Genomic DNA, 144179 nt, shown 5'->3' on the forward strand with positions numbered 1-144179 from the left:
AAAATGTGTTGAGTATATTCAATACACTTGCAAGATTGGCTAAGTCTACTGACTCATCAGCTTTCAGAGTCCACAGTATCTGAAGAATCAATGTAAGAGCTTCATTAGCCTTCTAAGTCGAGGATTATATTACCTTAAAAATTTAGGAAGTCAGGAGGTCTTGAAAGTATAATCTCCAAAAATTAACAAATCTTTGATTTATAAATAAGTTTATTTATAATAATATTTACATAATAAAACAAAACACATGAAACTCACAAGTTATACAAAGAAACTGATGTATAATAAAACAGCAATATAGATTGACAGGCAAAAATTTAAAGAAAGACTTAATAAAGAGTTAAATATCAAGTAGACAACTTTACCTCTTCTAAATTTCACTTTGTCACCCATACTGATTTGGAATTGAACAATGGCTCTCTTTAGGAGGTCCCATACTGGAAATTCTGCAAACTGCTAAGTTATATTTTGATAAGAATTTAATGACCTATTTCCATGCAGTACCTAATGCTGCCTTGAAATGAAGTCACATTCAGTCTGCTTTGAAGTGAAATAGCCTGTTAATCTGTTCTGCCAGGCTAGAAAAATGTCACCAATATTTTTGCTGATGTGCGGAGATGTGGCAGGAATAAACTACTATTTAGAGAGTAAAGAGAACTGGAGCAGAAATGACTGGGCAACAGTTTCAAGAGAAGCAAAAGCCAGGAGAGGGAAATCAATGAAAACATGCACAAGAATAGGCAGAGTAACAGCACAGTTAGTGCAGTTGGGAAATGAACAGAAGGAATTAATCCATGGAGCAAGATAAGGGCTTCTTTAGTTATTATTCACTGGAAAACAACTTAGTGCCTAGCCAAACAAATTTGTTTTAACAGAAGTACTTGGGAGGACCCGGGGGTGTTAGTATATGGAATGCCACCTTTAAATTCATGTTGAGTTCTTGTTGACAGTGGTGAACATCTGTCTCAAATAGCAATAAAATGAAAGCTATATAATCTATACAGCTGCATTCTTTAACATAATAAAAACAACTTCAAATGAGACGAGCAAAAACAAGACATAAGCATTGTCAAATAAGGCACATGTAAAAATCTACACATATTATCCAGTGAAAGACAATATATATATATATTTGGAGGTAGAAATAATTACAAAAATACTGACATTTCTAAAGCATTAGCGTATTTGTTACAAACAATCACCAACTAATCCCCATTCAGAAAACTGTTTTGTAAAATGATTATTTAACATCTTCAAGACTACGTATCTGTGGCTTTTTTTCTGAAATTTCACATGTGAGCATCTGGAGAATTCAGTTAGTGGCAAAAAAGTTGTCCATACTATGAGAAATGTAATATGGAAATTATAAAAAGTTATAAATGTTCATAAACCCCATGGTCATCATAATGTAAATGTCCTTGAGTGCACCAAGTTGATATTTCATCATCAGTTAGGAATTAACAATTCTTATTTCACAGGCCCATTGATGTTTTTAGTAATGTGGCTATATCTGCTGGCATACTCCCTTCGTCACCTGCAGGTCAGAAACTGGTGTTAAAATTCTGATAAAAATATTTTATGAAACGTATTTCTTCTCTCCAATTTTCTCTACTTTTGGTGAAATTCTTAATAATCTTTCAAGGCCCAGTTTGATTCAGTGTCACTCCCTGTTAAAAATATTCCCGTATTCCTACATATGTTAGGGCAACTTCCTCTGTGCTTGTGTTCACATTGCCAGCACAGCAGTCTACAGCTTCTGTTTTTGATTTGACAGAGATATGCAGATATTAAGTTTGGATCATATCCTATTCATACAGCACATAGTACTTACTCCTCAGGTTCACTAAATAAAAACATTTACCAAAAAATTCAATGCAAGATGTAAAAGAGAATAAAAGAAAATATACAAAAAAAAATTCTTTTTATGTAACAATCTGAATAGTGAAAATAAAGACAAAACTCCCAAATCCAACCAAACAGAAATCATTTCATCTACACTTATTTTCAGTCCAAAGATACAATCATTGTCTTAAAAAAATTGTTTTTTCAATTAAACAAGACCCCTAGACACTTATCTAGACACTTATCCAGGTGTCTCTCTCTCTCTCTCTCTCTCTCTCTCTGTCACCACAGAGACCCCAGTTACAGTCTAAACTTAAGAGACTACTTTTATCTACTCTTCTCCTTTCAGTAAAAAATATGATTAGGAACAAAAACTACTGCATAAACTCTCAGGGAATTCACTGACATGCTTGCCTCCAAGCTCGTCCATAGATTTGAAAATAGCCCATGAAATCCAAACTTAACATCAAATAAAAAAAGCAAGACGCAGAAACAACTAGTCATACAATTAAAAAAAGACAAACCCTAATGTGTCATCTTTCTGGGGAAGCTGGGTGATAGGGTGAGAAGGAGGCTTTTGTTTGCCCTTTAATATCTTAGGAATTTTGAACTATATATATAAAATTTAAACTTTTAAAACCTTAAAAATTATTCTCCTCATAAAGATGGAGGAAATGGAGAGGATTCTCTTATTTGACAAATGTTTCTAGTACCCAACTGCTCTTTAATCTGAAATTATTCAATTTTTGAATAAATGCATTTTATTGCACTCTAGCGAAATGAGTATTTGGCTCGTCAAAATGAAATTAATATAAATGTGAGAGTTAATAACAATATTATGCCATGTACTTTAAATCTTTGGATTCATAAATATTACTTAGTAAGTAAATCATAAAATTGTAGCTAAAACTATAGACCCAATTTTAATTTATTTCTGGGATATTTTGATGTCAGAGACAGAATTTTTCAAAATCAAAGCGTTTGTATCAGTTCTGGCAAAATGATCTTAGTTATTGTAGTACTTTTGAAGTAAGTACGCTTGTCTTCTCCCACGCTATCCCTAAACTGCACGCCAAGTTAAGGACTCAAACCATCTTTATTATCCCCTTGCTACTGCTAAGTTGATGCCTTTTCATATAAATAAAGTTTATGCTGACAAATAACTTACCTTCATCTACTGTGGTCATATCTTGTTCTAGTTTCAATTTCTGTTGATTAATTTTTAGCATGGATTCTTCGATTGTCCCTTGGCCTATTAATTTTATAACTAGTACTTCTCTAAGGAAAATACAAGATACGTCCATTGGTTACATAATATATAATTACTTAATATATATAAACGACATAACTCACCTTAGAATGCAATAAGAATAATTTGAAAATTGTTTAACAAATACATCCATAAATTTAAATTCTTTTATTCAAACTACTTGAGATTGACATTTTCTGAGCACGTCACTTTTAAACATCCTTTCCTATTGATTCAAGAGATGAGAAAAAGATATCGGTACTTTAAAATTACTGGTAGAACTGTATTACAAGAAACAGCTCTGGGTTGAGGTAGGGTATTCTATTTTTAAAAAGAACATGCTTTGCTTATCAGTTTCCAAGAAATAATTTAGTACAAAAAGTAAGGAAGTGTAGTAAAGTATAAAGATTACATGGGAGGTTTTAGTTCCACCTTTAAGTACTGATAAATATTTGGTTCATAAATGAACTTATCAATGTCTTTTGGAAATACAGTAAAATACTCCACAAAGAAAACACTGATTGTCTGCTGTTTACATGTGAGAACAGAGCTAAATTATAGGTATTTTCACCTCTTTATGTCCTGTGACCAATGTCTAATTTAACCTTCACCTAAAATATCTACAGCTCACATAATCTATTTCCTATGAGGTAACAAGGTAGCAATCGTATGCACATTACCCAGTCTATCTGGCTCTTACATGGTGTAACAAGCAAGTTACTAATTAGTAATTACTAATCTTTTTCGAAGGGGCTGGACCACTGGTAATACTTAGTTTTCATTTGCTGCATAACTACTTGGACTGGGGGTGGGAGGTGGTTTTCTTTTATTTATTTTTTACTGTTTTGGCCACGCCACATGGCTTGTGGGATCCTAGTTGCCTGACCAGGGCTGAACCTGCACCCTCGGCAGTGAAAGCACCTAGTCCTAACCACTGGACTGCCAGGGAACTCCCTGTTTTAATGACTAGAATATGAATAGATTACATGGTGGAGTTCATATTCAACACTGGTTGGTATAAAATACAGCGGAAGCCATGCTTTGCTGAAAATATAAAAACTAAGGCAGGACATCTGACAGATCATATCCTAATGTTCTATACAAATTAAACTGGCATTTGATTACAAATAAATTTCAACTGCAAACACTTACTTAGTCTGGCCTACTCTATGGCATCTATCTTCTGCTTGTTTGTCATTGTAAGGATTACAGTCAATATCGTGAAGTATAACAACATTTGCTGAAGTCAGGTTTATTCCTAGGCCACCAGCTTTTGTTGACAGCAGAAACACAAAGATATCCATATCGGTATTAAACTCGTCAATTAGATGAATCCTATAAGACAAATATATTAGGTTAAATCTCACAAAAGGATATATAATTAAAACTGAAAACAATCACTTCACATGGAAAATAAACTTGAAGATGTAAATACATGCTCTTGGCATTCTAGTTATTTTTCCTGTAGCTATTTTATTGAAAAGACCTATCCAATTCGCCAACTTCTTTTCTATACCATTTATCTCCCTACTAACTCTAACTATTCAGATTTGATTAATTGCTAAAGGACTGTTTTGTCCTTTGTTTAGTGACTTCTGGCTTTTCTAAATTCTGCACACAGCTTTTCAATCTTTAACCTTCTCAGAGTCTGCCAGCTGTGACTCATAGACAATATACCCGATGAACTAAGAATCTCAAAATCAAACTATAATGATGTATTCTCTTTTAGCAAGACTTCTTTTCTTACTCTAATGCAGGAAAAAAAAAATTTACTCTGGCTGATAAAAAAAATAAACCAAAGATATGATGCAGTTTAAACACACTAGAAAAAGCATTTCAACTAAGACAATCTTTTTAAACTTTGGGAATTAAAAAAGAAAACAAACAAAAAACCAAACTCAAACTTACTCAATTACCCTTAAAATATGAAAAGCCCAAGATTTTAAGATAACCTTGGTTTAAAGATAAAGTGTTTTAGACTTAAAATGATTTTTAAAGAGAAAACACAAATATATAATTCTAGTAGTTGTTTCAAAATATATTTGTATACAATTCAGACCAAAAATTAAATTTTCTTCATCTTAAGTTAATGAATGATTTAAAGTAACCAAACGTAAGACTCAAAGCAATACAATTCCATCAAATGCCCTAGACATTTAAAATTCTAACATTTACTCTTATTTGAGGGTAAGGTGGAGAGATTTTCTGAAACTAAAGTATACCAACCTTTCAGAAATCTGAGTCTTTCCATCTAATCTGAGGTACCTATGCTGATGATGTTTTAAGAGAACCTCTAAAATATCCAGCATCATGGTAAATTGGCTAAATAATACAACTCTATCACCCTGTGGAAATACATATATTAATTAGACACATAAAAAATAAAATTATAAGTATCTAATGAAAACCTGCTTCTTTAATAATAATAATCATAGCTAAAGTAAGTTTCTTATTTTAGATTACGTATAAGTAAATTATCTTCTAAACTTTGACCTAAAATTTATTTTTAAGACTAATTAATGGGAATAGCTACTAAGTACTACTTAGATTGTGATCTTACAAATCTATTTCACATATAAATTGTAGTATTAATTTGTTTTACATAGTATCAATATCTTCAAAATACTAATTTTGAAGCAACTATATAGATTGTCACCTATGAAATGACAAAATTATTTTTAAAAAACATCAATATAGATATATTCTACTAACTTCTGTTAGATGGAAGAAGAGTAATCAGGAAAACATATGCCCAAATATATCCAAAAAATGCTCAAACACCAGTTTTTAGAAGAATGTAGAACACAGGCTAAAGCTTCAAGAAAGTCAAATCATGCCAGAACTGTTTCAAAGAAGTTGAACTAACTGGGGAAACATATAAGAAGCAGTATTCTTCTTTAGTACCTTCTGTTTCAATTCAGACAAGATGCAGCCTAAAACTCGAAATTTTCCAGAATCTAAAATCAAGTCCATGTCTAACTGGAAGTTATTAATGTGTCGATACTGTTTACAAAGTACATGTAATTCAAAGTCTGTCATAACTTCCATATCTTCAAAGATCAGGTCAGGGTTAGCCTCACAATGTGTAGGTTCCTCAAAACAAAACAAAACAAAACAATATATACTTCAAAATGAAGATAATAATTTATAATATGATTAGAACAACCTAATAAAATTGTTTACATCTGATAAAATATCTAAATCATAAAACATTTTAGTGCAACAGATTTACCAAAGGAAATTAATATTCATTTTTTTAGGTACAGTAAAGGGGGGAAGTTCTTATTGTTTTAGAGATAACACACTGATAAATTTACAGATGAAATGTCTAGAATTTGGTCCAAAATGATCCTGGAGAGGATTCGAGGTGAAATGAGAGAGTTGTGTCATTCCAGATGATAACTGTAGAAAATGGGTGAAGGTTTCATATGCGTAGAAGATTTCATTATACAATTCTCTCTACTTTTACATGTCTGAAATTTTCCGTAAGTTTAATATAAAAAATTTTAAAAAGGCAAATGGTTGCTTTAAACACAATGATCTGCAAGGAGAAATAGGGGTAGGTTAAGGGAGAATGAGACAAAAATAGAGAGTAACAGCTAAAACTGTAGACAAAATACAATAAAGAAGAAATAAAATGAAAAAAATAAACGGAGAAAAATGACTCATAATCCAGGACATACAATCTGACGAATATTTTTGGTGAAAAATAAATAAAAGAAGTGCATTATGGAAGTCCAGACCAGGAGCTGGCAAACTCTTCCTGTAAATATTTTAGGCTCTGTAGGCAAAATAATGTTTTGCAACTACTCCCCTCTGCCCTCGTACTGAGAAAGCAGTCACAGAAAACAAAGAAACAAAAGGGTGTGGCTGTGTTAGAACAAAACTTTATTTGTAGAAATAGCTATTGTCATATTTGGTCCTAAGGCCATAGTTGGCTGACTCTTGATGTAGACTGTCAGTCGTCCTTGGCTCTTATGTCCCCTAAATTATTTTGAACTCTGTGTTAAAAATGTTTTTCTTAAATACGTAGTTAATTAATATGCTTACTAGGTTCAATGGTCTGATTTTTAGACTAACAATGAACCTCATGTTTATTAGTGTTAATAAAGCTTAGTTTTAGCATAACACAAAATCCTTACCTTTAGCATAAGCTGAGACATTTCCTTGAGTTTTTCAGCTGTGTAATATTGGCGATGTAATAAAGGATGATTGGCCATTTTTCTCAATTGCATCATGACATTGCACATTTCTGTGTTTTTTTCTGTAACACATTAAAAACAACAAGCTGATAGCTGTTTGTTGAAATACATCTCAATGCAAACAAAAGGTTTTAAAACTATTTCTTCAAATTCCAACTAATTTTTAAAAATGAGCAAATCCCACTATCACAGGACTAAACAAAATGCAGCCCTAGTACAGAATTATTTTTCATATAAAATTGTGAAAATCAGGTTATACCCAAGTTATTGATAGATTTTTTCAATCTGTTGAAAAGACCCAAATAGAGTTGCTCCTGCTTCTCTGACATTGCACACAACTCAATTCGATCTTTCTTGGGGGGTAGCTGCTTGAGAACCTGTGAAAGGAAAACAGTTGAAGCAGACCATTCAAATAAAGAAGAAAACAGATTTTAAAAAACCAATCATAATAAAAATATGCAGATAAGAGTTACCTCTTCTTTTACTCTTCTGAGAATAAATGGTTTTATAATTTGTTTTGCATGTGCTATTCTCTCCTTTTCATATACAGTTTGCTCATCTGCTGATTTCTAAGTAAAATAAGAAAATGACCTTTTAAATTATTCATTTAAATGATCACAATAACAGTATTACACAACATGAAAATCTCCCTCACTACAATCTGAGTTATTTCCCAGAGAAACTCAATTCATTCTAGATGGACTTGAATTCTGGGCTGTAATATATTTCTTAAAGCTCCACATGTATTTTGAGGTTTTGTGACATGTAATCGTGTACTCTGCAGAGGTAATGAAATTGAACTGCACTAGGATGGTGTTCAGAAGTAATTATAACTGATAAGTCATCACTGATTACAAAGATAACTCTCTTGAAAAAATATGTGTGTGTTTAAGATAGTTTGGGTGGAGGGGAAGAGAGAGATAAGTAGAACACTTGTATTTATTTGTGGAAAATGGTCCCAAAAGAAAGCTAGTGCGGGTCTACAGAAATCGGACGGTTCCTAGTCAAAACCTGTTAATTTTGGAGAAGAGGAATTTTATTCTAAGAAATCCTCCACATCCTATGATCTGCTAGGCCATCAAGTGGGATGGAATACATTAGTGAAAGTTAGAAAGGCAGTCAGTTTGCAGTAGAAGATTATCACAGAAAATTCTCGCAGAATACATGTGATTTGGGTGTGTCAAGAATCTATATTACCATTGCTGTACTGGAAAATGAGAGTTTTTGAAAACTACACTCTTACTTTTTCTAAGCAATAGGGAAAAAATTAACCAGATTTTCTTTGAAATAGGATTTCTTTACTGTGACTTTTAGAAATTGTTACTTTTTAATTTATGGAGTTTTAATTCAAAACATATTTCCCAGTGGAGGAATTTTCTGGATATTCTACTTTTGCCCAGTTTTATAGTTTACCTATTAAAAAATGCTAATTTACCTAATTTTAATAAAGAAGATGGTAGCTCACATATTATATATCTGAGCTACCCACTAATTTTAAATTGTCATTCTTCAGAAAATTAGGATATTAAAAACCAAAACTTTTAGACAATGATTATAGAAGCCACCAATTTATCTCCTATTGTATTCTGGCTGACTTCCCAACTCATCCGAACATAGGATATCAACTACTTAAACTTATTTCATAGCACATATGCTACATGAAAACAAAAAGAGATAAAACAGAAAAACGGTCCAGGTAAAACGCAAAGTAAGATAGTTGAGAAAAAGATATGAATTTATGCTTACTGTCTTAGAAGAAAACATTCTTCGTATTTCACTGGTGCTACTACTGAACATGTGCGGCATAACAAAATTCAACAGCGACATGAGTTCTAACAGGTTATTCTGCACAGGTGTGCCTGTGAGCAGCAAACGGTTATTTGCCTGTGAACAAAGGTAAATTTTAGATTAGTATTTTTTTTTTTTTTAAAGATCCACATCCTTCTTGTTCTCCCCCTCAGTGAGGGAGAAAAACATTAAAACCATTATTAGTAATATAACATTCTGTCATAAAAGATAAGTAATTTAGAAAAATTATCATATATTGTACTTTAAGGTAGAATGTGTAAAACTAAGTCTCATTTTATTAAGTAGGTAACTTGTGTTCCCACATTACTTTTTGATGAGGCAATGGAAGAAGACAGATTATATCTGATATTCATAAAGTTTGTCCTATAGAACAAAGGTTGGCAAATTGAAGCTCATGAGCTAATGGTTTTTACATTTTAAATGCGGTGTTTAAAAAAAAACGAAAAAGCAAAGAACAAGTGACAGAAGCTGAATGGCCCACAAAGCATGAAATATTTACTTACCTGGTCCTTTACAGAAAAAGACTGCTGGTCCCTGATATAAAATACTATATGTATTAAAATACATAATCTGAAATTTTATCATAATTGGACAAATTCACAGAACACTCTCTTACATTAATTGTCATAAGGTGCTGGTAGCGGATGGAGCCCATATTCTTTAGCATATGGCCCTCATCAAAAATTGCGTAATTCAATTTCAGCCGACGAAACAGACTACGATCATCAGAACTGCTGATTGCACAATTATACCTGTTGCCAAAGAAAAAACAATCTCTAAGATCATACCTCTAAGAGCATGGACTCGTGAGATTTAATGTTTTGACAAATTATTTTTATGTACATATTTCTAATAGCCAGTAGCTAAAAGATAACACTAGACACAGTTGGTACTCAAATAAATATTGACGTACTTATATCCAAAATTATTGATGTACATGTAACCAAGTTACAAAAGCTGCAATATGCAGTTAAAAGACAATTCATATGTTATAATGTAATTAGACAACTTCTACACATCTAGGAAGAGGCCAATTTGGGTACAATTTATATGTAACCTGCAATTATTACACACTTTGCTTTATGAACTGTTCTATTTTAAGAAGCAGTAGAAAAAAGAACATGAAGCTAAGACATTTCTGTTAAGAACATAACACCATTTTATTAAACTAGTAGAGTGAAACCAAGAAATAACAGTTAACAGCAGCTAGCAAGACTATATATGAAAATGGAGTCCATTTTATTAAGAAAAGATGAATTTTCGATGAATTCTTTTAATCATGACCTCCTATAGAATTAACAAAAGACTGCTATCATGGTATTATACACCAAACTGAAAAATGCCCGAATCTTCAACATAACTCATTCTATTGCTTTTGTTGCATAGTTCTTAGCATAAACTCTCCTTTATTTTACTACTAATATTTTTTAAACATTTTAAAAAAATTTAGGTGGATGTACAAAATTATTTTTCCAAAAAAATTTTTTCTCAATACTTACGTGGTCACGATTACATTGTATTCCTCGTATTTACTATGAATGTTATATCTAATCTGTTTACGTTCTTCTTGAGAACCTAGAATTTAAAAATGACACACACACACTGATTGTATTTATTTTACTTTTACTGTTTGCTAAGATTTTAAAGAGGTCTCCAAAGTTAAAAGCATAATGACATATTCTTACCATAGTAACAGAGCACCTTTAAAGTGGGACACCATAAATTAACTTCCCTTAGCCAGTTATCTATGAAACAAAAGAGATATTACTTGCACCTGCTACAACAGGTAGACGTGTGCACTGAAATGAACACTAAAGTCTGAGAAGTTCTACCCAGAAATTATTTTTATAAAATAATAGAAGATAATTTTTAAAAATCACAGACTCTTCACAATTTTACTCTTGATTAAAATGACTTTGAGATTTTGAGGTGGCATCAAAATGAAGAGCAGAGGGCCAACCATTATATTGATAGGTGATTACTGATTTCCCATTTAAAGAGGATTTTTTTTTTTTTGGTACATACATTCTCTTGTCTACATTCAATCAATTGAGAAAGAATGAAAGTAATTTGAGTGGGGATGATCTGCATACATTCTTTCTTAATAAATGTTTAATTATAAATTCAAAAGTGTTTCTCTTACTCATTAAAACAACTTAAAAGTATTATGAAAACAAATGATCTTTTCAAATGGTACATGATCTATAATAATTTATAGATAATCTATATAATAAGCTGAATAACTGACTTATATTGGAGTTATTTTCTTTAAAAAGACTTCCAGTATGATCAAACACACATATGCAAAGGGGTGAAAAGTGTAAGGAAACCAAAGAAATGAATATTCACCTTCACAAACTAAGAAATCTCACACACACACACACACACACACACACACACACGGTCTTTCTTCCCCTTGTATAAAATACTACTGAGTCAAGTAAAGTTGTCCACAGTATTACAAACCTATAGTTGATGCTGGAACAACAATCAAATGAGGACCTTTATTACCCTCCTGATAGAGGTACGCTAGGAATGCAATCGCTTGAATAGTTTTTCCCAGGCCCTAAAACGAAAAGTTTAAAAGACAATATACTAGATTTAAAAACAAACAAAAAACCCAAATAAATATTGGGAAACTGAAAGGAAAAAGAATACTTTGGGTTTTATTTACTTATGATTCCCCATGCAACTCTATGAGAATTTCTACTATATTCTTAGTTTTCAATAACACATAAAACAGATCATAATCTCCAAGTGATACTACAACTTAGCTAAGAGTAGGAATGTATTTTAACTGCTAGTTAATATGTAATACACATTGATATAGAAGACCTCTGCTTGCATATAAAGGATATAATTTTGGTAACTGTTAATATAAAGCAACTACTTAATACATACTGGCTGGCTGGAGAATGATGTTCCCATGACCAACTGGAGCGGAACATATACCTATCCTATTACCCAGCAATTTTACTCCTAAAAATATATTCAAGAGATACGAGAGCATATGTCCACAAAAAGACTTGGGTAAGAATATCGATGCAGATTTACTATAATAGCCACGCACTGGAAATAATCTAAATTGCCATCAACAGGAGAACGGATAAACAAATTGTAGCGTATTTATACTATGAACTACCACAAGCCAATAAAAAAAAACAAAAACCAAACTACTGATACATGTAAGAAGAGGATGAATCTTAGTAACTTTATTATGCACCAAATTAACCAGAAACAAACAGTATATACTGTATAAATCTATTTATATAAAGTTCAAAATCAGAAAAAAATTATTCTATAGTCATAGGTGTCAGAATAGTAGTGGTGGTAATGACTGAAAAGGAGCATAAGGGAACTTTCTGGGGTGATGGAAATGTTTATGTCACATACAGTCAGATGGGTGTACATATATGTAAAAAGTCACTAAGCTGAACATTTGTGCATTTTATTTCAAGTAAATTATACATCAATAAAGTATTGCATTAAAAAAAACAAAAAGGCTCCTGAGGAAATGTAGCTCCTTAGGAGAGCTAAACATTGCCAACTGTTAGGAAGTGAATTGCCTCCAACCCCAAACATGTTGAAGCCCTAACTCCCAATGCTGGGGTTTATTTGGAGATAGAGCCTCTAAAGAGATAAGTAAAGTTAAATAGGGTCACAAGGGTAGGGACCCAACTTCTATCATAAAAGAAGAGATGGATGTTTCTAGAGAAAAAGCCATGTGAGGACACAGCAAGGTGTCCATCTGCAAACCAATCAGAGTAGCCTCAAGAGAAACCAAACCTGCCAACACCTTGATTTTAGACTTCCAGCCTCCAGAACTGTGAGAAATAAATTTCTGTTGTTTAAGCCACACTGTCTTTAGCATTTTGTTAGGGAAGCCCTAGCAGCCACTACCTTATCATAAATATTGTACTTTACAGGTTACAAAAACAGTTTCACATAATATACCTCATTTGATACCAAATATAATCTTATGATACAGGAATTACCTATGTTTTATTAATATTGGCTCTGAGAGATTAGGTCATTTGGTAAGGATTACAGAGCCCACGAAAGGCAAATTTGGTACCCAGAACCCAGATCTGATTTCCAAGTCCAGTTTCCACAACTGTACTACTCTATATTCTATACGTAATTTCTAACTATTTTGAAATTCTGCATATATTATTCACTTTTATATTAGATAAATAGCATCTCTGTTTTAACGACAGTATGAGGTATGTGTGGAAACTGTCTTGAAAAACTAAAGATTGTTTTACTAGAAGCTAGCTAGAGAACAAGGATTATTACCTTTGTTAATTTTTATTTTGGAAATCTAATACACAATGTAATACACATATTCAATAAACATTTTCTCCACTGAACATTACTCATTTTTAATAAACACTTTTTAAAAAGCATAGCTGGAGGAAGGAAGGTAAAGGTTAGATTAAAGGTCAAGTTTCTACATGACAATACTTGGACTATTGGCTGTAATGAACTTCCTAAGCTTACCTTCAAGCAAAATGTGATCTGGAAAAGAACAGAAACTCAGAAACATCTAATAAAAGTAAAATGACTGAAATGATGGTGATGATAAACGTGTAGATTTATTTACTAACAAGGACAGGTATCTATGATAAATTTTAAAGGGAGCTACAGAAAAGCACATGTAGTAAAATCTCTTTTAATATGACATATATATGTACATGTGTATGTAGATATGCATACATACACACCTACAAAAGAAAATATTCTGGGAAAAGATATATACCAAAATAGTACTTACTCTAAGATGGCAGGAGTATGTGTGATTCTGTTTTTTTTCCTGTGTATTTTTATGTAACATCTAATTTTAAAAACACATATATTTATTAATTTGATGAGAAAGACAAAAAACCTATTTTCATTTTTGAGGGGAAAGTAAGGAGGTTAGAACTAAGATAAGCAACAGAAAACTGAGAGGAGTGAGAGGGATTATACCTTGGTAAGAGCAGTAAACTAACAGGGACAAGGGAAATTTTCATCTTTTGAATGGCAGCAAGGATGCCTATTAATGATAAATCCTAGAAATAGAGTACTACTTACCATTTCATCTGCCAAAATGCCATTAAGTCCATGTTTATGTACCAATGCCAGCCAATTCAAACCAACCTTCTGATAGGGCTTGAGTGACAAACTGGTAAAGAGAGAGTTACCAGATATTATAGATTTATACCTCTATTAGTTTTTTCTACTAGTTTTCTGAGAAGAGGTTTAGGTTTACAATGCACCAAAAAACTGAAGTATCTAGTTATAGTCTTACCTTTCAACTTACTGTTAAAAGCTATTTACACTTACTTAAGAAAATGAACCCAAAACATAATACATTTTAAAAAACCTCTCAAATTTTATTCTGTATTTGTTGTTTCTGGCAATAAGAATTACCAAAAAATTTTCATATTCAGCCATAATGTAATGCCACCAAATTAATTCCACAAATGATCAGAATATTAACAATGATAACATATTACTAATATAATATTTATACTCTAGAAAAATGTATTGTACTGATTTGAAAATTAGCACAGTAAGGAACTTAAAGTATTAGAACAAAAACATATGCATAATTTGCTACTTTGCCAGGCTGATTTAATAAAACTTTCTGACTGAATGCCAATCACCTCTAATATCACTGGTATGTATAATTCTGGAGGATGTATGTATGTATGTGTGTATTTATGTTTGAACTACATATAAATGTAAATTTGCCAGGCATCAATAAAGACCAGTGAGTAGAAAGCAGCAGGCATGTGTCAAAAATCTTATTTAATTTGTGAACACATAAACAGACTAATTCCTGGGAGTAACTTGCTTGGATGGCAACATGGAAGGGGTCTAATGGACGAAATGGTTAGTTTTTTCTAAAAGTTCAAGTGGTTAAAAACTAATAGCAGTTATTTACTGAACATCTATTATATACAGATACACAAACTATCATTTTCTAGCATCACCTCATTCAATCTTTTAATATTCTATTAAGGTAGTTATTTTTTAACAGATGAAAAAACCCGAGGCTCAGTAAGTTGCCTGAGGTTGCGTAGCTACAAAGTCTTATGGCTAAGATTTTAACTCATAAAAGTCTACCTCATGCAAAAGCTTATTCTTACACTCACTAGGGAAGCATAAACCCCACATTAACATAAAAACTTAGGACAAGGCCATGCTTCTCACTCTACAGCTTTTATCATATCCCCTTAATTTCCTGTTACACAGATCCTATCTGCACATGGAGAAGGGGTCTGATAAATGGCTCTGATAAATGGTTAAGGGGTCAAATTCTGAAATCAAGACACTTTAATTAGAACAGGGATCAAAGAGGTGAGGTAGAAAGATATCCATCTTAAATCAGAATCTATGTTTCAACTGTGGGGTACGCAATCTATAAAACAATTCTCATTTGAAAAAATTAAAAGTATAGGTAGGAAAAATCAGCAGTACTGCTGAAGACTTTACAGTTCATTTTTTAAAATGTCTTTGCCTTCTTGGCCAATATAATTTCTATGCCACTATGAAAGTAATAATAAACAGAATATTATCATAGACATTTTAATTTTCAGGTCCAGATAAATTCTACTATACTGGTAGAGTAAATGCTAGTATTGGAATTCTAGACGCTATACTTTACATGCATGGGCTTTACATGCATTATTACTTTATTTAATCTTACATTATAAAGCAGATACTATTATTATCATCATCTCCATTTACAGATGAAAAGTTCTCTCTGGGATTCAGAGAAGTTAAGTAACTTGCCCAAGGTCACAGCTATCCAAATCCATGTCTGCAGTGGCAGAGCTGGTACTCAATCCAGTTCTGATCCAGAGCTCAGCCCTTAATCACTAAACAGCAAACATGAAAGTTTTCTCTCTGACCCACCCACTCTACAGTCGACACTTTCTATTTCTAAATAGAATTTTCATTATTGTCCCGAGTCCTTCCTACTGTCTTAGTCATCCCCCACACATTAAGGTTCACATTCCATGAAAATGATGAAACTTGATACGGTAGGCATATTACATCACTTATAAATGCATCCCAAGGGCCAACATGCTACCCCAATGTAAATTTATCACAAATAGCCAAGAAATATTCTTAACAAAAATTACTGAATATATGTTATCACCAACACATGTTGAGGAACGAGTCTAACTATTAAAATATTCTTCACTATACATAAAATTTTAAAAAGTGATGAGGAAATTTTGAGAAGCACTGAATTTTTCATTCAAATAAAATTGTTTCATCCACATTCACAAAGCAGCTATGGTAGCTGTTTTGATCAGGACATTAAATACCTGTTATATTGAAGTATTTGTTTAAAAATATAAGTGTGTATGTGTGTGTACTTGCTCCTCTGCTAGATTTATGTAAATTACAAGTAACTTTCTGTTGCTTAGTGTCACAACAGTGCTGTCCACAACACACCCTTTCTTCAGAAAGCCAGAGGAGCACTGGAAATGTAGTTCTGGCAAACAGCTTTCCAATTCCCTTGTTAAGACAAGTTTTAAAACAGGGCAACTATATTCGTTCTCTAGCAGGCGCTAATATTTAGCTGCTATACAATCATACCTTCCATTACTTTTGACATTCAACAGTTTTCTGAAAATTTTTGTGATTGCATATGAACCCCACCCACTAGTTTACAAAGAAGAATGTAATCTGCTCAGGGTTATCCAAATGGTAAGAACTATAGCCTGGGCCTTTTGAATTAGGTAAGTGATCTCTTTTCAAAAGGGGACTACAGGTATCTTTAAACTGAAGGTCTTCTTACCTCCCAATAAGGAAAAAAGTGATTTTAAGATTTTCTGAGGTCATGAAAGAAAATGAGGTAGCATGTTATTTTAAAGTTACTTGTTTTGTCGGGGGAAAAAAAATCCTTCCAGAGAGTTACTATAATTTCTTTTCAGAGTGAAAATTAAATGGGGTTTAAATTTCCTGTCAGAGAAAACTAGTATCAAAATTATTCTGAAAGGTGAGAAAGGCCTGAAATAGAAAACTGGAGTATATACAATGTGCTAAATTTAAGTTTAAAATGCAGAAATACAGGGCTACAGAAACTTTTTCAAGTAGTTCATATGAAACATATTAGCGATGCTAGCTGACCAAAAATTTATGTCCCTCAAGTATGTCATGAATGCTGAAAATACTACCACAAAATAATAGTTTGTACTAATAGTAGTATCCAAACTACTAAAATATTTCTATCATAGTATTCTGAGTTAGTCAACACATCTGCAATACTGATTTGCATTCACATCATTGTCAAATGGTTTCCCAGTAACTGTTCAGAAACAGGATATGGAATCACCCTGTCAAGCTGAGGACGAACAAGTTCCCAAGAACCTTAGTAGATTTAGCCCAGAAAAAGACAGGACACACATAATTAAATATTATTTTATACTGAACATGTGAGAAACCTTTTCAGTTAAAACAGTTTAAAGCTGATAAATTTTAGATAAACCGCTAAAGCTTGAGAGATGGCTACATCTATGATAGGAATAAACTAGGAGAAATACTGAGGTATTTTTTTTTAACATTTCCTCACTGTATTATATTTTAAGGTAATTTTAGTTTTGACATTTTAAAATAAACATTATGAATATAATGGTTTTGAGATACATATGAGAATTTTTTCCCTTGCAAAGACTTTATTTTTAACAGGGAGTTACAGCATGTGTGTATTCCTTTAACCTCTAAAAGGCTATTTTTCTTCCGTTATAATTCTTAAAAATTTCTAATAGGAAAATAGTTAATATAATTTTGCTTCAAAATAAACTTTACTATAAAGAATTTGTTCTGTTAAGCAAAAGCACAACAGCTTATTCTTCAGGATAGTTTAATATTTTCCTCTGTGCTAATAAATCCTTTCCCAGGGCAAGGAAAGTACTTCAAATGTTTCTATACTAAGCAGCCATTATGCTTGGCCAGTATACCAAGTAAAAATCTGCAAGTTGCTTGTGCAACTTACATTGGCTAAACACAAAAACCAAGACAACAAATTTCACCCCCTAAAAGTGCATTTAAATAAACTCCAAAGAGACTATCTATACAGGTTTTCAGAAGTTGTACTTTGGGACTAAATCCAAGAAGCACCTAAAAAACCCCCCAAACTACTTTTCTCACCTGTTTAATATTTCATTTAAAAAATCCTCAGTCTAATAAAAAGGATAGCTTTATTACCTGATCATACTATTTACAAGTAATAGGACTTTGTGGGTTTAAGAGAGAAATTTTTTAAGTGATGCAATAAAGCACTTGATTTTTTAAACTCCAAATTATGATAAAGTAGACTCAACTGGGTAAGCCTTGTAGAGTGAAGAACTCCCCATATCCAATGCTGTAGAACAAGAAGGAGCAGCTCCAACTACACTTTTAGGAGATGAATTTGCTGACATGGTCATAGTTCTTTCTATGCAACAGAGAAAAGAGCTTCTTTGTGGGAACTGCATCACGTTTCCCTACACCATCCCATAGCACCCTAGAAGGGCACAGAAAAGATTGTAGCTTACTATTAAAGGCCAGTTACCATATCTTGATTTTTTTTTTCATATCTTGACTTTTAATTAACCAATGATCAGCAAATATGCTTTGATCATTAACTTAGAAAAATATCAGAAGTATATAAAATCACCAACTAAGGTAAATAATTTTAATGAGACCCTAGTGCTAATCTTATTAAATACCTATCAGAAATATTTTGAACAGAAATAATTCATTTTAAAAATTACATAACACTGCAGACTATGGATACACCATCAATCATTCTAACTAGTCTCGGACCTTAGCAACTTCGACTATTTCCATGTTATTGCCTCTGTATGTATTATCACAGTAAACAATTTTATACTTTTTTTTAAAAAAAGGAAGCATTCTGAATAGTCCTGAGTTCCCAAACAACTTGAAAATAAACTTTTAAAAGAAGTTCAAAACAACGCCCCGCCCGCCATATCCCAACATCATGCAAAGGAGGGGTGTTCACAATTACAAAACGCCATCTTCATACATTCTGGTTGTTGGACAAATTTTTTAGTGAAAACAATTTAGTGTTTATTTTTTGCAAGAACTCGGACAAGGTATTTTACTGACAGTAGCAGTTTGGGGAATATACTTTTTAAATATATACTTTTTATAAGTTTTCCTTATATAATCTATTTAATAAAAGTGTCCTTTTCAATTTTTATGTGTTTTTACCTCAAAACGATTAAAAATTTTGGGCTTTTGAAAGCATTTAATCGCATATGTAGGATACTTCAATCATTTCACTTATGATCAAAAAGAAACTGAACTAACAAATTTTTACATTGATGCAGTTGAGCAGCTGACTCTGAAGCACTAAATTAAGAGGTAGCTAAAACCACCTTTTCAGTTTCTGTGATTATATATGAAATTATCTGTCATCAGACAAGGAAAACACAGGTTACATAAGACCATAATATCTCCTCCCTCTAATTTACAATGTGATAATGGAGTAAAATATCCTGATTGGGGGGAGGGGGGGTGACGATCAATGAAAAACAATTCATATACCACTTACATGCCATTATAGGAAACCCTGGGTTTCCCTTTTAAACATTAGTTTTCCTACCATTTGCACATTTAAGTTTCCTAGGCACAATACAGGAATAAATTCAACATTTTTATACAACTGAGATAAAATGATGAATAGGTACATACAACAAGTATTACCTTTGGTTTAGAATGGAGGGTTGTTCTATGTTCCATCCACCTCCATTTCCAGTGAGCATGGTAACTTGTTTTGTCAATTTATTTGAAATGTCTTCACATTTGTTCATAAGCCTTATAACTACATCCCTTTCTTGGATCAGTGTTTTACAGTGCCATATCAAATCTTCTGATAAGCCATTCGTTTTGGACATCTTTGTGAACTAGGGCATGAAAAGAAAAACAATTTAACAGTTCAGATCTAGTAAATAGGGAGCCAATTTCTTTCTCTGTGAGGGAAAAAAGTTTGTTAAACTTTTACTAATGACCTTAATCAAATGTGAAGAGAACCTGCATTTGCATTCTCACGTTTCACTTTGATAAATCCCACTGTCACCTCAAACTCATCATGTTGAAATAAAACATACCTTTTTCCTCAGAACGCACCATCCCAAGCTTGCTACCTTGACCCTGGTAGCTGTTCTCTTATGGGAGAAACTCTAAAGTAATTGTTAATGTCTCCTATCACGTTTTGTCTTCAAAACCTTGGATTTATGACTATTACCAAAGGTAATAGTGCCAAATATAAAAACTGCATACTAGATCTCTTGCCTCCATTTTTGTCACTTCCTATGAATATAAGATTAATTTTCTTGAAACATACTTTGCCCTATCATCACAGTACAACCCCTCAAGCTTTCAAAACTCCAATAATTATTTGTCACTTGATATTTTTCTCTAAACTGCGACAACTACTACTTGGAAAGATATTATGTGAATCAAAAGTATACCATGACCAATTCAATAATTTGATAAAAGTTAAGAATAGTATCAATTTCAATACAAGACTTGTATAAATGGGTTTGTATGAAAACTCAGAATTTCTTTCAAAATGTATTTGTATTTATTTTTCTAAAGGAGACACTGAATACTTTACAAGGTAAAAGCTGTAACAGAATTAGAATTTTCCCAAATAGATAGCTGAAAAAATATATCCTGAGGAACTGTACAAAAAAATATTTTTAGTGTAAAGGATTAGAAAAAAGCCCAGTAGCTATGTGAAAGCTGTTTGTTGGGCAAAAAGAAAAATACCATAATCCAGAACAAAGGAAACTAAAACCATCTGTTAGAATAAAGCCACACATGGTTTTGATTCATAGTATCATATTTAGCATATTCTTTCAAGTTATGACAAGAATCTCATTAACAGCTCTAAATAATCCCCATGAACACTGTATTTCTAAGTTCACAGAGAAGCTCAAGCAACAGAAATTCAATACTTAGAGGATATACTAAGAAAATTTCATAAAAAATGCAGTTTATACTAACATGTATTTTTCACATCTAACCTAGAGTAGGTTGGTAGAAATGAAACTTGAACTCATCTATTCCAAAGCCATGTTATTACTGTACTGCAGGAAAAAAAAACAAAACAAACCAAAAACTTAGCATGCCACAAAATGGCATCGTGAAATAAAAAGTTATTTGTACACTACTTTATATTTTCACAAGGACAACATTCATAATCACAATGTAATCTCCCACTCTGTACTTTCCAGGGAAAAAGATTTAAACATAAAGAACAGGATATGTAAGAATCAGTGCCTTGAAGATTTTAATGAGGTTCTACTAGAACTTTTAATTAAAATATTTTTATTTTTAAATGGAACCCCAAAATTATAGGCCAAAAAACCAATCTCATGCCTATTGTGGGGTAGCGTGTTTGCGATATGCTGTGTGTGAAAGAACAAACGAGAATAACCAGGAAAAAAAAAAAGAAGGAACAATATACTGTGTGCTTTGTATGTGCCAGAAACTACTAGGTGTCTTTTATTCACTAACTCATGCAGTCCTCACAACTGCAAGATCAGTCCACCAGTTCTGGATGAATAAACTAAGATTCAATTTCCAAGGTCACAAAGCAGGATAAAAAATTCCAAAGTCTATGCTTTTCTCTTTTCACTAAAACTAGTACTTCCCAAAACAAAACAAAAAAAACCCTTAAAAGTTAAAAAACACAGAGGGAAGGGTAGGATTGATATGTACACACTGCTATATTTAAAATGGATAACCAACAAGGACCTACTGTATAGTACAGGGAACTCTGCTCAATGTTATGTGGAAGCCTGGATGGGAGTGGAATTTGGGGGAGAATGGATGCATGTAAATGTATGGCTCAGTCACTTTGCTGTGCACATGAAACTATCACAACATTGTTAATCGGCTATACTCCTATATAAAATAAAAGGTTAAAAAAAAAAAAACCCTTTTTTCTGCAACCAATTGCCATTTATTGTGTTGGGTTTTTTTCTTTTCTTTTCTTTTGTAGTTAAGTACTACCCTGGCTGGTGAAAGTACCTGGTATACAGACATAGTCCCTTGTCCTCGTGTGGTTTATAGTCATTGGGAAAGACATGCAACATACAATTTTAAGTCTTAACAACTGGTATTATAAGGGAAAAAACAAAATTTCATGGGTACTTTTCAAAAGGAGAGTAATATAATCTAGGATCTAGGATGTCCAGAAATCAGAAAGAACTGTTTTGACTCAAGGAAGATCAATTCAGTATGTCAGAACCTAGAGAAGAGAGAAACATACATTAAAAAAAAAAGAAACAACCAGACATTACCGTTTCCTGATGAAAGAACATACCACCAACCATGTAATAGTACTGATGGGAGCATTTAATTCTAATCCTTATTCCACAGAAAACATAACCAGAAAAGCCCAGACTGGGAAGCTATAGAACAAATGATCCAGCTTCTTCACCAAAGATTTTACAGGAAGGGGGGAGGGGGAGGGAGGGAGGGAGGGGGAGGGGGAAGGAGGGAGGGGGAGGGGAGGGAGGGGGGAGAGAGAGAGAGAGGGAAAGGGAGATGGGGAGGGGGGAACAGAGAGGATAGATGAAACAAGATCAGACATAAGCTGATAACTGAACCTGGTGATGAGTACATGAGGGTTCATTTAGTATTCTAATTTTTATGTTTGATATTTTTGTAGGGGCAATGAAGGGGTGTGCAAAAAGCAACTCTTACTCTTACTTCATGATGCTGCAACAGTTTGATTGAGACTTTTAATGAACTTGACATTTTGGTTATTTCTAAAGTCAAAGTTTCAACTTAACTCCGTGAGGCTTCCAACTCTCTTTACCCCCTTTCCATACAAACCAACCAACATTAGAGATGACCCAAATTACTGCTGCTGGATTAGAATTTAGATCTATCTAGTACTTTAGGGGGCTTCCCTGGTGGCGCAGTGGTTGAGAGTCCGCCTGCCGATGCAGGGAACACGGGTTCGTGCCCCGGTCCGGGAAGATCCCACATGCCGCGGAGCGGCTGGGCCCGTGAGCCACGGCCGAGCCTGTGCATCCGGAGCCTGTGCTCCGCAACGGGAGAGGCCACAGCAGTGAGAGGCCCACGTACCGCAAAAAAAGAATTCTTCTACTTTGTTGCTTCAATATCCTCAACATGTGAGTCCTCATCCCATTGACATCTCAACCAACAGGAAGAAGAGATCCTTTAAGGACGCTTTCCCAAAATCGTGGTATACTTCTGCTTACATCTCACTGGACAGGAATTTGTCAAATTACCAAAGGGAGGCTGAAAAATGTGTCTTAATATATTGTGGGTAATGTGACCAGTCATAAATCTGTTTAAAAGCACAGAGGGGGTTAAAAAAAGAGAGAGAGAGAAAAATGATTTGATCCAAAAAAGTTTGACTCAATATGACTAGAACTGATATTGGGGGAGAGCAGAAAACTATAATCGTTTCTTAACATTTCACTAATAATATATACAAAACTTCCAACACAAAATATTGTGGATATCTGCAGCTAACATTTTTTAAGAGACAGACAACTGAATGGGCACTTAACTTTATTTAATCCTTAGCCTTCTCCAGAGGTCAGTATCATAATTACACCCCACTTAGAGAAGAAGAAATACAGGAACAGAGAAAGAACTTGCTTAAGGTCGTGTAAGTTGCTAGAAAATGTCAGAATTGGGATTCAAAACCAGGCCATCTAGCTCCACTATATTATTTACTCACCCTCACGTATGGTATTTACAAAACCAAGGGAATAAATAAAGAGGCATGAATGGAATTCCGAAACAAGAGAACCAACAGAGAGAAAAACAACATTCCTCAGGATGTTGGGGAAATGAAATTCCAATATCACAGCTGTTCCCCTACGGTAGGTCATAAGACTCCAGAAGAGACTTTTTCAAGAAGATGAAACTGACAAAATATATGAAGTGTCTAAAAACTGAGGGGAAATTTAGACAATTAGGGAAGAATTTAGAGCCGAAGTAGTAAGTATATACAAAACTAAAAAAACAGAAAAACCAAGACAACTAGTAAGTAGGGAAAACAAAATGCTGAGCAAGGAAAAAAAGTAATCATGTAGTATATTACATGGCTCAGCTATAAAAGGCATTTGCATAGTCTAACAATGTAGATACTAAAAAATGATTTTCAAAATTACCGCATTATTAACATATTGATAGGACTGGGGAATGGGAAATGGGCATGTGAAGTGAGACAGACAGTGAGAAGAGAGCTAATCCTACCACAATGCTATAATGTCTATGTCATGTCAAAAGATAAGGCCTGCAACTGAAAAATTTTTAAAAAGCATTATCTTTATATTCCTAGATATGGAAGTGATAAGAATCAGACAGAAGATGTAGAAGCAGTTATCTGTAGTACAGGAAATAGGCTGGAGAAGGGGATGGATATGGATTTTCAGGGAGAACAAGCCTGTAGAATTTTTTAACTTGATCTAAATACACGCATAAATAATAAAAAAATAAAAACATTTAAAAAAGCCCAACATTTAATTCCAAAACACTTTTATTAGGTGTGTGGGGGGCAGGGAAAATGGGTGTCTGCCCCTAAGGAAAGGTGTAAGAACACTCTACTGTTATGTTACTGCTTGCTGAAGACAAAAAGCATTTAACAATCCTGTAAGTTACTTAGCTTCACTAAAACAAGACCTAAGAAATACAAAGTACTCTGTAAATGCAGGATCCACTCACTAGTAAATCTAAAGTTGTTGATGAGCACAGCAAATACGATCCTTATTACATAATATGAAATATACAAACATATTCATAAACAGATGGATGGTCAATAAAGTCTTAAGTGGGAAGTATCTTTGGTAGAATTTTGGCTAAACTTGATTTTCTTCTTTGTTCTCGCATATACTGTTTCAATTTTAGACAAAGAAAACAAATCGTTCTTCAAAAAAATGATAAAGCTATTTTCTCAGAGGGAAAAAAAGAGAAAAAAAGTAATTGCTACTTAACTGGATAATTACATGAAAAAAGAACATCAACATGGCCCTGATAACTAATCTCTTTGATTAAAGTCAAGTTATTACTTTAAGGTCTTTATCTTTTTAAATCACTCACAGACTGAAGTACCTATCTCTTGCCACCATGTGTCACTCTTACAGTACAAATAATTTTGCATTTCTATAGGAAGGGGGAAATCGTTTAAAAGCAGATTTAATTCCCCACCTAAGAAGTAACATTATTGAGGAGAGGAGTCTTAAATACTATAAATACCTGGGAGAAGCCTACAAAGTACTCAAAATGCATTTATAATTTTAAAATAAATATTTATCAAACTTAACAAAAATGAAAACAAAGCCTGAATACAGTAATCACACACTTTACTGAAGCCACCCTATCAGGAAGTAGTATGCATTACAATTCTTCGAGTCACAAATTTAGACAGCCATTTTACAATAAAGCAAAAAAGAAAACCTGTGCTCTAAGTCACTAGTGGATGGGAGCAGCACAATGACGAGTAATGTTTCCACATGAGGTAAACCCGGGTTGCCTGGTTAACAATCAAATAAAACTGCATTTATGCTGATCTAAATGTTAAGGAACTAAATGCATATACGAAAAATTTTTAGATTGAGCTATTTATGAATGAGCTATTCATGAATCTTGATTTGATCAGTATACACTACAATTCTGATTAAAGTACAAAGATGCAACATAATAAGATTATAATAGACGTAATAGCATCGCCACCCTATTTTGCACGAAGTTAGATAAAAATTCATTAAGTGGTTGGTGAACTGATGCCATCAAACGTGTGAAATTTGGTAATAAAACCCCCAATTTTAGCACATTAACAGTACACATTTTTAAACTAATGACATTTTGGCTGGCTTTGTTTCCAAAGTCTACATGATTTAATGATGTGATTTCTTACCATAAGCACATACTTTACTGCTATGAAGCAGAAAAATAAGAGAAATGGAAAAATTGTGAAGAAAATCTGACAAACACTATTTAGATTTTGATTTTTAAAAAGGGTATAAAGCTGCAAACATAAATACACTTAACATAAAGAACTTATTTCGTTAAATAATCAAATTTTCCTCATGTAAATAAAATAAGGGTGACTAGAATATCTGAACATTTAAATTTTCTAAAAGTGTAATTCTTTGACAATAAAGTCATAATCATAATGTACATAATGTACAACTTTTCAACTTCTGTTGAAAATAATTTTCACATTCAAATTAATTTTATAATAAAATAACACAATGAAATACCAATGATTACATTTAACCTATCAATGTTATGGAGACTTCTGTTTTAGCAAAAAATCATAATTAAAATATGTGTTTACTTTGATTTGTTGGCTCAGTATGCACTGTAATGAAATATTAATGAGTTTTAAAGTTCTGCCAAATTCCCCAATCCTGAAGACTAAACTAATAAGATTCAACAATAATGTTAAGAGTTTACTAGACATCTGCACATTGTTTTTAATATATAATGCCTTGTAATTTTCATTAAAGTATGACTGAGGGACAAAATTTCAATTAATTCTCTTAAGAATTTCTAAAAACAGCTATGAAGACAAAAGTAAATGCTTTTTCTTTTATTTTTGAAGTAGTTCACAGGTACATTAGCAAGCCTCTCTGATTAATAGGGAAGGAGTTAATTATATAATTTTTTTTAACAAAATGTACATAATATTGACCTTTCCTTTGATGATTTTAAGACATTAAATTGATCTTTAAATCAGTCATATTCAAAATTCTAAAGTAAATGAAAGTAGAAGCTGAAAGTTCTAAACAAATTAAAACTCAAAACTCATACACTGACTTGCTAAACTGTTCATTTCCAGGAACTTGTGTTTACTAACTTTTTCAGAATAGCTAAGCCCTGTATTCGCTAAACTCAAGTGGCAAGTTTATTTTAACTGTTACATAAAATAATCAACATTTAGATGAATGGCTAGCAAAAATAGTCTCTATTCAACTTTCAGAAAGAGGGCAAGATGCTATAGGAGTTTTAAGTAGATAATGCATAATCTCCAAATTCATGTCAAGACTAATTTAAACTATGCCAATTAATTAGTAGGGGAAATCTGCTTTCTACATGTTAAGTTACTGAATATTTTTAAAAGCATCTGGCACATATAACTCTGGTATAATTCACTTTTTACTATAAGATACGTGGGCAAGTAGTCACACTGACTAAACACACTGGTGCAGATAACTGCATTCCTTATTAAGTAAATTAGAATCCCAACGAGCCCGAGCAACCCAACTCTGTAATGACATAGGAGGCCATTAAAGATTAAAAGAAAGAAGAAAATGAAGACAAGAACAAGAACGCCCTTCAGCAAATACTTTAACAAATAAATCACTTAGGCAAAGCCGAACAAGTTTTGAAAGGGCCTGCTTTGACAGATGTTCTCTGGAAAAGCAAAGGCTTTAGGCAAAACGAATATCTTTATTTATTTATTTTTAAAGCCATGAAATACTAGTAATGTTTCTATATTTTTCAAATTTTTTAGAAAATGCTATTTACAACCATTGTTCAGGGACCTTCCCACCGTGCCACTTCAAGATACTCATCAAGGGAACTTAGGTTCAGTTCACATAGATTTGTCCCAAGTATAAGATTAATCACAAAGCAACTTTACTCCCTAAGTTAGGGAATAAAACTTCCTAAAAATTCATAAAACATCAAGAGTCACGATTGATGTGACTTCACATTCTAAAGCTGTAAAAAATCATCCATACTGCTTTCACAGGAGGGCCTGTTTAGAATCCATGCTATAAAAGCCCCCATTTTCACAATATGAAGCAAACTTTAAAAGACAGAGTTCTTACATTTCTCTGTATGAATAAGATTTGCTGACTGTTGACATTTATGAAACTCAAAATACAGGTATTTTAGATAAAACTTGTTTACAGGAAATGAAATTCCAGAAAATGATCATGCAAAGTGTACTTACCAGTGCTTATGCCTTCCCTTCACCTAACGCTTGAATTCTAGGCTTCCACACACTTTTCTATCTTTCCAATTAAAAACGCTGCAGCCTGCTACATTCCATAAAATGGCCGTATTGTTTAACCAAGAAAAACATGTTAGAGATTGAGCTGTCACTTTTAAAAGAAAAATAAAATAAACAATTGCTTCTTTGTGGTGAAGCATAAAACACTTAGGCTGGCATTTTAAATCATGGAGCTCCCCTGGACGTTGCTATTGCTCTTCAAGAAGCTGTAGTAAAACTTCCGCCACATTCTTGCTTTCTGCATTGTGTCTCAGTAGTAACAGATCAGAACAGGCTAGCAAACAACTCCTTCCTAAATGTAAGCTCTAATTTCTTCTTCTGCAGTGAAAGGAACCAAGTTTCTAAGCAAAAGAATGAGTGACAGTATGCCCAGCCAATCAGCTTGGGGATTTTCAGGAAAATCACCCCTTAATTCATTCAAAATTAGGTCATATGACACTATTTGAAATACTATTGGCTTAGAATGAAAGTAATGTTTGACTCTACACAGGATAAGGCCACCCATCTATGCCTCCCTGGGCTGAAGATACCTTGACTATAAACGGTACTGTGAATTAAATACACACACACAGGGGAAAACAAAAGAATGTAGCCTTACCAGAGCTTCCCAACTATTAAAGGGCCGGAGTTCTGTTATCTTCTGAGCCTTTTTCTGAGAACACTGAGGAATCAAAGTAAGTTCACCAATTGAAGCATCTTGAAGGAAGTGAAGAATTTTACCTTTATAGCCATCCTCCATCACTTCTTCACCACTACTATAGTCCTCGTCTAATGAACTACCGACATCAGAACCTGAATCATATTCAGAGTCTTCAATAACTCTTTTAGGATTAAATACAGTTTTTTTTCGTTTCTTGTTAAAACCATTTTGTGGTTTCATGGAACATTTCTGTTTCAGTTTTGTTTTAGCTGCGTTTTTAGGATAATTTTGACTCCTTGAAGAAACTTCTTTTCCATTTGGAAACTCACTTGGTGAAGCATATTGCATATCTGTGTACAAAGACAAAAATAACTACATTAGAAAGATATAAATTAAATATAAATTAATATAAATTAAATAACTACATTAAAGATAAAATTAAATAAAACTTCAAGAAAATGATTTATACAAGTATTCATGCTTCTTTTAATACAGAATTCAACTATAATTTATTGTTAAATCTTGATATATTTTAAAGAGAAATACTGAAGTAGAATTTGAAGTTATACAATGAATTGAAATAGTTTCAAAAATAGGTGACAACTTTTTTAAACGAATTAAATATAAATCCTCATTTTCTATCAAAGATCCTGAGAATATAAATGGCAGCTGCATAGACATAAGATGTCCCAGATGTTATTTAGCAGCCACACCCCCAGGCCAAAACTGATGGGTGTAGCAAAAATAATGCTCATCCTAAATTAAAACTATCCATAATATGACTAATTTTTCCAACACCCATCCCCACTATTCTAGGTTCATCATTACCAAAAATCATTTAAATATGTTATTAAAAAGCACCACTACTTTATCACTGAGTATGCTATCATATTCCATGGATTTCTAAGATGCCTGTGATCGAAGGTACACTTATTTTATGTACTAGTAAGAAATATGAACAGTTACACTATAACACAGTATTTTGTTATTTAGAATGTTTATGTTTTACTCAGTCCAAGAGCTTTTAGACTTGCATATTATCATACATTCATTCTTGTACACATATTAAAAAATAAGCAAAATAAACTGAATATTCTTCACACTTCTTCACATTCATAATCTTTCCCTTCTGAATCTTTTTTCAGACTCAGAATTGGTAATATTGGTGGTTTTCTTTTCTCCACACACTATCATTCTCTGTGCCATCGAGAGCATTTGTTGTGTAGCATTTCCTAAAATAATTCATTAAAAACAGACAAAAACAACAAAAAACCTAAAGCCATTGTGTTGGCCTTTTAAAAAGCTGGCCTTCTTAAGGATGTTGCTAAATATGTGTGATTCAACTCCTCCCCACTACTTCTCTGCCCTTTGGTGCCTAACGTTAAAAATGTTCCACTATGGGATCAGGGACTTTCTTCCATGCCAGTGATAACCATCTTATAAGTTTCTGATACTGGTGCTTTTGCTATTCATGTAAGTGCAGGCTAGGACATCTACGTTATAGTGATTATAAGACACCAGCAATTGTAAGACCTTTCCTAAGAGCTGTCAAAATGTAAAAAAAAAAAATGTTTCTTTTGTACTTAATAAAACATGGTAGTTTATAAGTGGACTTAACTATCAAAAAAAAGTTAGCCAAATAGAAAAAAATGTTTATTGTTTCATTCTACACTGCAGTAAAGAACAGGCCAAAACATTTGGGAACTGGTTTCTAACATCTCGTGCAATCCCATTCTCTGGTTATTAGCTAATAGGTTTACTATTTTCTTATATACTAAGATATAATATATTGGGAAGTATGAATTTTCTGTAATGACATAGAACAGATAATTACCTTGGTCTTCCGCAAACACTTTTAAGGATTCTAAAGCCTCTGTGTACATCCATTCATGTTCCTTGAGCACTTCCCTTAATTCCTAGAAATAAGTCATTGATCTTTTTATTAAAAATCTAAAGTTAACAACTTATTGAAAACTTTTATGCTCTTTTAAAAATAAGTAAATCACCTGAAAACTTAATAGAATTCATATCTGATTATTTCACACTTGTTTTTATGTTGCTTTACAAATGCTTTCTGTATATTTAATTTCACTTTCGTAAATTGCTTCAAAGGGAAGGAAGCTTGATAGTTTTTGCAATTTCTACTCTTGCTATGAAGTGCTCTAAACACTAGAGTATGAAAAAATGTTTGCTCAGTTAAACTGCAACATGCAGCTAGGCTTTTATAAACTGCCAACTTCAAAACATGTAATTTGAACATATGCAAAGAACCAGTATAGCAACAAGACTTTGCATTCAGCTCATCAGAATTTAGCAGATATACTACCTGTATATATACCTGAATAAATCAATACAAGTGTAAATGTATTCCCAATGTTAAACAAATAATGTGTTTTCAAGTACAATAAGGTGATTAAACACAGGCATTTTTAGCACTGGCATGCTTGGCATGGGTCTTTACTGACCCTGAAAGTATTTTTACTATCTACCAAATACACCAAAGCTTATTAAGACACTGAAATATAGTATTACACTTTAAAATTCTTCATGAAAAATTTAAAGGATGAGAATATGAAGAAAGCTAAAACAAGTGACTTGGGATTATAGATGGCTTTGTAGAGGATCTGCATTTTATATGAGATGACAGTTGTTACTACAGTTATGTTTGTTATGATTACATGATGTTACCATTATAATGCTGATACTATAGTTAGCAAATAAGGTAAATAAATAATGTAAACTAGCAGTACAAAGATATTTTATAATATTGATAAATAAGAATATTTAACCAGAACGGTGCAAAACTCACCCTAAGCTTTTCACATGGCTGATCTCAAAAGACTTATTTTGTAATACAAACATTTAGTACATACTGATTAAATTTCTGCACATGACTACTCACCTCTTTATCAAAATTGGGAAATTCCTTTTGCAATTTCAACACAATACTTTCCTGTTTTTCCCAATTACTGCTAGATTCTGCAGACTCATTTGACTCCTCTCCCTAATGGGGAGGTAAAAAAGAGAACCAATTTAAGATATCATCAATAACAACAGTCTTAAGACAATCACATTTGTATTTTGACTTGATTTGGAAGTTTTCACATTCGATCAAGAAGAACCCAAAAATGTTTCTTTTTGTTCATGTGAAAACTGACAAATTTATATCTTAAGGATAAAAAATATTACTGGTTTAAGATCACTCAAAAGACACTGACTACATATCCAATAACTCACACTTCACTCATACAATGCTCAAAATAAGCTAAATCTGCTAAAACAACTAGAATGATCCTCAAACTAACTCGAAATAATTCAGGTATACTGAAGTCTCTCCAAGCTAATGGCAAAAACCGAACCGAACCGAACCGAACCAAACCAAACCAAAACACCTCATCCGTGCTGACAATTTCATATCCTCTACAAATTTCAAATACTGAGAGAAAAAAAGTTTACTTTTACCTCAGTCTTGAATGGTTTAAATATTAACTGCTCAGTCACAACAAAAGTGACACAATGACAAAGAAACTTATACAAAACTAAATAATATATAAATTAAACATTAATTTGGGAACTGTGGCTACTCATACACACTATCTCTTTCCTCTGTCACTTAACTTCATTTGAAGAAACTGGTTAAAATCCCACATTTAAACAAAAAAAGATTCCTTGGGTTTATATATAAGAAAAATCTTGCATTTTAGTCAATCTAAAAGCATTTATCTACTTTGCTAAGATACTGTACCACAAGCTATACAAACATGAGAGAAAAGCACGGTTTCATACTTTCTCTTTTACCTCCATTCTTATCCAACAACAATACTATTTTTTTCTTTCACTAAGAGAGAAATATCTAAATTGTGAGCGATACCTTTCTTGCACACAGGAATAAGATGAAGTTCCACACAACAGAGACATAAGATGGTATGTAAGTTAGGAGTAGGAAGAAGAAAACTGATGTGTTTTTGTAATAGTAAGTGGCCTGTGTCGGCTGGAGCGCAGAGACCGTGGATATGCTATAAAGCTTAAAAATTAGACCAGCGCTAATATTGCTTAAAGGTCTGGAGTGCCAAACTGAGGTCAGTCTTTATTCAGAAAGCAAGAGGATTTTGAGCAGGGGAATAATAAAACATTAATATTTGGAGAAAGCATTTCAAAGCCATCAAAAATTCATACCGCCAACCTTGCTTTGCAGATGAAGACACTGAAACTCGAAGAACAATCCTTTTAAAGGTCACAGATGGATAATAGCCAGCTGAGGTACAAATAGAAACTTAGGTGTCTAACCCTGGATCAGTGTTTTTCCATTACCTAAGTGTTTCCTAAACTTTAGTCATTCACATAGCACATTCATGAGTTGAAATGAGTCAAACGTCATCAAAGTAGGAATAAACAAATTGTAGTATGCACATAAAACTGAGTATTATTCAGCCCTAAAAAAAGGAATGAAGTACTGACACATGCTACAACATGGATGAACCTCAAAAATATCAAGCTAAGTGAAAGAAGCTAGACACAAAAGGTCATATATTTTATGATGACATGTATATGAAATACTCAGAATAGGTAAATCCAGAGACAGAAAAAACTGACTGGTGGTTGGCAGGGGCTAGGGGGAGAAGAGAATGGGGAGAAACTGCTTAAAAAATACAGCATGCTATTACTGAGTGATAAAAATGTTTTGGGACTAGATAGGAGTGGTAGTTGTACAACACTGTGAATGTACTAAATGCTGCTGAATTTTTAATGGTTAATTTTAAGCTATGTGAATTTCACCTAAAGAAAAAAAGTTAAAATATTTGGAAAACAGTAAATATCTTTTGGGAATTAAATATGTGACAGCACAAATTAAACATTCAGTAGGTCGTGTGCCGATTTGCTCTTTGCTCTCGGATCCCACACTTCTATCAGCTCTGCTAACACCTGGTGACTGAAAATACCTATGCAGTTCAGTGGTTATGCTCGAGCTTTACAGAAGCCAGGTGATACATAACCTTTGAGCTCAAATCGTCTTAGTGGGTCCAGGGGTTATGAATCAATCCTGTGGTTATTTTTCTGGTTTCAGAATGCAAAGTTGCAACTGACAAATTTGTCACTGCCAGAAATCCCACATTAGCTCCTTGACCCATGGATTAAGGGCCATGATTGTAGAAAATACCAAATCTAAGGCACTAGCATTGTCCCTCTGAAGAAGCAGCAGCAGCAACACCATATTTCTGAGGTAACTGCAGAGACTGACTCCATCATCCCAGATCTCAGGGTAATGTGCCTCCGTGGCCTATACAAAAGCTGAATGGGTCACAGAGAATTAGTTTAGATTATCATAAACAAACAGGTGACGACCCCAACTGTAGCTGCTATACCAGCTGCTAATTTTACTAGAGAAAATCAATATAACTATGAGACTATTACTCTAGCAGTAATTAGAGAAGACTAGTAGAAGCAATCTGCTTTTGTCTGGGCAGGGTCAGTGATAGATACACCTTCACTGTTTTCAGAGCTATGGTAAATCTCCATCTCTCTTTCATAAAACAGTACTCAAGGACTTTGATAGTTTTGCACAGTCCACAGTATATCACTTTGATCCTCTATACTGAAGACGTCACACAGATTGGACTTGATAAGCAGGAAGCAGTGGCTATTTTTAGATGACCTTAGTAAGAAACATGCATGCTAGAGTAGAAAATAACCACCCTCAAATCCTGGGCCCACCACTTTCATGAATTATACAGGGGTCCAATTTGGAGCATGCTGCAAATTCCACTCTGGAAAAAAAAAAAAAAAAGACAAATGGCTGGCACTGGTGCCTCTGAGAGAGAGGCACAACACTTCAGTGGGCTTCTTTGGATCCTGGAGGCAATGTATATACTTCAGTACAGTGTGTGCCGCTCTGATCAGTTTATGAAGAGCCCTTAAGTCTGTCAGGAATGGGGCCCAGATTAAGACAAGGCTCTGTAGCAGGTCCAGAGTGCAGTGCAAGGTCCTTTGCTACTTGGGTTTTGTGACCAGTAAGTAAATGCAGTGATTCCCAAAGAATCTGTGGCTCATAAGGATGTTGTATTGAAGTCTCTGGAAATCCCCAACAGGAAAATCATGGCAGAGACCCATATGGCTTCAAAGAAAGGTCCTGTCCTCTTCTGCTGACAACTACAATCTCTTTCGCTATAACATGACACATCCATTTCCAAAAATTATTGCACGTGCAAAATGATGAAAATAAAAGCTACCGTGTTTAAGAAAAATTGTGTTAGAGGTATAACATTCAAAAACTTCATTAGTGACACATTTAAACAAAGGAAGAAACCTTAAAAGAAGGGTAGCATAATTTTACACGTTAAATGGTTAAGAAATATGTAAATACTAAAATAAATATGAACTCAAGTTTGCTTGGGGATGTTAACATTGGAAGAGTTGTAGCTTATGAGTTACTGTGAAATGGTAGATGAACGGTTATTTGAAAATGAACAGTCATGGAAAGGCGGGACTCACTGTCCTTGTGCTATCTCTGCTGTATGGCTGAAAATATAAATATTAACTTAAAAATAAACAAATAAATAAAATCAATAAATGTCTGCTAATTTTGCTAGCCTCCTCCTCTCACACTAAAGCTGCCTGGGGCTTCCCTGGTGGCACAGTGGTTAAGAATCACCTGCCAGTGCAGGGGACACGGGTTCAAGCCCTGGTCCAGGAAGATCCCACATGCTGTGGAGCAACTAAGCCCGTGCGCCACAACTACTGAGCCCACGTGCCACAACTACTGAAGCTCGCACGCCTATAGTCCGTGCTCTGCAACTGCAACAAGAGACCACAATGAGAAGCCTGCGCACTGCAATGAAGGGTAGCCCCGGCTCGCCTCAACTAGAGAAAGCCCATGCGCAGCAATGAAGACCCAACGCAGCCAAAAAACAAATGGATAAGATAAATAAATTTTAAAATATATATATTTAAGAAAAAAATAAAACAAATACAGCTGCCTGTTAGGTTCAAGATTCAACTGGATGCCATGAACAACTCTCCTACTATGTTCAGCATTAAAGCCACTATCTTCAGTAAAGAAAAGGCTGAAGTCAACAGTAAAACTGTTTTCAACAACATTTAAAACGCCTGATAACTTCACTGTTCATCTGTCATGGTGTAAACTTCTGATTTTCATTGTCACTGTCATCATCATCATCTGCATCCACATGGCCTTCAGCAGCAAATTGTTCCAAGTCTACATCTTCATTTTCTATCCCCTCAAATCCAACTTGTTTTCCTAAACCAAAAGCTTGTTGCGAACTTTAAAATATTTCTCTGAAGGTTCAAGTTCTTCAAAATCAAAAATCAAGTCAAGAAAAATTTTCCACAATACATAATGCAAACACTCTTTTGTTACATCACTCCAGGCTTCTAAAATGGTGGCAATGGCCGCTCCAATGTTAAATCTCTTCTAAACTTCTATAACCATATCTGCATTCTCACCTTCAATTACAGTAATTAGTATCTTAAATGTTCACTTTAAATAGTAAGCCATAAATGCTGCTAACACATTTTTACCACGAGACTGTATGAGAGAGGTGGTTTTTGGAGGCAGAAGAAAAAAAGCCTCCTTCAACCAATATCTACTGCACTTTGCAGAATTCTTTATGATCAGATAACGTGGGAGAAAAATCTTGAACTTCTTTTACAGAGTTTACATAACTGTTAGAACCAGCTGAATGTGAACAACTGCTTACAATATAATCCCATTGAAGACGGCAGCACTGTACACAACTTCAGGCAGTACAACTTACTGCCCATTTTGTATAGAAAAGATGGTTAGAGGTACAGATCAATGATATACCATGGACAACAGCCACGGAGAAGAACAAGAGTGGAAGATCGGGGAAGAGGTACACGGTTGGACTTAGAAGTTTTTCTGAGAACAGAATGTAACGGTAAGAGCATCCCATATGAATGTTCGGCAAATGTATCTATTGCATAGGAGTTTTTAATGATCACGTGGACAAGATGATTCATTCTTTGAACACCAAAATAAGACTGGATGCATGCCTGGATGCACTTGGATGCACGCTCAATGTGTCTATATACAAACGGCCATGGCAACATGGACTAAGTTTCTGCACACAGATCAACAAGGTAAGACTTTCTCACACCAACATTTATCTGGCTACTGCTACTGGTGAGTACCTGACCTGCCAAAGCAGAGGCCAACAATGAGTTCCCATGACAGCACCATTCCTTGGGAGATGTAGTCAACTGTCTGGTGGCAAGCTGATTAAATTCGACCCCTTTCATCATGAAAGGGACAGTAACAGAAATCTACTCTGAGTATGGACTAGCCTTTCCTACCCCCCTGGATTTGGCAACACCAGTTATGGATTGAATTGTGTCCCTCTAAAAGTCTTATGTTGAATAATGCCCAGTACCTCAGAATATGACCTCATTTGGAGACAGGGTCTAAGGTAATTATTACTGAGGTAATCAAGTTAAAATGAGGTCATTAGGGTGGGCCCCTAATCCAATGACCGGTGTCCCCATAAAAAGAGGAAATTTGGAGATGGAAAAGCACACAGGGAACATACACTGTGAAGATAAGGCAGAGATCTACAAGTCAAGGAAGACCAAAGACTGCCAGCAAATCATCATCTGCATCCACATGGCCGTCAGCAGCAAATTGTTCCAAGTCTTCTGTGGTTAGATCATCAGGGTGGGACTCTAGCTCTCCAAAAACTTCATTTTCTATCCCCTCAAATCCAACTCTAATCAGCGAGTTAGAGAAGGATGGAACAGCCTTTAGGAGGAACCAACCCTGCTGATGCCTTGATCTTGGACTTCTAGCTTCCAGAACTGTGAGACAATATATTTCTGTTGTTTAAGCCACTCAGTTTGTGGTCCTTTGTTACATTGTCCTTAGGAAACTAATGCATCATATACAGATATACAGAAAGCTTAACTCAGTCACAGTACACTGTGACACAACAGTCAACGTTTCTGCCCAGGGGAGCTAATTTCACTGGAATTCATGGAATTCACTGATCTCACCATGTGCCTCAATACCTAGAAGGAGCTGGCACACAGAACAGTGGTATCACAATGAAAATTCAGAACGTGAACCTGTTGATAACACCTTACAAGGCTAACATGCTGTTCAACAGATGTACAAGCAAAGTAAGTGCTTTGAATCAGCAATCAATATGATGCTATTTCTTCTACAGCCGTTATACGTAGGTCTGTAAACTGAAACGTGGGCCTAGTCTCTTATACTAGTAGCTCCTCACACCTAAAACTCAAAGAATTTTTACTTCCTATCGTTATTAGTTCTCAAGGCAAGAATACTTCTATGGAGGGACACAACAACTATCCCATTAAATTAGGGTACACATTGCTAGCTGCTATTTACGGCTTCATGCATCATTAAATCACAGGCAAAGGAGGAGGTTACTGTGCTAGTTGGGGGTGACTGATTTTGATTTTGATTACCAAAAAGAAATTGTGCTGTTATGAAAACAGACAGGGAGGACTATGTCTAGATTCACTGGGAGGCCTCTTAGTAGATCTACTCCATAAAGTAAAAGTTAATGGAACACTAGAATAACCCAGTAAAAGCATAACCACTATTATTTTTAGATAAGCAGTTAAATATCAAAGGAGTCATCTATAAGAATTATAAGTAGTTGTCACTGAGGAGTATGAAATGGTGCTGGTACTGGTAACAACTGTTTTACGTAAGTGTTGTTCAACCATATGTATCTATTAAATTTTATGAAATAAAATTTAAAGTATATTTTCCCCAAAAGGTATTTTACCACACCACTAGAATATTTTTTAAGTTAATTTTATAACTCAGAAATAAGCAACTAACACTGGATAAATTAAAAAGAAAGCAAAACCAGTCACAAATGAGCTGCAACCATAAATTTTCTTAGTTTTAAGAGAGAAGATTGATTCACTGAGGTGCATTTTTAGTATGTCCACAGACTCAACAAATTCTGTGCTTAAGCAACTAATTTTGATGCTGCAATTCAAATTAACTCACTTGATCCAATCTCTTCTTTTTCATAGACTGATCATCATTAAATTCATCTTCCTCAAATGGCTCTGAAGAAGAAGATAATTTTCTTTTCCTAGGTCCACCACCTTCTAAAACAGAGAAGGACATTCAAAGTTTGCACAGATATTATAAGAATCATTAATGCAAAACAAAGGCAAAAATGTTACTATAATGAATATACTTGTAGACAGTTCTCTTGACATCAGGCCCAATGTAATTTCTTCTACATATGACATACATTCAATAAATGTTAACTGAATTGAAGGAAAAATAAACAGAGCCTCTTTTCAGTCTTTCAGAAGTAGAAATCACTGTAAAAATGTACTTATTTGTAAACCATCACATTATTTAATGCTAAAAATACACATCTTTAAATTGAAAGTAATTCTATAGTAGGAAGAGGTTCTCCCCAATGCCTGAATGTTCAGTAGTGAAAAAAAAAAAATTGAGCCCATCAGCTTATCTGAATAGCATCAGATAATTGTCAACAATGGTCTATTGTACCAGGCTTTGCAGGGGACTTTTATAAACTGCTGTTCATTTACTTTCCACAAGAAACCTACAAAGTAAGTATAAACTCATTTTACAAATTAGGAGGAACTGAGATACAGAGAGCTCAAGCGATTAATGCTCTTAACCTAAAAACAAGAAAGTATAACACAAGAGAGGGCTGTATGACAGTAACAGGAAAACTGCACATTCTGTTATGACTGAGAGAACTCAATCTACATGATCTGGAGAGGCTATGTTGCGTAATTTTTACTTTGTATACATTCATATACTTCTTCAGTACCTTCGCTTTCAGAGAGCAAATTCCAGAGACATACTGCAGTGCTAGTATGAAAGCAGTTGCTGAAAGCTTACAAAGGTTTAAGATTTCAGTATTAATTATATCAGTACCCTAACTATGCAGTTAGAAATAAAACTTGTAGAAATATAATATTGAAAATAAATACAGACATGACAGCTTTTAAGCTGTTAGCATGAAAATTTCATAATATGGCTATAACAAAACTGAATGCCATCAACATTTCAGTGTATAGTAATTACATGCTTTAAGTATGCATGCTTAAATTTTTTCCCCTTTGTTTCATAAAGTAAATGTGCATTCTGCATATGCCAACTAATTGCCAGCATCCATTTCAAAAAGGAGAAAATATAACCACCACTCTATCATCTATATATGCTGGGGTTAAGTGAATACCATTAGTAATATCCTAATATTCAAAGTCTGAAAAAAAGCTTCAAACTAGATGATTTATGCCATGTCACCTAGACATGTTTAATCCTTTCTTAAAAAGAACAAAAGCTTTTTCTTGGTCAATAAAGAATTCTTCAGCCCTAAGTATCTGTTTATATATCTTTCTGTGGTTAATAATATGGCATCAAATTTTTACATGTATATAAAATGGCTACAGACATAAATCTGCAAATATATGTGGGAGAAGACACATAACTAAAAATTTAGTACAAAAGGTTACATAAGAGCACACAATGCTTAGTTACCTACATATATATTTATAATTATTAACCAAAAATTGTGCATATATCTAAAGAAAACAAGTTAATATTCCATGTTAAATACCACTTCCCAATTACGTGTCTCATACATTCCCACCTTTTTTGGGGTGCACCCATCATCAATTTCAGGAAGAAAAAAAGTAGGTTAGACATGTACCTCACACCCCAAATAAAAACATTTTTTTCCTTAAATTCAATATTTAAAAATAAAAAGTAAAACATGAAACTGCAAAAAGAAAATATGAACAAAGAACACAAACAGGCAGTTCAATAGGAAAAAAAAAAGAGAAAAGATGGTCAACCTCATTAATAACTAAAGACAGGTAAAATAAAGTACCCTTTTTTTATTCATCCTAAGATTAAAAGGACAGTTGTAGCAGACTGTGGGCAAAGAGCCACTTCTAAACATTATAAATTGTTACAGTCTTTCTGGAAGGTAGTCTAAATAATACATCTCTGAATTTTAGATGTGTGTTTCTTTCAGTCCAACAATTCTTTTTCTCGGAATTTATTTACAAAACTGATGGAGAATGTTTGCTTAGGCGTACATAAAAATTTTTTAATTAAGTATCTAAGTGCCCATTAGTAAGCTATTAGACAAGTCAGGATACACTTTTACAAAGAACTGAGTAGACTTTTAGAAATAAAGAAGGTTACAAAACAGCAAAAATAACAGGATGATAGTCACATAAAAATGTTTTGCCTACTCATACATATATAGAGAAATGGAAGAAATAGCTAGACTCCTGACAACATCAGTAAATTCATATTTTTACCTTTTAAAGCAGGGTAAAGCTTCAGGTACACATTTTTGTTTTTATAACTTAGTATTCATAAATGAAAACTTTCAGAAGATGATGCAAAAAAGATACCCTTATTGTTTAACATGCAGGATGACACTGTCTATAAAAGATTGTAATTTGTGGTAAAACCAATGTTCAACATCAAGATTTGTGGAACTGTCCAAGATGTCTTACAGGCTTTTTGTTGGTGAGACAAAGCTGTCATTCTATACATTACCTCTAAGTGTACTATTCTAAAGATAAGGATGACTGACATATGACTATCCTGTCCATTCTAAGAGGAAGCATGGAAGTTTACTTAAAAAAAACAAGAAAAAGCTGGTTTTTTCTTTCCTTGTAATTTGCCACTTAACACTAAAAAAAAAAAAGAAATTATATCAAAGTCTAGTATAAGAATGAGAATTAAAAAAACTCAGCTTAAGTTCAAACTTAATAAGGACTGTAAACTCCATGAGGGCAGAGGTTTTGTCCATTTTGTTTCGGCATGTACCCTCAGTGCCTAAAATAGCATCTGGCATCCAGTAGTAGGTGCACAATAAATATCTGTTAAATTAATGAATAAAGTGGAATGACATAAATTGCTCAAGAGAAAAAAGATTAGACACTGTTGTGGAATAAAGTTATCCAACAAATTTTTCAGTGGAAAGATTCTGGAATATTGAGATATTATGAAGACAAGAAAGAACATGTAAAATGCCCCAAAGCATTTAGCAACTCAACAAATGTTAACTGAGCCTACCATTTTTCAGGAACTTCTACAGTAGAGATACTGTCATGAAGACACACTCAACCTTCTACTGTACCATTTCCTATTATCAGATGGCCCTTAAGAACAAAGAAATGCTAACATGTACTATGTACTTACTATGTGCCACTCACTATAAGAAATTTACAATAACTTTATCACTTCTTCATAACAATCTAAGAGTTTGATACTATTATAATACTATTTTCCTGCAGTGGAGACAGACAGAAAGGTTAGGCAACACTGCCCAAGGTTATACAGCTAGTAAGTAAAGGAAAAGGAAGAACTGTATGATTTGGTTATGAATGAGAGACCATGTGGATAAAATATCATCATCTTTGGATCCACTCCAATACAATCTATTTAGGGGGGTAAATATGAGATAGGTAATTGTTCAAGAAAGATGATGGACCCATGAGAACACATTATGGTGTTTTCTATTTTTGTATAGCTACCCACTTAGGAAAACGGGCGTCCATTCACACTGTCGATGGACACATAAATTGGCAGAACTTTTAAAATTAACATTGAAGTGCATGTTCAATTTTAAAATGTGCATACCCTTTGATTCAACATCCTAGTTTGAAGTTTAGCCTATAGAAATAATAACATAAAGATTTACTTACAAGGCTATTTACTTTTGTACTACAGTTAATGAAATAATGTAACCATAAATGCGAATTAACAGAGAAACAGTTAATAAACTAACTGTTTATTAGTAGTCACAGAGGAATGTTATGGAGGCATTTTTTCATTAGATAAATCTGATTGCACTGACAAGTTATCCATGGTAAATCATCAAATGATTTTTCTTAAAATGTAAACCAATACTATAACCATACTTTGTAATCTAATGTGTGTGTGTGTGTTGTATAATAGTGTGTAGGTTTGCTTTCATTCCTTAAATACTTTATTGGTAGTGAGATTACAGGTTATTTTTACTTGTTTGGTATGTACAAAAAAAAAATCTAGATAGCGTTTACTAAAAAAAAACTGGAGGTGTTTTTTATAATGTAAGCTCCTTTAAATGTATTTATTTTTGTATTCTAAGCCTGGATTACAGAGTAAATATTTACTAAATGTAGGAATGCTGATTACCAGCTAGGACGTTCCTTAAGACATTATGTTCCTGACTCAGATTTATGTAAATAAAACTATAATGGGGCTTCCCTGGTGGCGCAGTAGTTGAGAGTCCGCCTGCCGATGCAGGGGACGCGGGTTCGTGCCCCGCTCCGGGAAGATCCCACATGCCGCGGAGTGGCTGGGCCCGTGAGCCATGGCCTCTGAGCCTGCGCGTCCGGAGCCTGTGCTCCGCAACGGGAGAGGCCACAGCACTGAGAGGCCCGCGTACCGCAAAAATAAAATAAAATAAAATAAAACTATAATGCAATTAGCAAGGACACTTAAGAAAGAACACATACCTCCCAAAACTTCACTGATATGAGATTTGATCTACAGAAAACAAGCAAAATTACCAATGAAAAAACTGCCCCCTTCCCTTTTTTGGGGAAAACATATCAACCTAGAAAATCCAGTTCCCAAGTAGCTGTATGACCTCAGGTAATTCCCTTAACCTTTTTTTTTTTAAACCTTCTTAATCTTCACAATTTTCATCTAAAAACCCTGAAGCTGTTAATACCTCCTAAGGTTCCTATAAGAATTCATGAAGGAGCTTGGTAAATTAAAGAGTAATATTAAAATGAGAAGATATTTATTATATAGCTAGTTAAGTCAGCATGGCTTGAAACTAAGTCAGGCATACCTGCATCACCAAACATCAGCAAGGCAGCAGCAATTGCTCCATCCATAGTGCTGGTTGATTCAATTAACTAACAAAATGAGAAAAGAGTAATGTTTTAAAAATAATACTTTAAGAATTATTTCACTAAGTTACCAAACATTGAAGAACAAATATATTAAATATACAGAGTGGAGAAATATACATACATATTAGCTTAAGTTCATTAAATCCTATGATAAATTTTCAGAAAATCTGGTTTATCTAAAAGGTCTGAACTTACCTAAGCATATCTTAAAATATATTAGATTTATTTATAACCACTTTAAAGAAAAAAATAAAACATAGTCTATGTACAGTGTATTCAAGGTTTTGTTATTTTAATTGCAAGGCTGTGCACTAAAGTCTCAAAAACTTCCTACCTATGAGTGAGTCCAGGCACTGTGTGTGTGTGTGTGTGTGTGTGAGAGAGAGAGAGAGAGAGAGAGAGAGAGAGAGAGAGAGAGAGAGAGGGAGGGAGGGGGGGAGGGCGGGAGAGAAAGGGAAGGAGAAGGAAAGAGAGGGAGAGAAAGGAACGGAAGGAGAGGGAAAGAGAGAGGGAGGAGAGAGGGAGGGAAGGAGGGAGAGAGAGAGAGACACTGACAGACATTTAAAAGAAACCACAATTCTGGCATAATTTTTTTTTAATCTAATACTTCTTGAGTGGGATAAAGGACTCTTGAAATTTGCTCTATTTCTAAATTGCTCTAAATTAAATTGCTTGAATTTGTTCAAGAACATATTAATATATGGCTTACATAATTAAGTTTCAAAATACTATTTTTTATACTGTTCTGTAACATTCTGTATTTCAGAAAAAACTAAATACCCCATATTTTTCTCTTGCTATAGTTTCCTGTATTTCCAATGAGCTACTTGTTTTAAAAAGATCTCACTTTTTAAAATAAGCTATTTTTGTATTAAATTAAATAGCCTCAAAACACATTGATAATGCTCTTTTCTATACTAGTTTTCCTTGTCTCGGATCCTCAGATATCCTGCAAGCCCCTCCTCATTTTCAAAATAGTCAAAGCACATTCTTATCAAGCCTAGGACTAAATTTATATTTTATAACTTCCTAGATTACTTTACGTGGGTCTAAAAGCCTCTGTAGAGTAACCTATGTCACCTTTAAATCTTTTGAAATGATGGGAGATCACTTGAAATCCAGATTACTTCAAGAGAGTGCTGTTTTGAGCAAGTGATAGGCTAAATTCCCAAGATTTCAGATACTACTGAAATACACATACAAAGTTCATTTATTGATATCAATCCTATTTTTCCACTAATTATAAAATTAGAGATCAATGTTTATATAGGAAATAAATCCCCTTGAACTATCTGAAAAATTGGCAATCAAGCTAAAGTATTTTTAAACTGAGATTTGTTTCTTTATGTTGAATATTTTACTACTCCATCATGTTTATTCTGCTGAAAGTTCTTTCCAACACTTTTAAGTGTTGCTACTACTGGCTACATCCGTTCCTTCTTTTTCTAGGAAAAAACCCCCTGGGAGGCAAATTATGCTACTAGAAGGGGAAAATGTAGACCCAAGATACCGTTAAAGTTTCATTTAGCTAACAGTAAGAAGGTATCAAAATGATCTGGGAAAAAAAGATTCATATTAAATATACCAGAGAACAAAGGAATAATATAATCTACACTTAAAGAGTTCAAACTAGCAGGCCTAGGACCATTTTTGGTTCAGACATGTTTTGCTTGACCTGAACGGTATCTTTGGTTTTGTCTTTCTTTAGTTACCATAAAAAGGAATGAGTACCGATACAACATGAAAGAACCTCAAAACCTTATACTAAGTGCAAGAAGTCAGTCATAAAAGATCACACATTCTATGTTCCCACTTATATGAAATGTCCAGAATAGGCAAATATATAAAGACAGAAATTAGTGGTTGTCTAGGACTGGGGGAGGGAAATGGAGAGTGACTGCTAATAGGTACAAGGTTTCTTTCTGGAATGATTAAGATGTTCTAAAATTAGATTATGGTGATGGTTGCACAACTTTGTAAATATGCTAAAACCCAATAAATTATACACTTTAAACAGGTGATCTTTACGGCATGTAAACTGTATCTCAATAAAGCTGTTAAATTGATGATCAACACCAAATAAAAATCCAGTCTTTTCACTTTATTTGAAAATCTGAATTATTCGATAAGAACAGGCCGCCATTGATTTCACATGGTCATATCTTACCGAAGCTAAGGAGCAGCTACCCCTCTTAGAAAGGGTATGTGCCAATGTCTACCACTTCAGAGTTACCTGCCAAGCCCACACAGATACGGTACCTCCTATGCCTCAGCTTGGGGAAGGGGAATTGTCGGGCGGGTGGGTGGTGGTGATGATAAATACAAAGGCGAAAAAACTATGCACCCATAATTAAATGATTCTCCGAAGATCATTCAATTACTAAGTGGCAGAGCTAGGGATAAACTATTTATTAACCTTCAGAGATTTATTCTCTATCTAAAACTTAATGGAATGGTGAGTATTTAATTGCTCTTATAATAAGACATAGATACCTATAACAGTCCAACTACAGCCACTTATTTTGTTTCTATAGTTCAATCAATATTTCTTGGCAAGGGTGCTATTGGCAGGCAATTCTTCTGTTATGCAGGACTATCCTCAGTATTGTAGGGTGTTTAGCATCCCTGGTCACATGCACTAAATGTGAACAGCAACTCCTTGTTATTTCGGGGGGAAAAAAAGAAAAAAAGCCTCCTGACATTTCTGAGTTTCTAGTGAGAGGTGGGGGGAGGAAGGTTGTCCCCATTTTAGAACTACTCAAACACAAAAAACTTCACAACCTATGTGAGATACAGAGAAGCCCAGATTGTACTATTTATAGGTGAATAAACCTCACCTACTATGAGACTCAACAAGTAAATCTCTGGCATTTGCCTTTATTAAATATTAAAGTTAATAATTATCTTCAAACATAAGGTATCTTTAGAAAAATGACTATCCACTAAATACAGCACTGGATATAGGAGACATTTAAATCATCAATACAACTATAATAACCAATTACTATAAAGGGGTATAACCTTAAGTAAATCACTGTCACTTCTCTGTGGAAAAAGTTCCTTCAAGGTCTGAAGTTTAGCATCTTTAAGGTCTTCCAATTCCGAAAGGTCTTCCAATTCTGAAATATCATTATTATTTCTACCTGCCATGGTAGGAAGGCCTTGGGACTCTTCATCTTCAGATGGCTCAGAACTAAAAATATTTTCAGAGGGAAAAAAACAGTGTTTTAATGTATTACTAAGGTGATTTCATTATAATTTTATATATGTGTATATATAAAATACAGTATATTTGCAGTTCTTTTCAATAATAAATGCAATCTATACCTGTCAAAGATTAAAACGACTTTTTTCATTTCAGTACAGTTGTGCATATAAATCTACATTCCCAAAGTCAGCATACTTTGAACATATCTCAAATTATCTGGGCTGGAATAGAAAAGAACAGCAAAAACCTGCACTTATTTTGTTAAGATCCATACTCATCCATTGCACACCCACTTTCTCTTTCCTACTTTTTCACCTGTACCCTGAAAAAAAGATGAGTGCTGTCATGTTGCTCCTGAGAAATTCTGAAGCATACACTAGTACAAAGATAAAAGAATTTTCATATCCTAGCTAGGTGATCAGAATCTAAGTGTTAAAATCGGAATGGCCCCATTCAATATCAGACTGTCTACCAGGAACAAAACACTTCTTCCGCAGACGGGGAGCATTTATTTTATATAAGGCTTCATGCAACAACAACTAACGTAATCTCATTACATTTCACTTCATATGTTTATCCTATGTAAAAGACATTGTGAGCCAAATTTCACTCGTGTATTTCCAAACAAAAAAAAAATCTCATTTTGAAATTTTGATTTTCTACCACAGTAAGCATTCTGAAGATCAAAAAGCAGAAGTGTAACAAATGGACAGAAGTTATAGAAATCAAAGAAAGAAATATAGTTAAGTATATTCCTAGTGCCAGAGAATGCAGACTTTGCTATGCAGCTAATTCTATTCTTGGACAGCTCTCTTAGACACATATCCAGGACCTGTATTTTAATAACTTCTCTATACTTTATTCATGTTAGTTCAGCTGTACCTGTTAGGGCACCGGTTATGCCTAAGAATCCCCTGAAAACATATCAAAACAGATTGTGAAGGATGAGGAATATGTATTTTAATAAGATTCTAGGCTGACTTCTTGAACCTTGCTCTGAAAAACCGTTCTAAAGTAACAAGGTAAAATAAATCTCTTAACACTCTGTCTGGCCTTCAATATTTGAAGACAATTACATGTATCTCCGTTTCCATTACACCCAGACTTTTCATTCCTTATGTACTCATCTCTAAATTTTCACTCTGCCTCACTACATTCACGCTCCCTAACTGATTCTGTGTCTTAGTTCACTGAGAACATGGAAGCTTTCAGGTTTGAATCCTTTTCCATTCCTGTACTGGATAAGCACTTTAAAGGTCCTTGCTCTTCTGACCATCACAACCTTAACCAAGTGATCAGATTCATCACCATTCCATGGGACAAACTTAGGTGCCCTTGATGTAGTAAGTCTTCATGTTGACAATGAATCTTATCATGCCTTGGACTTAATGCCCAATTTACAGGAAATACAAATAACAGAGGAATAAATTCAATACCATCATGAAGAAACAATCAGAAAAGTCTATTTTGTCTAAAAGACTTGATCTCTTCAATAAGTTAAAATCCTTAAAAAAGAGGAGAGGAGGGGAGTGGACTATTTTAAGATCAAAAGATAGTTAAGAGTCATGACATCCAAATGCAGTAAATGTACCTTATTTGGGTTCTGTTTTGAAAAACTAGCTACGAAACACATGAAATCTGAATATAAACCAGGAATTAGATGATGTAGAGACTGTTCACTGATAATAGTACTTGTTTTTTGGAAGTGGGATGTACAGCAAGTATTAAGGGAAGAAATGTTGGGGTATCTTTAATTTACTTTAAGATATTCAGCAAATAATAATAATTAATGAAATAATGAAACAAGGGAAAACGTTAAAAATTGTTACAGGTAGGTGGTATATATAAGTGTTCATTAGCTATTATTTTATCTTCTTATATGACTGAAGCTTTAAAAGTAAAAGAAAAAAATCTACAAGAACAAGAATGACCATTTTGTGTTCTTTTATCCAGTCTCAGATCAAGTTACTCCCTTCTGTTGAAGTCCCTTCTCAGTGCTAAGGGATTCATTCTAGGCCTTTCTACATCCTACAGGGCCCTCTTAACTGCCTACCATCTTCTCTCCTGAATCTTTTCTCTCCTTAAGCTCTTCCTCCCAAGCCTACAGTGCATTCAAGACTGCATTTCATTCAGTATGCCAGGGGTTCGAGGCACTGTGGACACAGCAGTGAAGCAGACTCTCCTCTCCTTCACAAATTTTATAAGGCTGATTTTCTATTTCAGCGTTTCCTATATTGTTCTCAACTTACTGGCTTATATCTTCTGCCCCATCACTTTGGTGAAACTGTCCTAAGGGCAATAATACCCTCTAAAATGTCAAACGTGATTTAAAAACACAAACCAGAACACCCCGAACCTTTCACTGGTTGTCTTCTCCTCTGTGTTCCCATCACTGTTGCTTTTTGAAAAGGCAGCCCTACCCTAACCCTCACCCCAGGAGCTCTGCAGCATCATTACTTCTGATTTTCCTTTGACCTCTTAGCCTGTCCTTAATCTCTGTAGAAGGCTTTCTGACTTTTTTCACCTCCCTGAACTGCCAGTACCACCTAGGATTCTGTCTTCAGCTCCTCTTGTCTATTAATGCTTCCTGAGAGATTGCAGCAATTGCCAGAGTTCCTAGCATCTATATCAGTGGTTCTCAAAAGGGGGGCAATTCTGCCCCCAGAGGACATGTGGCAATGTCTAGAGACATTTTTGATTGTCTTGACTAGAGAGGTGCTACTTGGTATCTAGCCGGCAGAGATCAGGGATTCTGCTAAACATCCTACAACATACAGGACAGCCCCTCACAACAAAGAACTACCTGGTCCAAAACGTCAACAATGTCAAGGTTAAGAAATCCTGATAACCAAAAAGGCCCATGCATGGGTACTGACTGTAACTGTGGAACGTGCACCATGCAGTACTATGGAGTTCTGAAACAGAATACAGATTTTTATGAGCTGACATGATTTCCAGGATATATATACTGCTAAGTTAATAAAATAGAGAATAAATGTACACATATATCTATACATACACAACACAAGACACAGTGCTATCTTCTGTGTAGGAAACAAGAAGGAAAGATAAACGAAAGAAAAACAAATTATGACTAGAAACTAAACAAACTGGTTAGTTCTGAGGTAGGAGGAGGAAAGGGTCAGAAGGAGAAGGACAGAAAGTTAATACTTCTCTAAGCGCACTGTACATGGAGTTTTAATTTTTGGCACTATGTTAATATTTTAAATATTTGAAAGTAAAATTTTTAAAACGAGGGACAAGGGAAAAACCCTAAAAGGAATACAAACAGAAATTAATGAACTGAACTACATTTCAAGTGAATAACAAAGAAAAATTTAAATAAGAAAGCCAAGTACTGTAACCATATACCCTCATCTAAAGACAAAATAAAACTTATAAACAAATATTAAACTCATAGTGAGCTTAACGGTCAAGAAGCATGATTACAGCAATTCTGAAACTATTTTATGTACACTGAGTGATTAAACAAATTAGCAAATATAATGATATTGGTGGAAGCAGAGTTCTCACTGTCAGAGAAAGAATATAGAGAAGAGGCAAGGAGGAGCCTTGTATTAGTAGATTAGAATGAAATATATTATTATAAACTCATGATTTAAAAAACAAACAACATTCTCTGGCTCTCTTATATCCTAGCCCATTCTTGCTAAAAGGGCAATGACATAACCCCCTGCTTCACCCAATAGCAAAGGAAGGACACAACCAGTCCACAGATTTCCAAATACCATTCCTTTAAAAAGGAACCAGTGCTACTTGGAGAAATGGCTAATTCTAATTTCAGGCTTGGAGTAGGGAAAACACTAGTCTGCAACATCTTGCGCCAGAAGGGAAAGGCTCAAAAAATGATAGGAACCTCTCAAATCCAGAGTCTATGTAAAGGGGCCCTCACCTGCCAGAACTGAGCAATTTCAGCACCAAAATGAGTAATAATAGTAATAGATTATAATCAGTTGAGCAAAAACGCACCTATAATTCCATTTTTGTATTTACTGTGCTAAATAAGTATATGAATAAATAAGGAGAAAAGGGAAAACTATCTATAGTAGAAGAGCAAGTATAAATTCTAGAATGCTAGTTAGAATACCACATTTCACAACTACCAGTGTAATAACGGATTCAGGCAAGAATCATCAATAGATGCTACAACTATTGAAGGGAAGTCTGCTAAGGAAGAGGATCCTTACCCAGTCTTAAAGTATCTCATCAGAGATTACATAATCATGAAAAACGGGAAAATGGTTAACTTTATAGGAGAAACCTGGCAGGCTTCTGAGTGGTTAAGTTCACTTCACCAATAATGAGACAAACTGGTTATCAGTGTGCCTAACATAACACATGGAGGAGGACACAAAATCATTTATGTAACTCCTATCACTTAACCTAAATTTAATCATGAAGAAACAACAGGGGTGCAGAAAGTGAGAGACATCCTAAAAAACCTGGCCTGTTACCTTCAAAGGCCAATTATCATGAGAATCAAAAAGGCTGAGAAACTTTCAGATTAAATGAGACTAAAGACACATGAAAAACTAAACCCAATGTACGAGGCTGGAAGAAACTTTACTATAAAGTACTACTCAAAATATGATCCATGGACTGACTGCTAGTCCTCGAAATCAAACTGTTTGTTATCTGTCCATGACAAGATAAAGAACTTAAAACAGAAGGAAAAACAACTACATTACTAAGCATATTGCTTAGTTCAGTTTTTTTTTTTTTTCTTTTCATTACAAGACTTTCTTGGTGAAGGAATGAGTACATTGATTTACATTCTAGGGCACATTCCTTACTGATAAACCAGTACTCTGAGTAGCACTACTATAAAGAACATTATTGGGATAACTGGTAAAATTTAAATAGGACTATATATTAGATGATATTACTGCACCAATGTTAATCAGTATTTGTGAATTTGAAATGCTACTTTTGGAGGGAATTCCCTGGCAGTCCGGTGGTTAGGACTCAGAGCTTTCACTCATGGGGCCCAGCTTCGATCCCTGGTCGGGGAACTAAGATCCTGCAAGCCACGAGGTCTGGCCAAAAAAAAATTAAAAAAAAAAAAAAAGAAATGCTACTCTTGTTATGTAAGAGAATGACCTTGTTCTTAGGAGATAAACGTGAAATTATTAGAGGCAAAGGTTTCAGTAATAATTCTGATTATTATTTTATGAAGGTGACAAGCAAATGTGGGGAAATGTTAAAAATGGGTGAATCTTAATCTTTTTAAAAGGATGTGGAAATTGATTATTCTTGCAACTTTTCCGTAAGTTTAAATTTTTTTCAAAATAAAAAGTAAAATTTGGAGTGCTAATATAATATCAATTTTCCTCAGGATTTACCACACAGGATCATCACTATTTTTTATTTCATAGCTAAGTTCAGGATAAAGGCATGTTCATCAGGGCTTATATACACAAAGAAGTTCATTTTAAGAGGAAATCCTCATCTTGGGAGTGGATAGTGTTAACCTCTTGCACCTCTGCCACACTTTCTTCACTTAGCTTCTGATCACACAACCTTCTGACTTTTTTCTTACCTCAATGACTGCTCCTTAAGAGTCTTCTGTAAGTTTCTTCTCATCTCCTGTTCCTAGAATCCAGAGTTCGCCTGGCCTAAGTCCTTCAACTAAGAGATCTTCTGTTTTCCAGCTACACTAGTGTCTCTTACTGATTTCATCTAATCATGCACCTCTTAATATCAAGTATCCTGACAACTCGTAAATTCAGATGTGGAACCTTGACCTCTCTCCAGAACCCGAATGTCACAAATCCAACTGCCTACCTGACAAGCCCACTTCAGATGCCTAAGAGTCTCCTCAATCACAGCACGTCCGAGACTGAGCTGCTGGTCTTTCCTGCGAAAGGCGCTCCCCCACTGCACCCAAGGCAGCATTCCTCATCCCAGTTAGGGTTGGCTCCATCCTTCCAGTTGCTCAGGTCAGATATCTTAGGGTCATCCCTGACTCCCGTCTCTCCCATTCCATTTGAAATCCATCAATAAATCCTCTCTGCTCTACCTTCAGAGTATATTTAGAATCTAACCACTTATTATTCACTCCCATAGCTACTAGCATGGTTTAAGCTTCCACCATCTTTTGCCTTGGTTATCACAAGAGTACTCATGCTTCTACTACGACTCCCCTACAGCCTTAAAAACTTTTAAACATATAGATCAGATCATTTTACTCCTCTGCTCAATATGTTCCTTTAGCTTCCCATCTCGTTCAGAATAAAAGCCAAAGAGCCTATGGGCTTAACACGATAAAGCTCTTTCCCTGTCCCACTCGGCACCTTCTGACCTTAGGTCCTTCACTCCGCATCATAGCCACCACTACCCCCCCCCCGCCCCCGCCGCCCACTTTCCTCAAAAACAACAGACAAAATACTACTTCAGGGTCATTAAACAGGCTACTCCCAATGCCCCTCCCACCATATCCACATGGCTCCCTTTTTTAGCTCCTTCATGTCTTTGCTCAAGCATCATCTTCTTAATGTAGCCTTTTCCAACCATGCGCTTTAGAAACCATGCCCTTAGCCCGGCCCCAAACCCTGTATTTCCCTTCCTGTTTGCCCATCATATGTATTATCTGACATCCTGCATTTTTAATTTATTTACTGCTTTTCTATCTAACATACAAAGCTCCGTGCTAGCTCAATGAATGTGTCCCAAAAATGTTAAAATGATTTGACTCTAGGATTCAAGAACAAATCAGAAAGGAGTTACAGGTGACTGAAGGTACTTGTGAAAATAATTATCTATGGAGAATGAAAAACTTAAATATTTGCTCTCACTGAACTTTTTATTGAAAATCAGAACCATGGGCGTTCCCTGGTGGTCCAGTACTTAGGACTTGGTGCTTTTACTGCCGTGGCCTCAGTTCACTCCCTGGTTGGGGAACTAAGATCCCACAGCACATGGCCCAGCCGGAAAAAAAAAAATCAGTTACCCAGAGTCTCTCTCTCTTTCTCACTCACACACGCGCGTGCGCGCACACACACACACACACACACACACACACACACACGCACATCTCTCTACATCTCTTAAGTTAGGGAAAAATGATGAAGATGCAGTCAGGAAAAGGCAAAAAAGGGGGGAAGTCATCAAAAATTTTCAGTTTAAGTAACTTTTTCTCAAAAAAAGTCTTATACATGCAAATATAATGAATCTATTAAGTTGCTTACACTATAATCACCGTGTCTTTGCTGAATTTTTTCTCTTGAACTGTCCTGGAGCAATCTGGGGAAATAACATCTTCACTATCTGAAGACAAATCAATATATTGAATTCCTCTTTGATTCTTGAAATATGATATACTTGCTTTTCTTTCATTTTCTGGGGTTTCTGGAACACTAGAATCTTCTGCAAAAGAGAAAAAGCAGAAAGGGATTTTGAATAACTTGAAAATAAAGCAAATTTGTTTTTGATAATTACAAATCATGTGCTAAAAATCTTTAGCTTCATTCACTGTTTCCATCCTAAAACCAAAAATTCCTCCCAAGTTTTAAAGAAAACATTAATAGTCAACCAGGGCTGGCATTAAATGATTTTCCAATTCACAGGTTACTTACTAGCAAGAACTTAGTGGACACTGCAAAACAGGTTTGTATTTTATATTTTAACCCTTTTCTCTCTGTGCTTTTGCTTCCTAGTACCCAGTTCTTGCCTAAGAGAACACGGACACTAGAGCCCAAACAACTTGAATTTCAATCCCATCTCTCAGCTAAGTTACTTAATCTAAGTCTCTGCATCCTCAGATGTAAAACAGAGATGCCAATAATCACAGGGCTAACGTGCACGTAAAATCAGAAGATACGTATTAAGCACTTAGTTCAGTAATGGGCACACAGCCAGTATTCAACGAACATTAGCTCTTATACAAATGTTAGTGTTATGGACAAAATTATGTCCCCTCCGAAATTCCTATGTTGAAGTTTCAACCCCCAGTACCTCAGAATGTAATGTATTTGGAGATAGGTCCTTCATAGAGGTGACTAACTTAAAAAAGGCAGTAGGTTAGTGACCTAATCCAAAAGGACTGATGTCCTTATAAGAGACACCAAGGATGTGTGCGCATGGAGGAAAGGTGATGTGAGCACACAGCGAGAAGGTGGCCACCTGCAGCCCAAGGAGAAAGGCCTTACAAGAAACTGAACCAGCCAACACTTTCATCTCGGACTTCTAACTTCTGGATATGGCAGAAAATAAACGTCTGCTGGTTAAGCCACCCAGTCTGTGGTATTTTGTTACGGCAGCCCTCACAAACTAATGAAGTTGGCATCACCCGTCTATGCAAAACAAATTAATATTCTATTGAGGTCTCCTCTCTTCAAAGGGCTGAGTTCTAAAATTATTCTCCATTATACATTTGAGGAGAGATCAGATTTAAGAAATTCATATTAAAGTAAAAGTAGTCAGTGTCTTGGTTTAGTGAATACCATCACCCCTCAGTATCTGTGAGGTTTGGGGGGACTGGTTCCAGGACTTCCCTGCCCCCCACACCAAAACTGGGGGATGCTCAAGTCCCCCCCTAAAACTCTTGGCCTCGCCCCCCATTAACTGTCATGAAATGATAGCCATCATTATCATAAGGCTCCTGAGTCGTATTTGTAAATAACATTAACCAAGGCCTAGATAACCAATCGCCTGGAGTGAACTAAAAAATACTTTACTTCCTGCAATGAAGTCCTAGCAACATTACTGAAAAGCAAATCACAAAATTGTTCCAAAAGAACAATTTTATAAATGTTGAGTGTGCCCTGAGTGAAAAACTCTGCTCTGGAACAAATCACAGCTATGTTAACTGCCATATGTATGAAGACATTTACAAGTTCTGATAATTATGTAAATAAAATTATAGTCCAATTCCTGTAAAATAAGTATAAAGGTACTAAGGACACTGCTTTTACATAGTATTCCTGATATGTCACAAATCATACATAAAACTAAGAATTTAGATCTTTACTGTATCAAAACTTTGACCTAAACTTAATGCATATCATTTTAACAGTTTAACAAAAGTGTCCTGCTTTCTTATACTTGAAAAGGGCTTTCGCCAAACGATTTGGATTGTCCACTTTTCTTTAAAAAGCTTCTTTACTCAAGGACTTCCCTGGAGGCACAGTGGTTAAGAATCCGCCTGCCAATGCAGGGGACACGGGTTCGATCCCTGGTCCAGGAAGATCGTACATGTCGTGGAGCAACTAAATCTGTGCGCCACAACTACTGAGCCTGCACTCTAGAGCCCGCGAGCCACAACTACTGAAGCCCAGGCACCCTAGAGCCCGCATGCCGCAACTACTGAGCCTGAATGCCTCAACTACTGAGCCCATGTGCTGCAACTACTGAAGCCCATGTGCCCTAGAGCCTGTGCTCCACAACTAGAGAGGCCAATGCAACAAGAAGCCCACGCACCGCAGTGAAGAGTAGATCCTGCTCGCTGCAACTAGAGAAAGCCCACGAACGGCAAAGAAGACCCAATGCAGCCAAAAAAAAAAAAAAAAAGCTTTTCAAACTGGCCATTTAAATGTATTACTGCATGGTGGGGGGTGTCTAAAAATTCTATTAATGAGTACTAGGAGAACTAGAGTTTCTTGAACTTTATATATTCATCTTATTAAAAACTACTGCTTCATCAAGAACATTCTTAAGTGAAACTAGTATTTAAAAATTTTAAGGATACAATGACAGTTTGGAATCTTGGCCTTGATTCATGCTAGGGCACTAGCAGTTTTACCTACCATTGTTTTTGCACCATCAGTGCAAATACCAACATAGTGAAAAAGGCAAGTGATGTCTTAATATTATTATGAAATAGTTTTGACCTTATGGACACCCTTTTGGGTCTTAGGGACCTCAAAGGTTCACAGACCACACTTTGAGGACTAATGGGAAACAGTAAGAGCTTATCTATATAAAATATCAATTTACCAATATAGTCAATAATCTGGAATTAGAACAGTGCTGAAATGCTTAGATTTGTTTGTCTGGACTATTTTTGGAAGTAAACAGCAGCAAAAATATCTAATAGCCAATGGTCAAAAAGATATTCCTGATGCAATGATGCTTTCTGACCCAAAGCAAACAAGGACTTTAAGCAGCACCACAAAGGAGACAGGAAGGAAGCAAAAAAGAAAAATACAGAAATGAAGGGAAGAACAGTGACAAGTAGAAACAATTATAAAGACATGGGCTACTACATAATTCTGACTTTGCTGAATGCCTTCTGTATTGAAGCACTGTGCCAGGACGTGGGGGGTACTGAAGGAAAAAAAAGGCCAGTCACAGTTGCACTTGCCCTAAAGAAACTAATAATAGGAGCCAAGTAGCCATGTACATAAGTAGCAATGTTGTGAGTCGTAATTTGTGCCATGCGAGAGGAATAAACAAAACGCTAAAGGAACATGAGGGAAAACAGCTATCCTTTCAAATAAAAACAATAAAAAATCCTATGTTTTAGAGACAGTAGATGATATTTTCTCTACCAAAGGCAATGGGATCCTACATTATTACCATATGCAAGAAGATTCCAAGGTTCCGGGGGTAATTCCAAATGAAATTCCCCATTAGTGGTATGCATGAGAAGACAATTTTTTTTTTTTTGCGGTATGCGGGCCTCTCCCATTGCAGAGCACAGGCTCCGGACGCACAGCGGCCAGGGCTCACGGGCCCAGCCGCTTTGCAGCATGTGGGATCTTCCCGGACCGGTGCACGAACCCGTATCCCCTGCATCAGCAGGTGGACTCTCAACCACTGCACCACCAGGGAAGCCCGAGAAGACAATTTTATACCCTGAACGTTTCCAGTATACTTTTACCCATTCTCATATCTAAGTCTACCATGAAACAAAATGAGGATTTAAAACTGCTACTGATTTTACCTTTCTAAGTGGTCCAAGATCAAGAACCACTCAAAAAACAAACAAAAAAATCACTACTGGGAGATTATGAAAGGTCATCTATAAATAAAGGTGATCTCCCAAAGCAGAATGAAAACACTTAAACCTTTATATCTGGGACTTCCCTGGTGGCATAGTGGTTAAGACTCCGCACTCCCAATGCAGGGGGACCGGGTTCGATCCCTGCTCAAGGAACTAGATCCCACATGCATGCCACAACTAGAAGTTCACATTCCACAACTAAGGAGCCCGTGAGCCGCAACTAAGGAGTCTGCCTGCTGCAACTAAGGAGCTGGTGAAACACAACTAAGGAGACTGCAAGCCGCAACTAAGAGACCCGGTGCAACCAAAGAAAGAAAGAAAGACACATAGTTCTCAAAACAACACACACACAAAAAAACCTTTATATCCGTCCTGCAGACTTATGTAAGTGTGCCATTTTTGATATTCTAATTGTATATTGCTCTACATGGTTCAATTCTCTAACATGGCAACTGACTTTCAAGGCAGTTCTTTTGAATACCTAGTAAAGCACATCATATATTTGCCTCTTTGAAAGGTTAATTACCAAAATAATAGATTATAAAATCTTGACTGTTTTAATTTGAATGCCATAGTAGATAGGGAAAGACCTTTAGCATCTCAGATAAGTCAAACTACCTCTGATGAAAGCTCTTGAAAAAGACAAAGTATACACTGAATACAAGATTGAAGGGTAGTTTCTAATACACTAACATAAAATGAGAAAGAAGAAACATTTCAGGTTTAGGCCAAAAGAAAAGATAAAAAGAAAAAATGTAAAGGAAGGAAAGTCATGCTATTAATGTCAAAGTGCTAAACCTGAAAGGTACTTTTTAATAACAGAATTTATATCTACAATAAAAATATAACTGGCATAGGTACAACTGCATTCTAATAATGAAATACATAAACAATGCAGGATACATAAAGCAGAAAGTCAACAGAGACAAATATGAGGCTTTAACTCTCTTGTCTAAACTCTTAATAGAGAAGAGAGCACAAAAATAATTAAGATACAGAAAGGTGTTTTCAAACATTTTTGATTGGAACCCACTGTAAGAGACCCATTGTAGATTATGACCCTAAACACATCGATTGCTAGACAGACATATATAACTGAAACAAAGGTCTCAGAGGCTTTATTGTAAGCGATACTTTGATAATTTTCTATTTATTCTACTCCATTAAAAAAAGTTATATGCATTTAGTTAGGATATAAGAAACTGACTTTATGACATGTTTGTGATCCAGTTTGAAAAAAATGATACAAATAATAAAACATTATTATTTGACATATAATTAAATCTACAGTTAGATTATGTCTCTTTTCAAGTACACTTGAACTTTTACAGAAATTGTGTAGTAGGCCAAAAAGAAAATCTCAGTAAATTCATCAAAGAAATACTACAGACCACATTTTCCTGTCACAAAAAGTGAAAACTGGAAGTAAATGTTAGTAAGAACATTGAAGCAAAATTTCAGTCACTTGGAAATTCAAAAAAAGAAAAAACAAAGAAACCATCTCTTTAAACTTTAAGGTTAAACTTTCTTCAACATTTTATTGAAGAAAAAACAACAACAAAAAGAAAAAACAACAAAAACATACCAAAATCTACAATACAGGCATACCTTTTTTTACTGCACTTTGCAGATATTGTGCGTTTTACAAACTGAAGGTTGGTGGCAACCCTGTGCTGAGCAAGTTTACTGACACCATTTTGGTAGTAATTCTTGCAGTGTTTCAAACTTTTTCATTATTGTGATATTTGCTATGGTGATCTGTGGTCAATGATCTTTGATGTTACTACTGTAATTGTTTTGGATGCCCAAACAGCACCCATATAAGATGGCAAACTTAACTGATAAACGTTATGTGTGTTTTGACTGCTCCACCAACCTGCCACTTCCTTCATCACTCTCCCTCTCTTCTAGCCTCCCTAGTCCTTTTTTAAAAAAAATTTATTTATTTGGCTGTGCTGGGTCTTGGTTGTGGCACGCAGGATCTTCCTTGTGGCATGCGGGATCTTCAGTTGTGGCATGCGGGATCTAGTTCTCTGACCAGGGATCAAACCCGGGTCCCCTGCATTGGGAGAGTGGAGTCTTAACCACTGGACCACCAGGGAAGTCCCCAGCATCCCTATTCCTTAAGACACAACAATAAATTAGGCCAATTAATAACCCTCCAATGGCCTCTAAGTATTCAAGTGAAAGGAAAAGTTGCACATCCCTCTTTCAAAAGCTAGAAATGATTAAGATTAGTAAGAAGGCATGTCGAAAGCCAAGACAGGCCAAAAGCTAGGCCTCTTGCACCAGTTAGCCAAGTTGTGAACGCAAAGGAAAAGTTGTTGAAGGAAATTAAAAGTTCTACTCCAGTGAAAACACAAATAAGAAGCCAAACAGCCTTTTGCTTATTATATGGAGAAAGTTTTAGTGGCCTGGATAAAAGATTAAACCAGCCACAGCATTCCCTTAAGCCAAAGCCTAATCCAGAGCAAGGCCCCAACTCTTCCATTCTATCAAGGCTGACAGAGGTGAGGAAGCTGCAGAAAAAAAGTTTGAAGCTAGCAGAGGTTGGTTCATAAGGTTGAAGAAGCTGTCTCCATAACATAAAAGTGCATGATGAAGCAGCAAGTGTTGATGTAGAGGCTGCAGCAAGATACCCAGAAGATCTAAGATAATTAATGAAGGTGGCTACACTAAAGAAGAGGTTTTCAATGTAAACCAAACAGCCTTCTAATGGAAGAAGATGCCATCTAGGACTTCCATAGCTAGAGAGGAGAAGTCAATGCCTGGCTTAAAGGACAAGTTGACTCTCCTGTTAAGGGCTAATGCAGCTGGTAACTTTAAGTTGAAGCCAATGCTAATTTACCATTCTGAAAATCCTAGGGCCCTTAAGAATTATGCTAAATCTACTCTGCCTGTGCTCTATAAATGGAAAAAAATCTAGATGACAGCACATCTGTTTATAACACCAAATACTGAATATATTAAACCCACTGTTGAGACCTACTGCTCAGAAAGATTCCTTTCAAAATATGACTGCTCATTGACAATGCACCCGGTCACTTAAGAGCTCTGACAGAGATGTACAATGAGATTAATGTTTTCATGCCTGCTAACACAACATCCATTCTGCAGCCCATGGATCAAGGACTTCTGACTTAAAAGTCCTATTATTTAAGAAATATTTTCCAAAAGGCTACAGCTGCCATCAATAGCAATTTCTCTGATGGATCTGGGCAAAGTCAATTGAAAACCTTTTGGAAAGGAGTCACCATTCTAGATGCCATTAAGAACAGTTGTGATTCATGAGAAGAGGTCAAAATATCAACATAACAGGAGGCTGGAAGAAGTTGATTTCAACCCTCATGGATGACTTCAAGACTTCAGTGGAAGAATGAACTGCAGATATGGTAGAAACAACAGAGAACTAGAATTAGAAGTGGTGCCTTGGGACTTCCCTGGCAGTCCAGTGGTTAAGACTGAGCTTCTACTGCAGTGGGTTCGGGCTTGATCCCTGGTTGGGGAAATAATATCCCAATACTGCATGCAGAGCAGCCCCCCCCAAAAAAAAGAAAGAAAGAAAGAAAAAAAAATTCAGGAGAAGTGGCCCCTGAAGATGTGACTGAATTGCTGCAATCTCATGATAGAACTTTAATGGAGAAATTGCTTCTTATGGATGAACAAAGGAAGGAGTTTCTTGAGATGAAATCTACTCCTGGTGAAGATGCTGTGAAGACTGTTGACATAACAACAAAGGATTTAGAATACTACATGAACTTAGTTGATAAAGCAGTGACAGGGTTTGGAAGGATTGACTCCAATTTTGAAAGAAATTCTGCTGTAGGTAAAATGTTATCAAACAGCACTGCACGCTATACAGAAATCATTTGTGAAAGAATCAACTGATGCGGCAAACGTCACTGTGGTCCTATTTTAAGAAGCTGCCATGGCCACCCCAGGCCTCAGCAACCACCACCCTGTGCAGTCAGCAGCCCTTAACATCGAGGCAAGACCCTCCCCCAGCAAAGACATTACAACTCACCAAAGGTTCAGATGATGGTTAAAAATTTTTAGCAATGAAGTGCGTCTTAATTAAGGTACGTACATTGTTTAAGACAATGCTACTGCACACTTAAAAGACTATAGTATAGTATAAATATAACTTTTATATGCACTGGGAAACCAAAAAATTCATGTGACTTGCTTTACTGCGATACTTTATCGTGGTGGTCTGGAACCAAACCCGCAGTATCTCTGAGGTATGCCTATAATGATGACATTTCAAATATAAGAAAAAGGATTCGTCAATAAATGGTTCTGGGATAAGTGACTAGTAAATGATAAATAATGAACAAAGGAGAAAACGGTATCACCTTTTCTTTAGCCCTTATAACAAACTCCAGATGAAAGTTAAGGTTTAAAAAAATTAAAAACAACAACTCATATCCATCAGTTTGGCTACAAAAAAACACCCCAAAAAACAAAACAAAAAAACAGAAAATAACAAGTGTTGGCAAGGATATGGAGAGAAACTGGACCCCTTGTGCACTGTTAGTGGGAATGTAAAATGGTGCAGCTGCTGTGGAAAATATATGGTGGTTTCCTGTATGATCGAGCAATCCCATTTCTGCACGTATACCCAAAAGAACTGAAAGCGAGGTCTGGAAGAGATATCTGTATACTCATTTTCACAGCAGCATTATTCACAATAGCCCCAAAGTGAAAGCAACCCAAGTGTCATCCACAAATGAATAATAAAATGTAGGTATATATACAATGAAATATTCTTCAGCCTTAAAAAGTGAGGAAATTCTGATACACGTTACAATGTGGATGAATCTTGAAGACATTAGGGAAAATGAAATAAGGCAAAAATAAATACAAATCCTGTATGATTCCACTTTTATAATGTACCTAGAGTAGTCAAGTACATAGAGACAGAAGATATAAGGGTGATTGCTGGGGGTAAGAAGGAATTGTCTAAGGGGTAAAGAGTTTCAGTTTTGCTTAAGATGAATTGTTAATTGTTTAAGATGAAAAGAGTTCCAAAGATTGGGTGTACAACAATGTGAATGTACTTAACCCTCTTTGACCTGTACACTTAAAACTAGTTATTGCATATTTTACGTATGTACATTTTACTACAATTAAGAAGAAAATTAACACAGATGTGACAGAAGAAAATATGGATGAATATATTTATAATGTGGTGGTAGGGAATGGCTTTCTTTTACCAAATCTTTTACCAGGTCAGATCAGGACCTAAAACCTGTAAGCTTTGAAAAAGATGAACAAACTGACCATATAAAAAATGTAAAACTTCTCTGTCACAAACAACAAACAGAATTAAAAGAATAAAATTTAAAAACTTATAAATCATTTATTAGAAAATGAGAAAAAGGAACACAGAAAAAGTTCAAACTGCTAATAACATTTATGAAAACATACTTAACCTTAAAAATAAAGAATAAAAATAATGCAATTTAATTGCTTATTAACCCTTTAAAAATTAAAAATGTTTGCAATATTTTAGCCTGGTATGAAAAAGCAGACATCTGAAAACCAAGCTGTAGTGGTGCAAATTGGTAAAACTTCTGTGTAGGGTGATTTGGCAATTACTAAAATATTACTCATATTCCCTCTAATTTGACAATTCCATTTCCCAGAATTCTTCCACAGATTGTACAGAGGCAAAAATATCTATTCAAAAGGATGGTCACTACAGCATTCTTTTAACAACAAAAAGAAGAAGAAATAAACCCAAACAACCGATGTCTATAAACAGGAAGCTACATGAATTATAATACATCTGTGTATAATAAGATACACTGTGGTCACTAAAAAAAATTGAAGTACAGCATATTTTATATGAACTGACATGGAGAGTATAAAAAATATACTTTTTAGTTAATAGTGAGTTGCATTACAATATGTATGTACATAATACTATTTTATCTAAAAAAAAAAAGCTAGACTATATACAGGCAGGAAAAAAATACAAAAGAATACCAACACTAAACGAGGATTACAGAAGAGTCTCTCTTCATTACATACTGTTGTAATCATTTTTTTATATAACATTTTATTTTGAAGAAAATAGCCAAGCATGGAAAGTAAAAAGGTAGAGAAGGAAAACACAAACAAAAAATGTACATTTAAAATGTACTTAAGACATTTAGACTCACTGTACTTTCTATTAGAACAACTGAGCACTAACCCTTTTACCAATTACTGCTTTTCAACTAACACTAATAAGACATTAAGAAACCAAAATTTCTATCCAAAGATATAATGGTGATTCACATCTTGGCCACACACACTTAAAAAGGACTAAGGAATACCTGATGGTTACAGATCATAAGGCTAAAATGGTATATTCAGCTTCATTCAAAGGATCTTATCCATTTTACTACTTGCAAGGACTTCAGAGAACATCTAGACAAAGGAAGTGAAATCCAAAAACGATAATGTCTTATTCAAGATCATACCATCCATAAGTGGCAGAGCATTGCTCTCTGGAAATCTTTTTTGATAACAGGTATAATTAAAATTTTTTTCTCTCACTTATTAACAATGGTTACTTTCTATATGACAACCATATCTAAAGAGCAACCACTTTAGAAGACTGAATATATTTTATCAAGAAATTCTTCAAGCATATACTGAAACTTTCCTCCAACCCAACCTCAAAATAACCTATGAACCCATCTATTTTTCTCTTTCACTCCCCCTCCCCTGGATAAAATGTGTCTTTATTCCAAGTTAAATAGTCCAGCTGTGTGCGCACTCCCATCCCCTTGATGCCTGTCTTCAGATACCTCCCCTCCCTCATTCTTTTCCTCTCCCCTAGCTTCTTCCCCTTGGATGCTCAATTTTCAACATTCCTCAAACATCTTTTCTTGACATTGCTTCCCCATCCAGCTGTTTCTCTCTTTCCCCGCTTGGAAGAGTAGTCTTCACTTCCTCAGCTTTCTACCGAAACTGCTAAAGGTCAACAGGAACTTTAATTTCCAAGGAAAGTGGTCTCTGATGAGATCCAACTTGACCTCTCTGCAACATCTGATACTGTTCACTATACACCACCCTGGAAACTCTCCTATCTTTAACTTCCAGGGCATTATCATTTTCTATGACTGTTCTAGTCATCCTTTATATCTTTCATTGGTTTCCATTCCTCTGTCCATCATTAAATATTGATGCTTCTTACCATATATCTTGCTTAGGACATTTTTTGGTAACTACCACAAGGATGACTCCAAAGTTGATTTCTCAGATTCCCACCACTCTCTGAGCTCCAAACTCCAATGTCCAACCCTCTACTAGACCTTGCTACTGAAATATAAGAGGTAACTCAAATTCAACATGCTTTGGTGTCTTCCTCCTAATCCTACTGCCTAATTCAGTTGACAGTGCCCATCATTCAGCTGTCCAAGCAAGGAACATGTGAGTTACCTTTAAATCCTCCACATTTAACTGATCATCAAATACCATCAAATAAATACCATACAAAACTTCCCTAAACTGCCTCCTTTGTCATCCCCACTGTCATTTCCCTACATTTAGGCTTCAATTATGGCAACATCTTCATTAATGTTTTTCCCATACTGAAATGCTCTATATTGTGTACCAAATAAAGTCCATCCTCCCTGGCACAGCATATATAGGCCCCTCCCAACCCAGCAGTTTTTGTTTCTAAATCTTTTCAGCTTCATCTATACTGCCCTACACCTCTTCTTCCCTAGATAACCTCACCTATTCCATTTACATACTACACTCAAAGGCAACATATATTTCCATCCCTAGTTCACTGAATAGGCAATGAGTCATTGCTTAGGGTCCACTCAAAGTCTCTGACTTTTCCTGATCCTCTAGAGAAAGAAGGGATAATTTAATCACTGTGAATCAGACTGTGGTTCTACGCTGCTTAATACCTTCCCTTATTATGAGTTACCACATTGTGTTATTTTAACTATATATATTTACATGTCCTTTCTTCTTGGTATCCCTTGAGGATTATGCTTAGCTCAACTTTTTATCCTTTACGAGTAAAACATAGTAGGTTCTCTCCTCTCACACTCATTTGTCATTGCTTTATTCTCTCCAAACCTGCTATGCTCCCAGAAAAGTCAAATAAAAGAAGAGAAATAAAGTGTAAGTAATAACCATTGATAATTCTGGGCACTGTGAGAGTAAAATAAACCTAGGCAGGGGGAGGTGACCACAGGTTAAGTGTATGCCCTCATATCCAAAGGTTGGATTAAGGGAGCCTGGCCTATATCAAAAGTAGTTTCAAGTATCCATGACTAAAGAATGACTGATGGCTACGGCACTGTTTCAAGATCATAAAGAGGAGGAGGAATATTTTTAAAATGTGTACAAAGGACTAATACCACCTAATCATCATCCAAAACTCCTTCTTTCAACACATATTTACTGAGGGCCTACTATACACCAGTCAGTCACTGTTCTGAGCAATGGGGATGGATAGATGAACAAGGTCTTTGCTCTTACAGATCTTATATTCTAATAAGGGAGACATGTATACATAATGCAACGTATATAGAAAAATACAGTAGAGTTAAAGGGGGGAGGGGTGTGGTTGCCACTTCAGAGAGAGTGGTCAAGAAAAGACCTTCTAAAAAAGGGTAACACTTCACTAGGCCCTAATGGAACAAAGCAGAGTCACAGGCAGATGGAAGAGCAAATGGGAAGAAGGAACGACTGAATGGGGTTTGGCATATTCAAGGAACAGTGTATCTGTGGCACAGTAACTGAAGGAGAGGGGTAGGAAATTAAATCTTAACTCATATTATGTAAAGTAATAGGATTAACTGAAAAAGAGTGATTACAGGTAATTTTAACCATATACAATTTCTGTCCTATAAGCTGACTTAGACCCTAAAACTATTTTAAATAAATATAGCATCATCCCACAAAATAACAGAATAAGTTACTAGTTGATGATAAAGAAAGTAAGGTCAATATTCATATCCCACTGACAATTTCCCAATGTCCATATCCAGTCTGATCTTAAATCCAACTTCAGTGTCTTGACCTCCGCACAGGCCCAATGCGCAATTCTGCATCTCCCTCCCCCATGCTAAGTTAAGCTGCATTTGGTCTACTGCTAAATTGAGGGCAGGACCTTTGATTCTCATTTGAATTTTTAAAGGCATGCCCAACGTCTTACAGTGGGTACTTCATACCTATTCTAATGTACAGAACTACCTTTTTTCCCTCAATCACTTAGACTAAAATTCTTAACATGCATTTTTATCTCACTCCTACACAACGACCTAATTGTAAAATTTTGCCCTTTCTTACTGTGATCTCTCATACCTCGTTCTTCTCTATCTGTACTGCCATCAATAAGTTTGGACTATGAGAGCTTCCTAAATGATTTCTCTCTCTTTAAACTCTACCCTTTAACAATACATAGTACTCATGACTGCTAGACTGATTGTTTTTACAAAACAAGATTCTTTCATCATTTTGCCCTTCTATTCTTGCATGGATCTACAATGTAAAGTCTCAACTTTGCCTTAGTTTTCAAGATTCTCAAAAATCACAGGATCAATTAAAATAATCTTTTCCAAAAGCAAAGCTCTCTATTCCTAGTAGGATGAACCCTCACCATTCCTGAAAAAAACCTGACTTCCATATTTCCAAGTGTCATCAAGACTGACCATATGATTTCTAAAGACAATCTCAATTTTAAGAGTAATTTATGTATGAAAAGTCCCAATAAAGAAAGATGGAGTAAAGTCTCCTTAGGAAAAAAAGAGGAAAGCAGAAAAACACCTTCTGATTAGAAAAAGGATTTAAAATTTTCACATTACTAATATTGATAAATAACTAAAACATTTCATTGAATTCCAGTTTACAGAGTGCTTTTATTTAAGAGGTGAAAAAATTGTGGATCTCAGATAATCTAAGTGACTTGTCCAATGTCCCATTTAACTAAAACGAAGAAGCAGAGGCTTCCAAGGACTCAAAATCCCATGCCTACACCCTGGCCTTCCCTGCTCTAACTACATAAGAAACAGATTAAAATATTTACTGTTAAAATATTAAAGTGCCTGGAAGTTTAGATATTAACCACAGCACGTTATGCAAACCAAATATCTGTTCAAAGAATGCACACAGGGATGTCACTCCAGTGCTTAAATCCTCCAGTGGTTTGAAATCAGGTAAGCTCAGAACTCTTCAGATAAACAAAGCCTTTCAAAATTTGACTTCTAATTACACCAAAGTATTTTAAAATATTACTCTAATGATAACTTGTAGGGACTCTGCCCTCACTGCTACATTTAAGTAGAAGGGTAGCAAACAAAATGGGGATATCAAAGATGAAGACATATATTACCAATTTTGAAATTTAAAAGCTGCTTGTGAAATACTGAGTTTTGCACTAAGAAAAGGTATTACTGAATTAAACATTAAAATATAACTTGGAATTAGACTGCTTGGATTTGAGCTCTGGTTCTACGAACTTGCTAACAATTTAACCTCCCTGGGGCTCATTTCTGCAAAATGTGGATAATAATATCTTATAAGCTTGTTGTACAAATTAAATGAGAGGATGTGAAGCACTCACCGCTATGCCTAAAACACGGTAAAAGATCATATATGTTCTAATCACTAACTGTTCGAAGAACATAGATTAAGATGGGAATGCTAATTTCTGGCTCCTTCTCAAATCCTACTGTTCCATAACAATTAGCTGAAGAGGTTAAAAATGGTTCATTCACAATGAAGAATACCAATTATTCATTTGCACTTTGGAGAGCTCCAGGAAGTCAGGTGGTTGGCAAAATTTGTACGTCATCTGCTCTTCATTTGCTCACAGAGGCTGTGTTCAGGCACCCTGAATAAAGTCTAACACACAGCAGATGATCAATATTTTTTGGAGAAATACTGGAAGGAATGTAAACGTCTGGCAATAACATCCTCAAAGTCTATCATAGGACTGACTCACCTAGTTCTTCCTCCCTTAGCTACCACTCTGACCTAAATTCTGATTTTAGCTTCCATCATTGGGCCATAATCTAAGAACTCCCATAAAAGCAGAACAACTATGGAAGGATAATCAGTTGGAGGCACATGGTGCCTTTGGCAGTCCCAAAGCTGTATGTAAAAGGGCATGGTGAAGGACAATGCATCAGTATTATGACATCAAGCACAAAAATTAGAAGCTCTTCTGCCTTTCTTCTTAAAAAACAAAAAAGAAACCCCCAAAAAACAAACAAACGAAAAAACCTCTCTCTCTCGATGCTGAATCAATTTGCAACACTGTAACTCACCTGTTTTTTCAGTTATATCTGAATCAGGGGTGCCTGCCCTGCTAACTTCCCCTTCAGCATTCTCCTCTTCAGCACTAAGAGAAATTGGTGAAGAAGGGCCAGGCAGGGAGGGTTGAGGGGTTGCTTCGGGCGCTTCCTCAATCTTATTCCTTTTCTCAAAGCGAAAACGGTCCAGGTTGAAAAGATTCATATTGGTAGAAACCACCACCTCGTGGGGATGGGAGCTTTAAATGAACTATCTGCAGGGAGAAAATAAAAAGAGAAAAAAGAGGCCATGAAATCAATATAAAATACAAAGCCACAGCAGTTCATTCCGAAGGCAATTAAGAGCCCGCAAACATGCCAGTGGCTCAGGATGACTATCATGGCAGCGCCTCATTGTTAGGCCACAACAATCAGGTGGACAGCGGTATCCTTTTAAAATTTTCCATTGCTCTTTTCACTCCCCTTCGTTTCCCACCCCCCCCACCCCGCCCCTCCTTCCTCGAACCACACGCTGACCCTCGTGCAACCTCCTCTTACCCCAGCACGCGCAGACACGTTCCCCACGCTAACCCCCTGCGGGCGGCGCGCCCGCCCACAGTGAGAGGCTCCCTGCACTACGATGCTCCCTGCCTCGAAAAAGGACGTGCCAGGGCCCGTGCCTCGACACTGCGGGGACACAAAGGGGCCAAAGGAGGGGAGCGGCGGAGGCCGTGCTGGCGGGCACCCGCCCGGAAGTTGACGCGGCGCGATCCCAGCTGAGAGGAAGCTGATAGGATCAAGAAAACACAGGGAAGGTTCAGAAGTGGGGCGTGTGCTGCGGCACCTCTTTTAACGCTCGCTCGCTCGGTGTCACTCTTCCCTTGGTACTTACGGTCTTGCAGCCTCGGTGCCCTGTAACAAAGGTTGAAAAGCGAAAATAATTCCTGGCGTGGAGCGACGGTAGCCGGGCCGGGACCTTCTAAAACGGAACGGAGAAGCCTAATGAGCGCGTAGTGATGACGCAACACGCAGCCTAGGCTTTTCTCTTCCTCAGCGACTTGTAAGTGGAAAATGTCTAGGCGCGCGCTGTTGTCATGGTAGCCAATACCCGCCTCTTTGCCCTGGGAGCTTGCTTGCGGCCTGTTTCTTCAGGTTAGCCAGAAAGTTGTTAAATAGAACAATAATAAATAGCACAATGACAATATATAGCCTAATAAGAATATTTAACATATGATATATTATAATATTTACATAATATGTCGACAGTATAACACCATTGTTCTAAAGCCTTTACGTATAATCTCAAGAAGGCTGTTTTTATAAAATAAGGAAACTGAGGCCTGCAGATGTTAAGTAGTTAATTTAGTTAAGAGGAAAACCCAGGTATGTTGAGCTTCAAAGCGTATGAACTGCCTCCGCACTGTTGGCTGGATTGTTCCTAGAGTGGAATATGACAATTAATTCCGATATCTTAATGGAAATATTACGTTAAGAATATTTCCTCCCTTTGTTCTAACATTAAACAGGCAATTTTCTGAGTCGTAATTTGATCCACTGGTTGGCATTTATCTTGAAGAAGAATTACTACAAGTCATTATTCTGCCAAATACATTGGTCACTGTAAACTCAAATTAGCACTCTGTTTATAAATCAGTGTTTTGAATTGCAGAACACGAACCCACAATTTTATCACATGTGGGCACGCTTATAAAATTAAATGTATAGGCCCATAAAATTTAGGATCAACGACTGAACAATTGGGATTTCCATTGTACCTATCTTTAATATCCCATGAAATGCCCTAGATTTATGCATGCATGTTAAATTATGTGATCAAAGGTTACATCAACTTATAAATAGTAAAGTATTTTTGGTGTTGAAAAATATTTGCTTTAAGATCTACTCCCTTAGCCACTTTCAAATATGCAATGCAGTATGATTAACTGTAGTCACCATGCTGTACGTGTAATAGAAAAAAAGGAATATTTGCTTTATATTCAGAAAGATCTAGCATTGAAAATGGATTCCATTAGCTGAATGACTTTGAGCAAATTGTATATAACATCTCTAAGTCTCACTTTCCCCATCTTTTAATTGTGGTTGATGCTACTGTTGACCTCTTAGGGCAATTTTCTGCAGCAGTCCTAACTCCTTGACATTTTGTAGAGCTGGGATAAGAGTAGAAATGGAGACCCACATACCATATATCTAAATATTGAAACATTATAAATACAAGCGCTAACAAAATGTAAAATTATAATATGTTCGTTCTATCATCCTATTTTGAAAATGACCTGGAAAGCAAGGCTGAATTTAGAATTCCTATGTGTCAGAATGTGGGAGATTCAAAGAGCATTGGTTGGCACATGTATCCTGCCTTCCCTGTGTCACCTCCTCCCACTTAGTTTGATACCATTGAAGGCCTTGTGTTCATGCATATGGACACCCACCTCAAATGTGCAAGTCTGACCCTGCCTAGGGTTGGCATATTTTTAAAAATGTATGCTGTGTTAAATTTGAATTTTAGATAAACAACGAATACTTTTTTAGTATAATTATGTCCCATGCAATACTTGGAACTTATTCATACTAGACAATTATGTGTTGTTTGTCTGAAATTCAAATTTAACAAAGTACCCTGTATTAAATTTGGCAAACCTACTCCCACCCCACTGCTCCATCACCTCTCTGACCTAGGGGCCTTTTTGCTGGGTCTAAGGATATAGATACTAGAAGCACTATTGGCCCTCAGCAGAAAAGACCTGGGGAAAAAATCACTGTTAGCCATTTTGGAGCCTTATGAGCAGAGAATTTTGAGAGCCAGGTTCTCAAAAGCATTCCCGCCTGCCCCAGGAACTGACTTTATTATTTTAACAAACCTGTATGTTTATTTTAAGGAATAAAATATTCATTAGGTATGTGACTTTTGCTGAAGTTTTTGGTTCATTCTCACTGACTATGGTCATGACTATTTAATTATTTTTTATGTTTATTTTTTTTAAAACTTTTTAAAATTTTTAATTGAAGTATTGTTGATTTATAATGTGCATTAGTTTCTGGTGTACAGCAAAGTGGTTCAGTTATACGTATGTGTGTGTGTATTTATATATATATATATATTCTTTTTCAGATTCTTTTCCCTTATAGGTTATTACAAAATGTGGAGTATAGTTTTCTGTGCTATGCAATAGGTCCTTGCTGGTTATCTATTTATATGTAGCTTTATATGTATATATATATATATATATATATATATATATATATATATAATGAAATATTACTCAGCCATAAAAAAGAATGAAATAATGCCATTTACAGCAACATGGATGGACCTAGAGATTATCATACTAAGTAAAGTAAGCCAGACAGAGAAAGACAAATATCATGTGATATTACTTACGTGTGGAATCTAAAAAAAAAATGATATGATACAAAAGAACTTATATATGAAACAGATCCACAGATGTAGAAAACAAACTTATGGTTACCAAAGCGGAAAGATAGGGGGAGGGGTAAATTAGGAGTTTGGGATTAACATATACACACTACTATCAAAAGCATTTTTTAAACATCAAGGCACAGGTTCTGAGTGAACATCTCCCTCACAGATTCCTTGCCCTTTGGGACTGGATGTAGCTGAAAAAGAGCCAAATGGAGCCCTGTAAAGCACAAGGTCCAGTATAGGAAGCATTCTCTCCCAGTTCTAAGTGTGGGGTGGTTCTGCAGCATTCATTGACCTGGCAGAATTACAATGATGATCCAAGATTGGGAGTTTGATTGATGATGGATCAAAAGATTAAGAGAGTATATAACAAAGTAACACAGACTGCCATAACGAAGTACCACAGAAAGGGTTGCTTGCACAGCAGAAGTTTATTTTCTTACAGCTCTGAAGGCTAGAAGTCCAGTTTCAAGATGTTGGCAGTGTTGGTTTCTTCTGAAGATCATGAGGGAAGGATCTGCTCTAAGCCTCTCACTTTGGCTTATAGATGGCTGTCTTCTCCCCAACTTTACATAGTCTTCTGTCTGTACTTGTCTGTGTACAAGTTTCCTTTTTTAAGAAGGACACATCCTATTGGATTAGGGCCCACTTAACGACCATACTTTAACTTAATTACCTTTAGATAGGTTTAAAGAGCCTATCTCCAAGTGTAGTCACATTCTGAGATACTGGGGGTTAGAATTTCAACATATGAATTTGGTGTGGGGGGAGGGGGATGGAGACACAATGTATCTCGTAACAGGCACAAGAGAGTGGAAGGACTCTCTATTTGGACCTGAAATCTTCTAGAATGATAGCAGGAGTTGGGGCTGAAAACCAGTCCTCTGATTTTTCTTCCTTCTGACCCTAAATATGGTCATTCTCCAAAGTTCAGTCCTTGGTCCTCTGCCTGTCTCACTCTGCTCTTTCCCAGAGTGGTCTGATTATGGTGGTGACTAATTTGTCAAATCTTACTCAAATATAGACTTAAAAGAAGTTAATCTTACTGTTTATAAATTATAACTCTGTAAACATAACTATTTTAAAAAAGTGACTGTAAACATTTAATTATTGATATGGAAGAAAAATTTGAAAACCACCTTCTCTCCTAGAATGCATAGGAAAAAAACAAAGAGATGAAATCAATAAGATTTAAAGAAGTGATAAATACAGGAGTCAGATGACTGAGAAACAACCTTTGATTAATTAATATAATCAAAGAAAATGACCAGAATAAATAATGAAAACTATAATATAAAATGTTCAGGAGTTTTCATTAGTCTGCAAGTGAAAGAGTGCATTGGGTTCAAGACAGCAGCAATTAAAAGAGACTATCTACTAAAAATATCCTAAAGAATTCTTTTGTAATTTCAAGAATTAAAAACAACGTCTTGCAAGCATTTTTTTTCCCACCATAAAACCCCCTACAGCCTACAAAGAGACAAAAAAAAATCAGTCAAAAGCTTGTTCGTTAAACTAAATGCTTGAAGGTAATTATGCAATATCTACAAAGATTTGAGGGAAAAGATTGGGACTCAGTAATTTTCTAGATCTCATATATATTATTAATTTATGCAAGAAAAAAATTTCAAATTTTATTTCTTGGGAATACATCTTCCTTAAAATGTTCCTAAAGACATAAATCCAGCTGACAGGGTAAAAAAATGAAGGTTTCAAGAATGGACAATTCATGGTGTAAAAGTATTCTGTTAAGACTAAAGATAGTTAGGACTTAATAATTATAAATATGGTGTACTAGTCCACTTTTTGTTGCATAACCACTACAAAATTTTAGTTGCATAAAACAATAAGCTTGATTGGCTAATGTGGCTCAACTTCAGGCTACAATAACTGTCTGCACATAGTACATACTCAGTAAATACTTGTTGAGTGAGTTAAAGATATTAATAACTAGACCAAATGTCTAAGCATACAGATAATGAGAAATAAATTTTAAAATAAGCTGAGTATCTTCAAAATGATACATGCTATGGAAGAACAACATGAACCAGAGTTTACAAATCTCAGGAAAGAGGTGACATACCTCAAGAAAGGAAGAGAAGTAAAAGAAAAAAAAAATTAGAAAGGTAGATTAAACTGGTTGTATCACGTAGATAAACAACATAACAGATAATGCCTTAAGAGAAATAGAGGGTGAAAAGGATTAAAAAAATTAAAACTAAAAATATAAAGGCAAAGATATTTCAAGAGAAAATAATAAATATTGAAGATAAACAAAGAAGATCCAACATAATTATAATTGAAGTCACTACAGAAGGAAGCCAAAGCAAAGGTGTGGAAGAAATAACTCAAAACTATAATTCAAAAAACATTTCCTGAAAATTACAAGGATTTGAAACTATGTATTGAAAGAGTACATCATTTACCTAAGAATATCAACCCGATGGCCAACACCAAGACATATTCTAGTAAAATTTAGACTTTAAAGAAAAATTTTAAATATTCCTTGAACATTTAGACAGAAGCAAGCAAGTGACCTATAAGGGAAAGAAAATTATATTATAGACACACTTTTAACAGCAAGTCTTCATGCCAGAAGAAAATGGAGTATTGTATTTAGGATGCTCATGGAAATAAAATGTGACCCAAGAATTTTATATTCAGCAAAAGTGCCTTTCAAATATAAAGACACAGGTAACACAGCTATCAACATCATGCCAGAACTCTGTGGATATTGCTCTCTTGAGCACTCCTGAAGGATCTATTAGAAAATGAGCTTCATAAAACCAAACTGTCAATAGAGACAATGAAGTGAGGACAGTTATCAAGCACTAACTACATGGTTATTTATAGAACAAAGACAATATGAAGTTTCAAAGGCAAAGAGTATAGTATTTAATGGCTGTATGATCTGTCAATGCATACCTCTTAAAATGGGGAGAGAATGGTAGGAACATATGAAAAAAATACTTTCTTAGCTTTTTAGTAATTGTATTGCAGTAAGTGTATTAGTATTAGACTGTTATGTGTATATTATTGGGTAAAGCAAATGAATAACTCTATCTTTTCCTGTTTCTTTGAGAACCAGAATCCTCAAGTAGAAGAAAGGAGCTAAATGTGTTAGAGGTTAGAGTGCAAATCCTAGAGTGCAGAGTGGTCCTTTATTTGAACTGAAAATATCTGTAGGAACTTATGAGGTTTGATACACACTATATATATAAAAATGCATTGTATGTAGGTTTCCTATTTGTGTTCACTGGAAAGGCCTAGGAACTGATTAGGCTAATACATATCCCTACTTCCAAGACTGTGGTCTTGAAATATCATTTACCACTAAAGGAAACCAGGACTTTTTGGAAAAGGGACAGATTCCAGTCTGGGAGAGGAAATGTACAGAATGAGCCTGGAATGTCTTCATATACCAAAAAGCAAGGAAATTATCAAAGACCACTAACATCATGTCGAAAAGATTCAAGAGTCAACTTGAAGAGGCTCTTACTACAGGCCAAAGATGGTGCAATTTGAACGTCAATAAGATATAAAAATTGCAATTATTTGAAAGCCATTAAATATGTTTAAATCTATGAGTTTTTTCTGATATTAAAAAATACTGGTTATCTTTAGAGAATGAAAGGAGACAATTATCATGAAAACTAAAAAGTATGGGAAAAGAATCATGCTTTTATCCTGCCTTTTCTCTATAAAGGTCTCTACTAAGTAATCAAATAATGATTGAAGGAAAGTGTCTCTTTATAAAAGTATTCGAACTAGTAAATGAGAAAGAAATGATAAAATTGAATCACTGCGTAAGCCTGGCCGAAATTTCCGACCTACAAAATCATAAGATATAATAAAATGGCTAACCACTAAATCTGGGGGTGGATTTGTTATGCAGTAATAGATAATTGGAACATATCCAAGCATTTTCCTACATTTTTGTCTCAAATGTACTGATTCTCTCAGTTAGAACTAAAAGATTCCTTATTTTCCCTTCTTAAAATACCAAGATTCAGAAACTGTCTAGAAATCATAGGCTTATTTCTTATTCACCTCAAGTTTTGAGTAGCTGAGTCCAAAAGTCAACACTTGATAGATTTTGTTTACGTGTTGTCACGTTTTTCTCTCTGCGTTCTTTGCCAGAAGAATTATTTCCCACAGTAGTATATAATTCTTCTTTCTCAGTAATATAAATGAGATTAAAGGCACCTCTTCTTTAGAAATATATACTTAGTCATAGAAAGGCATTATCGTTTCTAATTTGTATTAAAATGCTTTTTTTTTGGGAGGGATAAAATATGGATTTTATTTGGCTTCATCTGAACTACATTCGTTCTATCTACATTTTATTGCCCACTCATTGCTCCATGTCAGTTCAATTCTATTCTATTTTAACTTGAGATATACACGCAATATAATGCTAGGCACTTTCACTCAAAAACATTTTCCGATCTTGTCACCAGCTAAATTCTCTTCTTATGGATTTCAAGTTTCCTGTAATGAGTTAGGGATTTTAAACTCCTATTTTTTTTAACAACTTTATTGGAGTATAATTGCTTTACAATGGTGTGCTAGTTTCTGCTTTATAACAAAGTGAATCAGTTATACGTATACATATGTTCCCATATCTCCTCCCTCTCACGTCTCCCTCCCTTCCACCCTCCCTATCCCAACCCTCTAGGTGGTCACAAAGCACTGAGCTGATCTCCCTGTGCTATGCGGCTGCTTCCCACTAAAATGCTTTTTATGATTCAACATGGTAGTTAAGATAAAGTTCCTAGAATACAGACCATAAAATAAAGTTTTGTCAGCAGGACTACTCAAATGTGGTGACTAAGATGTCGGAAATAAATTATCGCTTCAGGGGTCCCTATGGGAATAGAATTTACCTTTTATATTGTTTTGTCTTTTTGTTGTTGTTGTTTACTTTGGTCGTACTGTGTGGCATGCAGGATCTTAGCTCCCGACCAGGGATAGAATCTGTGCCCCCTGCAGTGGAAGCGAAGAGTCTTAACCACTGGACCACCAGGGAAGTCCCAGAATTCACCTTTTAAATTAAAATAAATATTTTTGTAGGACTGCTGTGATGGTTAATCTTATGTGTCAGTTTGACTGGGCTAAAGACGCTCAGATAGCTGGTAAAACATTATTTCTGGGTGTGTCTGTGAGGGTCTTTCTGGAAGAAATTAGCATTTGAATTGGTAGACTGAGTAATGAAGATTGCCCTTGGCAATCATCCAATCCATTGAAGGTCTGCACCGAACAAAATGGTGGAAGAAAGGCCAATTCACTGTCTGCTTGAACTAGGACGTCCATCCTTTCTTTCTTTCTCACCTGTTCTCAGGCCTTCAGACTTGGGTCTTGGACTGGAACCACACTACCGGCTTTCCTGGACTTCCAGCTTGCAGAGGGACTTCTCAGCCTCCAAAACTGAGTGAGTCAATCTCTCATAGTAAATCTCTTCCTGTATACTTATATGTATATCCTATCGTTTCTGTTTCTCCATAGAACTCTGACTAATACAGCTGCCAAAATCCTGTTAATTACTTGTTAGTTTTGAAATGGGCTCAGTGAAAATGTTTGCTACAATCTTCAAATTTCTTCATTAAATAGGAGGAAAGGCTTTGTTGGAATTTTTTTTTCTTTTTTCTTTATATTTACCAAAATAAAACAATGAAGCAATTTGGGGAAGGAGCAACCCTTCCAAATTTGAATTGAATTGAATGAGAAGCCAAACAGGGCCTCCCTGGTGGCGCAGTGGTTGAAAGTCCGCCTGCCGATGCAGGGGATGCGGGTTTGTGCCCCGGTCCGGGAGGATCCCACATGCCGCGGAGCGGCTAGGCCCGTGAGCCGTGGCCGCTGGGCCTGCGCGTCCGAAGCCTGCTGCTCCGCGGCGGGAGAGGCCACGGCAGTGAGAGGCCCGCGTACCGCAAAAAAAAAAAAAAAAAAAAGAAAGAAACCAAACAAAATAATAAACAGCAACAGAGATTAAAAATGGGATTTGCAAACCTGATATATTAAAAACGTAAACCACACCTGGCTGGTAATGGAAACTTGTGTAAATTAACCTCCCACATGCAAATATGAAACGGAAAAGACAAGATGCCAAGTCATAAAACTAAATATATTTTTCTTCCTTGGTAACAGGAAAATAAGACAAATATTATCACTTTGTAAGCAAATACTTCTTTTCCTAGATTAATCATTCTTAATTTGGGGAGGTGAAGGGGATGGAAATGAACCTCTTTTGAGAATCTGAGTTTTAAAAAACTATGGAATGCCTTCCAGAAAGCTGCATGTGCACATGATGGATTGTACCTAATTTCAGGAGGTTCATGGACACCCTAGTACTCTGTGGTCTTCACATTAGGAAATTCTGTCAAAGAGGTCCTCAATCCTAATAACTCTGGAGGAATCCATGGTGATACCATCCCTGTATGTGCCTTTTAGAACATAAAACCTCTAGTAACTGCCATTTACCAATTTAGGGGATTAAAAATATTAAGCCTTTTCACCTTTTTTATAATTACCTGCTATATTTTGTTAACTATCGTAATTGTTTTTCTGGAAAAAGGTAGGATTTAAATTCTAAATAAAGTACATAATGCTTGCTTTTCAGTAACTTCCCATTAAGGAGCAAAGCTCATGTTGTAACTTTTCCTTACTTGATTATTTTCATCCTAATTTCTTCCTCTTCTTTTTTCTACTTATGCATGTCTTACAACTGTCAGGATACTCTCAACTGGAAATTGAGTTCACACACACATACACACAAGACCTTACTTTTTCTGCCAGTGTCCTTGCAATTCAATTTCTTCACAACACTCTATAACTGTTTTGTTGTTGTCCATACCCACAGTGTCAGGATGGTGCTTGATACTTTGAATCATTCAACTCACCCATCCAAGTCCAAATTTTACCATATTTGTACCTTCAGCATCTCATTTTTGTTGTAGTAATTCTTACCTTGAAATTATCCTTTTATATCTGCCACTCTGCAGATGTCATGTCTGACAGTGTATTTAAGTCATACCAGATCATTGTAATCAATCCTGTACATATATTTTTTTCTTCTTGAACTGGTCTTTACAAAGAGATTCCAAAAAAAAAAAGTTCTTTTCTTCAGCCATTTCAAATTCAATAAACATTAAACATAATTCAAAATTCTTCTTACTGCCACATCTACTTGGACTTAGTCAAAACATAGTTCTGGGAATAGATTACATGTTAATGTTTTACATTTTTGGGCAGTGTATGTTGTCTGTGGACTGTTCCTACTTAGGTATTTGATAATATTATAAATGCCTTACATCATACATGTCTGTATTCTTGAAAGTAGAAACTTTACTGAACCAAAAACATGGACTTCAATAAATAGTCATGGATGATAGATTTATAGTCAGATATAATGGGGAAGATGAACTCTTCATAAGAAAGTAATAAAAATTACAAAGTCATTGTGAAATTAAAGGCACCTGGGTTCAAATCCCATCTCTTTTGTTTACTAGCCGTATGATATTCTCTCAATTTCCTTATCTGTTATATAGAGAAAATAGTACCCACACCAGAGGATTTCTGTGGATTAAATTTGAAATAATCCATGCTTAGGGCAGGAGCTGGCCAATAGTTAATACCAAGTAAATATTTATTATTTTTAGAGTGGAATTCATCTTACCTAATGGCTTAGGCTTCCAGTAAGCAAATTATGTGAAAGATAACTTTTAATTAAAATTATCCTTATAAATTCTATAAATTAGTCATAAATTATAGTGTACATAGATTTGTATATACTACATAACTCCCAGTAATTAATTAATCATTATTGTGTGCCTACTCTGTACCAAAGGACTATGAGAGGTGCTAGGAAATATGAGAATGAACAAGACTGATGTGATTCTTATATTTTTTCAGATAGCTTAAAGTCTGTCAGTGAGATAATTAACCATGAATTACAAAGTAGTATAGTATATGCTATGATAGTGAAAGTAAAGTATACAGTGCTAGAGGGGCTCTTATGATTTGTTGGAGAAAGCTAGGGAGAAGGTGACAGCTGAGTCCTGAAGGATGAGTACAAAAAACCAGTAAAGGAGATAAAGTGGTGACAAGGAGGGGAAAGGCTGAAGTCCTTTAGAGATCATATAAAGGAGTATGTACTTAATCCCCAGGGCAGAAGAAAGGATCAAAGGTTTTTAAGCAGTTGCAGTTAAGAAAGTTGACTCTGGTGTTTATAAACATTGAGCTGGAGTGCAGCAAGAATGAAGGCCTATCTTTACAAAAGAATGACAGCTAATAAATGGCTAATAAATGTAGAGGAACGATAAAATTGTTAAACCACTACTTTGCAGGCTTAATATAATAATGTAGGCAAGAATCATTAATGGATGATAGCAAAATGAATGGGTGAAAGGTTGGTGAGGAATAGGATAGTCACAAGGTATTCAAGTTTTCATCCCACAGGTGATTTGCTAATTACAAAGGGAAGTTTGTATCCTTACAATGCAGAGATCTGGTGAACTTGACATTATGTGCCTCTTGACATAATGCAGTAAGTTGTAATGGGCTGCTGAATTGTGTCTCCCAAAAATTCATACGTTGACATCCTAACCGCTGGTATCTCAGAATGTTACTATATTTGGAGATAGGGATTTTAAAGAGGTAATTAAGATAAAATGAAGTCATATGGGTGGACCCTAGACCAAAGAAGTGATGGTGGAGGTGGAGAAAACAGGATGGATTTTGAAACAAAATTATAAAATATAATTGGCAGGATTTGTTGATAGTTGGAGATGTAGTGGACATTGGTGGTGGCAGGGGGAGGAGAATTCTGGGATAAACAATGACATTGATGTTGGTTCCCCTGAGATAGGGAACAAAGGAGGAGGAACTAGTTTGGGGGAAATGATGACATCAACTTTGGATAATGACAGCCATCGATCAGGATTTCTGGACCCACAAAGCTGTCATGATAACCACATCATGGTATAGACCTGCTTGAAAGGCCACTCATTTTTCCCTAGATGACATTTTAATGTTGTTCATAATTAATTATAAAATCAAGAACTATGCCAGGCACTTAAAATTACATTATACTTAACAGTCATCACATAGTCCAATTAAATAATTATTTGGCGTATTTTTTCTTTGAGCCTTAGTTCCTCACTGTAAAACAGGGATAATACTTAGTCATGTTATAACAAATGTGAGGAAGCAGAAATTGTGTTGTATCCCAGGTACCTACTATAATGGTCATGTTTATAATAAATGCTTAATAAATATATGTCAAATTGAACACAAATCTGAAATTTCCCAATGTTCACTCCTCATTCTACCAGTAGACAAGCTTGTTCTATGACCAGTTACAATAAAGTTATTGATTTTTTCAGGCTGTAAGTAAGAATTCAGGATAAAAATTGTGGAACATATTAAGATATATCAATTAATTTAATCTTGATTACATTCATGAAGATGTTATTTTTGCATCTTATAAATGAAGAATTTGGGAAAGATTAAATGGAAGTGACCTAGACCATCTTTGCTGGTAGGAGGCAGAACTAAGACTGGAAAACAGACATGGGCTGTTTTCTACTGCCCCACAGGTGCCGTAGAAAATGCTAAGTTAAAAATCTGAGCAAGAATAAATGAAACAACTGTGAATTTTATGTGCTCCTAGACATTGCCCCAGCTCATGTACAATGACACTCTACATAGGTTTCATGTTTCACTTTTAATTTTAGGTTTGTGCCTTTTCTGAGCAGAGAAATTCATGAGGGGTGAGATGGATGCTGTGTGTACACACCTGTATAGACACACACCACCTTTCACTGGTGATTAGAAGTAATAAACGTTTAAGTTTATGTTCTAAGACAAATTTAAACTTAAGTCCTTATAGAGGGAAAGATAGGTTAGTAATCCATCACAACTCTAACTCAAAATCAGTTTAATTTGTTGTCAGTTACCACCATTTTAAAGGTATTTAAGGGTAACTCTCTAGATAGATACATAATCTTAAAACACGTATAAAAAGATCAGAAATCTAATGTGATAAAATACAGCATAGATAAAATATTTTATACGTTTTATAAGTTCAGAGTTTGGCTCCATTTGAAATTTGTATAGCACACCTGATTTCTCCTCTTAATATTAATATAAGATACTTCTGAGACTGATCGGAAAAGCATTTTAGAGTTAGTGTACTAGGAAGGATTACTTTATTTCTATGATTTGTGAATGACTTGCACTATATAAGAATCAATGGCAAAGTTGTCTTTGAATGACAGAATTGACCAGTCACTTTTCTCTTTAGGCAAATTAGATAGAATAACTTAAGGAATTCCTAGAAGTGCCTCTGTTCAGAAATCTAATTGTCTTACCTATAATGCCCACCGTTCAAGTTTTATTTGTGCTAAGCATTGGCCTGGTTTAAGATGGTGCTTAAAAAAAGTAAGTACCCCTAGAAAGGAAATTAAATCTCAGGTAAATGCGTTATTGTGTTTGTCATTCATTCATGTTCACTCTCTTATTCCTGTATCATTTTTTAGAATGCATGTTTATTGAGGTATAATTTACTTACAGTGAAATTCACTCCTTTTAGGTATATTGTTTGATGAGTTTTGACAAATATATGTGGTCATATAACCACCGCCACCACTAAGATATACATTTTCATCACCCCTCAGAAGCTCCCTCTTGTCCTCCTGTTATCAGTCTTCACCCTCCTTCCCCAGGCCCTGCCAGCCACTGACTTAATTTCTCTCTCAATAATTTTATGTTTTATAAGCTACTTACAATACCTGGTGCTAGGGATACAGAGGCAGTAAGATCTAGTCCCTGCAGCAAAAGATCTTGTCAAGTGGTGGAGACAGGCTTGTCAACAGAATATTACCACAGGGTGAATGTATTACAAATATGCCAATGACATAGTTTGGTGGCACAGAAGACATACAGCTAACTTTGTGGATACTGGAAAATGCTACATTAAGGAGATGAAAACTGACTTGGGTCCTGAAAGGATGAGTTGGAATAGGGCAAACAAAGAAGATGGGATAAGACTTCATGACCGGAAGCAATAGCTGCACATAGACACTAAATTATGCACATTTCTGTGTCTTCTGCAAAGGGGATGAAGATAAGTGTGGCTGACAAAGATCTGTTCAAGGTGTGCGTAAGGGTCAACATTCTAATCCTCCTGCTTTTGTACCCCAGCTTCGGGCATCCCTTTCCAGGATGCCTGAGTTAATGAAATAATCTATCATTAACACTTTGTCAGTGGTTGTTTCTGCCATATGTTGTTAAAGTTTAAATTTGACTTTAAATTACATAGTGAAAGCCTTGAGTTTGAATCATCAGCAAACCAGTAAGGAGGTTAACTGAATTTGCAGCGTTTGAGTTTGAGACAGTTTTTGTATTGGAGAACATTTCTTGCTTTTACAAAAATCATACCTGAAGACCACTTTTATGTAACAACAAGAAGTCTTAACTTGGTGTCAGTTTATTCTTCCTGTCTTCATTTCCCCCACTTATTTCCTGTTTTAGTTAGGAATGCTTTTGCTGTAAGAAGCAGAGAAACTAACATGGCTTCAATCATAAGGCCATTTATTGTTTTCCTTACAAGAAGTCTGCTAGTTGTTGGTCTCAGAAGTGGTCAAAATATCGTCAAGGACGCAGATTTTCCTAACTTCTTCTCCAACATTCTTAGGATTTCATCCACATATTATCATCTTATGGTTGTTTGTCAGAGGGCTGCACAATTCCAAACACCACATCCACATTTACAGCAAGAAGAGAAGGGGCAGTGCAGTGAGCTCTCTTTTTTCACTTATCTCCTTATTAGAAAGCCACTCAGAAGATTGCCCTGATCAGTTGATTGAACAGAACTGGGTCACATGTCTACCCTTAGATCAAAGGGAGGCCTGGAAAATGAGAATCTGCTTTTCCTAGCTCTGTAGTAGAAAGTGACAAAGAAAAGGGGGGTGGGGGGACTAGAAATGCTTTTATATTGCCAATCAACAGTATTTGCCACGCATCCCAACAGTCTTTTGATTCCTATTTAGTATAGGAAATTACTACCCTTAAATTCAAGAATTTTGGGTGTTCTGTCTGCAATATCTCTTCTGCTCCCATACCTTCCTATCAAAATCATTAGATTCTTCAACACCATTTCAGATGCCACACTTATTAGCCTCAGTTGGATAATATCCCTCACATCTTTAATTCCTCCTGTTTTATTTATTTATTTATTTTAAATTATTTATTTATTTATTTGGCTGTGCTGGGTCTTAGTTGCAGCACGTGGGATCTAGTTCCCTGAGCAGGGATCAAACCCCGGCCCCCTGCATTGGCAGCACGGAGTCTTACCCACTGGACCCCCAGGGAAGTCCCTCCTCCTCCTACTTTAACCCCACAACCTGGTCTGCCAGTCTCCAATCCATTCTCCAGAAATACCACATCAGCTTTACACACTTATGTGGCTCTCCATTGCTACAGGAAATGGTACAACATCTTTAACATGGTTCATAAGATTCTGTGTTCTGGCCCTTGACCTTTGAGTTCCTCTCCAGTCTCATCTTCAGCCAAGACCCTCCTGTCCTCACTGCAGTCATCCTGAACTTTCAGTTCCTCCTATGCACCGTTCTCCCTCTCCGTTCCTAGCCTTTACACAAACTGTTCTCTTGCCCTAAAAAACTGTTCCTTGCATTCTGGTGATGTCTCGACCCACGTCATTTAGCTGACTGACTTTCATGCCCTCCCTCAATCATTCTCAGTGTTCTTAGATCATACAGTGATTCCCCATCAGATGTCATTATCACACTGTATTATAATTGCTTATATAATTCTCTGTCACTGCTCATAGATTCTAAGCTGCATGTCAGAGCCTGTTGAAGTGTTCTTCGAAATAGATGCTCTATAGATATTTTGGGAACAAAAGAATGAATGACTTGAGCTCAGACTGAAACTCACCAAGTTTAATTGGATTAAATGACAAATAGTTAAGAAATACATAAATGTACTTTTAACAATTTGATATACAAACACTTTTAATATTGCACTTAGGGTTGAGTTCTGGGATTAAATTATAGGGGGAATATAGGTACCAAAATGTAATTGGTTAAATGTGAGCTTTTAGTGAAAATTCTGGGAAAGGTGTGTTAACAGCATAATCCCAAATCTATTTTTGCCATATTCAGCCTACATAAGTGAAACTATTTAAGTGTACTTATTTACTTGATGAAGGATTTCAGAAGTGAAGGGAAAAAATCATTATTCCAGCAATGATTTGTCATTACAGGTCTGAACTGCCAGAGGCACCAAGCCACCCAAAATCTATATAGCGTGAGTCACAAACCAAACAGGTCTTACTGTGTCTGAATTCCAGTTCCTAATCATGCAGTTAACTGTGAATGTGACAACATTTTGAGATAAAAGAACTGATTCTGCAAGGGACATTTCATCTCACCCATTTCTGTAACTTAGGAAAGAGAGTCATAGAATATAAGGGTACGTTAAAATAACAAAATAATTCACAATTAATATGTATTCATATTTAAAGAAGCTCTAAGCAATAAAAAATTTAGAATCATTTTTAAATTTATTTTATTTATTTATTTTTGGGTGCGTTGGGTCTTCATTGCTGTGCACGGGCTTTCTCTAGTTGTGGCGAGCAGGGACTACTCTTCGTTGCGGCATGTGGGATTCTCATTGCGGTGGCTTCTCTTGTTTTGGAGCATGAGCTCTAGGTGCACGGGCTTCAATAGTTGTGGCACACAGGCTCAGTAGCTGTGGCTTGGGGGCTCTAGAGCACAGGCTCAGTAGTTGTGGCACACAGGCTTAGTTGCTCCATGGCATGTGGGATCTTCCCCGACCAGGGCTCGAACCCGTGTCCCCTCCACTGGCAAGCGGATTCTTAACTGCTGCGCCACCAGGGAAGTCCCTAGGATCATTTTTAAAACAATTTTCTCCTCAAAGCATTTTATATGCCCTATAAGATAAGGAGCAACTGGGCCTATGGATGGATTCTGTTGTGGTGCATGATAGTTGCACAAATATTTGACTGGATTGATTGGTTCAAATGGGTATAAGGAAATCTAGTTTCTAATCCCAGCTTGGGCTGCATGGAAGTAGATAAATCACTTAACACTAGACTAATCGATATGTAAATTGTGTGGTATATTAGAAAGTGATCATTGCTTTTCGAAAGAAAAGGGTAAAGCAAGATTGAGGAGATCAGGAGGAGGGGTGGGTGTTTAGATAAGCGCTTATGTTTGGCATATATGAGCCCTCAGTAAAGTACTGTCTACCATTATTATGACTTTGGTTCTTATCTGAAAATGAAAACATTAAGTTGAGTGATTCCTAGTGCTTGAAAATATATTTGTGTTCCATTTCAGGATTTTGCGGCTAATGGGCTCTGTTGCAGACTTCTAAGTTTTGTAAAGTTATTGTACTTCTATTTGTTGCTTAAGAATTTTTTGTGTTTGTCTTCCTTGTGATTTCTATAAAACAGTATGGCTTTAATAATGTAGGGATTATTTTTAAAATACACTGATTTGTTTAAAACAAACTCAAAGTAAAAATTTTAGTGCATTTAAAAAAAAATATGTAACAGTATGAGATAGTAGTTTTTTTTGTCAGGCCAGTTTCCTTTGAATCGTATCTTTTTGGTCATTGATTCATGATTGTTTTAAGTTTTTCAACAGATACTGGCGCAGAGCCTCATTCTAACAAATTCCTGTTTGAAATTGACATAGTTATCATTATTGTCTTGGAAACAAACATTTGCAGCACATATGTTAGGACCTGTCCCCAAAGTCTGTTGAACGTCATTAAAAGTACGTGTTCTGCATTGCTATAAATCGTAAGCTAGAATCCATGTCAGTCCCAGATGAGTTTCTACCTGAATATTAATTTTTTAAAAAATGAAATAAGGAAGAAAAAAAGAGACATCCTTAAATGTTTAAACCCACTTAACTATCTATAGTAGAGGACTTGAGAAAGGGTGATATATAGCAATCTTACTTGTTTCTATAGCAATCTTACTATTCCTTTGCTTGCACAAGTATCTAGAGTTCAGCAAAGGAAAATATACAATAGTTCAAAATACTCTAATGTTCTAATAATCTTCCACTCTTCATCCTCTTCTATTTATTTTAGCTGATATAAATTATACTTTTATGAGTTCCAGAAGCCTTCGTAGAAAATTTTCAATAACTTAAAATATATGTGTACTATTACCCACACAACAAATTATCCTCCAAACATAGTAGGTTAAAACTACAAACATTTACATTGTTAAGGAATCTGGAAGTGACTTAGCTAAATGATCCTGGCTCAGTATTTCTCATGAGAAAGCAATCAGGTTTTTATCTGAGTCTGTAGTCATTTCAAGACTCAAGTAGGACTGGAGGATCCACTTCCAAACTCGCTGATGTGGTTATTTGCAGGCTTCAGGCCCTTACTAATGAGCCTGGCCATGGTAGCTAGCATCCCTAGAGCAAGTGATCCAAAAAGAGGAAGATGGAAGTGTTTTGTTTGTTTATTTTTTGCAGTACACGGGCCTCTCACTGTTGTGGCCTCTCCTGTTGCGGAGCACAGGCTCCAGACGCACAGGCTCAGCAGCCATGGCTCACGGGCCCAGCCGCTCTGCGGCATGTGGCACCTTCCCGGACCGGGTCACGAACCCGCGTCCCCTGCATCAGCAGGCGGACTCTCAACCACTGCACCACCAGGGAAGCCCTGGAAGTGTTTTTTATAACCTCATATCATTCCTGTCATGCCATCACTTCTGCTGTATTCCATTGGTCCCACAGACTAATCCTAGTACAATGAGAGTATGAGAACCAGGAGGCAGGGATCACTGGGGGTCTTGTTGAATCATCAGCTACATATATATATATATGTAGTTTATTAGTTAAATATATATATTTTTTAACCAATAGTTAAATCTACCCAGCTGACTGCCAGATTAGAGTCTAATGACTTTATTATACCAAACATTTTTTTGGTGGAGTATTTAGGCAAACAGTTACTTCCAGCCATTTTTACTGAGAGATCACCTTTGAATTGGCTTTTCCCTTGCAGAAAGATTATAATACAACTTTGACACACTCATTAAATTATCAGAAAAAAACTTTAAAAAATAATCCTGAAGATGAAAAATAAAGGGATTTTATAATCTTCTAAAGAAATTATAAAGAAATTAAACAAACAAGAAGCTGAAATTAAAGAAACAGTAATAAAACACATTCGAAAGAAAAAAAATTCCAAATCTTTTCTTTGATGAGACCATTAAAACAGAACCTGGCCACGGAAAAATGAAAGAAAGCAAAGGTATACAAGGTTAGACATGAAAAGGAGATATTGCCGTAGATCAGGAGGTAGAAAAGCATTGAGACCATTATGTGAGACTTCATGGCTACAAATTTGAAAACCTAGAAAAAATGGATTATTTATGGAGACCAATGGTTCTCAAAATGTAGCCCCTCAGTCAGCAGCATTAGTATCACCAAGGAACTTGCTAAAAGTAAAATTCTCAGAACCACTGAATCAGAAACCCTGGGAGTGGGATTTAGTAATCTGTGTTTTAACAAGCATGCTGAAGTACAGGAAACACTGAAAAGAACAACTGCCATAAAGGTGGTTGGAAAGGTGATTTAAACTCTTACATTAAACAAAGCACCTGGATCATATGAATTCACAGCTGTGTTTTATCTAACCTTTAAAGGATCCATCCATATTTTTATGAACAATTTCTTTTTTTAATATTTTAAAAATTTATTTATTTTGGTTACGGTGGGTCTTCATTGCTGCGTGCAGGCTTTCTCTAGTTGCGGCGAGCGGGGGCTACTCTTCGTTGTGGTGCACTGGCTTCTCATTGTGGTGGCTTCTCTTGTTGCGGAGCACGGGCTCTAGGCACGTGGGCGTCAGTGGTTGCAGCACACGGGCTCAGTAGTTGTGGTGCACGGGCTTAGTTGCTCCGCGGCATGTGGGATCTTCACAGACCAGGGCTTGAACCTGTGTCTGCTGCATTGGCAGGTGGATTCTTAACCACTGTGCCACAAGGAAAGTCCCTTATGAATAATTTCTAAGCATTAAAAATATATTGGGGCAAAAAAAGAATGATGACAGAGGAGAATGTGATTGGGTGGTCACATAAGGATTTTCAGGAGTGCTGATAATGTTCTATTTCCTGACCTGAGTGGTTAGTAGTTATTTGCTTTTTAGTTATTTTTAAACTGAACATATGTATGCATGTATAGATAGGTTGACTGATAGATAATTTATGTTCTCTTCTGTACGTTTATTTATTCAACCCACATTTATTTAGTGTCTCCCATGTGGCAGACACTGTTCCAGGCACTTGGGATACTTCAATAAACAAAACAATGTTCACTGTCCTCATGGAGCTTACATTATAGGGGGAAACTATCAAAAAAATAAATACAACAACAAATTATATCATATTAGAAGGTAATAAGTCTATGGAAAAAAGTAAGGTAGAGGAGTTAAGGGGGACAAGGAGGGCTAGGATGAAGGTCTCATTGTTAAAATGAGATTTTATTAAAGACAGGAAGGCAAGGTGGTAAAACATGAGAGTATCAGGGAGAGGCAGAGGGAACAACTAGTAAAAAGCCTTAAATTACAAACGTGCCTGATATTTTTAAGGAAGAGCAAGGAGGCCAGCATAACTGGAGCAGAGTGGGTGGCAAGGAGAAAAGAAGTTAGAGAGCTAACCGGACCAGTCATTTAAGTCCTTGGCCACTGTAAAGTTTTTGCTTTTAAACAGAGTATGATAGGGAGAAATTGTAGGATTTGGTTATGAGAAATTATATGATCTGACTTATGTGTTTAGAAGTATCACTGCAGTACTGAGAATAAACAGAAGGGTAGAAGGATGAAGACCATTTAGGAGGCTTCCATTGCATTAATGACCATTGCAGTAATTTAGGCAAGAGATGTTGGATTGGACCAGGGTTGTAGCAGAGCAGGTGATGAGAAGTAGTTGGATTCCAGATGGATTATAAAAGTATAGCCAACAAAATACCTGGACAGAATGAAAGTGGGGTATGAGAGAAAGAGAAGAATCAAGGATGCCTCATTGTTTTTGATCTGAGCAACTGAAGTATGGAGTTGCCAGCGACTGAAATGAAGAAGGCTGTGGTGTTTTCGGGGAAGACAAATGTATAGCTTGCAATTAAAAAGTTTACAAAACAGAAATTGAGTCCCAGATGTAGAAAACAAACTTATGGTTACCAAGGGGGAAATGGGGGGGGATAAATTGGGAGATTAGATTTGACATATGCACACTGCTATATATAAAATAGATAACTAATAAGGACCTACTGTAGAGCATAGGGAGCTCTACTCAGTACTCTACAATAGCCTATATGGGAAAGGAATCCAAAAACAAGTGGATATATGTATATGTACAACTATTCACTTTGCTGTACACCTGAAACTAACACAACACTGTAAATCAACTATACTCCAGTAAAAAAGTTAATTAAAAAATAAAAAGTTGACAAAACAGCATATATAGTATTATCTATTTTTGTACAATTATGAATGTACATATACACATATTTAGGGAGATGTATGAAGTGATGGGCTCAAGAAAGGCTAATGATAGAAAGGTCCTTAAGTATCATTATGAAATAAAAATGAGAAGGTACAGAATATTAAGTACAGTAGGTTTATGTGTCAACAAAAGGGTGGGGAAAAACAATTTATATTTGTGTTTGCTTGTATGTGCGTGAAATACCTTTGTTAATTTATTGGCACTATTACTTACTTCAAGGAAGGGAAACTGGCCTAAAAGGCCAGGACTGAAAGGGGACAGGACTAAAAGGCAGATTGTTTTACTGCATACTGTTGTATATCTGCTCAACACTGAACCAAGTGCATGTGTTATCTGTTCAGAACTAATTGATGAATGAATATGTAAAAATCTAATTTCCATTGCTGGTGGAAATGAAAGGATGTAGTGTTATATTATTGATAGAAATGTGAAATTATACAGCTTTTTTTTGTAATGCAGTATGACAACATCAATTATAAATAAAACTACATATACATATTTATTTATTTATTTCAACTTGGTAATTCCACTACTGGGATCTATATTACAGAAACAAAATACCAGTAAGTAAGAACATAGTAAAAGAATGTTCGTTGCAGTATTGAAAATAAGATGACTGCTTGTATGCAAGAAATACAAAGTGTAGGAAAGTGTCTCTATAACCCTATTTTTTAGCAAACCACACATTCCCACTCATATATATATGTGTATATTAGTATTGTATGTACATGTTTATATATATTTGCTTGTGATGACATGAGCATTGGAGACAAAAACGGAAGGCCATGTTAATTTGAGAAGGGGGGCGGTTAGAATAGTGGCTAACACATAGACTGTAGAGTCCAACTGCCTGGGTTCACGTGTGTCCTTGCCACTTAACACCTGTGAACCTTGGACAAGTTACTTTATCATTGATTGTCTCAGTTTCCTTGTTTATTACATCTGGACAATAGTGTCTGCCATGTGGGATTGTTGATACGTATAAAGCACTCTGAACCATTATAATGGTAAATGTGTAAAGTGTTAGGTCTGGAATTACTATTCTATAACGTTGATTTTTGGTGCAAGATAAGGGAAGGATGTGGGGAGAGCAGCAAAAACAAAAGCAAAACAGTCAGCATTAGGGAAAAAACCTAGTGAATTTATGATTCAGTTAATGCTTTTCTGTAAAATTGCATATGTGTGTATGTATATACACATAAAAAATGGTTGGGGGCTTCCCTGGTGACGCAGTGGTTGAGAGTCTGCCTGCCAATGCGGGGGACGCGGCTTCATGGCCAGGTCCGGGAAGATCCCGCATGCCGCGGAGCGGCTGGGCCCGTGAGCCATGGCCGCTGAGCCTGCGCATCTGGAGCCTGTGCTCCGCAACAGGAGAGGCCACAACAGTGAGAGGCCTAAGTACTGCAAAAAAAAAAAAAAAATGGTTGGCATTTTCTCTAATAAACATGATTTATAAGAATAATGAGAAAAATAAAAGTAATTTTTATACATTAAAGGTAATTAATATATATTAATATATGTTAAATAGCAGTTGTAGAAGGAAAGGAGTGTGCCACAAAAATCAAAATTCTGGGATGTATGGACAAACTGGAAATGCCTTAGATCCTCACTTTCAGTAATTAGGTGGCTGATTGTGAAGAAAAGGATAGGTTAGTAACGTAGTAGAGTCATTTGATAAGGGTGGGCAGAATATATACCCATTCATTAAAAACTCAGGACTGTTCTGAGGTTCCTAGTGGGGGTTGGTTGATGGGGTTCTTTTTACTTCTCTTTTGTTTTGTGCAGTGAAATGTGTGCTTATATAAGAATATAGCAAAAGGAAATGGGAACTAAATGAGTAAGAGTGAATTTCCTCAGCTCAGATCCTGTGATAAAGGCTCATGTTACATTGTATTCAACCATATATAAACTTGTACCTACATATATTAATATACACATACATATATATAGTGGATGTCATGGTTTATCAAAAATGGGTTTATGGAGATATTTACCTGCATTTTGCCTTTCTTATCAGAATTACTCCTGGAGTCCTTTCTGTGTCAGTTGCTCTAATTCCTTATTTTTAGTGATTGCATAATATTCCATGGTGCATATGTGCCATTATTTCTTTAAAGGAGAGCATTCCACAAAGTGAGAATTTTAAAAAGGGTTGCTCTTACTCTCTGTCCTTGAACCAGTTGCACCTAGAAGCGCTGGCCAAGAGAACTCCCCATGCATATTGACTGCTAGGTAACAGATCTGATTATTGCTTTGAGATAGCTCTTTTTCAAGTAGGAAAAACGTCAAATATTTGGAAATAATAGCTGAAGTCCATAGGAATCATGATTGTAAGGATTTTGGAGGTTTCCTGGTTTTGAGAAGTACCTTAAGGAAAAAAACAACAACAAGCTACTCGATCTTTGTAAAACACAGGCCTTATCTTGTTTTAAAGTTTGAAACTCTTCTAAGACTTCCATTGCCCTTAGAAGATCCAAATTCCTTAAAACAGCTAATTAGGCACTTGAAAACCTTTTTCGTTTTCTCTAGCCATATCTCCTTTGCACTCAATTCTTAAACTATTCTGAAATGTGAGGAAGTTACCTTGGAAGCTTGATGGTGTCACTCATTTCTGAACTATTTTATATATTTTTTTTCTTTGAACTACCCTACTTATTAATAGCTTCCCTAATTTCTGTTCATTTTTCAAGTCTCAGCTTTGACATCTTCTTTGAAATGCCGTAGCCTGACTCCTCTATCTGTTGAGGTTTCCCTGCTATGTGCTCCTACAATACCTACACTATTTTAATTATTCTTTAAATTATATATTTTTCCTGGACTCTTACTTCCAGAGGTAGTACATTTTCACTGCCTGTCACGTAAGAGCTGCTCAATAAAAATTTGTTGAATGAATAAATGCATTAAAAAGTAAGACTACTAAGAAGAATGGAAATAAAGTTGGCTTGGAAACCTGATTTGGCCCTAGTATGTAGCAGTAAAAAAGCCCCGAGGAGATGAGGAGATGATCTGTCCAAATGGCTGAGGGACATCTTGAAGTTAATGGTTAGCAATCCATGCTGAAGAAAATTTAAAATCTTTGATGAAATGATTCAGCAGTATTTTGTAGTTAAAATAACCAATAGCTGCAAATTTTTGTAAGTATGGTCCAAACAGAGGTTAAAGTATTAATGTCACATTAAAATATTAGTATAGAGCAAAATTCAATACAATTGGTGTTAAATCAGTTAAATTATGGAAGTACAAGTAACATGAAATAAATTGTAAGGCAGTCTCCATGATAACATGTTTCCAAGAAAAAGATCAGACTGTATTATATCAAAATATCACAGTATTTTAAAAATAATATTGCTAAATCAATTAGGTATATAACTGATTTACCACCTTCTCATGCTATGATTAATAATTATTATTTTTAATAGAAGATACAGGTTCTGTAATATTTCATTACACATTTTATTAAATTGTTAATTGTCATATTTTTAATTGTTAGTACATTTTCATCCTCTTAAACATTGCATGAATAAAAACTTTCAAAACAACCTTATCGATATGTAATTCACATTTCATATAATTTAAACATTTAAAGTATACAATTCAGTATTTTTTAGTATATTCACAGGGTTGTGCAGCCATCACCACAATCTACTTTGAGAACATTTTCTTCTGCACTAAAAGAAACCCTGAACCCATTACTTGTCACTTCCCATCCCCTTCCCTCTTTCCTCCAGCCCTATGCAACAACTAATCCACTTTGTGTCTGCCTCTTCAGGACATTTCTTATAAATGGAATTACACAATATGTGTCTGGCTTCTTTCACCTAGCAAACTGTTTTTTAAAAGTTTATCCATACTGTAGTATGTATGAATACTTCATTCTTTTTTATTATCAAATAACAAATTATCAAAAACAAAATATCAAATAATATCTATTGCTTGGTTATACCACATTTTATTTATCCATTCATCAATTGTTGGACTGAATATACTTTAAAAAGCATGTTTGAGTAAATTACCCTAATCATTAGGTACTGTGAGAGCAGATCCATCTACACTATGGAATTATAACAAAAGCAATTGATTACCAAAATATCCTCTGACCTATGTTGGTTCAAAAGAGTTTGTGTAATAAAAATTTCTAGGAAGAATATTTTTCTCAACAAAATCTAGGATTCTACAGTTTCTGAAATATGCCACTTTACCTCACAGGGTTGATGTGGGGATTAAGTTATGTAATACAATGACCTGTTTGTAATGTTTTAGGTTCAGATTAGGAGCTGAAATGGTCCTATCCTTCAGCTGTTTCACAGCGTCCCACCACTTCTGCTATTAACTGCACCAAATCCACTACTCTGATTCCTCCTTAGTTTTGTGATCCTTCAGTCCAGTCCAAATCTTAGGTCTTTCTGTACTCAGCCACAATCTGCCTTCTCACCCAGCACCGTGGCTCTTTGACCCTGCTAGAGAAGGTTGCATATAGTGCTGATCGGTGCCTCCAGAAGTACTTTATCTTCAATATTACTAGGGGAATCACTGCCAATAGAAAGTCCTTTTACAGTCTTTGGACAGTTTTCTTTTTCTTTCCTGTTTTCTTTGGCAACTGTTTCAAACATACTTCAAATGCTCTAATTCCTGTATGAATCACAATGAATCACATTCAGCAGATGACCTCACTAGTGAGAAAATTCTACTGATTAAGGAAGAATTTACCTCCTACTTTATCTACATTTAACTCCCCTCTTGTATTTCAGTATTCTTGATCTGTGCTCTTGATTTCAGTCTCTTCAAGGATCGTGTTTCTTGTCGACAGCTTCATCACCTTCCTATCTATTCACTCCATTAGCTCTTTTAATAGAAGTCTACACAGATTCTTTCTTCTCCTGTTCACTCTTCAAACCATTGAGTTTAGGGATCATTTGTCCAAGAGCCATATGTAACCCTTCATCTGTTTCCCTTTTTCTCATTCTCCTCATTCCTCCCCAAGTTGGGCACAGAAAAGCTAGTCTGTGCTTCCTTGACTCTCATCTGGGTATTTTCCCCACTAAACTGTAAGACAAGGATTTCTGGAGACAGCCGTTGTGTCTTGTTATTTTTGAATCCCCAGAGACCTTATTTGTTCTTGGCATATAGTTGCTGAATGGAACGTGGGGTTGGAGAGGGGAAATGGCCAAATCAGAACGATGCTTAGCCTTCCTTAAATTAAATTTGTATGGTAAAATGTTATTTATATAAATATTTTAGAAATTGTATGCTGTATGGGAAGTTCAAAGAGAATTGTCAATACCTTCACTGTCCATGAAATGTTTCTATTTATCAGAGTTATGGTATAGCTTTGCCTGATATTAGACAACAACAATATAGTATTATTAGTCTAATTTCAGTTATTTAATTTATTTTTATTATTTTATTTATTTATTTATTTATTTTTTGGCCACACCACGTGGCGTGCATGTGGAATCTTTTTTCCTGTGCCCCCTGCACCGCAAGCACAGAGATCGAACCTGTGCCCCCTGCACTGCAAGCACAGAGTCTTAACCACTGGATCACCAGGGAAGTCCCCTAATTTCAGTTATTTAAGAAAATATTGGCCACAACTTTACTTCTTTAATTTGAGTCTGGCATTTTCTAGGCAATTGGTTTTCAATTGGGGATTCACATCACTTACTGATGAGTTTTGGGAGGTCCCAATTATTATACAGATGATTAGGACCTACTCTAGACTTACAGAATCCTTTTACTTGATATTTTTGATATATTCTTGGTATATTCTGGAACTATATGCTTGGTGGATTCATGGTATCTTATGTCTCAGAATTATTGTATATTCAAAGTTTTTTTCTTTCTTATAAAGATTATGTTCAGCCATTTTCATAAATTAGATGTAATATCCACTCTTCCTTGAAAATAGGTTAATCATTATGTTTATAGATATTTTGTCTAAAGTATTTTTTCGGGATTGATTTTATTATCTTATTTTATATACCACAGAAACAACCAAATTTCTTTTTCAGTTGCATAATTCTTAAGAACTCTTATCTGATCTTTCACTTTGGAAAATTATTAGTAATAATTTAACCATAGTCATTTAAAATGTGTCATATACAGATAGTTCTTTGTTTTTCTCTAGTGCTCCCCTGAAAGCTCTTACAATCAGCTACAGGCCTTAATACACCATCAGCAAAGAACTGTCTCAGTGCTCTGTGGAAAAAGATGATGCCAGGTATCATTGGGTACAGGCTTCTGGTGGCATTGCTTAAACAACTTTGGCACCATACCAATAGACTGAGTCAGGATTTCCAGAACTCCAGTCAAGAAGCAGAGGGTATATGAGACTGCTAACCCTAGATCAAGCAGTACAAGAATTGGTTACATAGGATTAAATGGACTAATGAGAGAAGATTGTAATGTTTATATGGAATATTGTTTATGTTTTAATATTCTGTTTTTTGGTTATATAAGAAACTGCTTTTTGTTTTCTCCTAAGCTATCTATAACTCATAACAGTTTAGTAGACTCTGCTTTTTTTTTTTTATTGCAGTATAGTTGCTTTGCAAGGTTGTATTAGTTTCTTCTGTACAGTGAAGTAAATCAGCTGTATGTATACATATATCCCCTCCCTCTTGGACCTCCCTCTCTGCCCCCCATCTCACCCATTTAGGTTGTCACAGAGCACCGAGCTGAGCTCGCTGTGCTATAGAGCATGTTCCCACTAGCTATCTGTTTTACACATGGTGGTGTATTTATGTCAAACCTAATCTCACAATTCATCACACCCTCCCCTTCCCCACCGTGTCCACATCTCTACATCTGTGTTTCTATTCCTGCCCTGCAAATAGGTTCATCTGTACCATTTTTCTACATTCCACATATATGTGTTCATATATGATATTTGTTTTTCTCTTTCTGACTTACTTCACTCTGTATCACAGATTATAGGTCCATCCACATCTCTACAAACGACCCAAATTCATTCCTTTTTATGGCTGAGCATATTCACCACATCTTCTTTATCCATTCATCTGTCGATGGACGTTTAGGTTGTTTCCATGTCCTGGCTGTTGTAAATAGTGCTGCAATGAACATTGGGGTACATCAGACTTTTTGAATTATGGTTTTCTCTGGGTATATGCCCAGTAGTGGGATTGCTGGGTCATATGGTAGTTCTATTTTTAGTTTTTTAAGGAACCTCCATACTGTCCTCCACAGTGGCTGTATCAATTTACATTCCCACCACCAGTGCAGGAGGGTTCCCTTTTCTCCACACCCTCTCCAGCATTTGTTGTTTGTAGATTTTCTGATGATGGCCATTCTGACTGGTGTGAGGTGAAACCTCATTGTAGTTTTGATTTGCATTTCTCTAATAATTAGGGTTGTTGACCATCTTTCATGTGCCCCATGACCATCTGTATGTCCTCTTGGGAGAGATGTCTGTTTAGGTCTTCTGCCCATTTTTGGATTGGGTTGTTTGTTTTTTTAATATTGAGCTCCAAGAGCTGTTTGTGTATTTTGGAGGTTAATCCTTTGTCTGTTGCTTTGTTTGCAAATATTTTCTCCCATTCTGAGGGTTGTCTTTTCGTCTTGTTTATGGTTTCCTTTGTTGTGCCAAAGCTTTTAAGTTTCATTAGGTCTCATTTGTTTATTTTTGTCTTCATTACTCTAGGAGGTGGGTCAGAAAAGATCTTGCTGTGGTTTATGTCAAAGAGTGTTTTTTCCTGTGTTTTCCTCTAACAGTTTTATAGTGACTGGTCTTACATTTAGGTTTTTAACCCATTTTGAGTTTATTTTGTGTATGGTTTTAGGTAGTGTTCTAATTTCATTCTTTTATATGTAGCTGTCCATTTTTCCCAGCACCACTTATTGAAGAGGCTGTCTTTTCTCCATTGTATAGTCTTGCCTCCTTTGTCATAGACTAGTTGACCATAGGTGTGTGGTTTATCTCTGAGCTTGCTATCTTGTACCATTGATCTATATTTCTGTTTTTGTGCCAGTACCATACTGTCTTGATTACTGTAACTTTGTAGTATAGTCTGAAGTCAAGGAGCCTGATTCCTCCAGCTGCATTTTTCTTTCTCAATATTGCTTTGGCTATTTGGGGTCTTTTGTGTTTCCATACAAACTGTAGAATTTTTGTTTCTAATTCTGTGAAAAATGCCATTGGTAATTTGATAAGGATTGCATTGAACCTGTAGATTGCTTTGGGTAGTATAGTCATTTTCACAATATTGATTCTTCCAATCAGGAACATGATATATCTCTTTGTCTGTTTGTGTCATCTTTGATTTCTTTCATTAGAGTTTTATAATTTTCTGAGTACAGGTCTTCTGTCTCCTTTGGTAGGTTGATTCCTAGGTATTCTATTCCTTTTGTTGCAATGGTAAATGGGATTGTTTCCTTAATTTCTCTTTCTGATCTTTCATTGATAGTGTATAGAAGTGCAAGAGATTTCTGCATTAATTTTGTATCCTGCAACCTTACAATAAAATTCATTGATTAATTCTAGGAGTTTTCTGGTGGCATCTTTAGGGTTTTCTAGGTATAATATAATGTCATCTGCAAACAGTGACAGTCTTACTTCTGCTTTTCCAATTTGGATTATTTTTATTTCTTTTTCTTCTCTGATTGCTGTGGCTAGGACTTCCAAACTATGTTGAATAAGAGTGGTGAGAGTGGACATCCTTGTCTTGCTCCTGATCTTAGAGGAAATGCTTTCAGTTTTTCACCATTGAGAATGATGTTTGTTGTGGGTTTGTCATATATTTTTTGAGAAAGATAGGTATTAGCTCTTCTCTAAATGTTTGATAGAATTCACCTGTGAAGCCATTTGTTTCTGGACTGTTTTTTTGTTGGAAGATTTTTAATTACAGTTTCAATTTCATTTCTTGTGATTGTTCTGTTTATATTTTCTAATTCTTCCTGGTTCAGTCTTGGAAAGTTGTACCTTTCCAAGAATTTGTCCATTTCTTCCAGCTTGTCCATTTTATTGGCATATAGTTGCTTGTGATAGTCTCTTATGATCCTTTGTATTTCTGCAGTGTCAGTTGTAATTTCTCCTTTTTCATTTCTAATTTTATTGATTTGAGTCCTCTCCCTTTTTTTCTTGATGAGTCTGGCTAAAGGTTTATCTACTTTGTTTATCTTCTCAAACAACCAACTTTTAGTTTTATTGATCTTTGCTATTGTTTTCTTTATTTCTATTTCATTTATTTCTGCTCTGATCTTTATGATTTCTTTCCTTCTACTAGCTTTGGGTTTTCTTTGTTCTTGTTTTTCTAGTTGCTTTAGGTGTAAGATTAGATTGTTTGAGATTTTTCTTGTTTCTTGAGGTGAGATTGAATTGCTATAAATTTCCCTCTTAGAACTGCTTTTGCTGCATCCCATAGGTTTTGGGTCATCATGTTTTACTCAAGATGGTGGACTAGGAGGATGCAGAGTTTCCATCTCCTCCCAACTAGGGCACCTACCAGGCACTGGTGGGTGACCACAAAAACCTAAGGGGATGGGAGGAACCTCCAAACAACTGGGTAGGATGTGCGGCGCGGGAGGAGCAGAGGCAGGATGCAACCGGTGCCCTGAGAGGTGGCTGTGGAAGGGAAGGGGTTCCCACACTCAGAGGGGCCCACCCATGGTGAAGGGATCAGCGGGAATGGGGAGAGACCCTTGGGAGATCAGAGGATCGGAAGAGAATGTGGTCATTGTTTCCCCTGACCACTTGGGCCCCGGGAAGCCTGCTGAGGTCCCAGGCCTGATCCTCTGCCCTCCAAGGCTCCCTCTGGCTGCACTGAGACTAAGCCCCGCCCCCACACACACACCCAGGTCCTTACCTCCAAACTCTGCACTCTGAGGGCCTGTCTGGCCATGCTGCCTTTTCCCACAGCATGGGTCCTGGGCCTAGGCCCTCGCCCTGCCCTAAACTCCACCCCTGCCTAAACTCCACCCCCCACAGCCAAGGCCTTTTCTGCCCCCCATTCCTTTTTTTTCTGTGTGGTTCTGTTTTACCTTGTTGTTGTTGTTTTGTGTATATATTTTTTTTTTCTAAAAAATATTTTATCTTTCTAATTTTATTTTATTCTTTATTCTTTGTTATTGTTCTGCTCCTTTTGGAACAATTGTTCTCCCCCCCCCTTTTTTTTCTGTTGTGTTTCTGTTTTACCTTGTTGTTGTTTCACTCATATTTTTATTTTTTCTAATATATTTTTTATTTTTCTAATTTTATTTTATTCTTTGTTATTGTACTGCTCTTTTTTAAATTTTTTCTTTTGCTGTCCTGCACGGCTTGTGAGATCTTTGTTCCCAGGCCAGGGATTGGGCCTGAGCTCCTGTGGTGGAAGCACTGAGTCCAAACCACTGGACTAACAGAGAACCTTAGACCCCAGGGAATATTAATCGGAGTGAGATCTCCCAGAGGTCCTCATCTCGGTACCAAGACTCGGCTCTGCCCAACTGCCTGCAAACTCCGGTGCTGGATGCCTCAAGCCAAACAATCAGTAATACGGGAATACAGCCCCACACATCAAAAAAAAATTATATGACAAACACTATGTTACAGATGAAGAAGTCTGTCTGGCAGAGATTTAAATGGCTTCTATCCCTTCCCTGTGGAAAAACCAATTTGGGTACTTACGTGTAAATTGGATTCAATTTTGTTACATCACTGAAATGATCAATCCTTACCAAATTTTATTTATTTATTTATTACTTAAATTTTATTCTATTTATTTTTTTAAACAGCAGGTTCTTATTAGTCATCCATTTTATACACATCAGTAGATACATGTCAATCACAATCTCCCAATTGATCACACCACCACCCCCACCTGCCGCCACTTTCCCCCCTTGGTGTCCATATGTTTGTTCTCCACATCTGAGTCTCAATTTCTGTCCTGCAAACCAGTTCATCTGTACCATTTTTCTAGGTTCCTCATACATGCGTTAATATGAGGTATTTGTTTTTCTCTTTCTGACTTGGACAGTCTCTAGATTCATCGATGTCTTTACAAATGCCCAACTTCGTTCTTTTTAATGGCTGAGTAATATTCTATTGTATATATGTACCACACCTTCTTTATCCATTCATCTCTTGATGGGCATTTAGGTTGCTTCCATGACATGGCTATTGTAAATAGTGCTGCAATGAACATTGGGGTGCATGTGTCTTTTTGAATTATGGTTTTCTTTGGGTATATGCCCAGTAGTGGGATTGCTGAGTCATACGGTAATTCTATTTTTAGCTTTTTAAGGAACCTCCATACTGTTCTCCATAGTGGCTGTATCAATTTACATTCCCACCAGCAGCTCAAGAGGATTCCCTTTTCTCCACACCCTCTTCAGCATTTGTTGTTTGTAGAATTTCTGATGATGCGCATTCTAACTGTTGTGAGGTGATACCTCATTGTAGTTTTGATTTGCATTTCTCTTAATAATTAGTGATGTTGAGCAGCTTTTCATGTGCTTCTTGGCCATCTGTATATCCTCTTTGGAGAAACGTCTATTTAGGTCTTCTGCCCATTTTTGGATTGGGTTGTTTGTTTTTTTAATACTGAGCTGCATGAGCTGTTTATATATTTTGGAGATTAATCCTTTGTCCGTTGATATGTTTGCAAATATTTTCTCCCATTCTGAGGGTTGTCTTTTCGTGTTGTTTGTAGTTTCCTTTGTTTGAAAAGGCTTTTAAGTTTCATTAGGTCCCATTTGATTATTTTTGTTTTTATTTCCATTACTCTAGGAGGTGGGTCAGAAAAGATCTTGCTGTGATTTATGTCAAAGAGTGTTCTTCCTATGTTTTCCTCTAAGAGTTTCAGAGTGTCCGGTCTTACATTTAGGTCTTGAATCCATTTTGAGTTTATTTTTGTGTATGGTGTTAGGGAGTATTCTAATTTCATTCTTTTACATGTAGCTGTAGGAGTTTTCCCAGCACCACTTATTGAAGAGACTTTTTCTCCATTGTATATCCTTGCCTCCTTTGTCATAGATTAGTTGACCATAGGTGCATGGGTTTATCTCTTGGCTTTCTATTCTGTTCCATTGATATATATTTCTGTTTTTCTGCCAGTACCATATTGTCTTGATTACTATAGCTTTGTAGTATAGTCTGAAGTCAGGGAGTCTGATTCCTCCAGCTCCATTTATTCCCCTCAAGACTGCTTTCGCTATTCGGGGCCTTTTGTGTCTCCATACAAATTTTAAGATTTTTTGTTCCAGTTCTGTAAAAAACGCCATTGGTGATTTGACAGGGATTGCATTGAATCTGTAGATTGCTTTGGGTAGTATAGTTATTTTCACAATATTGATTCTTCCAATCCAAGAACATGGTATATCTCTCCATCTGTTAGTATCATCTTTAATTTCTTTAAACAGTGTCTTATAGTTTTCTGAATACAGGTCTTTTGTATCCCTAGGTAGGTTTATTGCTAGGTATTTTATTCTTTTTGTTGCAATGGTAAATGGGAGTGTTTCCTTAACTTCTCTTTCAGATTTTTCATAATTAGTGTATAGGATTGCAAGAGATTTCTGTGCATTAATTTTGTATCCTGCAACTTTACCAAATTCATTGATTAGCTCTAGTAGTTTTCTGGTGGCATCTTTAGGATTCTCTATGTATAGTACCATATCATCTGGGAACAGTGACAGTTTCACTTCTTCTTTTCCAATTTGTGTTCCTTTCTTTTTCTTTTTCTTCTCTGATTACCATGGCTAGGAATTGTAAAACTATGTTGAATAATACTGGTAAGAGTGGACATCCTTGCCTTGTTCTTGATCTTACAGGAAATGCTTTCAGTTTTTCACCATTGAGAATGATGTTTGCTGTGAGTTTGTCGTATATGGCCTTTATTATTTTGAGGTATCTTCCCTCTATGCCCACTTTCTGGAGAGTTTTTATCACAAATGGGTATTGAATTTTGTCAAAAGCTTTTTCTGCATCGATTGAGATGATCATATGGTTTTTATTCTTCAAATTGTTAATATGATGTATCACATTGATTGATTTGCATATATTGAAGAAACCTTGCATCCCTGGGATAAATCCCACTTTATCACGGTGTATGATCCTTTTAATGTGTTGTTGCATTCTGTTTGCTAGTATTTTGTTGAGGATTTTTGCATCAATATTCATCAGTGATATTGGTCTGTAATTTTCTTTTTTGGTAGTATGCTTCTCTGGTTTTGGTATCAGGGTGATGGTTGCCTTATAGAATGAGTTTGGGAGTGTCCCTTCCTCTGCAATTTTTTGGAAGAGTTTGAGAATAATAGGTGTTAGCTCTTCTCTAAATGTTTGATAGAATTCACCTGTGAAGCCATCTGGTCCTGGACTTTTGTTTGTTGGAAGATTTTTAATCACAGTTTCAATTTCATTACTTGTGATTGGTCTGTTCATATTTTCTATTTCTTTCTGGATCAGTCTTGGAAGGTTACACTTTTCTAAGAATTTGTCCATTTCTTCCAGGTTGTCCATTTTATTGGCATAGAGTTGTGTGTAGTAGTCTCTTAGGAAGCTTTGTATTTCTGCAGTGTCTGTTGTAACTTCTGCTTTTTCATTTCTAATATTATTGATTTGAGTCCTCTCTCTCTTATTCTTGATGAGTCTGGCTAATGGTTTATCAATTTTGTTTATGTTCTCAAAGAACCAGCTTTCAGTTTTATTCATCTTTGCTATTGTTTTCCTTGTTTCTATTTCATTTTTTTTGCTCTGATCCTTATGATTTCTTTCCTTCTGCTAACTTTGGGTTTTGTTTGTTCTTCTTTCTCTAGTTCTTTTAGGTGTAAGGTTAGATTGTTTATTTGAGATGTTTCTTGTTTCTTGAGGTAGGCTTGTATGGCTATAAGCTTCCCTCTTAGAATTGCTTTTTCTACATCCCATAGGTTTTGGATCGTCGTGCTTTCATTGTCATTTGTCTCTAGGTATTTTTTGATTTCCTCTTTGATTTCTTCAGTCATCTCTTTGTTATTTAGTAACGTACTGTTTAGCCTGCATGTGTTTGTGGTTTTTACATTTTTTTCCCTGTAATTGATTTCTAATCTCAAGCATTGTGGTCTGAAAAGTTGCTTGATATGATTTCAATTTTCTTAAATTTACTGGGGCTTGATTTGTGACCCAAGATGTGATCTATCCAGGAGAATGTTCTGTGTGCACTTGAGAAGAAAGTGTAATCTGCTGTTTTTGGATGGAATTTCCTATAAATATCAATTAAATCTATCTGGTCTATTGTGTCATTTAAAGGTTGTGTTTCCTTATTAATTTTCTGTTTGGATGATCTGTCCATTGGTGTCAGTGAGGTGCTAAAGTCCCCTATTATTACTGTGTTACTGTCGATTTCCTCTTTTATAGCTGTTAGCAGTTGCCTTATGTATTGAGGTGCTCCTATGTTGGGTGCATATATATTTATAATTGTTATATCTTCTTCTTGGATTGATCCCTTGATCATCATGTAGTGTCCTTCCTTTTGTCTTCTAACATTCTTTATTTTAAAGTCTATTTTATCTGATATGAGTATTGCTACTCCAGCTTACTTTTGATTTCCATATGCATGGAATATTTTTTTCCATCCCCTCACTTTCAGTCTGTATGTGTCCCTAGTTCTTAAGTGGGTCTCTTATAGACAGCATATATATGGGTCTTGTTTGTGTATCCATTCAGCAAGCCTCTGTCTTTTGGTTGGAGCATTTATTCCATTCACGTTTAAGGTAATTATGGATATGTATGTTCCTATTACCATTTACTTAATTGTTTTGGGTTTGTTTTTGTAGTTCCTTTTCTTCTCTTGTGTTTCCCACTTAGAGAAGTTCCTTTAGCATTTGTTGTAGAGCTGGTTTCATGGTGCTGAATTCTCTTAGCTTTTGCTTGTCTGTAAAGCTTTTGAATTCTCCATAGAATCTGAATGAGAACCTTGCTGGGTAGAGTAATCTTGGTTGTAGGTTCTTCCCTTTCATCACTTTAAATATATCATACCACTCCCTTCTGACTTGTAGAGTTTCTGTTGAGAAATCAGGTGTTAACCTTATGGGAGTTCCCTTGTATGTTTTTTGTCATTTTTCCCTTGCTGCTTTCAGTAATTTTTCTTTCTCTTTAATTTTTGTCAGTTTGATTACTCTGTGTATTGGCATGTTTCTCCTTGGATTTATCCTGTATTGGACTGTCTGCACTTCCTGGACTTGGGTGGCTATTTCCTTTCCCATGTTAGGGAAGTTTTCGGCTATAATCTCTTCAAATATTTTCTCAGGTCCTTTCTCTCTGTCTTCTCCTTTGCGGACCCCTATAATGCAAATATTGTTGCGTTTAATGTTGTCCCAGAGGTCTCTTAGGCTGTTTTCATTTCTTTTCATTCTTTTTTCTTTATTCTGTTTCAGAGCAGTGAATTCCACCATTCTTCCAGGTCACTTATCCGTTCTTCTGCCTCAGTTTTTCTGCTATTGATTCCTTCTAGTGTATTTTTCATTTCAGTTATTGTGTTGTTCATCTCTGTTTGTTTGTTCTTTAATTCTTCTAGATCTTTGTTAAACATTTCTTGCATCTTCTTGATCTTTGCCTCCATTCTTTTTCTGAGGTCCTGGATCATCTTCACTGTCTTTATTCTGCATTCTTCTGGAAGGTTGCCTATCTCCACTTCATTTCACTGTGTTTCTGGGGTTTTATCTTGTTCCTTCATCTGGGACATAGCCCTCTGCCTTTTCATCTTGTCTATCTTTCTGTGAATGTTGTTATTGTTCCACAGTCTGCAGGATTGTAGTTCTTCTTGCTTCTGCTGTCTGCCCTCTGGTAGATGAGGCTATCTAAGTGGTGTATGCAAGTTTCCTGATGGGAGGGACTGGTGGTGGGTAGAGCTGGCTGTTGCTCAGATGGGCAGAGCACAGTAAAACTTTAATCCATTGTCTGCTGATGGGTGGTGCTGGCTTCCCTCCCTGTTGGTTGTTTGGCCTGAGGCAACCCAACACTGGAGCCTACCTGGGCTCTTTGGTGGGGCTAATGGAGGACTCTGGGAGGGCTCATGCCAAGGGGTACTTCCAAGAACTTCTGTTGCCAGTGTCCTTCTCCTCACAGTGAGACACAGCCACCCCCCACCTAGCTCTGGTTCAGTCTCCTATGGGGTCACTGCTCCTTCCTCTGCGTCCCAATGTGCACACTACTTTGTGTGTGCCCTCCTAGAGTGGAGTCTCTGTTTCCCCCAGTCCTGTCAAAGTCCTGCAGTCAAATCCTGCTAGCCTCAAAGTCTGATTCTCTAGGAATTCCTCCTCCCAGTGCCGGCACCCTGGATTCGGAAGACTGACGTGGGGCTCAGAACCTTCACTCCAGTAGGTGGACTTCTGTGGTATAAGTGTTCCCCAGTTTGTGAGTCACCCACCCAGCAGTTATGGGATTTGATTTTATTGTGATTGCGCCCCTCCTACCATCTCATTGTGGCTTCTCCTTTGTCTTTGGATGTGGGGTATCTTTTTTGTTGAGTTCCGATGTCTTCCTGTTGATGATTGTTCAGCAGTTAGTTTTGATTCTGGTGTTCTCGCAAGAGGGGGTGAGAGCATGTCCTTCTACTCTGCCATCTTGAACCAATCCCCAATCCTTACCAAATTTAAAATTCTGCAAGTTTCCTTTAATATCTGACTACAGTCATCCACACTTTTTCCAGTTTTTCTCCCTTCGCCTGACTCCGCATCATGAACAATCGAAACCTGACTGCTCAAATCCCCAGGATTCTAGGCTGCCTTGCAGCCTACCCTTTCTACAGGATTGGAAGAGGCTCTGCTAGCTGAAGCCTGATGACCTGATATAACCCATGAAGGACTTGTCACTGCAACAGCCTGTATGTGGGCTGGATTTCTCACTGAACAAGTCATTGTCTGGACCACTAAGGAAGTCCAGAGAGATGCTTGGGCCAAGCATGCCCTTCTTATACAAGGTGTAACCAAGACTGTGGGCAACATCACCAAGAGCATTGCCATCGTAGCTTGAGAGCATGAAACTCAATAAGTAGTGCTGCATAACCAAAAAATTGTCCTCAGCAACCTCTTGGAATTCCCCGGACAGGTTCCCCTTGTTGGGGGAGGGGGAAATGTCCCCCCTTACCCCTCTGAGTTCTTATGGATGGACTAATAATAAAACTTACACAAGACAGATTAATAGGAGAAAAAGAAGCAAATTCTAATTCCTGTGCATGTAGGTCTCAGAGAAGTGGCACCTAAGAAGCGGCCAAAGCAGGCAGCTTTTATATTTTTTAGACAAAGAAACAATAAAGTTGTGAGAAATTGACAGGACAAAGAAACTTAGGCTTTGGATGCTTGATTAAGAATCTAAACAGAGTTTGGGCTTGGTGTAGTAAATTAAAGAAGTAACAAGGTTTGTTTATAGAGTGATCTCTACAGAATTCCCGAACTCTGGTGATAAGAGTGTTCTACTTCCAGGTGCAGGGAGTGTAACTTTCATATCAGAGATTTATTTCCTGCTTTTAAGGAGCCAGAGAGGAGGGTCAACGTGTCCCTCTAACATCAGGTCTTTCTTAGGCAACTTTAATTCAAAATAATGTCATTGAGGCACATTTTGAGGTGTCCTGCCCTGGGCCCCAACACCCTCAAGGTTCAACTCTTGGCTCTTTATACTAATATTTCTCTTTTTCCTTAAGGCATCCCTCTTTTAAAATGCCAAGTCTTTAGGGCCTCCAGGGCCCTAAAACAATTGACATTTGCTACCACCTCTCAACAAATGGTTCAACTGAGTTTACAGAAATAATACCAACAAGAATCATTGAGAGACTATTTCTCAGACCTTGCTTCATCCTACTTAGGAGGTTTATGATCAGCTCTGAGTTTTTCAGGATGAATGACATTCATTTGTCTTGAACAATTGTCATTGCCTTGACGATATTGAGCTTCATCTGAGTCCTGAGTTACTGGACCCTTCCATCCCACTCTTGTGTTCCAAGAAATGGCTGAAATAAAAGACTACCTGCTCTCACATACTCCTAGATAAGACCCATCCCGCCTCCTCCCTCAGTGAATCCTTTATGTATTTTAGCTGTGTAAAACCTCATTTCCTTTTCCTTCAGGTGTTCCTTATTAATGAACGATCTATTATAGTAGCCTGAATAAAACCATCTCCTTAATTGTCAGGTATGTTTTAGCTTTCACACTAGGCTTGATTATATGGGTTTGACATCAGAATTGTGATAGAGCTGAAATGTGGCTTTACAGGGCAGGACAATTATAATTCAGCCTAACCAGAAAGGCAGCTCACTAGTTTAAAGAATGTTAATTCACCTTTATTAAATTTACTGTTATTAAACACTTTTTGGATTAGGAGATCTGTATCAAACAAGAGGAGTAGCAGTGAAAATATCATGTTATAATTCCTAAAATAGAGTAGACCCTGAGCATCCAAAATGCTGCACATCTGCCCTGAGATTTTAAGAAAAGAAATCAAGCAGAAAACTTATTAAGGAATAGGGCATTCCATCCAAAAACAACAGAGTACACTTTCTTCTCAAGTGCTCATGGAACTTTCTCCAGGATAGGTCATATCTTGGGTCACAAATCAAGCCTTGGTAAATTTAAGAAAATAAGAGTCATATCAAGTATCTTTTCCAACACAACGCTATGAGACTAGATGTCAATTACAGGAAAAAAACTGTAAAAGATACAAGCACATGGAGGCTAAACAATACGCTGCTAAATAACCAAGAGATCACTGAAGAAATCAAAGAGGAAATCAAAAAATACCTAGAAACAAATGACAATGAAAACACGATGGCCCAAAACCTATGAGATGCAGCAAAAGCAGTTCTAAGAGGGAAGTTTATAGCAATACAAGCCTACCTCAAGATACAAGAAAAATCTCAAATAACCCAACTTTACACCTAAAGCAATTAGAGAAAGAAGAACAAAAAAACCCAAAGTTAGCAGAAGGAAAGAAATCATAAAGATCAAATCAGACATAAATGAAAAAGAAATGAAGGAAATAATAGCAAAGATCAATAAAACTAAAAACTGGTTCTTTCTGAAGATAAACAAAATTGATAAACCGTTAGCCAGACTCATCAAGCAAAAAAGGGAGAAGACTCAAATCAACAGGATTAGAAATTAAAAAACAGAAGTATTAATTGACACTGCAGAAGTACAAAGGATCATGAGAGATTACTACAAGCAACTATATGACAATAAAATGGACAACCTGGAAGAAATGGACAAATTCTTAGAAAAGCACAACCTTCCAAGACTGAACCAGGAAGAAATGGAAAATAGCTGTGACAAAGTGAGAGAGTGGCATAGACATATATATACTACCAAACGTAAAATAGATAGTTAGTGGGAAGCAGCCACATAACACAGGGAGATCAGCTCGGTGCTTTGTGACCACCTAGAGGGGTGGGATAGGGAGTGTGGGAGGGAGACACAAGAGGGAAGAGATATGGGAACATATGTATATGTATAACTGATTCACTTTGTTATAAAACAGAAACTAACACACCATTGTAAAGCAATTATACTCCAATAAAGATGTAAATAAATAAATAAAGAAATAAAATACTAATTCACTTCTAAAAAAAAAAGAAAATATGAACAGACCAACCACAAGTACTGAAATTGAAACTGTGATTAAAAATCTTCCAGCAAACAAAAGCCCAGGACCAGATGGCTTCACAGGTGAATTCTATCAAACATTTAGAAAAGAGCTAACACCTATCATTCTCAAACTCTTCCAAAGTATAAGAGAGGGAGGAACACTCCCAAACTCATTCTACGAGGCCACCACCACCCTGATATCAAAACCAGACAAAGCTGTCACAAAAAAAGAAAACTACAGGCCAGTATCACTGATGAACATAGATGCAAAAACCTCAAAAAAATACTAGCAAACAGAATCTAACAGCACATTAAAAGGATCATACACCATGATCAAGTAGGATTTATCCCAGGAAAGCAAGGATTCTTCAATATATGCAAATCAATCAATGTGATACACCATATGAACAAACTGAAGGAGAAAAACCATATGCTCATCTCAATAGATGCAGAAAAAGCTTCTGACAACATTTAGCACCCATTTATGATAAAAACTCTCCAGAAAGTGGGCATAGAGGGAACCTACCTCAACATAATAATGGCCATATATGACAAACTCACAGCCAACATCATTCTCTATGGTGAAAAACTGAAACCATTTCCTCTAAAATCAGGAACAAAACAAGTTTGCTCACTCTCACCACTATTATTCAACGTAGTTTTGGAAGTTTTAGCCACAGCAATCAGAGAAGAAAAAGAAATAAGAGGAATCCTAATTGGAAAAGAAGAAGTAAAACAGTCACTCTTTGCAGATGACATGATGCTATACATAAATAATCCTAAAGATGCCACCAGAAAACTACTAGAGCTAATCAATTATTTTTTACTGTAATGCGACTTTCACACCCATGCCATTTTTTGCCAGCTGGTGCATTGTATTAGTAGTCTCCATCATACCTTTTAATTGCCATATCTATATGCCTGAGATTCTGCACCCCTGTTAGAATTACAGCAGAATTCTTTACTATTGATTTGACACCAAAACTATCATGTATTTTATTTTATTTTTTTGTCTCATTGACTGCTTTCTATAGTCATTTATTGACAAAGATCACTCACTACTGCAGATGTATATGCTTATTAATTTCTCAGTACCACCTCTAGACTGCCCTGCTGGGCCTTCCAGAAGCGAAGATCTGGAAGAATTTGTTCAGTGCCTTCTGGAATTGTACCAGGAAGTTAGTAGGATTGCACAGTTTTGTGTTAGATTTCTAGCAGCATCTTTTTTCAACATTTTGAGACTCTTCCTTCTTGCAAAGCACAGGTTTAGGACTCTCTTGGTTAAATGATCATTTTTATCTTCCATAAAGGTATCCCTTGTAACAGAAGTGTTGGTTACCTAACCAGCACTCTTTAAAACAAACAAACAAAACCAACTTCCTAATGCCAGTTCCTAAAAACCATTTAGAGAAGCTAGAGATCTGATTACCCAAAGTTAAGAGTCATGGTAGACAACATGTCATTGGAAGAGCAGATGGATATTTTTCAGACTATGGAAGACCTTATTTTTAGGAGGTTTCCTTCTCTCTATTTCATTCCATTTGAAGAAGACAGCATTTAAGTGATTACAATCTCCTGAATAATTTGGGGCAGTAAAGATTAATGTTGATTCTTGTATTGTTCTGAAGATCAAATTGGATAATTCTTGTGTGAGTGCTTCATAAATTATAAAGTGGTATAAAAAAAGAAAAAAGTGGTATGACATTTGTAAGGTGTTATCATTTAAAGTCTAACATTTATTGAGTGTTTACCATAGGCTAGGCCTTGTCATAAGGGTTTATATAGTTTATAACATTAAATTCTGTGGTTGCCAAATCTAGTTGCCCTGGGGATCTACATACATACAGGTGTATGAGCTACCCATTTAGAGATTATGAATCAGAAGATGTGGCATCCAATCTGGATATTTACATCTTCCCGATCTCCTAAGGGATTCCAATATACAGTCAGGTTTTAGAACTGATTTTTTCAGAATAACCCTGAGAGGTAATTACTAGTTACTATTTCCATTTTGTTCTTTTATTGTAGAGCACCAGTGAACGATAAAAAAAGTTAAGTATTTTCCTTTCTCTGAAAATTCCTATCATTGGTAAGTCAGAATAACAAACTTTTACTAGGAAATGGAATCGAATTCTGTGTCCTCAAAGAGCTTATACTCCAGTGAAATACTAATGTAAATACTAATACTAATAAGGGCTATGAAAGAGGCAAGTTTCAGCTAAAGCAGTGATGCAAAGAGCAAATGATCATCTCTGCCTGGAGAGAGTGAAGATGAGGGAAGCTTTCATGGTAAGATGTGAGCAGTCCAAGCACATGCATAGGCAAGGAACTGTGAACCAGCATGGCATATTGGGAAAATAGCCATAGTTTAATTTGGTTGTAGGGTAGGGCATTTAATGTAAAGCCTGGACCTTGGAATCTGACAAAGCTAGGTTCAGCTGGTTCTGCTACTTAACTAGCTAAGTGATCTTGGGTAAATTCACTTGCTGCTATGGTCTGAATGTTTGTGTCTCCCCTGAAATTTAAAAATTGAAATCCTCACCACCAAAGGTGATGGTTGTTTGTTAGTAGGTGTGTCCTTTGGAGGTGATTAGGTCATGGGGTGGAGCCCTCATGATTGGGATTAGTGCTCTTATAAAAGAGACCCCACAGAGCTCTCTAGCTCCTTCCACCCTCTGAGGATACAACAAGAAGCCTGCAGTCCAGAAGAGAGCCCTCACCTGACCATTCTGGCACCTTGATCTCAGACTTGCAGCCTCCAGACTGTGAGAAATAAGTTTCTGTTGTTTATAAGCCACCCAGTCCGTGGTATTTTGTTATAGCAGCCGGAATGGACTAAGACACTTTGCTTTCTTGAATCTCAGATTTCTTAGCTAGGACAACAAATCTTCTCTACTTTTCAGAGGATCTGTTAATGGAAACATTATAAATTAACATATAGTCATTTATTTTAACTTTAGTATTGTACTACTATTCCTGTTACTGTAAGTCCTCTTCATGGAAAGCATATGGGTTTATCACCATAGTTAGCTCTTGGAGTGCCATGAAAATAGGGAAAGTGTGTGAACAGATTTGCCTTCTACCAAGACTATTTTGTCAGCAGGAGAAGAACACACCAGAGGCAAAGAGATCACCTCCTGGACTTTTTTTCACACTAGGTGAAGCATGATAAGGATATTAGTAATGATACTGGGGGTAGAGAGAGAAAGATTCAGAGGTAATTAAGAGATAGTTTAGCATACATAATATCATATACAGTTATGTTAAAGACAAAAATAAGCATGAGACAAAATCAGCAAAGGCTATTTATTCATAAATCTACAGCAAGGGAATCCCCTGCCATCACTTTAATTTCAGCAGGCTTTCAATGGTGTCAGAAAGGCGTGAGTTTATCATTTGAAAAGAGAATTCTGAGAGTCTCTGATTGGCAAGCATTTGTTAAGGTGGGAATTTTGGAAGCAGGGGAGACTTTCTAGTTGGTTTTCAGGTATATTTGGCAGCTGTTGGTTGGTGGTAAGGGGGTGAGCAGTTGGGGTCATTTCAAAATATAGGAAGGATTGATTGTTCAGTGTTAAGACTGGAGGGTTTTCCATGGCTGGTCATTTCCTGGAACAAGTTGGGGTTGATAGGGTGCTTTTTTGCAGTCAAACTGTCATCTCCTTGTGGTCCTTATGGGGAGTGGCTGCCATGGGAGGCAGTTCCTCAGTTATTTAACACGAAGATCAGGTAATGTTTGTCTATTCATTTCACTCTGGGGAAAAGTCCTCAACATTTTTTAGTAGATGAAAGAATCCAGTAAACGTTATTGGCATCATAGTATCACTGTATGTGCTAACTCAGCGCATATTTTTTAGGGAAGATTTTTTTTTAGGATAGCCACCATTTTCATCTACATATAGGTGTGCATGGGATTTATATATTGTTACTTAATTAATTCTCCAAATCACAAGTAAGACCAATATCAATCTTAAGTAATTCATCATATATGTTCCACAGAACCCCAAGAGCAAAGATATTTTCGGATTCAAGTTGGTAAGCGTGCATGATGCACAAGTTTCTGAACTAATAGGTTGTTAAAAAGAAATGGAAAAGGTCAGGATAATTTAAAAATATGCTTTGAAAAAAAATTGGAACCTCTTTAATCTTACATATACTTTAAATTCCTTTCATGTACTTTGTCTAGGTAAAGCAAAATTTTCCATAAAAGAAATCTTGGCCAGAAAATATGCCTTGTAAATCACAGTCTTTTAAAAGCTGCTGGAGATAAGGGAAAAAATTAGTGATGTAACTGCCCATCTAATTAATTCTGGGCACTATTTAAAACAATTTTTTGCTTTCTTTGGCAGAAGGTATTCTCTTTTACACTAATCCTATCTCAACTCATTTCAAGAAGATTCTTTTAGTTGGATAGTCAAGAAAATGTTCTCTGCCTCCTTTATGTAACTGAGTGTCTTCACTTAAATAAAGTGCCTTAAGGAAGAAGAAATTCCAGAGGAGGTAGGAAGAGAGAGACAAGAACAGGGCTAAAGAGACTTGTTTTAACAGGCATATACATGAGAGCCTTTTAGTCTAAGAATTTCTCTGGGGGGCGGTCATCCTGGGATTAACGATGAAGGGATCCTGTCACCTTTGAGCAAGAGTGTTGTTTTTACCTGTGGCTCTGCAACAAAGAGGCTACTATGCTTCTTCCTCCTCACTTCAAACAGAAGCTTCAAACAGTGGCAGGGAAGCCAAGCAAAGGAGGCCAGAGGAGTGGTTGCTGCTCAAAATTTCAGTACTGTTTTCAAGATAACTGGCTTAATTACACACCCAAACTAAGTTGTTGTAATTTTAAGGGCACCACAGTTAACAATGACATTTTAAAACACTGTAAATAGTTCCTCGTTCTTTCCTTCCTGTAAAATAGATCTCTGAGGGATTAACCAGGGCCTGAAATGTTATGGGTTAAGACTTTGTGAAACAAAAGGCACTCTTTTATTTTTTTATATTTTATTTATTTATTTTTTTTGCGGTACGCGGGCCTCCCACCGCCGCGGCCTCTACCGCCGCGGAGCGCAGGCTGCGGACGCGCAGGCCCAGCGGCCATGGCCCACGGGCCCAGCCGCTCCGCGGCACGCGGGATCTTCCCGGACCGGGGCACGAACCCGTGTCCCCCGCATCGGCAGGCGGACTCCCAACCACTGCGCCACCAGGGAAGTCCCCAAAAGTCACTCTTGATTGAAGGATGATAGGAGATATTTGGAATCAGGAATGTAGAGGTACTCTGGGTACGATAGGGAAGAACTAAATAAAATATTTTCTAAGATTATTCGTTTGTATTTTATATACTGCTGCAGATAAAGGCAGTTTAGTGAGTAGTTAAAAGCAGGGCCTCTGGAGCCAGACTGCTGGGATGTATTGCTCAATTTTACCACTGAGTGTGTGATCTTAAGTACAACAAATAAAAACCACCTATGATCCCACTACTTAAGAAAATACAAAGTATTTACAATAAGGGAGGAAAACAAAGCTTTGCTCCATTAACCACTCTACATTTGATTTGTATCCATTTCAACTTTTTTCCCCAAAGTTATACACACGAGTATATAATAGACATGTGCATAATGCCAATAATATTGGTTTTCAATTTAAAAATCATTTTATGATTTAACATGGACCATTTCTAGGTTAGTACATATAAGTTTACCTCTTGAAAAAGATGACTACAGTATTTCTTCATCTTATTAACTATTGGTCTATTAAAATTTTTTATTGAGGTATAATTGACATATAACATGGTATTGGTTTCAGGTGTACAACATAATGATTCAATATTTGTATACACTGTGATCATCTTAATAAATCTAGTGACTATCTGTCACCATGTAAAGTTAACTTTTAGGATTTACTCTCTTGGCAATTTTCAAATATGCTGTACAGTATTATTGACTATAGTCACCATGCTGTACATTACATCCCAAGGACTTGTAACTGGAAGTTTATAGTTCTTGACCCACTTCACCTGTTTTACCCACTCCCCCCTCTTCTCTGGCAACCACCGTTCTGTTCTCTTTATCTGTGATTTTTGTTTTGCTTTATTTTTTAGTTTCCACATATAAGTGAAATTATATGGTATTTGTCTTTCTCTGTCTGACTTATTTAACTTAGCTTAATGCCCTCAAGATCCATCAGTGTTGTCACAAATGGCAAGATTTCCCTTTTTTAATGGCTGAGTAGTATTCCACTGTGTGTGTATGTGTGTGTGTGTGTATATATATATATATATATATATATATATATATATATGCACTGTGTGTGTGTATATATATATATATATATATATATATATATATATATAATCTTTTTCATCCATTAATCCATTAGTAGACACTTAGGTCATTTCCATATTTTGGCTATCATAAATAATACTGCAGTGAACATAAGGGTATTTTCGAATTATCATTTTTGTTTTCTTTAGATAAATACCCAAAAGTGGAATTTCTGGATTATATGGTAGTTCTATTATAAATTTTTTGAGGAACCTCCATACTGTTCTCCATAGTGGCTGCACAAATTTACATTCCCACCAACAGTGCAAGAGGGTTCCCTTTTCTCCACACCCTCTTCAACACTTGTTATTTATTGCCTTTTTGATAATAACGATTCTAACAGGTATGAGGTAGTATCTCATTGTGGTTTTGATTTGTATTTCTCTAATGATTAGTGATGTTGAGCATCTTTGGAAAAATGATCTTCTGCCCATTTTCTAATTGGATTTTTTTTTTTTTTTGCTATTGAGTTTTGAGTTCTTTATATATTTTAGATATTAACCCCGTATCAGATATATGATTTGCAAATATTTTCTCCCATTTGGGAGGTAGACTTTTCATTTTGCTAGTGGCTTCCTTTGCTGTTCAGAAAATTTTTACTTTTAATCGTTATTTCCACACTAACTTTAAAAAGGTTGTGACAATATATGCTTTTATTAATAGTATGTGAGAGAATTTCCACTTCCTTAATCCATACGGATTTTTTTTTTTTTGGCGGTACGTGGGCCTCTTGCTGTTGTGGCCTCTCCCATTGCAGAGCACAGGCTCCGGACACGCAGGCTTAGCGTCCATGGCTCACAGGCCCAGCTGCTTCGCAGCATGTGGGATCCTCCAGGACCGGGGCACGAACCTGCGTCCCCGGACTCTCAACCACTGCGCCACCAGGGAAGCCCCATACGGATTTTTAAAAAGCTTTTTATTGTGAAGAATTTCAAATATATGTACAATAGAAAATAGTGTAATGAGCTCCCATGGATACAGCATCCAGTTTCAGCAATTCATCTTTATCTCCTCCTGTCAAATTATTTTGAAGCAATTCCAAGCATGACATTTCCCCACATAAAACATATATTTTAAACCTTCAGTTATCTCTAATTCTGCTTTCTTTTTTTTAAAAATAACTTTATTTATTTATTTATTTATTTTTGCTTGCGTTGGGTCTTTGTTGCTGCACACAGGCCTTCTCTAGTTGCGGCAAGCGGGGGCTACTCTTCGTTGCGGTGCGCAGGCTTCTCATTGCGGAGCATGGGCTCTAGGTGTGTGGGCTTCGGTAGTTGTGGCACACAGGCTTCAGTAGTTGTGGCTCACGGGCTCTAGAGTGCAGGCTCAGTAGTTGTGGCACACGGGCCCAGTTGCTCCACGGCATGTGGGATCTTCCTGGATCAGGGCTTGAACCAGTGTCGCCTGCATTGGCAGGCACATTCTCAACCACTGCACCACCAGGGAAGTCCCTAATTCTACTTTCTTATAACATCTATAAGCATAATGCTATTTGCTCACCCTCCTAGTCTCATCTCTTGAAGTGAGATAATAAAAAATAGAACTTTTAAGAGGTCCCCTGTAAGACTTTGGAATAGAGATGAAAGAGTAAACACACTACTTTTTTTTAACTTCCAGGCTATTTTTGCATTGATTATCAATCACTGGTCCTCATAAGATGCTAGTTTTTTTTAAATTGAGGTATAGTTGATTTACAATATTACTTAAGTTTCAGGTGTACAATATAGTGTTTCACAATTTTTAAAAATTATAGTTATTATAAAATGTTGACTATATTCCCTGTGCTGTACAGTATGTCCTTTAGCTTATTTATTCATACATAATAGTTTTTACCTCTAAATCTCCTACTCCTATCTTGCTTCTTTCTCCTTCCATCTCTCCACTGGTAACCACTAGTTTGTTTTCCATATATGTGAGTCTGTTTCTTTTTTGTTACATTCACTGGTTTGTTTTGCTTTTTAGATTCCATATAAAGTGGTATATACAACATTTGTCTTTCTCTGTCTGACTTATTTAAATAAGCATAATGCCTTCCAAATCCATCCATATTGTTGCAAACGACAACATTTTATTCTTTTTTATGGCTTTATAATATTCCAGTGTGTGTGTGTGTGTGTGTGTGTGTGTGTGTGTGTGTGTGTGTGTGTGTATGTATATAGACACCCCATAGCTTCTTTATCCATCTATCTGTTGATGGACACTTAGGTTGCTTCTATATTTTAGCTATTGTAAATAATGCTGCTGTGAACATTGGGGTGTATGTATCTTTTCAAATTAGTGTTTTTATTTTCTTTGGCTATCTACCCAAGAGTGGAATTGCTGGATCATATGGTACTTCTATTTTTAGTTTTTTGAAGAATGTCCATATTGTTTTCCACAGCAGCTGCACCAATTTACATTCCCACCAACAATGTACAAGAGTTCCCTTTTCTCCACATCTTTGCCAGCAATTTTTATTTGTGGTCTTTTTGTTGATAGCCATCTGACAGGAGTGAGGTGATATCTCGTTGTGGTTTTTTTGTTTGTTTTTTTTTTTTGAAGTACGCAGGCCTCTCACTTTTGTGGCCTCTCCCATTGTGGAGCACAGGCTCCGGACACGCAGGCTCAGCAGCCATGGCTCACGGGCCTAGCCGCTCCATGGCATGTGGGATCTTCTCGGACCAGGGCACGAACTCGTGTCCCCTGCATCAGCAGGCAGACTCTCAACCACTGAGCCATCAGGGAAGCCCCTTATTGTGGTTTTGATTTGCATTTCTCTGATGATTACTGATCTTGAGCATCTTTTCATGTACCTGTTGGCTATCTGTATGTCTTCTTCAGAAAAATGTCTCTTCCGGTCTTCTGCCCATTTTTTAAATGGAGTCGTCTGTTTTGCTGATACTGAGTTTATGCGCTGTTTATATATTGGGTATTAACCCCTGGTTTTGATAATAGATGTCAGAAGAACCTCTACTGGAAGACAATGTTCAGGTGATGCTGTTGTGGTGTGCATCCTGCTTATTTATCAGTGCTTTCCAGCACCCTTAAGCATACAACCAAAGGCGGGGTAGGGTCCAGTAGCAGCCAAACCATGATCTGTGATTTTAAAAAAATAAATAAACAAAACATTGTTAGAATCACAATCATCACAGGTCATACCCATCCTGAGTGAAGTAGTCCAAAGATTACCTTCCTCTTTTTACCCAGGAGGAGAGATTTGAGGACCCCAGAAATTATGGTTTTAATAATCTGGTTTAGTAATAATAGGTTACAAGGTTTTAATAATCTGTTTTAGTAATCTGGGGGTTAAGTATTCTTAATTTAATTAGCCTAATCCGATCTTCACACCACAAGGAGATCTTTCTGCGAGGTAAATTAGGTTTTATTTACCTGTTTGAAACCAGAGCTTCCTGTTGTCCTTAGGATAAAAACTCATATCCTCAAGGAGGCCTATAAGGCCTAATCTACCTTTTTTTTTTTTTTTTTTTTTTTTTTTTTTTTTTTATGCGTTACGCGGGCCTCTCACTGTTGTGGCCTCTCCCGTTGCGGAGGACAGGCTCCGGACGCGCAGGCTCAGCGGCCATGGCTCACGGGCCCAGCCGCTCCGCGGCATGTGGGATCCTCCCAGACCGGGGCACGAACCCGTGTCCCCTGCATCGGCAGGCGGACTCTCAACCACTGCGCCACCAGGGAAGCCCCCCTAATCTTCCTTTTCACTTTCATTTGGATGCCTTCCTCCATTTTGCTTACTCTGTTCTAACCACAGTGGGCTTTTTTCAGGTTCTCCCAAGCTTTAGGCTCTTTCCTCACTCAAAATGCTGCTCCTTTGGTCTGGGCCACCCTTCTCACACTTCACCATGATGGTTGCTCTTTTTATACTTCAGACTTCAGTTTAAATGTCACTTACCAAGAGACCTTTCAGAGGCATCCATTTTAAATTAGATAGATCCCCATAGCATTAGAGATTACATAATTATGTATTGCTTTTAAACTGTAAGGTTTCTGTCTTCTACTTGTTTCTCAGAACCCAGCAGATCACCTTGCTTCTAGTATGCACTTGGTACGTTTTCTGTTCTTGTTTTTAAATAAGTGAATGACTAAATGAAATAACTTTTAAACTAAGACCACAAGGATGACTAGGACGTAGTTGGGAAAGGGTGTGTGTAGGAAGTGGGCCTGGGACAGAGTTTTCTTTAAAGAGCTGTTAGAAACTTTCAAGGAGGGAAAGGCCATCTGGAATGAGTGTCATGAATATTGGATTAGACATTTGCTTTACTTTGTTTTGTGAAACATAGAACAATTTTTCTTCTTCTTCTTCTTTTTTTCTTGTAAAGGAACTGTGTTTTTCTGATATATTGCCATATTTAGATATTAAGCCAGGATCATTAGAGGTGTAGAAAAATGAGCTAGATAAAAATCTTAGTGGAATTAGTATTGGGATGCTCCTGTTACGTGCAGGTGTTGGGTAAGGTGACTCACTCCCAGCCTGTGATGTTCTGCCTCCGAGAAGTAAGAATGAAGAGAGTAGAAATCAGGATGAGTAGGCTGCTGATATGATCTGTTACTTTGTTGAATAAAGGAAAACAAATCACTTTTAAAAGTGTGTTATGTTTTGAACTTCAAATTTTTCTTCTATGCCTTTTTGTTAGTAAAAGTGTTAGCAAATTAAGGATAATAACCTGCAAATAATCATTGACTAATCAAAATTTAAAGGCAAGTATTTTGGCAAGGAAATGTGAAAAAAAGCCTTACAAGCCAATTGTTATTAGAAGGTACCTTTTGCTAAAATATTTCACTTTTCAGCTACTTCCAAATCTGAAAAGTCTACTTTTTATGGAATTAAGTCATCATAAAAGAAAACATAAAAGATTTGAAGGTAAGTTAGTCCTGAGTTTAAATCCCAGGTCCATCACCTACTGTGGAAACGAGATAATTTTTTTTTAACAGTTTGATTGGAGGTATAATTTACATACCACAAAAATCAATCCATTTTAAGTGCATGATTCAATGATTTTTTTGAGTAAATTTACAGAGTTATGAAACTATTACCACAACCCAACTTTAGGACATTCCCTTTACCTCCAAAACTTCCTTTCTGTCCATCTGCAGTCAATCCCCATTCCTCAAACCCAGGCAAGCACTAATTGATTTTTTAAAGTTTCTCTAGGTATGCCTTTTCTGGGCATTTAATATAAATAGAATCCTATGATATGTGATCTTTTGTGGCTACCTTCTTTCATTTAGCAAAATATTCTGAGGTTCATATGTTTCAGTAGTTTGTTTCTTTTTATTGCAAAATAGAATTTCAGTATGTGGACATACCACATTTTATCCCTTTACCAGTTGATGATCATCTAAAAATTTTCCAACTTTGGCAATTATGTAATGCTACTATAAACATTCATGGTCAAGTCTTTGTGTGGATATATGTTTCCATTTCTCAGGGGTAGATACTTGGAACTAGAAATACAAGTTGTAGGGTAAATTTATGTTTAATTTTCAAGAAAGTGCCAAACTGGTTTTCGAAGTGGCTGCAGTTTGAGGGTTCTAGTTTCTCTGTATCCTCTCCAACATTCGTCATTGTGTCTTTTTTATAGCCATACTTATGGATGTGAAGTGATTTTAATTTGCATTTTCCTAATAACTAGTTGACTCTTTTCATATGTTTATCCGCCGTTCATATATTTTCTTTGGTGAAATGTCTGTTCAAGTCTGTTGCCTATTTTTATTTTATTTTATTTTTTTGCCCATGCCATGGCATGTGGGATCTTAGTTCCTCGACCAGGGATCTAATCTGTGCCCCCTGCAGTGGAAGCATGGAGTCCTAACCACAGGACCGCCAAGGAACTCCCATTTCACCTATTTTTAAATTGGCTTGTCTTCTTGTCACTGAGTTCTTACGGTTTTGTTGTGGATTCTTTGGAATTTTCTACATATTAGATCATGTTGCCTGTGAATAATTTACTTCTTCCTTTCTTCTAGAGATATTCTTCCTTCCTTCCTTTCTTCTTTCCTCCCTTCCTCTTTCCCTCCCTCCCTCCCTTTCTTTCTTTCTCTCTCTCTCTCTCTCCCCGCCCCTCTCTATTTCTTTTCCTTGCCTGATGTTTTAGTCTGTTTGGGCTGCTGTAATAAAAACACCATAAACTGGGTGGCTTACACAACAATTTATTTCTCATAGTTCTGGAGGTTGGAGCCAAGGTTAAGGCACTGGCAGATTAGGTATCTGGTGAGGACCAGTTTCCTGGTTCATAGACAGCCCTCTTCTCTCTGGCTCTTCACAGGGTGGAAGGGCAAGGGTAACTCTCTGGGGTCTCTCTTATTAGGGCACTAATCCCCCGAAAATCCACTTCGCCAAAAATCCCCATCTCCAAATGCTATCACATTGGGGATCAGGTTTTAACGTATGAATTTTTTGGGTGAAACAAACATTTAGTCTGTAGCACCTGATTACCCTGGTTAGAATCTCCAGTACAATGTTGAAAAGAAGTGGTGAGAGCAGATATCCTTGCCTTGTTCTTAGGGGGAGAGCATTCAGTCTTTTAGTTATTAAGTGTGCTGTTAGCTGTAGGTTTTTCATGGATTCCTTTTTTCAGGTTAAGAAAGTTCCCTTCTATTCCTAGCTTGTTGAGAGTTTCTTTGTTTTTGTTTTAACATGAATGGATTTTTTTCTAAGTCCTTGCATCTTTTAAGAGGATCATGTGTGTTTTGTTCTTTATTCTATTAATAAGATATCACATTAATTTCTACTTGGAGGTTAAACCAACATTGCATTCTGGGTTTAAATCCCACTTGGTCATGGTGCATTATCCTTCTCGTATTTTCCTGGATTTTGTTTGCTAATATATTGTTGAGGGCTTTCATGTGTATATTCATGAGGGATATTGGTTTGTAGTTTTCTTGTGATATCTTCATCTGGCTTTGGTATCAGCATAATAATGGTTTCATAGAATGAGCTGGAAAGTGCTTCCTTCTCTGTCTTTGGGAAAAGTTTGGGAAAGATTGGTATTCTTTCTTCTTTAAATGTTGGTATAATTTATCAGTGAAGCCACCTAGGCTTGAGCTTTATTTTTATGGGAAGACTTCAAATTACTAATTCAATTTCTTTATTTGTTGTAGGTATATTCAGTTTTTCTATTTTTCTTCAGTCAACTTCAGTAACAGCATTTTTGTTCTTTTTAGAAATTTTTCCATTTCATCTTCATTGTCCAATTTGTTGGCATAGAGTTGTTCACAGTATTTCCTTATGATAATTTAAATCTCTATAAACCTGTTAGTGATGTCTCCTCTTTCATTTCTGATTTTGGTAATTTGTATTTCCCCTTTTTCTTGGTCAGCTTTTCTTTTTTTCTAATATAAAGATAATACTCATCTTTTAGAATGAGCTGTGTTACTTCCTTTTCTATTTTCTGGAAGAATTTATGAAGGGTTGGTATTCTTCGGGCCTCTCGCTGTTGTGGCCTCTCCCGTTGTGGAGCACAGGCCCCGGACACGCAGGCTCAGTGGCCATGGCTCATGGGCCCAGCCGCTCCGCGGCATGTGGGATCTTCCTGGACCGGGGCACGAACCCGTATCCCCTGCATCGGCAGGCGGACTCTCAACCACTGCGCCACCAGGGAAGCCCATGGGCTGTTATTCTTTAAATCAGGAGTCCCCAACCCCCGGGGCCATGGACTGGTATCGGTCCTCGGCCTGTTAGGAACTGGGCCGCACAGCAGGAGGTGAGTGGCGGGCGAGCAAACAAAGCTTCATCTGACGCTCCCATCGCTCGCATTACCGCCTGAACCATCGTTCACATTACCACCTGAACCATCCACCCCCCACCCCCCACCCCCGGTCCGTGGAGGACTTGTCTTCCACGAAACTGGTCCCTGGTGCCAAAAAATTTGGGGACCGCTGCTTTAAATGTTTGGAAGAACTTATCACTGAAGCCATCTGAGCATGGGATTTTTTTTTTTGTATAAAAATTTTAATTACTAGTTCCATTTCTTTACTTACTAGATCTATTTAGTTTTCTGTTTCCTTTCTAATATACATATTTCCCTCTAAACACTGATTTAGCAACATTTCATAAATACGATATATTGTGTTTTCATTTTTATGCAGCTCAAAATATTTTCTTGTTTCCCTTGTGATTTCTTCTTTGATACATGGGTTATTTAGAGGTACGGCTTAAATCTAAATATTTGTAAATATCCCATGTTGTTTTCTGTTTTGGTATCTAATTTAATCCCCTTATAGTCAGAAAACATACTTTGCATGATGTTAATCTTTTTAAATTTATTAAGACTTGCTTTATGGTCTGACATATGGTGTATCTGGGAGCATGTTCCATGTGCACTTAAGAATTACTCTGCTCTTGTTGTCTGGAGTGTGCTATATATGTCAGTTCAGTCAAGTTGGTTTTTGGTATTATCCAGATCTTCTATATCCATGTTGATTTTCTGTCTAGTTGCTCTACCCCTTATTATTAAGAGTGGAGTATTGAAGCCTCCATTATTCTTCTTAAATTATGTATTTCTCCCTTCATTTTTGTTATTTTTGTTTCATATATTTTGGGGCTCAGTTTTTTGGATGTTCATATGTTTATAATTGTTATATCATCTTAATGAATTGACCCTTTTATCTTAAAATGCCACTCTTTGTCTCTAGTAATATGTTTTGTCTTAAAGTCTGTTCTGATATTAGTGTACCCACTACAGCTCTCTTGTGGTTATTAATTGCATATTATATATATTTGTTCATCTTTTTTACTTTAAACCTGTTTATCTCTTTGAATCTAAAATGTTTCCTTTGTAGACAGCACACAGTTGGATCTCTCTCTCTCTCTTTTGGTACTGTTAGGATGCTGTTTAACCTTTGTTCATAAAATATAGAAATTATTAATTTCATAGGGTCATTGTGAGGATTCAATTGGACGGTTAGAAGGCTTACTGAAACACTGATTGCTGAACCCTACCTTCAGTGTTTCAGACTGAGTAGTTCTGATGTGGGCCTGAGAATTTGCATTTCTAACAAGTATGCTAGTGATGATTATACTGCTGGGCTGGTAGCCAAGGTTTGAGAATCACCAAATAAGATAATAAGTTAAACATCTAAAGCAGTTCTGGGTACCTAAGTTTTGTGGCTTCTATTCACTTCCTTTATTACCATAGGTCATTTACTCTTTGAATAACCTACTCTGTTGGGATATTTTTGGTGTTGGCTCTAATATATTGATATTTATGTTTTGGGGGGTCTATTAAAAATAAAAAATCCAATTTGTAAAGCAATCAGAAACATGTCAATTGCAAAAGAGGAAATTTCTGAAAGATCAATTTTTATCTTTCCTGGTATAAGAAGTTCATGTACTTTGAGCTCTGTAATTCTTTTTTTTCCCCCCCCCAAGATCTTTCCATTTATTTATTTATTTTTTTAAAAAATTTTAAATTAATTAATTTATTTATTTTTGGCTGCACTGAGTCTTCGTTGCTGTGCATGGGCTTTCTCTAGTTGCAGTGAGTGGGGGCTACTCTTTGTTGCTGCACGTGGGCTTCTCTTGTGGAGCACGGGCTCTAGGCACGTGGGCTTCATTTGTTGTGGCACGCAGTCTCTGTAGTTGTGGCACTTGGGATCACTAGTTGTGGCTTGTGGGCTCTAGAGTGCAGGCTCAGTAGTTGTGGTGCACGGGCTTAGTTGCTCTGCAGCATGTGGGATCTTTCCTGACCAGGGATCGAACCTGTGTCCCCCGCATTGGCAGGTGGATTCTTAACCACTGCGCCACCAGGGAAGTCCTGAGCTCTGTAATTCTTTTTATCAGATCATATCACTAAAATTAACATTATTACAGAAGATAGAACTTAATCAATTAATCATGAAATAGGAAGATATTATTTTCGTTGTGGGGAAGATGATGGTGAATATTACAAAGATTGGTATTAAAATGTATCAATGGTGCTATTATGGAAGATTTGATATTTTGACCTTTTGTAACTTCATGAAATATCTTGACATTAGTACTATTTATTTAACGTTTGATATAACTAATGCACTTCCAAACATCCCCTGAAGAATAATACATTTGTATAAACCTGCACCTTTTATCACCCAGAAGTGGGGAACTTCCAAACCTTTATGCAAGCAGTTTTTAAAGAAAAAGGTAAATCTCCTTTTAATCCAGTGGCTTTGAAAGGTTATAAGTAGTTCATTGCTTTAAAAAATTTTTTTTAAGAATAAATGAGTATCTTGGATTAAATACATTTTTTTCTGGTTACAAGTTGGTACAGAGGCTTGTCAGTTTTCTGTTTTCATTCTAAATATTAATCTGTAGCAATATGCTGATTCTGCAAGAGGGCATTTTTGCTGTTTGTTTTCTCAAATGTAAGAATAAATCTAAAGGACAGTATCAATACTTATAATGTATGGTAGTGATGTTTGTAATTTTGAAGTAGAATTTATCCCAAATTGAGGTCATAGTAATTTAGTTCTAATGTGTGCACTTGATATATTTGCTTACCAGATTCTTATTGACATTACTGTTGTTAGCATCAATGTAATTTTCAAGAAATTCAAAGGTTAAGCACACAGATTTAGGAGCTAGGATTACTGGCTGCATCTTTCCTTTACCATCTTCTAATTGTGTGGCCTTGGGCAGTTAACTTCTCTGTGCCTCGTTTTTCTCTTATGCAAAATAAGGATAAAATAGAACCCACCTTATAGGGTTGTTGTGAGGCTCAAATGAAGTGATGTATGTATAGCAGTTAAAACTGTGTTTACCAGTTTGTAAGTAAGATTCTGTAAGTCTTAGCTATTGTCTCTGCTGCTGAAGACAGCAATACTTATAAACGTTACCTTATATTTATGTAGTGCTTTAGACATTATGGAAAACTTTCATTTTTAATATCTGTAGAAACCCTTTTATAATTGCTACTGATGCTGTTTGCAGCTATGTACGTGGAATGCATTTTTGTTAAGTTGCTGTGTTTTGCCATGGCTATTTGTATAGTACAATGCTGAAATGCCTATACCAGGGCAATCCTTCTTTTTTCCTGAGGTTGCAGAGCAACTCCATTCACTTCTCTCCTCCCCTCTCTATCTTTCTCCTCTCCTTCTCTTTCTTTTTTTTCAAAGTTTTATTAAACTTTTATTAAGAGTTTTATTAAACACAAATATTACATTAAAAATTCACTGATTCTTTCCATTTTATTTTCTCTTTCATTCATGTATTCTAGAATAGTGTGGAAGGAATATTATATGCTAAGGAGTATATTATATGGGAAAGAAGAGCTTTCCCTTTAAGAAATGCGGTTGTACACTTGATAAGCTGCTGCGTAGTCTTCAGAGTGATGTACCTTTTAGGAAATGGAAAAAGGGGTTTTCCTAAATTTACAAAGTCTCATGGAACCAAGTATGGATGATTATTTATCTACCATGGAAATAAGTAAAAAACGTTTCCAAATAAGTGTCTCATTTCAATAATTTTCAAATCATCAAAATATTAACTTTGCAAGTATATAATTTTCTTCATGGATTTATAGACTCTTTAAAGGTCATTCACCCACATTTCAAACAATGGATGGTTAGATAACAAGTTAAGTGTGAACTGTAAGATTCAAAAATATCACAGGAAAATAACTACTTTAGTTCCCTCAGCTGAACCTACAACTAATCTCTATTACTTTGACCGTTGGAATATTATGTAAGAATTTTAATTTACAGTATTACTTGATGTCCACTAGGGGGGAACCAAGCCATGAACAGAAGTATATGCCTCTATTCCCCCAAGTGGCGAAAAACCCAAGCCATTTCAGACTGCCTACCTGAAATTCACAAATTATTCTTCGAAGTTTCCTATTGCTAAAAGGCTAACTTCATATAAGCAAACCTATGGAAACATTGAGGTATCAATAGCAGGCAAAAAATATTTTAGAGTAGAGGAAAATGTTGGCTAGGGTTTTTGATAACTTGAGAGTTTAGTCAATTCATAGAAAAGCACTAAGCTCTTCTGAAGTTGTTTAACTTTTAATAAATACCGAGTTGTACACTTATAAGTTTTTTAAAACACTTGACTGATTTGACAAGAGGGCAAAGTTGAATTTTGAAATATGACTTCAGATTGTAGTAAGTTAATGTATTTTGGGTCACAACGAATATTCAGAAGTAAGTTTTTACTGGAACCACGTCTAACGTTTATCAGTGAGTAACTAAAATCAACAAAGATAGAAATTTGTTTCTGATTTGTAATTTAAAATACCTTATTTTGAAAATATTGTTTTCTATAATAAACTCAACATGTATTTAGAATTCTATGAATTTCAATGCAATATCTCTATTATACTTGAACTATCTGATTTGTAAAAGATTTTCATGTTATGAAGCAGTACATTCACATACTAATATTTTTGTTCTGACTTTCTTAAAGCATTTCACATTTTGTGAAACTTAATATTCCAGGAAAAACAAAAAGGATTTTATTTCATGTAAATATAATTGAAAAATCTCATATTGGGATATTTTTCAAAATAAAAAGTAAACACACTCAGCTAAGAATCACTTTGTAGACCTATAGATTCTAAACAATTTTTTTTTCATATGGACAGCTTGATTTTATTGCCAAGTTAGCATAAAAAAGTCACACTTAACATGGAAGATGAAAACGTGGCTTATTTAAAACAATAACAAAAACAAGACAGTTAAACCACAAAGATCTACTCTGTATCACATCTATTTCTCTGAAAAATATAGGAAGGTATTGCAGAAACGAAATGTCCACTAGATGCCACACTTCCTTTGCAGAGTAAAGCAGTACTTTGGCTTCTGGCAAGCTTTATGCAGATGCCATTGTATCTGGTAACAGGACCCTAACTCAATTATCTTTTCCCTTACATTTGCTTTCTGATATCCCTACCCCACTGATATGCCTAAATCATCCAAAATTTGCATAGTATCAGTAGCTTGTAAAGTTCTGTTGAGATCCTTCCGTAGGAGAACAGGGAGCTTATATTTACTGACTTTCAAGGTCAAGTCATTTTGGAGTTTTCTTTTTGTCTGTGGCAGCTAAAGATGGTTGCATTTGACTCTTTCATTATTTATTTTTTAAAATTACATGTTCTTTTTCATGTATATTTATTGTTTCTCTTTTTTCATATATGTTTATTCTTGTTTCCCCTCTCAAGAAGAAGCAGGGAAAAAAACCCAGTTTTCTAAAAATGTAATAAAGAGTTATAATTTAACTTTGTAGAGAACTATACTGAATGAAACAGTAATTGAATTATCTTTAGGGGCACTGTTTATTTTATTTGTTTTCAGAGAATATTAAAACTGAAAAAAATAAAGATCTTTCATTAACCTTTGACATTCTTGGTAAGCTGGATTCAATAATGAAATGAATAGAATCCAGTAAGTAAAGAAGTGTAAGGCATTATTTTACAAGCTCCTATGCTATGAGACAAACCTCACAGGACTACTGAGTATTCAGAATACTTATACTCAGCTAGAGTCACAATATTTGATGTACCTGTGAATTGTCAATTATGGCATCTTTATGGGAGTATAATCTGAGGTTGTCATTTGGTGATATAAAATACATAATGTAGTTAATCATGTGATGGTCTGTCTTACTCCAGATTACTAGCCACCTGAGCATTCTTCCCTAGAACAATTACAGCTGTATAGCACTGTTTTCCTTATTCTCAGAATATTTTGAGGATATGATCACTGTATCTGATCACTAAGGAATCTGCAGTGAAGTTTTAAAATCACACTTAAGCTGACTTTCGTTGCTGGTGTGCCTAGTAGATTTACTAGTTGGTCTGCAATTTTTTTCTTTTCTAAATTAATAGGTTTTGAGATTTAATTTTCAGATATATTATTTTCAAGATAACCTATATGAAAGACTCTTGATCACTGACATAAGATGGACTAAGTTTACTGGCCACTTTATTGAAGAAAATAATAAATTCTATAGGGGAGGAAAAAAAACCCAACCAAACAGATCACCACACTAAACAACAACAACAAAAGCAACAAACAAACAAGTCAAAGAATTTGCTTTGAATTGTCAATCTAGAAAATCTGTATATCTATACTAGGAGGTTAGCAAAATAAATTCCCTGTCATTTCACATGTTTCTCTAGTAATTTTTTTTCATGGGCATAAAAATAGCATCTCTTGTTAAAGATTCCATTTACTGGGAAATGTACACTATTCGTGATGACTTGCCCAAGGAAACTAGGAGAAACAGATCAACAAGAACGTGGCTTTGTGAAAGAGGCTCAAGTGAACAAAGCAAGATAATGTTTGACACCTCCTAAATCTGCTCTAAGAACAGATTGCTGTTAATTCTAGTTGTTTTATGATTGCCTTTAAGAGTATGTACTGAAAGCCCAAAGGGCTGTGTATAGATGAAGGAAACCCAGAGGCTAAGTCCTCAAAAAGATTTTTTTCCCTCATCTGAATAATGTTATTATGGTAAAGATGCTGTAATTTATTTCCATGGAATTCTAAGAGTAAACAGACTCTGCCTTAATGACAAACTTTACCTTCGGCCCTTCCATTTTCAGGGAAATTGTACCTGTATCAGAATTCACCTAGAAAAAAATTGACAGACAATAAACATAACTGAGCATTAAGAATAAGGTTTGTATCATTCTAAACACTGTGGAGAGTAATAAATGAAGTCTTCAGAATTCCTTTTCCAAGTTAGAGCTAAGATAAACTAATGCATGTTGATGAAGATTGTAATATGTTGGTATCTGGATCCTGCTAAAATTTAGCTCAAGGGTGTAGGGAGGCAGCCTGGTGTGCGTCTTAGGGTGGAGCATTCTCTGTAAACAATCAGTAAGATCTTAAGAAATTTAAACTCTAATAGAAGAATATGTTCATTGTTCAAATCCTCAAACAACAGAGGAATGTTAATGGGTATCTAAACAAAAGGTCTCAACTTGGAATATGTTAGTATTAATGCTTTTCTATAGATATGAGTATATTGTAGAAGGAATTTTTTTGTTTTTTTATTGCAGTATAGTTAATTTACAATGTTAGTTTCAGGTGTACAACACAGTGATTCAAAATTTTTATAGGTTATACTCCATTTCAAGTTATTATAAAATTTTGGCTATATTTCCTATGCTGTACAATATATCCTTGTAGCTTATTTATTTTATACATAGTAGTTTGTACCTCTTGGTAGAAGGAATTTCATAATAATAATTTGATTAATTTAATTGCTAGAAGAGTAGTATTTATTGACTTTCTACTATATGCACATCCCAATTCAGGCCTTTGAGTATAAAGGGAAGAACTTAGAAACCCACGAAGGCCTTTGTATCTTTCTTGGAGATAAGAAAGGACTAAATCTTGAGTTCTCACGTGCCTTTTTGTGTTAACTGGGTCAGGGGAGACCTTTCTCTACCTTCTCTCTTTCCTGCCCGCACCCTCCCTCATACCCCACCAGTCAGTAGGATCAATGAAGAGACTTTATACAATATTTGTACAAAAGTGGTGAAAAACAGAAGTTAAGTCTTTAGTAGATCATCCCTTAAGTTTAAGATTTGACTGATCCTTAAGTTTAAGTTACCCTCAAAGAAAAATTCCTCTTCCTTCTAAGATTGTCACTAAACTCAGGTTTGGCTTGGTTGTCTCCTGGAACTAGAACTTGTTTATCTCAAACAATACCTTGTTGTGAGGCAGCATTCTCACCAAATTCTCCAAGAAATATGTAGGTGAACCTAGATACTATGTGAAATACTTTCCATTTTGGATCATCATTAGTTCTTTGGAGTTCTTTCTCTGTCTCTCTCCATCCCAGGTCTATGCTCAAGTTCTTCTGATTCCTTGCCCACTTCAGGTCCACCCTGGAGGTTAGCACTGAGCAGACTTATCTAATTTCCACGGAAGACTTCTCTGTCCTAGCCATAACAACAGGAGCCACTGGGTATAAAGGGTGGGGCCTGGTAAGAGTATCCTTGGAAGTACACTTGTGTTAAGGTGCTGCCAGCCCTTTTCATCGCTTTATTTCTTATATTATTGTTCTTTACCCTTCATTAGTAAAGAAAATTAAATTGAAAAAATTTTTGTATGACAGTATTATCTTTTGTGCATATTATATGTACGATCTTTCCATATTTATATAGTTGTAGGGATTTAATGCTGAAAGTAAATTTTATTTAAAAAATTTATTACACATTATAAGAGTAATACATACATGTGGGCAATTTAAACAAGAGATATGTGTTATACAGAAACTGAAACTTTCTCTTCACTATGATCTCTGTTCAAAGATAACAAATATTAACAATGCTTCATAATATATATGTAAATTTTGTTATGTATATTTTACTACAATTTGTAGTAAAATATACATAACAAAATTTACCATTTTATTCATTTTTAAGTGTGTATTTCAGTGACATTAAGTACATTCACACTGTTGTGCAACCATCACCACTATCTATCTCCTGAACTTTTAAATTAGCCCATACTATACCCATTAAATAATAACTCTCCATACACTTTTGTGTATGGCTCATTTCACTTAGCATAATGTCTTCAAGGTTCATGTTGTATGTATCAGAAGTAAATATATTTTAAACAAACAAAAAAGAGAATATCTGATTCAAATTTTTTTAAGGTGAGAACTTGCCCAGGAGGTGACAGCTTAATTATATGACCTCTTCTATTCCCTTCCAGATCTGTGATTCAGTCATTATTGATTATCTTTTACATTCTATTACAAATTGAATTGTGATGTGAATGTAACTGGTATTTAAACTTCTCAATAAACACTGCTTTTTTAAAGCATACACTTAAAAGGAGGAAATGTTAGATTATCAGTGAGAAAGCGCTCAAGTTCTGGTTCCAGATTTGTCAATGATTAATTGACTGATCAGTCTTAGATAGAAATTTGTATATGGTTATATGTATATGTGCATGTGTGTAACTGCATATGTGTGTATATATATATATATATATATATATATATAAAATAATGGTCTATTATGAGTACATTACATACTCATATTCTTTTATCATTTACCAAATTATAATTATGTAGTAATTTGTGTGATTATTCTCTTTCTTCTGCTAGACTATGTGCTCCAAAAGGAGAAGGTGGATATCTTTCTGTTTTCTTTACTTCTGGTCCCTGGGCCCAGGGCAATGCTTGTCACACAGAATGAATGCTAGTCAATAGGATAGATGCTCTACATATTTATTTCATTTTGGCCTTCAAAATAATTCTGAAGTAGACTATCCATTTTCTTTATAGCTGAGAAAACTAAGGATTCAGTACCGTATATAACTTACATGAGATTGTTCAGATAACAAGTAGCAGAGCCTGATTCAAACCTAGGCTTGGCTGACTCCAAAGCTTATACTCCCTCCCTTCTCTATGCTGCCTAGACTTCGAATTAGGCATGGCACTGTGAATCTTAACCAAACTTTTAAGTAACCCAAGTGCATTTTTTATGCTAGATGTCGGGATATATTTTTAGACCAGATTTTGACTACAAGAACATATGTTGTTCTTGTAATTCTGAATAAACAAATTAATAAATCTACAATGTATATATCAGCTGTTCAAGAAAACTCCAAAATCCTTATCTGCATCTTAGAATGAGTTTCCTTGTTTCCTAGTTTTTCTGGAATTGGTATCAGTTAAACTATATCCAACTCTAAATATTATTTATTTTCTAGAACAAATTATGATTCTGGGCCCTAAATATACTTTTGTTCTTGTATCACTAATTAATTTATTTTTTAATTTTGAAAGTTTTCTAAACTGGAGAATAGCCAAGAGAATAGTTCAGTGGACACCCATATTCTCCTTCCCTAGTTTTACCATTTAATGATTTTCCTATCATTCCTGCTCTATTTATTACTTGTCACTCTTCCGTAAAGAAGTGTGTTCCGTCTCCACCTCCACCTCTTCCTCCATTTTGAGTAACATTATGGACTCAATTTTTTTTCTCTATTGCATTTGTTATAATTGTTTCTGATGCACATATTGTGTCAAATTTGGCCAGTGGGAGCCTCTTCCAGCTGGCACTTGTGTCCTTTTGACATAAATCCATTATTCTTTGAGCACTTCCTTGCTTTCTGGCACAAAATATTCCAGATTCACCTCTCTACTTACCCTGCCACGGACCTGAAATAAACTATTTCTATGAGGTGGGAGTAAATACTTTAATTCATTGGGAATGTTTCAGAATCTTAAATTTGTAATACTTCAATATTCTTCTTAAATCATTATTAGGAGGTAACTGTCTTAATTTTGGAAGGCTTGGGGTACAGTCACAGTTGAAATATTTATCTTGGTAGTCTATATAATCTATTTTAATTATTAATAATTATAAATTATATTTTTAATTTTTAAGAGGATATGAAAAAGTAAAAATAAATTTTAAAACAAAATAAATTACAGTTATTTGAACTAAGCCTTTTTTTTTTCCTACAACTTTTTCCTCTGATGAGGCAGACATGTCATGTGACAAAAGAATGCAGTCTAATTCCACAACAAGAATATGGTTGTGTAAATGCAACATAGAAGTATTCTGCATGAGAAATAAGTGACTCTGTGAATTTAAAATTGGTCTACTGCATCTAGAGAAATATGATTGTAAGAAGAATAGGACTGTACCTCCAAAACTTTGGTAGTATTACATTTATAAAGCATCAGACCCAACATGTTCAAAGAGAATAGAAATAGAGGAAAAAAGGAGATTCACTGGTGCACATTAAATGCTAATATTAAAATAATTGATTACTATGGATTTTATCACTGACTTTTTTGCAAAAGAATTATATCAGTGTGAAAACAAGACCCTGCTAGACCATAAAGTATATTAAAATGCTGTTAAAATAATATGGTGAGATACTGGTACAATGACAGATATATACATTTATGGAATTGAATAGGTAGCTTAAAAATGTGAAGAATACATGATCTTTATTTTATCTCTTTCTCTCATCGCTATTTATTTATTCTATCTTTATTATTTTTCTGTCCTCTGCTCATCTATCTAATCTATGTATTTGTCATGTATCTCCTTTTTGATTTGAGTTAACCACAACAAAAACGTTAAATATATAAAATTAAGAATTACAACCCAACTAGAAAAATGTGAATACAAATTTAAGAATGGAGAGGATTCTTCATCCACTATATACAGAGAATAATGGCCCATTTAAATCTGGCTATAAGTTCATGGCAGCCAAAAGAAGAGACAGATAAAGTCAATTATATATTTCTAGTGTAAGAGAGAATTTTTTTTTTTTTTACTTCTTCAGGGAAGTCAAAATCTCTCCTAACAAGCTTTATTTTATTATTTTTTTTTAATATTTATTTATTTATTTTGGCTTCGCCAGGTCTTAGTTGCATTGCAGCACATGGGATCTTCGTTGTGGCATGCAGGATCGTTAGTTGCAGCATGCAGGCTTCTTAGTTGCGGCATGCGGACTCAGTTGTAGCATGAAAACTCTTGGTTGTGGCATGAATGTGGGATCTAGTTCCTCGACCAGGGATCGAACCCGGGACCCCTGCATTGTGAACGTGGAGTCTTACCCACTGGACCCCCAGGGAAGTCCCTCCAGCAAGCTTTAAAATAAATTTCTTACATGGAGCTCCTTAAAGGGATCATAGAGTATAGTTTGGACAATAATGTCATTATTCCTATAAAACAAGAAATAGTTTTTTAAAAGACTATCTTAGGTAATTTTTCGTTTAAAGCAAATGACACAGCAAAAGAATAGAAATGGTACAACTTGATAAAGATAATTCTTTGGAGAATCAGGGCACAAAACATGTTCAGTATTAATCTAGAGGATCAAAATTCTCCAAACTCGTGTTTCCTGTATTTGGTAGGCAGAATTCTAAGATGGCCCTCAAGATTTTCACTCCCCGGTGTGCACATTCTGAGTAATCCCTTCCCCTTGTACGTGAGTGGAATTTGGGAATATGGTGGGATGGCACTCCTGTGATTATGTTCATTATATGGCAGAAGGGATCTTACAGATATAATTAAGGTCCCTAGTCAATTGAGTTTGAGTTAATCAAAAGAGAGATTACATGAGGTGAGTCTGACCTAATCAGGTGAGCTCTTAAAAGACGTGGAGAGATTTTCCTTCTGGACTTGAAGAAGCACACTGCCATGTTGTAGAGAGCAGCATATGTTAGGCAACTGTGGGATGCCTCTAGGAACTGAGACTGATTCCACACGACAGCCAGCAAGAAAGCAGAACTTTAATTCTACACTTGCCAAGGAACTGAATTCTGCTAATAACCAGTAAGCTTGGAAAAGAACCCTGAACCTTAGATAAGATTGTAGCCCTGGCCAGTGCCTTGTTTTCAGCCTAGTGAAATGTTGAACAGAGAACCATCTGCACCAAGATGTACTTCTAAACCACAGGAATGTTGAGATAATAAATGTGTTATAATAAGATGCTAAATTTGTGGTAATATGTAACATAGAAATAGATAACAAGTACATCATGCTTGGAAAACTCACAGACCACTAAATTTCCCCCAAATATTTGTCCCAACTTCATATTTTGGCACATAAAATAATCCACAGTAACAACTATTATAGATACTGGAAACTGGTGACTTTGGCCTGAATTCAGCTCTGGATTAGCTTGCACTAATAATAATTGTCTTAATATTCAGTTTTAAACATTTTAAAATTGAGAAATTGTGTATTTCTGTCTTCCCTTTAAAAATGAAATGGAACTTTGGGCTCCAATTTTTTACTCGGAAATAATCAGATAGACCAAGAAGTTAGCAATAGTTTCTTACTTTAAAAGGGAGATCTGCTTCCATTCTGCCATATTCTTCTTCATTCTTTGTTTTTTTTTTTATTGTACAAAGTTACTTCTCTAATTTCACTCATTTGCATTATTTGTGTAACTCTTGTATTGCAAATAAGATACCATGCAAATACAGTGTAAAAAGAAGATACATCTTATGTACACAATGTGCATATATTTATACATGTATGGATATATGACGCATGTATATTTATACCCTATTTATTAAAATAATCCAGTATATTTTCTTTTATGAAAAACTACCTCTTCCTTTCCTTTTCCTCCTTCATTTCACAAAGATCTTTCTAATTTGAGAAACAATTGTTGTTACCCTCAGTTTAGACCCTCTTTAGACACTCTTAGTCATGACCCTTTTGGGGCCCTTTTAACACACAAGCTAAAACTATATAGAAATGCCACTTAGTGTGCATAATCCCAGTTTTGAATAGCTTTTCGTACTTACTCTGTTAACAGAAGTTAAGGAAAAAAAGATGATATGAAGATCATCATTGCATATTTAATCCTTGTCTTAACAAGTCCCTTGACTTCAGGGGTCTAAGCAAGCTCGTCAAGTGGGTTAAGCAGTCCCGGGACAAGTTAATTAACCCTGTTGTTTACGCAGGGCAGTATAGCCACAGAGAGACTATAATTTCTGTTGTTTAACTTCTGTTACTCTCATGGATGTTTTTAGAGAGAGCATATTGATGATCACAGAAATCCCGATTTCAGGGCAGGAAATGATCTTGCAGTAGATTGCAAAAATGATTACAAGTTCTATCCCTCTATATACCTAGTTTCTTTTACAGTGCAACTTTGTATAGCCTTCCATAGAGAGATGGAATCTACCTTTTCATTAGTTGAATCTGAGCCGCGTGACTGACTTTGAACCATGGGAGAGTAGCAAGCAGGGACTTTGCCGATTGGGCCTTGCCTCTCCTGCTGCTCCTGAGAATCCTGTATCCACCATGATGTGAATGATCCTGGCAGGATGGTCACGTTTGTGGCTCACTTACCTTGTGGCATCAGTCGATAGCCAGCCAGTCTCCACACGTGTGAGTGAAACTTTGAATGCCAACTGACCACAGATACATGTAGGATGGCCAACTCAACCTGGTTTGCCTGGAACTTTCTGAGTTTTAGCACTGAAAATCCCATGTTCTAGGAACCTGCTCACTCCCAGGCCAACTGAGATGGTTGGTTACCCTGTATGCATGATTGAGCCCAGCCCAGTCTAGCAGAAGAACCATCATCTGAGCTCAACCCAAATTTCTCACTCACAAAATCATACACTAATACATGGTTAGTTTTTGTTTAAGCGTGGAGTTTTGGCATAGTTTGTTATGCAGCAGAAGCTAATGATACAGACTTTTAGAGACCTATCTAGTTCATTTACCTCATTTTTGAGGTGAGAGAGTTGAGATTCATAGAGAAAAATGACATGCCCAAGGTCACATATCTGGTAAGTATTAAGTTTGTCAACAAAAACAAATCAAATCCAATACACTAAGAAATTCCAGGGGATATCCTCCAAGGGATAACATTTAAATAGTATATCAAAAAATCTACAGTTGATGAATATCCAGTTGTGTACATAAATGTGGTGAGGCTGTATAATGCAGCCTTTAAGAGAAAGAGTTTTAAACTAAAGCAGTGTGAGTTCAAATAGGTCTAGATCACTGAGGACCTTAGGCAATTTATTTAGCCTGTCTAATCACCGGTTTCCTCATTTATGTAATGGGCACACTTGTTCCTACCTCAAAGATTTGATAATGTGAGACTTAATTTAATATGATAATGTAAGGTACTGTGCATGGTGCCTGGTACATAGTAAGGGCATCATAAATATTTGCTGTTGTTGTTACAAGCATGCAGGTCAAAGAGTCATTAAAAACACTCAAGTTTGTGGTGTTTTAATATCTGGTTTTGGGCAGTTCTGGTAGTGACCTTGTATTGAGTCTTTTCAATCATTATTCCTAGGGAAAATATAGATTAAGAAGCAGCGAGCCTAATTTTAGTTATTTTGTGCCTCATTTTTCTTATATTTACAGATGCAATATCAGGAAATGGTAATTCAACTGAAATGGTAATTTCATTTTTAATAACCTCTTTTCTGTTGATAGCCATTTAAAAAGAAAAATCCCCTACATATAGACCTTAGTTAAACATTTTTCCATCATTTTTATTTGCAACTATTAGTCATTTTATTATATGAGAATGTTTCAGATAATTATAAAGGAATAGCACTGATGGCATTAAATAATAAAATGTTCAACATCAGCAAAACTTGTTTTAAAACTGTATAAAGTGTGAGAGGTAACTCAGAAACCAAAGGACACTAAAATATTCTGATTGAACCTATCATCATAAAGAATGGCAAGCTGGTACAGTTAAGAAGCGGAAATCCATTCAGGTAACCAAAAAAACAAAAAAGACACCAGCTGTAACCCCCCAGCTGCAGATAGAAGAAAGAAACATTACAGAAGAAGCATCTTAAACTTCTCTGTACTGTAGTTTTTGTGAATGACTATTGTAGTGTCTCCGGTATGGGAGCACATTAAGAAGAAAAGACAAGATCAACACCGTGACCACACCACAAGCCTCAGGAAAGGCATTGTCAGTTTATTGTTGAAGGCACATTGTTTAACATTACACCGAGGAAAATATCCCTTGGTATTTCAGGGGCAAAGTTGCATCTCCAAGGCTTCCTCTGCTTACAGTTGTCTTCTCATAAATCCCATGGTAATCAACCCAACTTTCAATAAAGTGATAATCTCTGTGGGCATCAAATTTAAATAATCAATATGTAGAATCTACACAGAATTTTTTTAATAGAAAGAAATTATGATCTCTGAATTTGACATTAGCATGTTTTCATGCTGTGGAATAAGATTGTATTTAAGAAAACTCTGGGTGTAATTTCATTTCAGTAAATAAAATTTTACTAGAAGATAATGTGATTAGGTTTTACCTAAGAGTACAAGTTAAGTTCTTTGTAATGCAATTAATATTCTCTAACAATATTGTTACAAAGTAGACTAAAACAAATAAAGAAGCTCATCTACATTTTTATTTTGAAGGCAACCATAAAAGAACATTACTTTAACCCTGTGTATGCAGAATGAATTATTTGGCGTTTTATAGGTGCTTAAGTGTGTTCGTGTACAGAGGAAAGCTCTCTGTTTATGTATAGGACAGGTCTAAGGCACAATAGCATCATTACTAGCTTCTCCAAGCAGCCCCACCAGGGAGTCTTCATCTTTCCCTGGTGAGACCAGAATGAGTTGGTCGTTCAAATTCCACTGCCCATTCAGTCTCCTGAGACTTCAAACGAGGGAGCCAATTATGATGGTGGGTGCTGGGTTATGGACTTGTGTCCACCATTAATCAGACCGAGTCTGCCTCCAGTTCATATTATAAACTCCAGTGAGTGACACTCAGGTGGCATGGCTTTCAGTCAGGCCTGTATGGACTGAGTTTGAACTGATGAACTGACATTCTGCAAGTGAAAGCTTGTTACTAGTCCCCTGAGTTTATCAAAAGCCACCAATTACTTCCTTGGTGAACTCCTTTATGCAGCAGCTAGCATTTACTTTTGTATAGCCTTTTAAAGAGCAGGGCCTGGTATTAGTAAGAGAGGTCAGAAATTTAACATACGTGGCTAAATAATAGCATGTTTTCTTCTGTGAGAGGTATTATTTGATTAGGTCAGTGGAAAGTATCTGAAATTTTAATTTTCATCTATCTTGCTTTAAAAAACATATTTATTTGACTTACCTAGGAAAATACATGTTTAGAAATGACTCTGCACACTTGAAAATATTTACCCAAGACAAGGAAAATTGTAAATTTAGAGACTTAATGATAAAGGATAACATATATGGTAAACCTTGTTAGATTATTATAATGCTCATTTGGTGATGCTGAACAAGCAATCATTTATGAACTAGCAGGTTTTACCCAGAGATGCTACATACCATAGAGTAGCATAATTAAATGTTGATTCAATAGCTTCCCTTTAAAAAGGAATAGGAATAAGAGGTCTTGTTCTAAACTCCTCCAACAACTTATATGAAAACTTCTTAACTTCAAAATGATTTTTAAATTAGAAAAGAAGAGAGAGACCTGGGCTCACAGTCCAAATCATACTAAAAAATATTTATTGATATAATTTTTAACAGATTATTCTTACAAAGCCAAATCAGTGATCGAAAGGTTGCAGTGGTTTTACTTTTGCCCCTAGAGTATGTATGTGCATTTTATATACTGATGACTCTTTTAATCTTGTAAGAACCACATCCAGCAATGAATCACATTCTTTGAGTGAATAATTCAGTCCTTGACGCCAACCTCTGAGGGGAATATTGTGGTCATGCTGTCTGAACAGTGTGGTAGCTATGGCTACCTATATAATTCTTCGCAATGAAAAAAAAGTGACAATGACATTAAATTTAATCAGGTTCCCCTTTTCTGCGTTTCCCACTGGGATGAGCCACTAGTGTCTTGCCTTAAATATTCAAAGGCCTTCCTGAGTAGTTTGCATGTGTTCATATACTGGACAATGTCCTGCTAATACAGAACAATAGATCTGTCATGTATTTCTCCTGCAAGTAGATGTGAGTCTAAAGTTACTAAGTATAGGGTTTAAGGGCTGTCTTCCCCTCAGTGACCATCTTTACTTAAGGCTTAACAAACGGTAGTAAGGAAATGCACATAGACACTAAAATGTAATGAACTTGATTATCTGAGTTGGAAACTAAAATGGGTTAAAGAACTGTGCTTGCTAAATAATAATAAAGCTGTCCAGCGTTATTTTTAGTCATAATTCATCTGATATGAAAGACACGGTACATAATATCGTATGGTTGAAAACATTTGAAACACATAGCTTAAATATGTAGGGACAGCAGAGAATAGCCGAGTGGTTATCACTTTCTTTTAAATCATAGTTAAGAAGTTACAAGATATACTTTATGTCCATTATGCATTTCTGGAAGCATGGTAATAAGCTAACTTTTAATATTCAAAGGATGAAAATAAAGTATGTTTGTCATAATCATCTGTGAATGTCTGCAACAGATCTGTGCAGTTCATTTAAAATCTCTCTGATTGCTCGTAAGTTTGATATTGGAGAAACTGAAGGAAGGGAGATGCAACTTAATTTCTTTCTTTTCTTTGTCTTTTTAAGGTAGTCAAAACCAGCCAAACAAATAAAGAGTAGCCAACAAAACACTATTTCTAGGAAAGAACCACATTTTGAGAGTAATTAAGAACTGTACATGGCACTTTCTACTATCTAAACAGAGTAACCCTGTTCTGGGTTATATTTAATCCCTTAGTATTTCACATTAAAAACTGACTCTGACAATCTCTGGATAGCATTAATTAATATATTTGTGTTGCATACTAGAAATCTAGTAGCAATATTTAAATGGTTTACTATAGCCATAATATAATGAAAGTGAACTTCACAAGTCTTTCAGACCTTTGAAGATGCTTGCGTAATTCTACCTGCTAACTTTTTTCTATTATATATAATTAAAATAGAGGTGGAAATGGAGTCTGTGGTAAATACTGAACATTTCTTTTTCTTCTACCTTCTTGTCTCTTTCATTGAGTCTTAGATTCTATTGAAATCTTAGGGTTCTTTGTATCATAGATATGTAGATATGCATATATAACTCCTATTAACATCAATTTCATTGCATGAAAGTTGTTAGTTCATTGCACAATTGAAAGGACGATTGATCCCTTTATAGCTTTATGTTTTCATTCACTAGGTAGGTGTTTGAAGATAGACAACTTAAAATTGTTTCTAATGTCAAGATCCTGGTCAAAGAAGTGAGCTTATCATAAATCTATAAGAAATTCCTCCTCTAATGACATATCATTGACCTCAGAGTCATGGAAGAGTTCAAGGTCAACCAGTGAGACACTCACAGTGGTCAACTATTTTTGACTGACTGACACTTGTTTTTTAACCTTTGAAAATGTGATTTCATGTTTATCAAACTTTGACATAAAGCATTGTGTGCAGTATAGAAATGGGGACCTTATGCTATGGCTTTCTAATATAAATTTGACAGACAATATATTGGCATCCTCTTTAGGACAGATCAGTGTCAAGGGGGCAGGAGGTCAGGAATGAACAGTCTTATTGAATAGGTTTCAGTCAGAGAAGACAGGTTCCACAGGAAAACGGCCTTTCCAAATGGTCCCATTTGTAGACCTAAGACAACTCTCTCTACTCTTCCTATTGTTTGGCAACAGGGAGATAGAACAAATCAGTAACCTATGCACATATGCCAGAGATGACATGAGATCATTGTTCAGGGTACAATGAAAAGGAATCCAGAGAGAGAGAATTTTATATGGGTGCCAGGACTGGTCCTAGAAAAAAGAGAGTAGTAGGAAAAGTTTGTCTTTATGACTTTTTATGCTTCAGACTTAATTT

At 35.9% G+C, this 144179-nt stretch overlaps 1 protein-coding gene across 6 annotated transcripts; it reads right to left on the bottom strand.

The window, feature by feature from the left end:
- Positions 1–1282: 1282 nt before the first annotated feature.
- On the bottom strand, positions 1283–70127 carry SMARCAD1 (SWI/SNF-related, matrix-associated actin-dependent regulator of chromatin, subfamily a, containing DEAD/H box 1). 6 transcript variants are annotated; one of them, XM_032632801.1, is made up of 24 exons: positions 70007–70127; positions 69151–69389; positions 54111–54288; positions 46716–46887; positions 43631–43697; positions 38785–38885; positions 31669–31770; positions 30601–30682; positions 28725–29116; positions 19816–20015; positions 14176–14266; positions 11569–11668; positions 10788–10847; positions 10602–10677; positions 9719–9854; positions 9040–9177; positions 7767–7862; positions 7553–7670; positions 7234–7355; positions 5996–6184; positions 5318–5436; positions 4244–4426; positions 3011–3120; positions 1283–1534 (listed from the first exon to the last, which is right to left on the bottom strand). In XM_032632801.1, the coding sequence occupies exons 2-24, from the start codon at positions 69338–69340 to the stop codon at positions 1473–1475; spliced, it is 3084 nt and encodes a 1027-aa protein (XP_032488692.1). In that variant the 5' UTR covers positions 69341–69389; positions 70007–70127; the 3' UTR covers positions 1283–1472. The 6 variants fall into 6 exon arrangements, with proteins under 6 accessions (XP_032488692.1, XP_032488690.1, XP_032488691.1 ...); XM_032632799.1 differs by having other exon boundaries at positions 38785–38888; positions 70007–70113; XM_032632800.1 differs by lacking the exon at positions 70007–70127 and adding an exon at positions 69673–69880 and having other exon boundaries at positions 38785–38888.
- Positions 70128–144179: the final 74052 nt, after the last annotated feature.

This window comes from Phocoena sinus, chromosome 5 (genome assembly GCF_008692025.1).
Source record: "Phocoena sinus isolate mPhoSin1 chromosome 5, mPhoSin1.pri, whole genome shotgun sequence".
In the NCBI taxonomy this organism is placed as follows: domain Eukaryota; kingdom Metazoa; phylum Chordata; class Mammalia; order Artiodactyla; family Phocoenidae; genus Phocoena; species Phocoena sinus.

Excerpts from the sequence above, each read along its gene's own strand:
- SMARCAD1 (XM_032632799.1), bottom strand. The coding sequence starts at position 69,340 with ATGAATCTTTTCAACCTGGACCGTTTTCGCTTTGAGAAAAGGAATAAG. Across the intron at positions 9,178-9,718 it reads AGCACCTTATGACAATTAAT|GCAAATAACCGTTTGCTGCT; the intron begins GTAAGAGAGTGT and ends CTTTGTTCACAG. Across the intron at positions 4,427-5,317 it reads AAGACTCAGATTTCTGAAAG|GATTCATCTAATTGACGAGT; the intron begins GTTGGTATACTT and ends TTTGTCTTATAG.